The sequence below is a fragment of the Sebastes umbrosus genome, chromosome 5 (genome assembly GCF_015220745.1).
Source record: "Sebastes umbrosus isolate fSebUmb1 chromosome 5, fSebUmb1.pri, whole genome shotgun sequence".
In the NCBI taxonomy this organism is placed as follows: Eukaryota; Metazoa; Chordata; class Actinopteri; order Perciformes; family Sebastidae; genus Sebastes; species Sebastes umbrosus.
Window position 1 is genome coordinate 35,033,270 of NC_051273.1, and position 144,179 is coordinate 35,177,448.

The 144,179-nt window shown below is 40.4% G+C and overlaps 5 protein-coding genes and 4 long non-coding RNA genes across 13 annotated transcripts; 7 read left to right on the forward strand and 2 right to left on the reverse strand.

The window, feature by feature from the left end:
- The first annotated feature begins 31,717 nt into the window (after window positions 1-31,717).
- LOC119488537 (scavenger receptor cysteine-rich type 1 protein M130-like) lies at window positions 31,718-36,660 on the forward strand. The gene is made up of 6 exons (XM_037770273.1): window positions 31,718-32,047; window positions 32,331-32,645; window positions 34,230-34,520; window positions 34,690-35,019; window positions 36,350-36,432; window positions 36,556-36,660. The coding sequence occupies exons 1-6, from the start codon at window positions 31,813-31,815 to the stop codon at window positions 36,658-36,660; spliced, it is 1,359 nt and encodes a 452-aa protein (XP_037626201.1). The 5' UTR covers window positions 31,718-31,812.
- An 8,995-nt stretch (window positions 36,661-45,655) lies between these two features.
- Window positions 45,656-58,066, forward strand: LOC119487881 (aquaporin-4-like). The gene is made up of 5 exons (XM_037768944.1): window positions 45,656-45,775; window positions 50,619-51,075; window positions 53,740-53,904; window positions 55,373-55,453; window positions 57,297-58,066. Exons 1-5 carry the CDS (start codon window positions 45,741-45,743, stop codon window positions 57,552-57,554), a joined length of 996 nt encoding a protein of 331 aa, XP_037624872.1. The 5' UTR covers window positions 45,656-45,740; the 3' UTR covers window positions 57,555-58,066.
- A 5,232-nt stretch (window positions 58,067-63,298) lies between these two features.
- Window positions 63,299-66,660, reverse strand: LOC119488651. The gene is made up of 3 exons (XR_005207001.1): window positions 66,600-66,660; window positions 64,468-64,641; window positions 63,299-63,723 (listed from the first exon to the last, which is right to left on the reverse strand). It is a non-coding gene; the product is annotated as an uncharacterized LOC119488651 (long non-coding RNA).
- A 19,316-nt stretch (window positions 66,661-85,976) lies between these two features.
- On the forward strand, window positions 85,977-87,393 carry LOC119487895. The gene is made up of 3 exons (XR_005206806.1): window positions 85,977-86,504; window positions 86,787-86,892; window positions 87,340-87,393. It is a non-coding gene; the product is annotated as an uncharacterized LOC119487895 (long non-coding RNA).
- Window positions 87,394-87,729: 336 nt separating this feature from the next.
- Window positions 87,730-88,553, forward strand: LOC119487896. Its single transcript, XR_005206807.1, has 2 exons — window positions 87,730-88,195; window positions 88,302-88,553. It is a non-coding gene; the product is annotated as an uncharacterized LOC119487896 (long non-coding RNA).
- A 6-nt stretch (window positions 88,554-88,559) lies between these two features.
- On the reverse strand, window positions 88,560-92,680 carry LOC119488538. Its single transcript, XM_037770274.1, has 5 exons — window positions 92,483-92,680; window positions 91,562-91,817; window positions 91,246-91,303; window positions 90,543-90,613; window positions 88,560-88,844 (listed from the first exon to the last, which is right to left on the reverse strand). Exons 2-5 carry the CDS (start codon window positions 91,772-91,774, stop codon window positions 88,560-88,562), a joined length of 627 nt encoding a protein of 208 aa, XP_037626202.1. The 5' UTR covers window positions 91,775-91,817; window positions 92,483-92,680.
- Window positions 92,681-97,128: 4,448 nt separating this feature from the next.
- On the forward strand, window positions 97,129-102,618 carry LOC119488689. 4 transcript variants are annotated; one of them, XR_005207008.1, is made up of 7 exons: window positions 97,129-97,630; window positions 97,934-98,039; window positions 98,453-98,679; window positions 99,070-99,154; window positions 100,587-100,771; window positions 101,573-101,860; window positions 102,423-102,618. XR_005207008.1 is itself a non-coding variant. In XM_037770542.1 (6 exons), the coding sequence occupies exons 1-6, from the start codon at window positions 97,432-97,434 to the stop codon at window positions 102,431-102,433; spliced, it is 813 nt and encodes a 270-aa protein (XP_037626470.1). In that variant the 5' UTR covers window positions 97,129-97,431; the 3' UTR covers window positions 102,434-102,618. The 4 variants fall into 4 exon arrangements, 1 of the variants encoding a protein (XP_037626470.1); XR_005207009.1 differs by having other exon boundaries at window positions 101,576-101,860; XR_005207010.1 differs by having other exon boundaries at window positions 98,486-98,679.
- Window positions 102,619-126,042: 23,424 nt separating this feature from the next.
- Window positions 126,043-128,471, forward strand: LOC119487980. Its single transcript, XR_005206843.1, has 3 exons — window positions 126,043-126,178; window positions 128,185-128,281; window positions 128,460-128,471. It is a non-coding gene; the product is annotated as an uncharacterized LOC119487980 (long non-coding RNA).
- A 959-nt stretch (window positions 128,472-129,430) lies between these two features.
- LOC119487981 (macrophage mannose receptor 1-like) lies at window positions 129,431-138,869 on the forward strand. 2 transcript variants are annotated; one of them, XM_037769085.1, is made up of 7 exons: window positions 129,431-130,001; window positions 130,238-130,311; window positions 130,510-130,700; window positions 134,897-135,113; window positions 136,055-136,402; window positions 136,593-136,690; window positions 137,125-138,869. In XM_037769085.1, the coding sequence occupies exons 1-7, from the start codon at window positions 129,994-129,996 to the stop codon at window positions 137,227-137,229; spliced, it is 1,041 nt and encodes a 346-aa protein (XP_037625013.1). In that variant the 5' UTR covers window positions 129,431-129,993; the 3' UTR covers window positions 137,230-138,869. The 2 variants fall into 2 exon arrangements, with proteins under 2 accessions (XP_037625013.1, XP_037625012.1); XM_037769084.1 differs by lacking the exon at window positions 129,431-130,001 and having other exon boundaries at window positions 130,178-130,311; window positions 137,125-138,868.
- Window positions 138,870-144,179: the final 5,310 nt, after the last annotated feature.

Sequence of the window (144,179 nt, forward strand, 5' to 3'; positions counted from 1 at the left end):
GGTAAAACATTGCAGTATGGAAACACTGGCCACTACGCCGACATAAATACCAAACAATGCAACGCTGTAGTAACGACAACATTCATAACAGACAATGGCGGACAGCTCTGTAACGTCAATAACACTTTCATTCCACTTTGCTGTATTAATAATGTAGTTATTAAATTAGTTCACACTTCTCACAAATCATCATTTGGTCACATAAGGTTGATATGGGTTACCATGGTTACGCGTCTCCAACTGGCAATGAAGCAATCTCAGGAATTGACGTGGTAATTATAGTTTAGTGTGTCCGAAAAGACACATAATACTGTTTACTCACACAGAAGTATGTTGAACGATAGTACACATATGGAGTATGTAGTACATAGTATGTAATTTCAGATGCAGCCACTCATTCACGCAGTGTCTCTTCACCTCATCCCACTGGGCGTTGTGTGTTTACAGTATGGTGGCAGCACATAACACAAGTGATCAGAGAGCGAAAGAGAGGAAGTGAATAATTTCTTAATAAATTACATTTGGAAAGAACCGAACCTGGCCTAAGCCCAAGATACTTTGCCAGGACCCGTCGGGATTTGGCTTACGGGGACAAAGGCTCCAAGAGACTATTTCTTGGCTGGAAGCAGTAACTTCCTGGATTCTCCTCTGGTTGCCTAGCAACTGTTCAGGGCCAAGAAATAGTGACATGCAGCATATTGTCGTTTTTGCACTTTTGTTTTCTGACAGATTAAACAAACGAGATAGAATGTGTTGATTAGAGAGCTGGAGAGGTGCTGGTATAGGAGGACTTTGAGATTACTGTCTCAGCCAATACAGCAGGTCGTCCTTTAATTTAGGGTTGTCGGTTTGATTCCCGTCCACATGTTGAAGTGTTTTTGAGATCCTTGAAGTCACTTTGGACAAACATGTCTGTCAAATGTAATGTGGTATTGTACAAAATAAGGTGGTGGCACAACTAAAATATTTTTTCAACTAGTGCATCACTGTTTCTATTTGCTAACTGTAAATTTAGCAGGTCAAAGGTCAGTCAGTTAGTACACTAGCTTGCTTGGCCACTACCAGGCTGTTTGCAGCTAGCTATACCTAATGTACAAAAACTAATGTGTTGTAATTCATATATATCCCATGAAATCAATTTGTATGTAGTCCACGTAATCATGAACAAGGAAGTATTAAAAAGAGACAAATTCTGCTCTAAAAACACCCAGGAGACACCACCCTCATCGGCCTCATCACCCTCGGAGATGAGGCCGATGAGGGTGGTGTCGTCTGCAAATTTAGGGAGCCTGACAGATTGGTGTCTGGAGGTGTAGCCGTAGGTGTACAGGGAGAAGAGCAGAGGGGAGAGAACGCAGCCTTGGGGGGCACCGGTGCTGATGGTCTGGGTGTTGGAGACTTGCTTCCCCAGCCTTACGTGCTGACTCCTGTCAGTTAGAACTAGTTAAAATTAGTACTATATTAGTATCATTTTTTTTTTACTTTCAAGATGTTACATTTTTCCTGTATTATGTTGTTAATTGTACTACTCTACGAGCCTCTACAATTGCCCCTCGGGGACAAATAAAGTGATTTGAATTGAATTGAAATGAATTGTTCCCTCCACTAACAGCCAATGAGATCGTTCCATTGGGTTTTTGGTTATTGCAGAAAATAATCTCTGTGGCTACCACATGTTTATGAAACTGGCACGTTTTGTTCAGCAAGATAATCTCCACTAAGGAACACCACTTTATGATATTTGGAGTGTGAACGCAATCAGCAGAAGTAAAAAGCTAACATTAGGCTATAAAAGAACTACACCACGGTCACATGAGCGCGAGTATACAAAACGAGGCTGTAAAGGAGGACTAGTCGGCATCAATGTTAACTTATTTCTGGGTTTTAGGGCTCATTCCTGCAGCTCTCTGTTAGGGTCGCCAAATAAATTTGCAGCATTTCTTCCGTAGCCGTTAAACATTTATGTCTGCAGTACACCTTTGAGCCACATGGGTGAGCCTGGATGTTTGAACTGATAACTGTATGCTTCTTATAACATTGAATCCAATATGAAAGGTTAATTACATATAAATACATTTATTTTATAAAGTATTTAACATGTGTATATGTTTTCAGTAACGTACATAAAACAAAGTTGTGATTTATCAAACGTATATCTCTTCAAAATGGTTGGTTTACCTTTTAAAGATAAAAGAAGGTGATGTGGAAATGGCAGTAGAAATGGTCAGGAACATTACGCATAAATTCACTTATCTCACAATGTATAGATAAGGCCTATTGTGAACTGGGTTGTGATGGTTTGTCATGTTTAAAAAGTGGGTCCCCAGAAACAAAGTTTGGGAGCACTGGTTTACACAGGAAGGCCGTTGGTGAAGGAGTGTTAGATGAATGGAAAGACTGACCAAAATCGCTCGCGTGTGGCTACACTGTTCAGACTCAGACTCCAATACAAACTACACCGAAGCACCAAAACTGCAAAGTTATATCTAGTGAAGCCCGTCTGTTAAACAGTGTTAACTCTTTCTGCTTCGGCCTCCCGGCCACGGTCGGAAGACACAGGGGAGACCGTAGCTTTGGTCTTTGGTAGCGTTTCCTGCTGCTGAGTGAATAGACGCATTCCAGAGCGAGTAACGTTATCGTCTCCGATCAAAACTTCAGTGTCTCCCCTGTTCCTTCTGACCGCAGTCGGGAGGCTGAAGCAGGAAAACACAGTATCAGCATTGATTCATGGAGAGACCTTCGTTCGGTCAGCTAACATTACTGCCAAGCAGATGAAATATAGAGTGATATTGTGGTTTTAGCTGACGTGTGTCGCCTCACTGTTTTGAGCGATGCTCATTCATGTCTATGTAGAGCGAGCACAAGCGCAAGCGCGAACAACAGGACTTTTGTTGACTTAACGGCCACAGGTGTCGCTGTTAACAAGCAATTTCTGAATCTTACATAGAGTCCCTTTAATATCAAAGTTTACCATCTTGATTTGTAAATCTTTTCCTCTGTCTCTTTTGGGAGATTGTCTCTCTTTTTGTCTGTATCACATCCTTCCAGTCTACCTCTCTGCCAACGTGTGTGTAAATGAATTATATGACTTGATAGATTGAGCAGTATTCGCCCTTAGGGAGATAATGTAGGTGAAGCTCTCCCCCTTGCTGCTAACTTCTAAGCGGTTTAATTAAAGCAGTGGAAATATCAGCCCAGTTTCCCTCCACAGAGATGCCTGGCGGGAATCAAAAGCTGTCAGCCAATCACACGCATCCTGCGCAGACATTGGATCAATTACATTATGCTAAAGTACTAATTACCACCGGCATGGGAATAATCAGCCAATTAATTCAACACAGTGTCAGAACCCCATGACGCCTGCAAGCTGAGATGGAAACAATTCATCAGCAGCCCCCGAGCCGAGACGTTTACCTGAACACAGCGGGTCACATGATAAAGGCTGAGCAGCTGGTGCCCAAACCTCACAGAGACCATGCCACAGTTACAGAGGAGAACTGAATTGTGCAAATGTATGCTATAAATATCTAACAACCTGGTTGGATTAAAAAAAAAAAAACATGAGGAAATAAGTCTCACAAAGAAAGTAGCAGAGACATACACCTCTGAAGAGTGAGTATGAGTGTGAGGGAGTGAGATCTGGAACAACTGGCTCACTTAAAATGTGAATTTGAAAGTTTCTTCTGAAGTGGGACTTTTCTTTAGCAAGACTGAATATGGCATAGGGGCAAGGTCTGAAATTAGCACCAGCCAAATACGGGTAAATTGTTGGCAGTGGCGGGTGAAATCATCAGGACATCTTGATCTCCACTTTGGCAGGCAGGGAAAATGCTTGTGATGGAAATAGAGAACAGTAGTTGTCCGCTTTCTTGACGTGTCAAGCCCCCGTGACCATCGGTTGCTCTGTATTGGTGCTTTCCGATAGTTACGCTGCACAATGACGCACAAGCTCGCCGTATCATGTTTCAGTTTGTTTGGGAATGGAGCCATGGCAGAGAGAAAGTGCTCGACAGCATGGCGCTACTCAAATTGAGGGGACGAACCGTATTTTTCCCCCCGATAATGCGACACTGTGAACAACAAATCTGTGTTGAAATCGGAAGGATGAGTGTTCGTAACGTTACCCATTAGAAGCAGGTGGGCAGCACAGTCCTGATTGGATAAATAGTGGAGCTACTAATGTTAACGGAGGTGCCATTGAGTTATTATTATGAGACGTTCATGCTCTGACAAAAAAAAAATACTTGTCTGCAACAGTGGCAGGCAGTGAAAAAAGTTAATTTATGACCCTGCATAGGGGGTTGACACGACTGTCCTATTTAAAAGGCTCCTTGCTTCACACAAAAAAAACAGGGTCCTACAGCTAGATTTGACCAGAAGGCTCTTTGACTGAGCAGCTGGGAAAATCAATCCCCCGGATGAACACACTATGTTACAGATTGAGATAAGACAGATCAATTGGAGACATGTAAGAACATTAGCATGTCAACTGGGTTGCCAACTGCCCTGACGACAGATCCTCAGGAGCCTGAAAGGCTACTCTCTCGGGCAAATTCACGTAGAATGGATTGCGGCCGCTGATATTACCATGAATTGCGTGTCACTTCACAGCGCTATCTGCCCCGTCTCAAGGGCCGATTCGCAAAAGACATTGTGCTGTTTTTTGTAATTTGTCCTTTTTTGCGGAGGGAGAGGGACAAAATAATTAGTTCATTCGTTTATGTAATACCCTTATTTTTCATTTTCATTTTCAAAAATGACTGTAGGGGAGCTTTATTAATTTATTTTTCATTACACAACTGTCACTCCATCCTAAAATGAATGAGCTTTAGCAGAGAATGATGATGCCTGCTACCGTGCTGCCATGATCACTGGAACGTCTGGGCGTGACACCCCTTATAAATTTGATTCAGTTACCACCAACTCTCTGAAGACGCTAATAACTTCACTGTAACTGCCAAACACATTGTTATTCCCAACACGTCAAATACCACCGCTTGGGCACTGCCCCTCGGCATTGGAGATGACGCACAAGGTACTACTCTTTTGTTACTTTTGGACGGACCAGGGAAGGCGTGTAAATATATGCTTGTTACATGCATAGTGTCCTTCTAAAATAAACTTCCGTTTTCACAGGAAGCTAGGTTTAGGCAACACAACCACTTAGGTAGGGTTACAGCCTGGACACACCACTTCAGGAGCGCGTGGCGGCTGCGAGGCGGCTGCGAGGCGGCTGCGTGGTGTGGTGGCTTTGTGATTCACGCGTCGGTTTTTCACATCAGCTGCTTGTCTGCTGCGTTTCTTTCTTTCTACATAGAGTTTGCCTTTTAATGTCATTTCATTTAATTTAGACAGAGAAAGGTTAAGAAAAGTGTGGTAATTTGTAAATAATAGTAAAAATCCACAATTAAAACTCCGTACTATATTCATTCATGGAGCTCTCCAAGTCACTGCATGTTCTAGAACACTGTCCAGCAAATATTTCAGAATAAAAGCCTTGTTTTAACAAATGAAGGAATTCTGCCTACAGAAAAAACGCTTGAGGGCTTTTATTTCTAAATGAAAGCAGGAAGTGTTGATTTAGACCCCATACTTTATCAATTCATAGAGCTCTCTAAGTCACTGCATGTTCCACAGCACTGACCGCTCATATTTCAGAATAAAAGCCTCATGGGTTTACTTCGCTGCCCAATCGGCGGTATTTGACGAGGTGGGAGTATTAGCACGCAATGTTTCTGTTAGTTATTAATAATAATAATTTGGATGTCAACGTTATGATTGAAGCTTTGAAGTGTACTGCACTGTAAAACACCTACTCAAATGGTAGGCTATGAGATGCTGTGGGTATGCAGACATACTGGGGTGCTAGCTTTACTGGTCCGGGGTCGGCTTAGTATCCCGTGAAAAGTTCTCCAGCTCCGTGTCCACGCTGCCTGCTGCTCGGCTGCAGCTCCCGACGCTGTTGACTGAGCGTCACCTTCAGCTTGTGAATGTAATGACAAGCAAAAGGCTGACCTAACTGAAGTATTTTACTATTACTGTGTCTTTGAGGCTGTACGGACAGTACACACAGGCAAATATATTTGCATGTGCACCTATCCTAGTGTACAACTTATTCTTGTCATCCAACCCCCCTTTATAATCTGCAGTAGTTCAAATAAGAGATAATTTGCTCATGACAAGATTAAATGAACAATTAATGGAGAAACGTTTTATATTTATTATTTTATTATTACTGCTTATGACGCTCAGCATCTCAAATGTTCCGTAATGTTCCGTGGAAATAGTTAATATTGGCAGTAAAAATAAAAAATAAAACACACCTGATGCTTGCTGGGTTGGGGTTCAGTACTGAGGTACAGAATGTAGCTGATAGAAATAACACCAACAGATAATTATAATTAGTTTATTACCGAAAGAACAGATGCGGGGAGCAATACACAGCTATAAATGTTTTACAGCGAGCCTGTTCTTTTCATGCTCAGACTGGATATTAAAGGACTAACGATACCCACCACTGTGTAGGAGAAATATTTGGATGCGTCATTCTCCTGAGCAGTTGCACTTGGAATGGAAAAGCAGAAAACAGTCTTTTGGCTGCTGAAGATAAAGTAGACAAAGCTGCAGTTGAGTGTTTTTATGTTTCATTCAGGATTCAGGTTAAACACAAATAAAGCATGACTAACGCTGGAGCTGTTTCCACAAGTATCGCTAATCTGCAATCATGCACACAACAGCCTGGCCACCCCTATTATCCCAGGGGGCGTTGCCGTCCCGGTAAAAAACGTCTGCATATGGTACACCTGAGCTCCATGCTCCTTTAGAAGCCTCCTCTCTCCTCTGAGATCCATTTCAGTGATTGGAACATTCTCGATGGTAGGCCTCGTATATAAACTCGGAAAAAAAGTTTTGAAACTTGTGTTTGGTTGATTATTTCTTTGTTGTTACAGTAATAATTGGCATTGTATTTTACATCGTTGGAAAGCCTGTTTATTTACCTTCACAATGATGTCCAACTTGTAAGGATCATGCATTTGTGGGATGAGCAGCACAGCTGATTATGTGGGTAGCGCCCAAGAAAAATTTGCCAAAATGCTCTACCGATGCTAAACAGTGTATTCTCCTGCTGGTATTGACTCTTGTTTTGAGTTGTTTTGTGGATTGGATGATTGAACTCTCTATCAGTAACAAGGAACAAACAAGACATATTGTCTATTTTACACTTTATTAATTTAATACACCGTCAGGAGCCTCAGTAGCGGGTGGAAGATCCATACGCAGCCACAACATCCTGGCACCTCCTCCTCATGCTGGTCACCAACCTGGTCACACGTTGCTGTGGGATGGCGTTCCATTCCTCAACCAGGATTCGTTGCAGGTCAGCCAGCGTGGTTGTGTGTTCCCTCAATGATGTCACTGCCAAAACAAGGCTTGTCATCATTGAAGGCCATATCAATGCAGTGAGATATTGGGATGAGATTCTGTAGACCAAATGCACTGCACTGCACTGCTGAAAAGCCTAGAAGTGGAAATATACAACTGGCAGAGTTGGAAGCTGAACTGCATTACCTAAAGAAGCTAAGAGCTAAAATACATTGCTAGAAAAGCTGGAAGCTTAATTGTAATACTAAAAGTGGTAAATTTGAAATAAACTTTTAAAACTGTAAATTATTAGACAGAAAGTAGTATTTGGGTGGAATAAACCTTTAAAACTACAAGTTGCTAGACTAGTAGTAGTAGTAGTAGCAGCAGCAGCATCAGTAGTAGTAGCAGTAGTAGTAGCAGTAGCAGTAGTAGTAGCAGCAGCAGTAGCAGCAACAGCAGCAGTATTAGTAGTAGTAGCAGCAGCAGCAGCGGCAGTAGTAGCAGCAGCAGTAGTAGTAGTAGTAGTAGTATGCTGATATATAATGTTTACATACTCTTGAAAATGCCAACATTTGAGAGGACGAGAGAGGAGCAACAGTATTAGAGATTTAGAGGCCAAACACACACACACAGGCACAAGCACTGTGTGTGTGTCACTGGTTGCCATTGATGTCATTTTTATGCATGTAGACTCAAAAATGTGATCACAGGAGCAGTTTAGAAAACTACCTTTGTCTGCTTTCCGTCAGACATGTCTCGTCTGATTTAACATTGAGTTGGGGATTTGCTTGAACTTCCTCTCACTTTAGGGATCCCCTTGATCCAAATGTGTGAGTCTGTTTGATGCCATAGTTACATGACTGTAACCTGACCTAAATTGTATGTACGAAGAGTGAAAATTGTGGGAGTGGGAACAATTTGTTCGGAAAATGTTCAGAAGACTTTAAAGCTCTACTCCACATTCTGCCCACTCAGAAAAAGTCTGAAAACAGAATAAAACTTAAACTGTGATCATTCAAAAACTGTAAAAGTTATCAAAAATCTGAATTAAAGTTTAATAGTTAAAATTCTTGTAACCCGTTTAAAGTTTAAATGAAGTCTGTAGCTGAAAGTATGCAGGAGCAGTAGCGTTTCAAAGGGGAGTATGATTAAGAGGATTTGAGGATTTTCTCCATTGAGTTACATTGTAAAAAAAAAAGTGAAAAAAAGCTTAATATTTTAAAAAGTATAAATGGTAGAAAAAAGTTGAATGTAAGCACTGATGTCCTTAAAGAGCTGAATATTTTGAAAGTTGAACGGTTTCTGTAGCTGAAAGTATGCAGAAGTAGTTAAAGTTCTAAAAATGTACAGAAGAAGAAGAAGAAGAAGAAGAAGAAGAAGAAAGATTTGGAAGACATACATAAGTAATGAGGGACTGATCACATTTTTTCAGATATTTGGGCTTTTACTGGCCAACTAGACTAGATGTGACGCTGATCAGGGTTCAGTTTCAGGTGACTATTTGTACCTGTATGGTAGATTTGTTTGGTCAGGATGAGGGTCAGCAGTGACCTGTTGTGTCCAGGTAAACAGCTTGTAGCTTTGAAGTGAGTGAAGGTAGGGGAATTGTGAGCTTTATTGCTGCAGTAATGAAGTCACTGCATTAGACTGTGATAGTGAACAGAGAAGTGAGCTACAGAGCAAAGCTCTTAATTTACTGGTCCATCCTCATTTTTGACCCTCATCAGTGGTCACAAGCTTTAAACAGAGACTCCTCTGCATGCATCCTCACTCTGATGCAGAGACAGAAGCATGTTCATGTACAGAGGCAAAGAAGCTTCAGGTCTGTGGCTCGGAAAATACGTATTGTATGCAGCTGGTATGTTTCTGTATTCATTCTTCTTTCTCTTTCTTTGTCTCTCTGTTTATTACCCTCAAACCTCATCTCTCCACTATCCATCATTCAGTATCAGAAGCTAATTCATGTGGGATTTTCCTTCAAGGCAATCAAAAAGCAGTTCGTGATAGAGGAGTCTTTCTCCTACAGGCCTGCAGCAGTCACTACCCAGGAACTCAGGGAACCAGTGCTGTGAATTTGAATTGACCAACGATCCCATTTGTATGTAAAATACAGTCATATAACTACTGAACCTTCTTCAAGTGAATTAGTTTTAAAGGTTACTCTTTCATTGCTTTTTACTGTCTGTCAGTTATAATATGTACATAGTGCAACAGTATAACGCATGAACGAAGGACAGTCACAGTAACTCTTCCATTTAGTTTTGATTTCGATTTTGGTTTCTTGTATTTGGGTTCTCTGTTATATTGCTGGTGTTTCCTGTTTTATTTTGAAATTCACTCCTCCTGTGTCTTGTCTGGTTTTACTTCCTGATTTGTTCCACCTGTGTCCAATCACCCTGATTCCTTGGTGTATCTAGTCTCTGGGCCTTTCCGATTTGTGATTTTATACGGCTCGATTCCTCTCCTCGACTCATCTCCTCGCATCTTAGTCCCGTCCACGGGAGATGCGAGCGGAGGAGGCGAGGAAAAGACTCCAGGAGAGAGGAAGAGAGGAAATATGTTTTTAGAGACATGAGACGTCCTTTCCTCTGAAGCGTCATGTAAAGCGACGTCCGTTTCTGATGACAGCAGCAGCAGCTGATCACAGCTGGATCAGCTGTCAGTTGGCTTTAACAGCTGTTTATGTCTGAACTGATCTAATACTAATAAAGAAACAGAGTTATCAGAGCAGCAGTGCTTTCTCTCTGTAGCCTGTTACCTGTTTAACAAACACCTGCACATGAATAACAGCTGCAGTCTGTATTTCTACTGTGGACTGAGTCCTGCTTAGAGGACCAGGAACCATCTCTACTGACACAATATCTTTATATTATTTATTCATTATTAGCGTCTGTATTTATTGATATTCTGACACTAGAAATGATGTATTAGGCTGAATGTTTCAGGGAAAATGTAAATGATGTAACTCATATCAAACCTGACGTTCAGGAATTATCAGCCTCACGTGTGACTGAATGGAAATGAGGATAAATGATGTAAAAGGTGTAAAAGACAGACTCTCCTTCTATCTCTGACTTTAACTGTATCCTTAATAAAAGTTAATGGGGGAAAAAACAGATCATCAAAAGAAAACTCTTTCTAATAAATGAAGAAAGTTATTTGAAGTCCGTTCGTTCTCAGCTTTTATAAACCCCTTTCAGTGTCAGACTCCTTCAGCCGCGGTGTGTGAAGCAGAGGTACTGCAGGTCCTTCTGCTGCTGGAACACTTCACCATCAACATGGTCCGTTTGTTGTTCACACCTACAATTAACTCAGATTTTAACTAGATGGTGAATCAGAAGAAAACGAAACTATAAAACGTTTAATCTGTGATCTGTCTTTACTCCGGTATAAAACTCCAGTGATGTTGACGTGTATCAGAACAGTCCGATCAGCGCAGCATCAAATCAATAACTGATATCCAATACGGCGGCGTGTCGGTCTGTAAAAGACTTCCGTGGAGGATTCACTGGAGGATACACTGGTGTATCCTCGCTCATGGCTCCTCCGGCAAGCCTCCTCGCTCCTCGAGATGCATTTTAGAAATTGGGATGTCCTTCAAGATGAAGCACTGAGATCGATTTCCGGGTCACAACCAGAGGATCAAGGAGCGAGGTGAAGAGGAGGCGAAAAATCGACAAATGAGATGCAGCTTCTGTGTTTCTCCTGGTTCTTGTTCAGTTCGTCGTCACTCCTCATGTGTAGTGTGTCTCCTGTGAGAGAGTTCTTCCCAGTGTTTTTTTTTTTTTTTTGTATTTCAAGTTTATTCTGTTGGATTGTTCTGTGGACATGCCTGCCAGACCAGATGCTTTTTTCTCCCAGCAAGTTTACTTTGTATAAATCATTGAACTCAGCCTGCTGCCTCCTCATCCTTCTCTATGTTTGGGTCCCCCACTGAAACCAAAACCTGACAATAAACCCGTCACTCGACAGGTCTAACAATTCAAACAGCACACGTCACTGCCAAACTACAGAAACCATTAAACAGTTCATGAGTGATTTTGGTCTTGGCGATGGTTGGCGATTAAAACACCAGACCGCTAGAGAGTTTTCCTTCTTCTCACCGGTTCATCATTCCTACTCCCATATTGACTTCCTTTTAACCAGTAACTTAATTATTTTCCAAACCTCAGACATCTCTGACATGATATGACCCTGACTTTGATAATGAGTGGGCCTTCTACCTTGACAGAAATTATTCACCATGACTACTTTGGGAAACAGGGAAAGCAGTATTACGAGGAAAAATCATATCATATTCCACACAGAAGAAAAAGAAAGACGATGAACAGGAACTATACTTAGAACAAAAGATTATAGAACTAGAGAACATAAACGCAAATAATCCCACAGCCCAAATTCAAAATTATTTATGGACATACAAACTACAACTGAATGATCACAGAAACAAGAACACTTAATTCCTCTTAGACTCAGACACATATTATACAGTAATACATCTGGAAAATACCTGGCCAATCAAATCAAGAGAAACAAAGAAAAAACTAAAATTTCAACGATATTGGACTCAGCAGGGAAGACCGTACAAACACCTGAAGAAATTAATAAGACCTTTCAAGATTTTTACTCAAATTTATACTCATCAATACATAAACCAAGCCAAGAAGACATTAACTCATTCCTAAACAATATAGATTTATTGATTTATCGATTTCCATTATGTAAAGCTTGTGTTTAAATGTTTGAACGAACTTGCTCCTCTGTCTTTCTGCAAATACATCACGAGAATACAGAGCTGTAGCAGATCTACCAGAGCAGCTTCAAGTGGCAACTGTAAAGTTCAATTCTGCAAAACACCTTTTGCTCAGACAGCTTTTTCTGTGAAAGGAGCGAAGTCTTGGAACTCGCTACCTGATCACTTGAAATCTGCTGCAAACTTTACCACTTTTAAGAGAGCAACCAAGTCCTGTTTAATTCAGCGACAAACCTGTACTCATGTCTAGTCTTTAAATGTTATGTTTTTAAATGTGTGCTTTATTTATTTTATTTATTTTTCCTGTACTCATTACTGTTTTAATCTCTTATTTTCAGAAAAAGCCCTTCTAGGGACAGGTGTTGCAAATGAGCATCCGCTATAAGCACTATGATACTTGCATCAGATAGCCGTTTTTAAGTTGTCTATGTACATTGTATTTGTCCCTATGAAATAAACCATGAAATGAAATGAAAAAATGATTTACCGTAACTCTCTGAAGACCAAGCAAATACACTTGAGAAACCGTTTACAATAACAGAATCCCACAATGCACTCAAACTCATGCCCAACAATAAATCACCAGGACCTGATGGCTTCTCTGCTGAGTTCTACAAACACTTCTGGAACACTCTAGCCCCCATTTTCAACAGATTAACAACCGAAACCAAACAAAAATCCAAACTTCCCATCGACATGAACACTGCCATAATCTCCCCATCAAGTTATTGCCACTTATCTCTCATCAACACAGACACAAAAATCATTAGCAAAGCATTAGCATCACAAATTGAAACAGTTACTCGATCTCTCATCCGCTCAGACCAAACTGGCTTTATTAAAGGAAGACACTCATCCAATAATTTACGTAGACTATTTAATTGAATCCATTACACATCTTGCACAAACACACCAACAGCAATAGTTTCTTTAGACACAGAAAAGGCATTTGATAAAGTAAATTGGGTATTTTTATATTCAACATTTAAAAAACTGGTTTCGGTGAATCATTTATCCACTGGGTTAGGATTTTGTACACAATCACCAATGGATTAACATCACAACGCTTCGCTTTGCACAGGGGTACTAGGCATGGATGCTCAATATCTCAATCTTTATTTGCCATATTCTTTTAATCACTTGCAGCAGCCATCCGTCAACAAATAAACATCACAGAAATCCAAACAAAAAATATGCACCACAAGATCAGCCTTTATGCAGACGACATTCTACTTTACTTACAAAATCCTCCATCTTCATTACCCGAAACCATCCGCCTCATAAACACTTTCTCTAAATTATCAGATTACACTATCAACTGGTCTAAATCCACCATTCTCCCACTCAGCCCTACTAGCTGGGATGTAGCAGCTCAAACACCACCCACCTCTCTGCAAACTGGTAATATCACAGACGTAGGAATCAACATTTCCCCTAGGCTGTCAGAGTTAGTCCATCTCAACTTCAACCCACTTCTCAAAACAGTAGAGGACAACCTTCAACGTCTGATGAATCTACCAATATTCCTCATAGGCAGAATCACATCAATCAGAATGACCATAATACCCATGATAAATTACCTATTCTCAATGATCCCAATCAAGCCCCCACCCTCCAGGTTCAATTCCCTAGACTCCATCATCTCAAAATTCTACTGGAAAAACAAGACACCTAGAACCAAACTACCCACTTTACAAAAACCCAAAGCTCAAGGAGGTCTGGAACCAAACTTTCTTCATTACTTCATTGCCCACTAACTCCAATACATTCACAAATGGACCAATCCCAACCAATCCAACAACTCCTGGACAGACATAGAACAAACACTATGTAAAGAAATCCATATTTCAGACTTACCATTTATCAGCTGCTCCATCACACACCATCCGTGTTTCAAAAACCATCCCATAACTACAACTCTGACAGCCTGGTGGAAATTTCACACCACAATCTCACCTAACAAGCACACTCCAATCAGGCCAAAATCAACAATTAAATCATTTAACTCAGATCTTCCCCCAGACCTGTTTAACATCACTGCCAGGAAAAAAAAATACTAGCCTAAATATACAAGATAATTTCCATGTCCGACCTAGCAATGTCCTTCCCTTCAAAACAATGGGAACAAGACCTACAGATCGTCCCCAGTGCCGAATTCTGGACCCAAATTTGCAAAAATATCTATTCTATATCCACCAACACAAACATACAACTCATCCAATACAAGATTATTCACAGAGTACACTACACGGGAAAAATAATGTTTGAAATGGCTTTCACAGAATCTGAAATGTCCGCACTGAACACAAAACACCACAAACACCTATATGCAGGCCACATGGGACTGAACACTAATTGAACAATTCTGGCGGGACATCGCTGACAACCTCTCTCTCCTTTTGGGCTACCACATCATGACATATGATCATGAATTAATAAACTGTTCCTAAGCAGCAGTTTATCTCTTTTCCATGGATGCTTTGGACAGACATTGTACTCTTGATGAATGAGAAGTGATGTTAGATGTGAACTTTCCTCTTCTCCAGCGGTGGACGTGTTCTCCTCTGGAGCTCTCTGTATACTGCTGCCTGTTTGATGCTATTCATCCATTCACTCCTCTTTTGCATATCACAGGACAACATCACTGACTTTAGCTGCTGTTGGTTTTGTGTAAAGAGCACAGTGACATTTCTGTGAGAGGAACAACAAAGTCAGTCGACAAAGAGCAAAGGAAGGTGACGCGAGGTCTGACAGATAAATGTATGCTGGCATATACATCCACACAACGTTACATACACAAGATCACATGCAGTGTCTGTGAGTGACAATTTCTTTATCTCAGTATAGAGCCCTGGGGATGTATTTGTAATTCTTTTGACCTCTTTATAATGAAGGCTACGCTTGGAGAGCTGAAATCCCCCCACAGTTTGGAAGATGGATGGTATTAAACGTTTGTATGAAGGTCTCCTCCAGCCCCAGGCCAAAGCCTGTAGGGCTTATTAATGCCATAAAGAAGCTCCTTGATGAGTTGGTGAATATCACAGATTTATAGCTGGATGTGAACGTATAGACTGTGGAATGACAAATTAGGAAGTCGGTATTTGGTTTAGTTTCGCCCTAACCAATCAGTAGGGAATAATGTATTCAATGTCGTGGAACGTCCATGACTTTTAACTTAATGTTTTTCACAAGTTTTTAAAGATTATGTTGATAACAGTTATATTCTGTAAATCCAATTACAGTTTATTGGTTGTAAAGGAAGACTTCAAAGATTCAATATTGTTATTATACAATACAGGATTGCACAATTAAATGTAATGTAGCCCCCTACCGTTACACACTAGAGATGCACGGATGTACGTATAAATCATCCAGCCGAAGGAATTCTTTTCTCCAATTTAGAGACCGGCACCCGCATGGGCACTCTACCGGTCCCTGTGGAATATATGTAAGTGTGACGACATATTACACTGAAGTAGGCTGGTTTTAATAAATTTATTATTATTATCAGTGTTTCCCACACATAGACTTTACTTGGGTGGGCCGCCAAAGTATATTTGGCGACCCATTCTAGCAATTTTTATATTTATTTTTTTATCCATCCACGAGAACAATGCCATACACAAGCGGTGAGACTAGTGGCGGCAAGACACAATTGGGGAGCGGATCGAGAGCCTCGAGCCTCGCTGCCTCAGCTGTCTGGGCTGGACCCAATGCGGGACCATGGTGGCATGCGGTGCTGCTGCTGCATGTTCGGATCCGGGATCATCCAGTCATCCAGATCATCCAGTCCCACACCGGGATCCAGTCCCACACCGGGATCCAGTCCCGGGGTGCATTCTTGGTATGGGACTGGACTGTACCACTGTGGACAGGGCCGGCAGCAAAACGTATTTTAGCCAACTAAAAAAAAAGCCCAGCTAAAGAGTATACGCTACATGTAGAATATTTTCACCGCTGTACCTTGCCGCCTTGCAGACATTGTATCATCCTATGCTTTTTTGTGGTGAATTGGATCTAATCAGGAATTACCACAACGAGTACATACCGCCAGAGGTCGCTCGCCCAGCGAGGTCCCGGTGGATCACCATACCGGACGGAAGACGCAGGTCTTATATTTATATATATATATATATATGTATATATATATATATACATAACTGACTGTGGTGCCTCTGACATTATCTTTGCTTTTGAAAAATGTCAACTTAAGGTCAACTTACTAACTTTCTAGAACTTTCAACCACATTTCACTGCCTTCCTCAGCAGACGGAGTTTACTCAGTTGTCATGATAATGGCTCACATGCCATCCCATGTCAACTGTCATCTCCATCTCTATGACAACTGAGTAAACTCCATCATTGTCCACGTAGCCAGCGGAGGAATACTGAGACGGTGACGGCTCCATCAGAAAACTTGAACTACAGAAGGTGCAGCAGCATCTTCATACAGTCTGAGTATTTTTACACTATTGTTTTCCAGATTCTGATGTAGATTCTAAAAATCAACATATATACATGATCAGTGTTGTCCAGTCCTCCAAGAGTGCCACAGCTAATACTGCACGCAACGCCAACCAGACTCCTCAGCTGTGGGCTACATCGATGTGTAAAGCAAATAGAGATGAAGTGCCAGTTCAGCAAACCATACAGTAAAAAGCAGAAGTCAGCATGGAACTCCTAAAACAACAGCTTTGACTTACTCATTGAAGGTATAGATCATTGTGGGGTTAACACCGATGATGTACGATGATGAACAGGGAGTCGTTTTAAAACAGCAACCTGAGTGCTAAACTTTGTCCATTGATTGCTAACTCAGGGGAAGCTCATGGATCCTCCAGACACCTTCTGTAATTAGTTTTAAAGTTTGTCAGCACAGATGAGCCATACACCGACGACATCACTCTTAAAAATGAGCACAGGTTGTGTGACTTTTACTCATGTAATAGGGTGAAGGTGCTTTCTTTCATGAACCTCTCAAAAACTGAGAACCTAAAGGCGTAGAAGCAGCTTCGTACTTTTAATCTGAGTCCTTGTCCCTGTCCAGGATTTTGAGTTCCCTGACATGTTGGACAGTTTTTGTGCTCTACAGAACATTAGGTCATCTGGGTGGTTTTGTCAAAATCCAAGCTGAACTCCCAAATGCCCCCATGTTTGTTGATTGTGCAAGTAATTGAGTTCTAATTGAATTTGTATGTGTGCTGACAAGTAGATAAAGTACAAGGAATACATGAATCTATTCAGAAGTTATATGGATTATTTTGCTCTTATTTTGGCTAATTGAAAACATTATATAAGTTAATTTCCTCCATTCATTTCCAAATAAAAGTTTTGTGCAGGTACATTTATAACATTTAAAGGGACTGTTTGTAACTTCTTACACGTATAAATCATTGCGGGTCGGTGTCCCATGCGCGCTCACGTGTGGCTACGCTGTTCAGACTCAGACTCCAACACAAACTACACGGAAGCACCAAAACCTCAAAGTTGTATCTAGTGAAGCCCGTCTGTTAAACAGTGTTGGCCGCGGTCGGAGGACGCGGGGGAGACCGTAGCTTTTGTCTCCAGGACCGGAGTCTCTGCTGTACTCTGCTCCTCTGCTCCTCTGCCTGCCTGCTTGCCTTCACTCACACACCGCGCTCGTTCTCCCTCTTTCGCTCCTCTCTCACGTGCATGCGCGCACACTCCACACTGCAGAAGAGTTAGTTTAGCTCTGAGAATATCTAGTGAATGTACAGCGGACGTTTGTACAGAAATAACTGCTGCAGCTCCTCCAGACCAACAGAGGTTTGCCATTTCTTCTGAAGTGATGGGGCTCCGCAGCGAGAATCGCTATCGTCTCCGACCAAAACTCCGGTGTCTCCCCTGTTCCCTCCAGCCGCGGTCGGGAGGCTGAGGCAGGAAAAGCCAACACTAGGATCAGCATTGATTCATTGAGAGACCTTCGTCTGGTCAGCTAACATTACTGCCATGCAGCTGAAATATAGAGTGATATTGTGCTTTCCCATTCAACACTGTCAGCGGAGAGACAATCCAGTATTATTATAAATAGTCTACTTTTAAAGAAATGAAGTCCAGATTTTATATACAGAGTTTATAAAGGTCTGAAGTGAGCGGGAAAAGGAAGTTCAGCACCATGGGCAACATTCATCCTTTTTTAAACCACTTTGTCTGTGATGGACCTTTACTACTGACTGACACTGCGTTCCATCTTTGAATACTGTTGCCTATTTGTAATGATAATGATGGAAGATTTGACATGTCTTTGGTTTCAGACTGAAGCAGCCTTCACATTCCTATTAGCTGGATGAAAATGGCTATCGCTGGCAGTTTTTCCACAGCTAGCCAGCAAATTCACTTTTACTCTGTGCATTGGTTGAAAACTCTCATCTGCAAGTCTGCAGTTTACTGAACCTGATGTCCAGGTGTGGTTTACCTGAATAACTGATTAGGATCGTTATGAGGCTGTGACTGCAACTGGACCTCATTTTACACAAGGGATAATATACAGCATCGCCCTGTCGGGGATTCTTTCACAACAGTGACCCGCTAGCTGTACATTATCCTGCTTTTTACACAGCTACTTACTGAAAAAAAACAATATTTTGACGCAAAAACAGCCCTCCAGAGTCCGACATCAGAGCTGCGCCCATAGCAGCGGTCTGTTATACATAGCATCGGTCTGTTATACAGAAATAACAGACCGCAGAATCGTGTAATAATCACTTTTAAAATCCCCACATTAAAGCGCTGTGCATAATATGTATTACCAAATGATCTTGCATAAATATATGCATTGCTAATCAAATCGCTATTTTGACCGTTCGCAATCGGCAGATGTTAAATGATTTAAAGGAGCAGTGTGTAACAGTTAGGGGGATCTGTTTGCAGCAATGTCATATAATATGAATAATGATGTTTTCTTTAGTGTATAATCACCTGAAAATAAGAATTGTGTTTTTGTTAGCTTAAAATGAGTCCTTCATATCTACATATGGAGCGGGTCCTCTCTCCATGGAGTCCACCATATTGCACCACCATGTTTCTACAGTAGCCTAGAACGGACAAACCAAACTCTGCTAACTTTAACAGCTCGGGCCGGAGTCAATAACGTTACTCGCTGCCTCCGCCGCCGCCGCCATGTGCATTTTGTCCTCTCTCTCTCTCTCTCTCTCTCTCTCTCTTTCGTGTGCATCTTGTCCTCTCTCTCTCTCTCTCTCTCTCTCTCTCTCTTGTGTGCATCTTTTCCTCTCTCTCTCTCTCTCTTGTGTGCATCTTGTCCTCTCTCTCTCTCTAGTGTGCAAATTGTCCTCTCTCTCTGTCTCTTGTGTGCATCTTGTCTTCTCTCTCTCTTGTGTGCATCTTGTCCTTGTCTCTCTGTCTCTAGTGTGCATCTTGTCCTTTCTCTCTCTCTCTCTCTAGTGTGCATCTTGTCCTCTCTCTCTCTTGTGTGCATCTTGTCCTTGTCTCTCTGTCTCTAGTGTGCATTTTGTCCTTTCTCTCTCTCTCTCTCTCTCTCTCTCTCTCTCTAGTGTGCATCTTGTACTTGTCTCTCTCTCTCTCTCTTGTGTGCATCTTGTCCTCTCTCTCTCTCTCTTGTATGCATCTTGTCTCTCTCTGTCTTGTGTGCATCTTGTCTCTCTGTCTCTAGTGTGCATCTTGTCCTTTCTCTCTCTCTCTCTAGTGTGCATCTTGTCCTTGTCTCTCTCTCTCTCTCTCTCTCTCTCTCTCTCTCTCTAGTGTGCATCTTGTCCTTGTCTCTCTCTCTCTCTCTCTCTCTCGTGTGCATCTTGTCCTGTCTCTCTCTCTCTCTTGTGTGCATCTTGTCCTTGTCTCTCTCTAGTGTGCATCTTGTCATTCCCCCTCTCTCTCTAGTGTGCATCTTGTCCTTGTCTCTCTCTCTCTCTCTCTCTCTCGTGTGCATCTTGTCCTCGTCTCTCTCCCCCGCTGTGTGTTGGTGTCTTTTCTCCTACCTGTGTGCTTGAGCTTGGCTCTTGTGTGTTCATGTAATCTGTCCTCTTCCAGGTCTCCACGGTGGAGAGGAGGTCATGTGACTCAGGTCTGTTTGGCAACACCAGAAGTTGCTTGACGTCCTCCGGGATCCATTCTTTATATACTGTATGTGTATAACGTATATATCATTCTGTCATCCTAATTGTCCATACTGTGGTTTTACTGTTAGCCTGTGGTTTTCCTGTCTGAGTGATCCCTCCTCTGTTGCACTTCCTTTCTTCAATTTTTTCGTCAAAAGATTTCAAATTCACAACTGGGATATTTACTGACGTAATTTTACGTTGTAGAACAAAACATTAAAATCTCTTCAGCTTGTTTTAACCACAGACCTTATTTCAGCCATCTGACTAAAAACCCATTCAGAAAACTCATTGACCTCCAGATGAGGGAACAGGAAGTGCTTAAATGCTGACTCATCTCTGGGTTTTAGGACTCACTCCTGTAGCTCTCTATAAGGCTATACTGTATAGATAAAATGACTTGACTAATGAGAGTAGTAAAATAGTAAAATGATCAGTATATGCTCTACACTTCTGGACATTTGGGTATAATGAACATTACACCTTGCAACATCCAACATGCAATCGTGGCTCGTGTTTGTGTTTGTAAGCGAGAAATATGAGTGATGATGTCTGGTAGGTAGCAGGTCCTCATCCGAGCATAACTATATCAGTCTGACTAATATCTAGCTAGGACGCAGAGACAGTTACAGACAACAGTAGACAGGTCCATCATGTACCCCTTACCAGGACTGACCCTTAACCCCCTAACCCCCTAACCCAGACGTGATCTCACCTTAAAGGTTCCATATCGTGCTCATTTTCAGGTTCATACTTGTATTTTGTGTTTCCACTAGAACATGTCTACATGCCATAATGTTCAAAATAACCTTTATTTTCCTCATACTGTCTGCCTGAATGTACCTGTATTTACCCTTTGTCTGAAACACTCCGTTTTAGTGCATTTTGATGGAATTGCAACAGGATTGCGTTGCTAGGCAACAGCTCGGGTTCATGTCTACATCCTGTTAGCTGATGTCATTCACATTAAGTGCAACAGGAAATAAACTGGGACACATTTAGAATGGTTACATTGAAAACAGTAAAACGGTCTAAATATTGTAAATTTGTGACCTCACAAATGGGCAGAAATCCTAACGGCTTGTTTCAAACGCACAATTTCTGAATACGGGCTGTGTGTATTTCTCCGTATATTGAGTGTTTTGATGGTTTAACAGTATTTATATCGCACTTCAACCTGCTTTATAACATAAAAGACATGAAAATCTCACTTTTTACAAAATGGGACCTTTAAGGGACAATCTGTTGTCATTTCAGCTCTACTGTATATTAATTACACAGCTTGTGCAAGCATAAATGTGCTTCTCATCATATTGAGTGAATTTGTATGTATGTGTTTATTTCTAATTGTGTATAAATCATCCAATTCACACACAGACACACACACACATACACACTGGTGAGTGCCACAGAGAGAGGAGACATTTGCACACATTCATATTCAGGAGAGGAGGAAATGATCAGGCTGTGGAAATGTCAGAATCAATCAGCCAATCCTGGACCAGAACACAACCCCCCCCCCCCCCCCGTCTGTGTGAGAGAGGAACAGAGAGAAATAATTGCCTCAGCATTAGTTTAAAAAAGATTTTTTTCTAGAAAATCACAGATAAGAAAAGAGATTGTAATTACCTTCGCTGAGTTTGAAAGTAAGAGAGAGAGAGAGATGATTCACGTGTGAGGAGAATATAACACCATAGCACTCTGCTGCCCTCCTCTGGACTGAACCAGTCCACATAAACATCCATTAAACCCAAATCAAGCTGGAACAGAACACACAGATATAGGTGACCAATGAAAAAAAACAACAACCACATAAAGTTATTGTTCCACCATGAGCCTCCAGAATGGCTTGTCATTGAGTACATCACAGATTATTATTGTAATACAAAATATTAATAAATTGATAAATTATAATATATTATTACAGCCCAGCAGAATAAGTAATTAAGAAAACAAATAAATAAATAAAATATAACTTAAATTAGATCCACCTTTACCAGCTGCAACATTAAAGTGATGAGCACATTAATACATCAATAATTATGATCTAGTATCAAAATACTTGTGATTCTGGCCATACTGCACGATGAGTACTTTCACTTCTGGTACTTTAAAGGTCCCATATCGTGCTTATTTTCAGGTTCATATTTGTATTTTGTGTTTCTACTAGAAAATGTTTACATGCTGTAATGTTCAATATTTTCCTCATACTGTCGGCCTGAATATACCTGTATTTACCCTCCGCCTGAAACGCTTCGTTTTAGCGCATTTCGACGGAATTGCAACGAAATTGCAACAGAATTGTTTTGCTAGGCAACAGCTTGGGTTCATGTGTACTTCCTGTCCGCTGATGTCATTCACATACACTGCAACCAGGAATAAACTGGGACACATTTAGAATGTTTACGTTTAAAACTGTGTAAAGGGTCTAAATATTGTATATTTGTGACATCACAAATGGACAGAAATCCTGACAGCTTTTTTAAAATGCAGAGTTTCTGAATACGGGCTGTGTGTATTTCCGTGTGGATTGAGTGTTTCAATACTTTCACAGTATTTATATAGGACTAAATCCTGCTTTATAATAAAAAAAAACATGAAAATCTCACTTTTTTATAATATGGGACCTTTAAGTATATTCTGGTGCTGATGCTTTTGTAATTTTACTCAGTAAGATTTTGAATGCAGGACTTTTCCTTGTCACAGAGTATTTTAACTCTGTGGTACTGCTACTATTACTGAAGTAAAGATCTGAGTGCTTGGTCTACCACTGGATGTGGGTAAGAACAACTCTGTAGTGACCGTTTTATCAAAGGCAAAGTCTCAAACTACCAGCTCTAATAAGGCTTGGCATAATATTAGATGTAGATCTGTTTCATAACAATGTTGAACCACATGTGTAAAACTATTTAGAAATCTCTCAAAAGAGGGTGCCACCTATTCCAAACATGTGCCGGCCCTCGCTCCTTTAACTCTTCCTCCCAGCCCTCGCTCCTTTAACTCCTCCTCCCGACCCTCGCTCCTTTAACTCCTCCTCCCGGCCCTTGCTCCTTTAACTCCTCCTCCCGACCCTCGCTCCTTTAACTCCTCCTCCAGGCCCTCGCTCCTTTAACTCCTCCTCCAGGCCCTCGCTTCTTTAACTCCTCCTCACATCCCTCGCTCCTTTATCTCCTCCTCCCGGCCCCCGCTCCTCTAACTCCTCCTCCCGACCCTCGCCCCTTTATCTCCTCCTCCCGACCCTCGCTCCTTTAACTCCTCCTCCCGACCCTCGCCCCTTTATCTCCTCCTCCCGGCCCTCGCTCCTTTAACTCCTCCTCCCGGCCCTCGCCCCTTTATCTCCTCCTCCCGGCCCTCGCTCCTTTAACTCCTCCTCCTGGCCCTCGCTCCTTTAACTCCTCCTCACATCCCTCTCTCCTTTATCTCCTCCTCCCGGCCACCGCTCCTCTAACTCCTCCTCCTGGCCCTCGCTCCTTTAACTCCTACTCCCATCCATCGCTTCAGCCTCGGTCTGGGTCTCATTCACATGAACGGAGGAAGCGAAATAACTCTGGGTTCAGCTATTAGTGCATTTATCAACTTTTAGGACCTAATGATTTAAATAAGGACTATTAGAGTGTTCGTACTGTGAAGCTGATTCACTTCAAAATAAATGATCCTCTGAGTTACAGACGTCTCTTTCCCAATGTAAGTCTATGGGAAAAAGTATTTTTGGGCCCGATGGCATCACGTGACAGACACGGAAGTTGCAGTACCGCCGTTTGGCCACTACTCTTCCTGGGGGCTTGATAGGCACACATCATTTAAAACAAGACAACGATGATCTAGTCTCTCAGTCAAGGTTTAGTTACAACTCTGGACTAATGCAACATGGAAAGCAATGCAATGACATGGACTATTGATTAAATATTGAATTTAAAATGTTGTTTAACTGGGCATACTGGGCAATATGGATGCACATCTGTCAGTAAATTATAACCATCAAGTATTCAACCAAGCCACAGCTTAGTATAAATATTATTTTGTATTAAAAAAATATATAAAAGGAAATGTGGGGGAGCCATACAGCTGTAGGCCTATAGGTTTTATTTTACTATTTGAGACAAAAGGCTGCAGCGTAGGCTTACGTTTGCATTGTATAACAAAATCTGTATAATATTGTTAGAACTGGACTAATTACCAGGCAGCAGAGCCACAGCTCAGTGTTATATTTTATAATTTTCTATATGATATATTTTCTACAATTTCTTATTTATGTTATTGTTAATATTCACTTATCTTAAGAATATATAGATTATATTCTATTCAACAAATATTGTTTGTTTAAACTTTGTTCTGTGGGGCACTTTGACTACAGTTGTCCTCTCCACTTTACTCATTGACATGATAAGATTAAAGAAATTAATTCAACAGTAACTTTACTTACATGCAGGCATAAAGAGATCCTCAAGTTTAAATAAACAATGAGTGGTTATTGTTAAAGATGCTCTGAATTAGTCATCGAATCAATTTCTGTACTTTACGCTTTTAATATCTTCAAATATGTGATCTGGGTCCAACCACGTCCTCTGAATGCAATTACAGAATGTTTCATAATGTTTCGAATGCTAGTTAAGCCAGATGAAAGTATGAAACCACCTGTTAAAAGCATAGACTATATAAATTACTATATACTATATATACTAAGAAAAAGACACTGTGACGTCACCCAGTGGTTTGTGGACTGTCAATTTAACGCCTCGAGTTCTGCATTTCGGCTGTCGCTATCTTGGTTTTTGGTAGTCGCAATCTTTTAATTAAACAGAAGAGAAATTAAATTAATAAAAACAATAAATAAATAAGGAAATGATTACAAATGATTACAAATTAAAACAGAAATATCAATTTATGTCACATTTGATCAATTAATTAATGGTTACATTTATTTTTAATATTATTTTTGCTACATTTAATCACATATTTATTTATTTATTGATTGATTTTGTTTTTATTTTGGCAGCCACAAAGAGAATCTAAACCTTTCTCCTACTATAGTTCTACACTAGTACTGAGCTGCAAATACAAATAAACACACAGATTTGTGTGTCAGCCCAAAGAGAGAACAGAGACTGGATACCAGTATGAAAACTGTCTGATCCACTGGTCAAACTGTAGAACATGTGACAGACACTCAGTCAGACGAGAACTCTTTGCTGTAGAAAAAAAACAAAACACAATCAGATATATTCCAGTAAAGCTCCACCTCTTCCTTTACGCAGATATACACTGAGGACAGCACATGTGATTATCAGAGCAGAGAGACGAGCAGAGAGACGGGCAGAGAGACGGTCTACCTGGACGTCATGGATCACCTGTTGGTGCTGATGCTGCTGCTGCTGTGGAGCTCAGGTAGGACTCTGCTTTAAACATGATGTGTCATTCACACATTTATATTGATCTTTAAATCAGAGAACAACCTGATCACACACACCAACATCACATCACATGTTCAAAGGAAGACAAAAAGGGAAAATGGACAAACCTGCCTTCAAGGTACATTTTGAGCAGATCAAAAATGTGCAATAGATTATATATAAACTATGGACAATCATGTGATTAATTGTGATTAAATATTTTAATCGATTGACAGCCCTAGTTTTGGATTGTTGGACGTACAAAACAAGACATTTAAAGATGTTACCTTGGACTCTGACAAACTGTGCTGCACATTTTTCACTGTTTCCTGATGTTTTATAGACTCAATGATTGATTACTTGAAAAAAGATTATCCATAGAGTCATCAATTATATATAATATAGCTGCAGCTGTAGTTCAATCTCCTCTCAATGATTCTCTGCTGGTGTTAGCACATTTAACCGGAAATGATAAGAACACTCTTAAAGCATTAATCGGATAAGAACATCTCAGCCTGCTCTGGTTGTCACGGTAACAGAAACCACAGTTTTATAATCTGTTATCTGTCAGCAGCTTCTTATCAAAATGATCAGTTTTACAGAAATGCAGTTCAGAAACATTAAAGGGAAATTTCGCCATCTTTTACGTGGATGTCCGATCAGTGCTGATGGTAAATGTAGTCCACTGAAGAAATAAAATTCCCAAGGGCATGCTACACTGAACCCTTCTCTGTTAGTAACCATAAGTTGAGGCAGAAAAATTCTCTGAAAAATGTTAGTTAATGCTGGCTAGCAAGTATTGTTTTAACAATGGCTGAGGACAATACTAGTTTCTCTCAATATGTACTGTCACTCACTCTCCAGGATCACGATTTTTAACATTTATTTGAGAAAGATAACAAGGATAACAACCAATGGGGACAAGATTAGGCGACCCCTACGCCGCTGGAGACTATTTCAGGATGAGTAGATGGCTGACACAAATAAAACCACCACAAACACACTTAAAACAACCACAAAGGGACTCAAAACAAAACACCAAGAGACTAAAAACAACCACAAAGAGACTCAAAACAACCACCAAGAGGGTCGAAACACACACCAAGAGACTAAAAACAACCACAAAGAGACTCAAAACAAACACCAAGAGACCAAAAACAAACACCAAGAGACCAAAAACAAACACCAAGAGACCAAAAACAAACACCAAGAGACTAAAAACAACCACAAAGAGACTCAAAACAACAACCAAGAGGCTCAAAACAACCACAAAATGACTCAAAACAACCACAAAGAGACTCAAAACAACCACAAAGACACTCAAAACAACCACAAAGAGTCTCAAAACAACCACAAAATGACTCAACACAACCATAAAAGAGACTCAAAACAACCACCAAGAGGCTCAAAACAACCACAAAGAGACTCAAAACAACCACAAAGAGACTCAAAACAACCACAAAGAGACTCAACACAACCACCAAGAGGCTCAAAACAACCACAAAGAGACTCAAAACAACCACCAAGAGGCTCAAAACAACCAGTATGAAAACTGTCTTGGGGCCTTTCCCATTTCCGATCTTATACGGTTCGACTTCTCTCTTCGCGTCTTAGTCCCGCCCATGGGAGATGCGAGCGGAGGAGGCAAGGAAAAGACTCGAGGAGAGAGGAAGAGAGGAAATATGTTTTTAGAGACATGAGACGTCCTTTCCTCTGAAGCGTCACATGAAGCGACGTCCGTTTTTGATGACAGCAGCAGCTGATCACAGCTGGATCAGCTGTCAGTTGGCTTTAACAGCTATAGATGCTTTTGATGGAGTTTGTGTTTGAACTGATCTAATACTAATAAAGAAACAGAGTTATCAGAGCAGCAGTGTTTTCTCTCTGTAGCCTGTTACCTGTTTAACAAACACCTGCACATGAATAACAGCTGCAGTCTGTATTTCTACTGTGGACTGAGTCCTGTTTAGAGGACCAGGAACCATCTCTACTGGAACAATATCTTTGTATTATTTATTCATTATTAACGTCTGTATTTATTGATATTCTGACAGTAGAAGTTATGTATTAGGCTGAATGTTTCAGGGAAAATTGAAATGATGTAATTCATATCAAACCCAACGCTCAGGAATTATCAGCCTCATGTGACTGAATGGAAATGACAATAAATGGTGTAAAAGGTGTAAAACACAGACCCTCTTCTCTCTAACTTTAACTGTATCCTTAACAAAAGTTAATGAGGGGAAATAACAGATCATCAAAATAAAACACTTTCTAATAAATGAAGAAAGTTGATTAAGGTCCGTTTGTTGTCAGGTCTTATAAAGCTCTTTCAGTGTCAGACTCCTTCAGCTGAGGTGTGTGAAGCAGAGCTACTGCTGGAACACTTTACCATCAACATGGTCCGTTTGTTGTTCACACCTACAGTTCACACCTACAGTTAACACTGTTAACATCTACAGTTAACGATGTTCACACCTACAGTTAACACATATTTAAACTAGATGGTGAATCAGAAGACAACTAAACTATCAAACTTTTAATCTGTGATCTGTCTTCACTCCGGTATGAAACTCCAGTGATGTTGATGTATCAGATCAGTCCGATCAGCGCAGCATCCAATCAATATATCATATCCAATAAGGGGGCGTGTCGGTCGGTAAAAAACTTCCATAGAGGATAGACTGGAGGATACACTGGTGTATCCTCGCTCATGGCTCCTCCGACAAGCCTCCTCGCTCCTCGAGATGCATTTTAGGAATTGTGACGTCCTTCAAGATGGAGTGCTGAGATCAATTTCCAGGTCACAGCCGGAGGATGTAGGAGCGAGGAGACGAGGATGCAAAAAATCGTGAAATGAGATGCAGCTTTGTTTTTTTAGTCGTCACCATCTTGTTTTTTTAACAATCGCCATTTTGTTTTTTGGTCCTGTTTGGTGTTTCCTGTTCATTCTCCTGCAGCCGTATCATTAAGTTACTGCTGAAGCTAACACAACATTTCCTGCTCCAACTGCTTCACATTAAAACACCTCAACTGGACAAACCATAGAAGAAGAAGTGGACCAAGTCAACGTACGACACCCATTGGTTTGTGGACTGCCGCTCTGAAGCCTTGAGTTTGCCATTTTGGCCGTCGCCATCTTGGTATTTGGCCGTCGCCATCTTGGTTTTCGGCTGTCACCATCTTGTTTTTGGCCGTCGCCATCTTGGTTTTAAGTTGTTGACATCTTGGTATTTGACCATCACCATCTTGGTATTTGGCTGTCGCCATCTCGGTTTTTGGTTGTCGCCATCTTGTTTTTGGTTGTCACCATCTTGTTTTTGGCCGTCGCTATCTTGGTTTTAAGTCGTAGCCATCTTGGCTTTTAGCCGTCGCCATCTCGGGATTTGGCCGTCGCCATCTCGTTATTTGGCCGTCTCCATCTCGGTTGTTGGTCGTCGACATCTTGCTTTTTGGCCGTCGTCAACTTGTTTTTTTTAGCCCTCACCATCTCGGTTTTCGGCCGTCGCCATCTTGATTTTTGGCTGTCGCCATCTTGGCTTTAGGTGTCGCCATCTTGGTTTTTGGCTGTCACCATCTTGGTTTTTAGCCATTGCCATATTGGTATTTGGTCATCTCCATCTTTGTATTTAGCTGTCCGCATCTCGGTTTTGGCCGTCGCAAATTTGTTTTTTTTAGCTGTTGCCATCTTATTATTGGCCGTCGCCATCTTGGTTTTAAGTCGTTTTCATTTTGGTATTTGACCGTCACCATCTTGGTATTTGACCGTCGCCATCTCTGTATTTGGCCGTCTCCATCTGGGTTTTTGGTCGTTTCCATCTTGTTTTTGACCGCCGCCATCTTGGTTTTTGGCCATCGCCAACTTGTTTATTTTAGCCCCCACCATCTTGGTTTTCGGCCGTCGCCATCTTGGTTTTTGGCCATCGCCATCTTGGTTTTAAGCTGTCGCCATCTTGGTTTTTGTCTTTCACCATCTTGGTTTTTAGCCGTCACCGTATTGGTATTTGGTCATAGCCATCTTGGTTTTAAGTCGTCATCATCTTGGTGTTTTGGTCATCTCCATCTTCGTATTTAGCTGTCCGCATCTAGGTTTTTGGCCGTCACGACTTTGTTTTTTTTAGCTGTTGCAATCTTGTTTTTTTTAGCTGTTGCCATCTTGGTTTTTGGTCGTAGCCATCTTGGTATTTGGCCTTCGACATCTTGGTTTTTAGCTGTCGCCATCTTGGTATTTAGCTGTTGCCATCATGGTTTTTGTCTGTCGCCATTTGGGGTTTTTGCAACCAGAAGTGACACAAGAGGATGGAGCCCAGTACAACCAAATGCTTTGGTCGCCAAATTTTAAGGCAATCAAAATGTCGCCATCTTGGTATTTGGCCGTCGCCATCTTGTTTTTTAGCTGTGGCCAATTTGGTATTTTTCCGTCTCCATCTTGGTATTTGGCTATGGCCATCTTGGTTTTCGGCTGTCGCCATCTTGCTTTTTGCCGTAGCCATCTTGGTTTTTAGCTGTGGCCAATTCGGTATTTTTCTGTCTGCATCTTGGTTTTCGGCTGTCGCCAGGGTTTTCGGCCCTTGCCGTCTTGGTTTTTAGCTATCGCCTTCAGCATTGGCTTCACTTCTCAGACCTGGCGGTACCCCACTGGGAAAAAAACGTAGACACACTGGGACTTTTATTGTGAAGCAGTCACAGGAAACAATTTTTTAGCAAAACGAGAGAGCAGCCATTTTGTTAATTTTGTTGTCAGTGGATCAATTTGAAATATTATCAGGAGTAACAAACGGATTATGAGACAACGTGCAATAACAACGCCATTCTTGCTTTTGGCATGTAATTTCACGCTATTTAGTCTGTATTGTGAGCAATGTAAATACACCCGTGTGAACAACAAATACCAGAGTTTTCACCAGGATACCAGTGTCTTGAATTGTAAGTTACTTTTGTGACTTTGGCACATGACGATTGTCATGTGTTTTTTAGTGACGTTTGTGACGTGTTTTCCGTAGTTACGTTATGTTGATTCCGTCCGTATTTCACTTAGTTTACGTGCTTATTTTAAACAAAGACAGCCATCTTGGTTTTTAGCCATCACCATCTTGGTTTTTGTCCGTCGCCCTCTTGGTTTTCGAATGGTGCCATCTTGGTTTTTAGCCGTCGCCATCCAAAGCCTATAGAAAGAGGCTGGGTCATGCCTCATCAAAACATCATATCTTTGGGGTATAACACATGCGCAGTAAAATCTGGTCTGCATTCGCCGAAATTGAGCCAATTGCAACGCACGGCCTTAGCTACAGTTACACAGTGCATTTGTTATACCCCACACCGCAAGACCCGTGGCCGTCCGTGTCCCAGCCTCCTTCAATAGGCCTTGACGCCATCTTGGTCTTTAGCCGTCGCCATCTTGGTTTTCGGCCGTCACCATCTTGTTCTTAAGTCGTCGCCATCTCGCCACATTTTTAACTGTGTTGATTGTGATTGTTTTAAACTGTAGCATGCAGAGATTCCTTTTGTGATTTTTGCTGCTTCTCAGCTAAATGGGAACAGGTTTGAAATAGCTGCCTACAGACGCCATGAGGTTAGACATGATCAACACGCTGTCCTCTGGTCGGTTAGTTACTCACTGTTTCATGATCCACGATGGTTCAGGTGGTCCAAGAGTTGTTTGAATGGTGTATTGCGAGATACTGGGTTAAGCTATAAACTGCTTTGGCTGAATGTAGCGTCATGTACAAAATCAAAACCCCAAACAACTTAATAAACAGGCCTTTACAATAAGTTCAAATCAGTGGCAGAATAAACAAATTCACCCAAGAAAACCTTTAACGCTATATAAACTGACTTGTGTTCTGTGTTTCCACATGTTCACCTATTAAACTAGTAAAATGGCTCCAGAGTGAGTTCACAGAGGTGTTTTTTGAGCTGCTAGAAAATTCTTTACAAAACAACCTGAGAGTGTTTGTTCTGTCCACGGCTGTGATCCAATCATGCAGCTTTATCATTTTCTCCTCAGGACTCTGGGCTGAAGGAGAACACAACTCAACAGGTAAATAGAGAAAGAAAATACAAATAAAGCATCATTAAAGCAAAATCAATCAAGTTTTAGTTTGATCTGAATTAAATTCACTTCTTTTACTGATGACTATCTTGTTTCTGTTCAAAGTCTGATGATGTCAGGTTGGTGGGAGGAGACAGTCGCTGTGCAGGAACACTGGAGATGAAATATCAGGGAGACTGGAGACCAGTGGAGGGCTCTGACTGGACCCTGAAGGAAGCAGCTGCTGCCTGCACACAGTTGGACTGTGGCTCTGCTGTTTCTGTAGAATGGTCTGAGGAGTCCTCATGGAGATCTGTGTGGAGGATCAGGGCTGACTGTGTTCAGTCTGGATCTGCTCTGAGGGATTGTGCAACATCAGATTCCTCTAACTCCATCCTGGATCTCACCTGCTCAGGTAAGCCCATTAGTGACATCATCTATGACATCATCTATGAAAGTAATGTACATGGTTTAAACAAACATGCAGCAGCTAGAATGGCAGCAGACTGACTCCAGCAGCCATGATGGAGTCTGTTGATCTGCCGCCTCCATAAATCGGGTGCTGAATGCAGCGAGATATAATGTTGGAACTGTTCTGAGTCCAGTTTGAATCACTGAATTGTTGTTTCATGACATCTTTTTATTTAGTGTCTAGTGTCTTTTATCTCTCTCTAATTCATCTTCTCTCGTCTCTCCAGACTCTGTCAGGTTGGTGAATGGGACTAGTCTGTGCTCAGGCAGACTGGAGGTGAAGTCCAACCAGTCCAACCAGTCTTGGTCCTCAGTGTGTGATGCTGACTTTGACCAGCAGGATGCAGAGGTGGTCTGTAGGGAGCTTGGCTGTGGGGCTCCTTCAGTCCTGCAGGGCGCGCTCTATGGAGAAGTGGAGGCTTCAATGTGGACCAAAGAGTTCCAGTGTGGAGGCAATGAGTCTGCTCTCCTGGACTGTAAAAGCTCAGGCTCAGAGAGAAACACCTGCTCACCTGGCAAAGCTGTTGGACTCACCTGCTCAGGTAGAAGAGGAGCTGCAGCTCTGATCTGGTTCTTTTCTGTTCTAATGAAACTCACTTTATTCTTTTACTGACGACTCTGTTGTTTCTGTTCAGAGCCTGACGATATCAGGTTGGTGGGAGGAGACAGTCGCTGTGCAGGAACACTGGAGGTGAAACGTCAGGGAGACTGGAGACCAGTGAATGACTATTACTCTGACTGGACCCTGAAGGAAGCAGCTGTTGTCTGTAGAGAGCTGGAATGTGGCTCTGCTGTTTCTTTAGAACAGAGAAAGGAGTCCTCATACAGATCTGTGTGGAGGATCAGGTCTGACTGTGTTCAGCCTGGATCTGCTCTGAGGGGCTGTGCAACACCAGATTACTCTTCCTCCGTCCTGGATCTCACCTGCTCAGGTACAGGTATTACAGTAATGTACCCAGGTTAACACACACAGGCACCAGCTAGAATGGCAGCAGACCGACTCCAGCAGCCATGACGGAGTCTGATGAGCTGCTGCCTCCGTAAATCAGGTGCTTAATGCACCAGATATATATCTGTATGTATGAAACATACGTGGCTGCTGCTTCAGGAGTCCCCTGGGCTGACCAGCAACCAGCCTGAAAGGACTCCTTCTTCAGCTTGACAGCTTTCTTAGCCACTGGTTTCCACCAGCAGCTTCTTTAGCTGCCACCATAACAGGCACCAGTGACCTACTGGCCACAACTTTGAGCAGCTCAGCTCAGCCTCGGGGCTCGTCAGTATCTCCACACCCACGTGGCCTCCTTCACCCTGGGAAAACTCCTTAAAAAGACAGAGTCCAGACCCTATCCCTTTTAAATTTTAGGGATAATTTTCTAAACAGATTTTTATTCTGGGTTACACATCTTCTCAGGAAAAATAAGAAATAATGAAAACTTTGTAACTTCTCTGTGTGGAGAGCAAAGATTGTGGAGTAGCTGAGCAGAAGGAACAGAAGAGAGAAATCTGCAGATGATGATGTTGTGTTATTGTTTGATAAAGACAATGTCATTATAAATGACAATGAAATTAAAAAGATGTGTTCTGTTGTTAATGATGAACTGATATCGGAACTGTTCTGAGTCCAGTTTGAATCACTGAATTGTTGTTTCATGACATATTTTTATTTAGTGTCTGGTGTCTTTTATCTCTCTCTATTTTATCTTCTCTCATCTCTCCAGACTCTGTCAGGCTGGTGAATGGGAAGAGTCTGTGCTCAGGCAGACTGGAGGTGAAGACTAACCCCTCTAACCAGTGGTGGTCCTCAGTGTGTGAAGCTGACTTTGACCAGCAGGATGCAGAGGTGGTCTGTAGGGAGCTTGGCTGTGGGGCTCCTTCAGTCCTCCAGGGCGCGCTCTACGGAGAAGTGGAGGCTTCAATGTGGACCAAAGAGTTCCAGTGTGGAGGCAATGAGTCTGCTCTCCTGGACTGTAGAAGCTCAGACTCAGAGAGAAACACCTGCTCACCTGGCAAAGCTGTTGGACTCACCTGCTCAGGTAGAAGAGGAGCTGCAGCTCTGATCTGGTTCATTTCTGTTCTAATGAAACTCACTTTATTCTTTTACTGATGACTCTCTTGTTTCTGTTCAGAGTCTGTCAGGTTGGTGGGAGGAGACAGTCGCTGTGCAGGAACACTGGAGCTGAAACATCAGGGAGACTGGAGACCATTGAGGGACGGTATCTCTCTCTGGACCCTGAAGGAAGCAGTTGCTGCCTGCAGAGAGTTGGACTGTGGCTCTGCTGTTTCTGTAGAACGGAGAGAGGAGTCCTCATACAGATCTGTGTGGGGGATCAGGTCTGACTGTGTTCAGTCTGGATCTGCTCTGAGGGAGTGTGCAACATCAGATTCCTCTAACTACATCCTGGATCTCACCTGCTCAGGTAAGCCTATAACAGTGACATCATCTATGACATCATGTCATCTGACACCTGTCTGTCTGACTCTGTGTTTGTCAGACTGGTGAAATCACATCCTTTTTCAGGGGCCATTTTGTTGAAGGGAGGGTGAACGTGACGTTTCATCATCTCAATCATCTCTCTGTGTTTACAGACCTGCTGCTTCAGCCCAACATCTCTGGGTCCTCTTCCGTGGACGGGGTCTCCGAGGCCCAGCAGCAGGGGTTTCACGTGTTGAGGGGATCCACCTTCACCATCAGCTGCTCCGTCCAGCCACTGTACCCAGGAGGGTCCTTCCAGCTCAACTTCACCTCCTCCACCTCAGCACTCAACTACACCCAGCCAGCTGTCAATCACTCTGCCCACTTCCTGTTTCCTGCTGCAGAGCCCGCCCACCAAGGAAGCTACAGCTGTGTTTATCACGTCTATGTTTTAACTCATATCTTCTCGTCTGAGAGCCGTCTGATCTCTCTCACCGTCGCAGGTAAGTTGACTGTTTACATGCAGGTTTGGAAAATGTGATTGGTCCGAATGGAGTGAAAATGATCAGCTGACAACAGAGTCCATGTTGTTGTTTCTGGAATGACATTGTGACTACTGTCATTGTGTTACACATGTCATACAGTAACCAAACTTATTGGTGTAATCTGCGTAACGTGACGTCATATCTGTTCCGTATCTGTCAACACGCCATCTTTGATTTTGGCCATCGCCATCTTGTTTTTGGCCATTGTCATCTTGGTTTTTGGCCGTCCCCATCTCGGTTTTTGGCAGTTGGCGTCTTGGTTTTTGGCTGTCGCCATCTTGGTTTTTGGCAGTCGGCATCTTGGTTTTTGGCTGTCGCCATCTTGGTTTTTGACCGTCGCCATCTTGGATTTTGGGCGTCGCCTTCTTGGTTTTTGACCGTCGGCATCTTGGATTTTGGCCGACGCCTTCTTGGTTTTTGACCGTCGGCATCTTGGTTTTTGGATGTCGCCATCTTGGTTTTTGACTGTCGCCATCTTGGATTTTGGCCGTCGCCTTCTTGGTTTTTGGCAGTCGCCATCTTGGTTTTTGTCCGTCGGCATCTTGGTTTTCGACCGTCGGCATCTTGGATTTTGGCAGTCAGCCTCTTGGTTTTTTGGCCGTCGCCATCTTGGTTTTTGGCCGTGGCCATCTTGGTTTTTCACAACCAGAAGTGACACCAGAGGGTGGAGCTAAGTATAACCGAAAGCTAAATAAGACATTTTTAGGCGACCAACTAACTTTGAGTAACTGAAAACACACTGTGAAAGGGTTGAAGGTCTAAGATGAAAACACAGACAGGACAACACCGTGGTAGCGACCTGTCAATCACAAGGTAGCCCCGCCCTAAAGCATCCCCTGCTTTATGGTCTATTTGACTCTAAATGGGACCATCATTTACTAAATGAACATCGTGCTGTATTTTCTGGACTTTATAATCTGTACGAAAAAGAACACTCAGAGCCGCGATTCAGATAAACGCCACAAAAAAAAACTTTAACAGCAACAAGGAGAAACAACAGCAGGATCACTAGAAGAGAGATTCCTCTCCAGACAGGAAATAGATATCGTCTTTACAGAGTAGACGCATTGGCCAGTAAGATAATAACTATATTAACACAATGAAGATATTACATCAGGTGCAAACATTTAATATGAAGTAAATATGACATATGTAATAAGTTTAAGAGATGAGTCTCCATGTTGAAGTGATTTCAGATTTCAGGTCACTACAGTTTGTGTTTAATGCGAGCTGTTGAACTCATGAAGTCATGTGATGTGATGTGATGACTTTCGATGTGTTTGATCAGATCTAAGGCCTCTTATCATCAGAGCGGTCGTCCTGCCGCTGATTCTGCTGTTGGCAAACACTGGCCTTTACTTCTACTATAAGGTACTGACACACGTCTTTTGTTCAGACCACTGACTAACATGAAGCACTCTGTCTGTGTTTATTGAAGTGAAGAGAGAGGAGTGATGCAGGAAGTCACATCTGTGTGCTGTCATGTGTTTCCAGGCCACCAGGGGGCAGAGGCCGGGCAGACGGGAGAAGGCTGAGCTGGATTATTATAACCTGGGTGTTCCTGCGGCTGAAGAGGAAGGAGCTCAGGGAGCAGAGTAGCACCTCCAAGGAGCTCATCCTACATCCAGATGGATTTATGACACTCAACCCACCAGCAGCTCATTTTATATGAATGTTCCCTTTAAACAAGCTGTAAATATTATATTACATTATATACTAAATTTGTCTCACTCTCAACATGAAAACCAACACTGTGTTAGTCTCTTCATACGTTCTGACTTCCTGTCAGCTTGAAGCCCATTAGTTCCTACTGAAGATGTAATTCTTTAAGAACATCTCACAAATATATAGTTTTTATTTTGAAAACTAGACTAATAAAGACCCCTAAATATCGCCTCGAGTCTACCTGCCAGTTGAGCACTTCCTCCATGCACATGCACGTCCATGCCTGGCAGGTACTCTGAAACAATGGCTGTGGCCTGGAGAATACGTCCATGCCTGTCAGTTTCGCCAGGCAGTGAGCTAGTATCTTTATTGTAATTATGAATAATATCGACCTTGTTGTGTCTTCTTATGGAAAGAATAAGAAACAAGATAAGAAGAGAGATTTTTTGGTATTTTTATTTACTTATAGCCTAATAACATCGGACACTCTCTGTCCACACACCATTAAATATGCACTTCTGTTACATCATGTAAACAAACCACGTATACTTATATGATTAGTACTTGCTCTCTTCCAACGTTTGTGTTTTTTAAACAGAAAACACAGGTTTTATATTGCGATATTTACTGGAAATGACACTGAAAAAGCTGTAGCTCTTATTTTCACCCGCATGGTGTTTTAAAGTCTTTCTACACTAAAGTATTTTTGTTAAAGAATAAAAATATTATCTTTTGTGCTTTTTTGGGGGGAAGAATACATGTCCACTTGAGCGGCAGTTTGAATGTCGTCTCCGGCAGGGTCGAAGTTTATAATATGCAGTAAAAAAAATGTTTTGTGTTGCCCGTGTAAACTTGAATTGACTCAAGATTTAATTTTTATGCAAGACTTGTGCACTGCAACTAATACATTAATATTGAAAAACGCTCAGGTTTTCTTATACAGATATATAACTGGTAGTTCACCACAGATAACAAATATACAAAACATTATCATCATCCATGATTTTGCATTATTATTGTTATTGCATACATCCTCCTTATGACTGATTAATGAACTGTTTGTTGTATAAAGCATAATGTACTGGAGAATAGTTGAGCAATGTGTTTTAATTGGGATGGACTTGCTGTGTGTAATTAATACAAATAAATAAATAACAGTATTGATATTAAAGCTTTCATTTGATTGTCTTTGGGCCTGGAACATGTGACATAACAAAGAACAAATAATTTGTAGAAGATAATACTGATAATACTTTTGCACTTTTTGATGAACATTGTCAATGTAACAATTTAACACTCAACATTTATTTGTAACAGGTTCTATTCAGTGTGGTGCTGGTTATGAAACAGCTCTCAGTGTAATCCTGATGCCTCTATATGACCTTTAAGTAAAAAAGACCATCAGAGACAATATCGGCCATTACTTTAGTTATACTTCAATCAATGCAATATGTGCAATATGAAAAAAAAATAAAATAAAAACAAAATGCCTGTGCAATATTTGTATAGTATGCAACCTCTACTGCTCCCATATATACTGTATATTTCTTCTATAGTTACCATATACCAAGTTCTTCCTTTATTATTATACTGTATATTATTTGCAAATACTTTTTGCTTTTTGCTACTTAACTTACTGTTTCCTTAATGGAGCTTCCCAGCAATAAAGGTATTTCACACGATTGTACTTGTATAACCGGTGTGACAATAAACATCTTGAATTTTAATCTTAAATCTTGAATCTTGAATCTTATTCTTCATGCTTGTCATTGGCTCTGATTCCCCCGCGACATCAGACAAAATGATTTACAGCACACAGATTCACCAGAAACTCCTTCAGCTCAGACTCCAGCAGGTTTTGCTATAGGGCCACAATTGTGCTTACCTTATAAAAAAACATGAAAAGAACAACATAGACTGAATACTTATTCACACAACAGGCTTATGTGAGTAACTAATGAAATGAAAACAACATTGTCTTATTCTTTTTGGACTAAAACATGATATTCCAAATTACAAATATTACTGACCTGCTTGTTGCTGAGAGTCATGGAGGTCTGTGTCCTCAGTTCTACCAGGTGCTCTGCAAGGCTGTCAGCCCGATCCATACCTGGCATACCATGCTCGTCCACTGCCTGATAAACATACCAATTTGTCATCAGTAAGCAAATAAACAGGATAAACTGCTGTGAAATAGACTGCATGTAACATATAATGTCTTATTGCCTGTATGCTGTCTGTTGTGTGTTCAATATATTTGACACAACTGTAACTATTGCTTTATTGTGAGGTTTATGTAAACATTATACTTACCAACTGTATTTCTGCCACCTGAGACACCAGGTAAAGGTTTCAGACTGGACTGCAGGCTGAGCTTCTGGGGCAGAGGATACAGGATGACTGACAGCCTGGAGAAGTCAAAATTCAAATTAAAATAAAACTTATATGCAGAAACAATTTCACACATATGATAATTATCTTTCTTTTACCTTGAAAAACCTTACAAACTACAATCATGTTTATATAGCTTTAGTATTTAATGTAACATTTATGATCATATAATCATTATTCATGAACATTGATATAACACTACAGTTATCTGACAGTTACCTGTGTGAGCTGAAAGAAGTGACTGTGGTAATCTTAGTTGAACGACTTTAAGAAGCTCATACAGTATTAACGTTACTGCTATGTAACTGTAATGGTTACGTAGCCTCGGCATAATAATTATAGCTCTTAACAGATTATGAAATGATTGGTAACTAATTCACAGTCTTGCTAGGATAATTAAAGCCAGGTTAGCTTAGACAGTGTAACATTACAAACCATTCATTGATTTCACAGCAAATTTTAATCATTAAAAAACACCAGAAAGCCAAAACACCTTTGATCCGTATTGTCTAAGAGAAGCAAATATCAATGTCACATCATGTTAATAACGATATTTACCTGTCTTTTACTGAATAGACGTTTCTGCGACGACGGCAGTGAATAGTTCAAAACTCCCTCCTCCGCGTCGCGTCCTCTGTGACGGCTGTGACTGGCTATTCAGTCCATTTAGTTCCGCTTAAAAAATGGACGATGTGAGCAGAGATCTGCCACACGACTCGTTGCCTGACAATGGAATCCAGAGCTTCGATTGGCTGTATCCGCAGTAAAAATGGACTACGTGACGGAAAGCTGCCACATGATTTGTCAAGAGAAAATGGAAATCCTGGAAGCTCATTCGTCGCCAGAACCACACTAACGCTCTCCAGGTGCAGTGGTGGCTCTATCTAGTTGGCATGGAGAGGAGGTTGTATTGCTCTGGCTCTATCTATCTGGCATGGAGAGGAGGTCGTGTTGCTCTGGCTCTATCTGGTTGGCGTGGAGAGGAGGTTGTGTTGCTCTGGCTCTATCTATCTGGCGTGGAGAGGAGATCGTGTTGTTCTGGATCTATCTGGTGTGGAGAGGAGGTCGTGTTGCTCTGGCTCTATCTGGTTGGCTTGGAGAGGAAGTTGTGTTGCTCTGTCTCTATCTATCTGGCGTGGAGAGGAGGTCATGTTGCTATGGCTCTATCTGGTTGGCGTGGAGAGGAGGTCGTGATGCTCTGGCTCTATCTGGTTGTTGTGGAGAGGAGGTCGTGTTGCTCTGGCTCTATCTGGTTGGTGTGGAGAGGAGGTCGTATTGCTCTGGCTCTATATGGTTGGCATGGAGAGGAGATCGTGTTGCTCTGGCTCTATCTATCTGGCGTGGAGAGGAGGCTGTGTTGCTCTGGCTCTATCTGGTTGTTGTGGAGAGGAGGTTTTGTTGCTCTGGCTCTAGCTGTTTTTTTTTTTTGTCACTACCAAGTTACATATATATTACATATAACTTCCTGTTTATTACATTACTGCACAACTTATTTTCCTACATTACAGTTTATTCATGTTATCACCAGTCATATCATCAATTGTTTCAGGAAGCCTGAGAACAAAGAATTGCCAATGGTTTATTCAGTGGAATTACAGTGACATTACAAATAAAGAACTTTGAAATTTGGATCCAAAAATGTGTGTTTACTGCCATCAGAAGACACTATTCACCGCTGTTTACATGAAACAAGGTTCTCATGTTGTGAAGACACCTCAGAATGAATTTGAAATGCAAATGAGGTGCAGCCTCATCACGAGCCATGAGTCTCCCAAAGTCATTAAAGGTCCCAAATTATAAAAAAGGGAGATTTTTATGTTTTTTTACTATAAAGCAGGCTTAAGTCCTATATAAATACGGTGAAAGTATTGAAAAGCTCAATCCACAGGGAAATACACACAAGTCATATTCAGAAACTCTGTATTTGAAACAAGCTGTTAGAATTTCAGTCCATTTGTGATGTCACAAATATACAATATTTAGACCCTTTACGCAGTTTTAAACGCAAACATTCTAAATGTGTCCCAGTTTATTCCTGGTTGCAGTGTATGTGAATGTCATCAGCTGACAGGAAGTACACATGGACCCAAGCTGTTGCCTAGCAACGCAATTCTGTTGCAATTTCGGCGCAATTCCGAAATGCACTAAAACGGAGCGTTTCACACAGAGGGTAAATACAGGTATATTCAGCCGACAGTATGAGGAAAATAAATTTTTTTTTAACATTACAGCATGTAAACATGTTCTAGTAGAAACACAAAATACAAGTATGAACCTGAAATTGAGCATGATATGGGACTTTTAAAGAAACAATAAACAGCCCAATTATAATGTAAATAATCCAATTCTCATGTGAAACTTGTATTATTGTATTATTATGCATCATCCTCTCTGGACACCATAATATGCACAGCGAATTTTGTGGCAACCTGTCCAGTATAGATGACAAAATGTCTTGCACTGAACCAACTGAGCAACTATGTATTATTTTTTGTCATATGGATTGTCTATGTTGTATTTTCATTATGTTGTTACTCTGTACATGCGACATCTATTGCACGTCTGTCCATCCTGGAAGGAGGATCCCTCCTCTGTTGCTCTTCCTGAGGTTTCTAGCATGTTTTCCCTGTTAAAAGGTTTTTTTTTGGTTACGTTTTTCCTTATCCGATGAGAGGGTGGTACTGTAAAGGACAGAGGGTGTCGTATCCTGTACAGATTGTAAAGCCCCCTGAGGCAAATATGTGATTTGTGATTTTGGGCTTATACAAATAAAATTGACTTGACTTGACTTAACTAGTTTAGCCATCTTTAGACCGTCTTCCCTGCTTGATGTCGGTGAGATGAGCCTACAGAGTCCTCTCCACTTGTTCAAGCCGTTTAACCTCTTCCACTCCACCCCTCTTTACTCCTCTCATAGACCTGATTTCTTTAGGGTCAGATGGCAGGTCAACAGTGTATGTCACATAGAAGGGGTGTACATCATCTGAAAAAAATGCAGTTCAGCACTGTGTGTCAAGTTGTTGTAGTCATGAATCTGAAATTAATTCATTCATTAAATTGAATTGTGAAAATGTATAAGGGCTTAAAACATTACGATGGAAGTATAAGATGTCCATTCACTTGCACTATTATGTCTCTTACACAGATTTGGTACAAGATTTAATAATATTTTGGAGAATTGATAAAAGATTATCAATAATCCCTCCAAAATACCACATAAAGACACCAAGACCTTGAGGAACACCATAGAAGAAGTCATGCTGTCATTTGGGATCAAAAACTTTTTGACATTTTGAGATTTCTGCATTTTTCAGCAAGCACTTCTATTATGGAAACTGCTCTGAAACCCCCTTATTGTCAATCTAGCTAGGTAAGCCATCCATCCTCTGAATGCTCTAGGTCTCTAATTTGATCCATCCATCCTCTGAATGCTCTAGGTCTCTAGTTTGATCCATCCATCCTCTGAATGCTCTAGGTCTCTAGTTTGATCCATCCATCCTCTGAATGCTCTAGGTCTCTAGTTTGATCCATCCATCTTCTGAATGCTCTAGGTCTCTAGTTTGATCCATCCATCCTCTGAATGCTTTAGGTCTCTAGTCTGATCCATCCATCCTCCGAATGCTCCAGGTCTCTAGTTTGATCCATCCATCCTCTGAATGCTCTAGGTCTCTAGTTTGATCCATCCATCCTCTGAATGCTCTAGGTCTCTAGTTTGATCCATCCATCCTCTGAATGCTTTAGGTCTCTAGTCTGATCCATCCATCCTCTGAATGCTTCAGGTCTCTAGTTTGATCCATCCATCCTCTGAATGCTCTAGGTCTCTAGTTTGATCCATCCATCCTCTGAATGCTCTAGGTCTCTAGTCGGATCCATCCATCCTCTGAATGCTCTAGGTCTCTAGTTTGATCCATCCGTCCTCTGAATGCTCTAGGTCTCTAGTTTGTGGCTATAAAGTTTCCTGAGGCTATGATTATCCTAGAGGTCACCACAGGTCATTTTATACAGTGAGGTCAATGAAATGTCTCCTATGGGGACTAACATCATCACACATGAATACAGTTGGGCTCATTGGATCCATCAGAGTCTCAGCTTTACAGTGATACCCAATTTATGGAATTCAAGACTGTTCAGGGACCTCAGTATGCAGACGTATTCAGATACACCATTTTAGAATAGGAGACCATAACACATTTATACTGCATGTGATTATCATAAAGTGGGCATGTCTGTAAAGGGGAGACTCGTGGGTACCCATAGAACCCATTTACATTCACATATCTGGAGGTCAGAGGTCAAGGGACCCCTTTGAAAGTGGCCATGCCAGTTTTTCCTACTGCGAGCCTGTCCAGGTTGTGTAACTGACCTGTATCTTATCAGCACACATGGCATCCCACATCATCTTTGCTGCAAATACAAACAGCAGAAATACAACAAGACACAAGCAATGCAAGAGGCAATTGACGTAGCTGCTCCTGGATCAGCCCAAGGGCTGGGACAGGTTCGCCCAAAACACAGATAACCATCTCTGAGCCGTCAATGGGAAAATATGGGTATTTTATCCACTCTCAGGGCATTTATTCTTCATGGTGCAGTATGATCACGCCACATGGGTTTCCTCGGCTCATACCATATCTGTTTTTTAATTGTATAACAGCTAAAAAGATTAATAAATAAAACAATCCAATTTTTTTACTAGAAAATAGAAGAGAGCATAAACAGCATTAAATCCATCATGCACAGGCTCATACAGAGAAACTTTATATTTATGTGGCTCAAATAATAAATGAAACATGACAAAAATAGCTAAATGTATGTTTAACTCGTTATTGGTCACAAGGAACCAGCATCCAACCATGTTGTCAGATGACATGAATGGCATGTTTTTTTTCTATAGTTGATCAATGAAATACAATTAATGATTAAGACAATCGCCATAAACTTTGCTTCCATGCGAATGTTTCCCATTAAATTTAGATTACAACTGTCATCAATTTATGTAATAACTTCACGCTTACTTAACTTGGCTAATTATGTCTTGACACTTACTTTTAAAATGGATTTGGGTCATTATCATGCTAATTTTAAAAAGTAGATATTACAAAATGTCATACTTTTTATTGCTTTGTTAAATCAAACTAGCGAAAGAAAAGTGCCGTGTTTTCTGATAAATAATATGAATAGAAAAACCTCTTGCTGTGTCACTAGACAGGTTACATAAGACTTTGTTTAAGACAGTGGTCCCATTGTCACAATTTCTTTTTTAATTTATTTATACGTTTTTGTTCTCATCAACTCACACATCTCTGCCAGTACTGCATGTCTGCTCCGTCAGCTTGCATGAAGAAGCATAAACACAGGGAGCCTTGTGTTTCAGCAGTGTGTCAGTATTTATTTGTCCAGTAGGATTGAGGGTGGGGAGGGGGGGCTCCTCTAGCAAACAATAATACTGACAACACGCAGGCTTGCTGGCATACAATCTGTTGTGTGTTGTGTAGTGGTTTGTAATCTTCTCATAACTGTACATGCGGTTCTGACTGATGCTTTCTGCTGTTATTAGAGTGGCGCTGCATTCAGACTCCATCATCTGTTCTCCACAGTATGACAGGGCTGGCTGCCTCTCACTGGCTCCACATAGCACTTGTATGTATTCTAGTGCAATAACTATGTTTGTTCTAGTGCAATAACTACATTTATTCTAGTGCAATAAATACATTAATTCTAGTGCAATAAATACATTTATTCTAGTGCAATAACTACATTTATTCTAGTGCAATAACTACATTTATTCTAGGGCAATAACTACATTTATGCTAGTGTAATAACTTCATTTATTCTAGTACAATAACTACTTTTATTCCAATGCAATAACTACATTTATTCTAGTGCAATAACTACATTTATTCTAGGGCAATAACTACATTTATGCTAGTGTAATAACTTCATTTATTCTAGTACAATAACTACTTTTATTCCAATGCAATAACTACATTTATTCTAGTGCAATAACTACATTTATTCTAGTGCAATAACTACATTTATTCTAGTGCAATAATTACATTTATTCTAGTGCAATAACTACATTTTCTCTAGTGCAATAACTACCTTTATTCTAGTGCAATAATTCAATTTATTCTAGTGCAGTATCTACATTCATTCTATTGCCATAACTACATTTATTCTAATGCAATAACTACATTTATTCTAATGCAATAACTACATTTATATTAGTGCAATAACTACATTTATTAATTTATTCTAGTGCAATAAATACATTTATTCTAGTGAAATAAATACATTTATTCTAGTGCAATAACTACATTCATTCTAGTGCAATAACTACATTTATTCTTATTGCACTGGTCTGGCGAGTAGCTATTTATAAAAAAAAAAAAAAAAAAAGTATTCGAACCAATATGATCAAATTATCATATTATTATAATCCATGAACAGAGTCCCTCCACAGTGATTTTATTTTTCTGATGGTTCTCTCTTCTCATCCGATCCGATCCAATCCAGGTCAGATCACCAGGTTAAACCCCCAGCCTGACACATACAGTACAAGCGCACGCACGCACAAACCCCCCGCTATAAAAGAGCGGAGCATCCAGCAGGCTGGTGGAGTCATGACGGAGAGCGGCAGGGCTCTGGAGCGCCTGCGGTGAGTACACGCGTAAAGACGCTCAGGAGCTGAGGCAGCCAGACACTACCAAACGCTGCGGTTCCGATTGTTTTTAGCATTACGCCTGTATGATAGAGAGCAAATTGCCTTGCTAAAAAATCTAAAAGTCTTATATTATCTTCGTATTATATTAATATATTAGTATTAGTGTATATATTAATATATAAATTAGTTCATGGTTCATGGCTTTTTGGATTTGACAGTTGTAAGGAGTGGGTTATATATGAATTCATTTTTTTTCTTCTGGAGTATTGTTGTAGTTTTAACTGTGGGTGACTCTCTGCCTCCTATTATCACACAGTGGTAAACCTTAGAGACAGCCTGGAAAATCCAAAACAGAGATGCTCTTTGCAGAGTATCTGGTAAACTAGTACTAAAACTACAGTTTAATCCCAACACCACAGCTGTTATCACTGCTACTAGTGATAGGCTACTACCCCTGCTGCTGCTCATACAACAACTCAAGAAGAAGAAGAAGAAGGAGAATTATGTTTAAAATAATAATAATAATAATAATAATAATAATAATAATAATAATAATAATACATTAGAACACTTAAACATAAAAAAAACGTGGATTACTGTGGAGCTGCAGTATAGTTTGGTTATTTACGACCATAGGTATCCCCAACAGGAACAGACTATGTTTCGGTCTATTCTCATGTTGATGCCATTTATTTATGTGGAGTCTTACGAACAGGCATATGCATTTATAATGTTTGACCATGAGTTACTACATATTTAAGCACAAACAGCCAAGATGAATCACTGACTCAATGTAATGCTGTGTTTTAAATGGAGGCCTATAGTTAATGACAAGTTGACATCTTTAAAGGAACAACTCTAACCCACATGATCATTTGATACATGTATTAACTTGGGATATGACCCTGCCTGTACTGACCTCATCATGGAAAGATGCAGGTGACTACTCTTGCTACTACTACTTCTAGTAGTGCTCCTGCTGCTACTATGGCAAGTACTAGTAGTATTATAATAATACATTCTATTTCATTTGTATTATTTATATAGAGAATGTAGTAAATTGATTTAAGAAAATAAAACAAGACAGGTAAAAAACTAAAGGGTAAATGCAAAGAAAAGTTAGGGGATAAACCCAAAGTTTGAGTAGCATTGTGTTTGTGCTCCCAGGCATGCACTACAAAAGTGACAAGGGGGCCCACAGTTATTGTGTGAAATTCTTGGACTTGCAATGGTATAACATTGTTCCCATTAGAATCAAAGGGACAAAGAAACCACTATAATCTACAATAAAAGCAGTTTGGGGCTCTTGATAAAAGAGACGGATAGGATCATGTGTGTCACGGACATATCAGGCATTACAGCATGTATAGATGTAAACCATGTGCTGTGGTGACCAGGGTCTGGAATGAACTTTTTTCACTTCCCGCCACTGTGGCAGGCAAGTATTTTTTTTTTGTCTGCCACTCAGAAATTTTATCTGCCACTTTTGAAATCTCTGCGCTAAATGAAGGAATAACATTTTAGATCTGATGTCATTCAATGTTCGATATATTTTACATAAAAAACAGTATATAGGCCTACATGGTAAATTACAGTGTTTGAATTAAACCGTGGAGTGAGGGTAGTGTACACAGTACTGTACTGTACTTTGTTATTGTCATCTATAGAGGTTATTTGTATAAAAAAACACAATTCAAATGATTACGATTATTCAAAGATTTGCTTTGATTAAAAGAAATCCGAAAATTAAGTTAAACAGGTCACAATTCTCTCTCTAATATCTAATTTACATTGATATGAAAACATCTCCATCAAACAACTGGATTTATTCAAGTTTCTCACCAAAAAATGTATTTTAAAAGATTACATTTGAACACATCATGAAAACGTTGTAATTTACCTTTACCCAATAGTCCTTTTTCCTGAGCAGACTTTGAACGCGTCATAATAATAACTGAATGGCACCTCCATTAACGTTAGTAGCTCCACTATTTAGCCTGTCAGGACTGTGCTGCCCACTGTCTTCTAACTGGTAACGTTACTAGTTCTTCTTCTTTTGATTTCAACACAGATGAGCGCTTTTTTTTCTCCCCACCGTATCTCCAGTCAAACAAACTAAAACATGATACAACATGCGTACACGTCATTGTGCAGCTGGAACTGTCGGAAAGCATCAATAAGAGGAATCAATAGTCCCGGAGGTATGAGATGCCATGAAAATAGACAACTACGGTTCTCTATTCCCATCAATAGCGTTTTCCCTGCCTGCCAAAGTGGTGGATGAACTGATGATTTCACCACTGCCAACAATTTACCCGCATTTGGTGAGTGGCGGGTGCTAATTTCACACCCTGGTGGTGACGTTCCAGTGTCTCGTCACAAACTTAAACCTTTTGCAGTAAAGATCGATAACTGATGTGATATCATGTGGCAAAGTATGGGATTAGATAAAAAAGTAAATGAAAATATAGATGACCAGCCAATCAACGTTGTAATAATTAATGGCCCATTCATCTTGAATGCTCCCAATGTTTTTTATGTTTGTTTGATTAAAAGGGGCCTCAAGGCAAAAAATTAGCTGTGGACACCTACTGACCCCATTCCTTTCCCTTTCAGTGCATTCTGTATGTATTCGTTTTAATTAGTGATCACTTGTCACAACCCGGTCACCACAAAGAAATGTTGGAATTGTACATTTCTGCAAACCACGGGACACGTCGAATGTTGGCGTTTCTAAACCAAATGTTTCATATCAGTGTAGTGTCATGCTTGCAGAAACGCATAATGCCACGTGGTTAACATTGTGAAACAATTGGATAGGTTTAGGCAACAAAACTACTTAGTTAAGGTTAGAAAAAAGATCATGGTTTGTGTTACAATAAACGTCACGTCAAACAACATTATGTAAAATAACGTCCTGTGTTTGTTTGACCCGTCCACAACAGTTCCCACCCTTTGTGGACTTTCTTGCTTGTTATACTCGTTATTATACCACATAACCTGCTCGATATACTAAACGTCACTTGCTCTGACCAAATGCAAAAAACGTTGACTGGGCAACTTCTCATGACTTGGTTAAACACTAATCTGGAAATAAGTGCCATGTGACACATAATAACTAAAATACAGTGTGTACTGTGCGGTAGGAGCAAATTAAATTGACTTAACTACCACAAAATAATTAATTAAGAACTTAAAAAAATTAAATTAAGTACGGGGACATATCATGCTCAGCTTCAGGTTCATACTTGTATTTTGGGTTTCTACTAGAACATGTTTATGCGCTTTAATGTTCAAACAACACATTATTTTTCTCATACTGTCTGTCTGAATATACCTGTATTCACGCTCTGTCTGAAACGCTCAGTTTTAGCGAATTTCAACGGAATGGCAACGGAATTGCATTGCTATGAAACAGCTTGGGTCTATGTTTACTTCCTGTCAGCTGATTTCATTCATATCCACTGCAACAGGAAATAAACTGGGACACATTTAGAATGTTTATGTTTAAAATTGTGAAATTGTCTAAATATTGTAGATGTGTGACATCACAAATGTACAGAGATCCTGACAGCTTGTTTCAGCATACAGTTTCTGAATACGGGCTGTGTGTATCTCTCTGTGGATTGAGTGTTTTGATACTTTCACAGTATTTATATATCACTTAAACCTGCTTTATAATATAAAAGACATGAAATTTCACTTTTTACAATATGGGACCTTTAAAGGAATAGTTTCGATGTTTTGAAGTGGGGTTGTATGTGGTACTTATCCATAGTGGGTGTATTACCTACAGTCAGGAGTACCAGCATGACTCAGGAGCAAAGCAATGTACTGCTGTGGACGAGAGCAGCATTAGCCAATAACGTATTTTAGCCAAATAAAAGAAAATGATCACCTAAAAAAATCCATATTAGTTTAAGTGTACGCTATATTTAGAATATTTTCTGATGGGTAACTTATAGGTCCCATATTGTAAAAGTGCGATTTTCATGTCTTTTATATTATAGAGCAGATTTAAGTGCTTTATAAATACTGTTAAACTATCATAACGCTCAATATACGGAGAAACACACAGCCCGTATTCAGAAATTGTGCGTTTGAAACAAGATGTTTGGATTTCTGTTTATTTGTGATGTCACAAATATACAATATTTAGAACATTTCACAGTTTTAAATGTAAACATTCTAAATGTGTTCCAGTTTATTTCCTGTTGCAGTGTATGTAAATAACATCAGCTGACAGGAAGTAAACATGGACCCAAACTGTTGCCTAGCAACGCAATTCCGTTGCAATTCCGTTGAAATGCACTAAAACGGAGCGTTTCAGACAGAGGGTAAATACAGGTATATTCAGGCAGACAGTATGAGGAAAATAAAGGCTTTTTTGAACATTAGTGCATGTAAACATGTTCTAGTAGAAACACAAAATACAAGTATGAACCTGAAAATTAGCACGATATGGGACCTTTAACTGAAATGTGAAACTTTCAGTTCAGCTCCCTGTCGGAAAGGTCCGTCTGACAGCAAAATAAAATGGTGAAAATATTCCACCAACATAATGTTACTGCATCAACAATGTAGAGCAATGGAGTTTTGGAATCTGCATTTTGATTAAGAATTGTAGACCGCCCTTCCGTTGAAAAACAACAGACGTTTAAGTCGTTTCAGCAAATTAAACATGTTAACGTTGAAGTGACAAAACCCTCCAGCAGTTGTAGGAATTTAGTTTTTACTTCATGTGTTATGATTATGGCTATTTGTCCATTTAGGGGTTAAAGGCCCATACTTTTATTCTCTTCTCATTGATGTTTGGCCCTCCTGTCATCCCTTCCAGGAGGTGTTGCTTCCCCTGCCGTACACCACACTGTCAGTTCTGGCCTCCGTCTCGCTGCTCTCGAGACAAAGCCATGTCTGCCTTCAAGGGGATTTGGACTCAGGAGTTCTGGCGCTGCGTGGGGGCCGAGTTCTTCGCCATGCTACTCTTTGTCCTGCTCAGCCTCGGGTCAACCATCAACTGGGGGGCTGTTGAGGAGGATCCCCGTCCCCCTGACTTGGTGCTCATCTCGCTCTGCTTTGGCCTGAGCATCGCCACCATGGTGCAGTGCTTCGGCCACATCAGCGGCGCTCATATTAACCCTGCGGTCACGGCGGCCATGGTGGTGACCAGAAAGCTCAGTCTTGGTAAAGCGGTCTTCTACCTGTTGGCCCAGTGCTTGGGAGCCGTAGTGGGGGCTGCTGTCCTGTACGGCATCACCCCAGCCTCTGCTAGGGGGGGCATGGGGGTGACCACGGTTTGTTTGTTTTTCTTTTTAAGCTATTACTAACAATTAACTCCATATTTTACAGTAATGTTGCCACCTTATTCATTCATCTCTGAGAGTAGATATTTTCTATTCTACTGATAATACATTACTTTCTCAAAAGTTAAAGGGGACATATGCTTCTTTTCAGGTTCATACTTGTATGTTGGGTTTCTACTAGAACATGTTTACATACTTTAATGTTCAAAAAACACATTATTTTTCTCTTCCTGTCTGTCTGAATATTCCTGTATTCACCCTCCGTCTGAAACGCTCCGTTTCAGCTCCTGTCTCTTTAAGACCTCCTCCTGAAAAAGCCCAGTCTGCTCTGATTGGCTAGAAAGAAAAACATGGTGCACCTTTTCAAAGGTAGTTCTCTCCAGCTGCTGGCAGTATATTCTAATGAGGCTGCATGTGACATAGGAAGGGGAGCCACATCTGATTGGCTTGTTTAATCACATGTTTTCTGATCTAGACAGCCCACAACAAACTGACTGTGTCGTCTTATTTCACAGTTTGCGGGTTGGTAGGAACTCCAGGTACCCAGTTGTATGAGCACAAGCACTGAAAAGGGAGTTTTTCATGATATGTCCCCTTTAACGTGACTCAGGGTATCTGTTGTTTTTTAAAAAAAATAATTTACAATCACTATTAATGGGATTAGTTCTATGCAAACACTTGCAATTAATCTATTTTTTCATCAAAAATTAACAGAGATTACTGGATCAAGTCTAATTTTTTTATCCTGAAAGTAATGTTTAGAATAGAATAGACTGTCTGAAGGTTATGCCTGTACCAAAGTGGCTGATGGAAATCTCGCTCACAGGTTACAGCCTTAAAGGGACTGTTTGTATCTTCTTATGCATATAAATCATTACGGGTTGGTGTCCCATGCGCGCTCACGTGGGGCTACGCTCCAACACAAACTACATGGAAGCACCAAAACCGCAATGTTTCTCTCTAGTGAAGCCCGTCTTGCAAATCAGTGTTGGCGGAGACCGTAGCTTTGGTCTCCAGGGCCGGAGTCTCTGCTGTACTCTGCTCCTCTGCCTGCTTGCCTTCAATCACACACCGCGCTCGTTGTCGCTCTTTCACTCTTTCCATTTAGCTCTGAGAATATCTAGTGGACGTTTGTGCAGAAATACATGCTGCAGCTCCTCCAGACCAACAGAGGTTTCCCGTGTCTTGGGTTCCGCAGCGAGAAACGTTATCGTCTCCGACCAAAACTACGGTGTCTCCCCTGTTCCCTCCGGCCGCGGTCGGGAGGCTGAAGCAGGAAAAGCCAACACTAGGATCAGCAGTGATTCATTGAGAGACCTTCGTCTGGTCAGCTAACATTACTGCCAAGCAGCTGAAATATAGAGTGATATTGTGGTTTTAGCTGACATGTGTCGCCTTACTGTTTTGACCGATGCTCGTTCATGTCTATGTAGAGCGAGCACAAGCACGAGAAACAGGACGCTGACTTTCGTTGACTTAACGGCCACAGGTGTTGCTGTTAACAAGCAATTTCTGATTCTTACAAACAGTCCCTTTAAGCCATGAAACCGCTGATAAGTCAGATAACTAATAAATGGATAAAGACGGTGTAGTAACTGAAATGGTAAATAGACTTGCATTTATGTATCTTCTTTTTAGTCTTTAGCCCAATCAAAGCACTTTTACACTACATGTCAGCATTCACCCATTCACACACACATTCACACTGGGATCGTTGTTGCAGCTGGGCAGCTTGTTAGGGACTTGAACCACAGCACCTCTGCATGCAAGGTACTAATCTTGTCAGTTAATGTCACATTGGCGTAATGTGTTATCAGGTGCAGTTGCATCGGAGCAGTTTTATAATTACGAGTATGAGAACATGAGGACAGTATCGATGTCGGTGCATCCTTATTATTAACCCAAACCATGAACCTTACCAAAACGTAACCATAGAGGTGGTTAGAATGTTAATATCAGGCGGCAACCTCCGGTTCTGAGAAGTGAAGCCAACGCTGAAGTACCTTAAACCTTGTATTCTCTCTACCAGCCAGCAGGGGGCGACTCCTCTTGTTGTATAGAAGTCGATGAGAAAATGAGCCTACTTCTCTCTTGATTTATTACCTCAGTAAACTAAACATACGTTTATGGTCTCAATCGCTAGTTTCAAGACTTCTTCAATACAGCAGGATGTTCTGATGATCAGGATCTAATCTAAATACTCATTCGCACACCGAGCAAGGGGTTCAGTATCTTGCTCAAGGACACTTTGACATGTGGACTGGAGGTGCCAGGGATCAGAACGCTGACCTTCCGATTGGTGGGAAACCTGCTCTACTTCTGAGCCACAGCCGCCCTGTAATATATGTGTGATTGTAATGAATACGGGAATATAATATAATAGATAGTTATATAAATAGATATACTCATAGACCATTTTCTACTAATGAATTCAATAATTACAACACATAACACATATTTACTTACGACATGGGTGCTGTTTTCTTGATGATTATTCAACCTTAACCCTAACCCTTTTTTATTTCTAGTTACTGTATCACTGCAATGTGTTCTGCATGTCTTATATCCAGATACAGATCACATCTTAATACAAGGTGTAAAAGGGCTATTCATATCTGATGATGTATTTATGCTGCTGTTGTGTTTCCAACACAGGTCAATAAGAGTATCTCCACGGGAAACGCATTGGTTGTAGAACTCTTCATCACCTTTCAGCTGGTCTTCACTGTGTTTGCTACCTGTGACCACAAACGTCACGACCTGAAAGGTTCATCTGCTCTGGCTATCGGCCTGTCTGTGTGTGTCGGTCACCTGTTTGCTGTAAGTACACAACACTATAAACAGATAAACAGAGAGAGATGATAATCTAGAAAGACAAAGAGGGTTCAGTATCAGATCCATGCATCAAACACCCTCCTCTACCTCCTCCTGATGAGGTCTTGTGGCTGTATAACAACATCGCTCTACCTCGGGGCCGTTGCGTTCAGAGAGACAGCCGTCATTATTACACCCAAAACACAGCAGACTGCTGTTTGTAGTCAACACTGAATTCTTTCACCATGAGCAGGTTCTTCTCTTAGCCATGAATGATGAAGGTTCTCAATGCTTATTTACTCAGGATGCACCGATACCACTTTTTGCAGACCAAGTACAGTACAAGTACTTACATTTGGGAACTTGCCAATACCAAGTACCGATATGATTACTTAATAATAGCATTACAGTTCTAACAATGACTTTGAAAACATGTTATATTTTCATCAGATGTAACAAATTAAATATACAACATGATATTTTAACATTCAACTTTGTGTTTTCCTGATACAGAGTATAGTCTGCAGTAGGGATGTTAATAATTAACAGTTTAAATATTCAAAATATAAAAAATAAACACAGAGAAGCAGCTTGTCCTAAAGGAGAATAGCTGGTCCACCTTAAAGGTTTGCTTATTGGATCTATTTAGAAGGCAATCACAAATAACATGACATTCAGTTTGGACTGGACTTGTTGCACCAGTCTACTATTGAAGGTGTCAGAGTCCTGCCTCTTGTGATCATACAGTAGGGTCGGTGTAATGTTGGGAAAATTAATCGTTTACATTTTAGGGTAGATCTGATCAGCAATAAATCTTGACAATGTACTCCACAGTTGTTTTGTGTGTAGAAAAGACCAAAATAAATGCACCAGCTCCTCTAAAAAAAGTACAGCGTTGATGCTACATTATTACATTATTGTCTTTCTTTATGTACTGTAAACAATAATTGGTTGGTAAACCTAGGAAGCATTTTAAATTATTTGTCTTTGACTTTATTAGTCAAGAAAAACTTATGAGGCATTGGCCAAACTAAATTTCTCCAGTAAAACTGTAACAATATGATAAGTCAGAAGGTGTTTAAATTTTGTTCTTAGTATACCATGAAAACCAGTCAACTGTTTCAGTTGCATCTATAGAGGGTGGTTGCCATTTTATTTAAAACTTCTGAAAAGTGAAACAATACCTGAGGGGACCTGAGGGGACCTGAGGGGGCCTGAGGGGGCCTGAGGGGACTTGAGGGGGCCTGAGGGGACTGCATCCAAGATGAAACAGAACAGTAATCTGTAATGTTTGGGCCGATGCATCAGATCAGAAAATGCTTATTTGGATCATTTTATAAGGCAATCACAAATAACTTGACATTCAGTTTGGACTGGACTTGTTGCACCAGTCTACTATTGAAGGTATCAGTGTCCTGCCTCTTGTGATCGTACAGTAGAGTTGGTGTAATGTTGGATGTGATTGCTCCCTCAGATTCCCTACACTGGAGCCAGTATGAACCCTGCCCGAACCTTTGGCCCGGCCCTGGTCACATGGTCCTGGGAAAACCACTGGGTAAATATGCTTTCATTAGCTTTTATTATATTTCATTATCTTTCAGAGACTATCAGTATATATCAGCATCTATAGCTTTGCAAAGATTTTTTTTTCCATGCACCGTAACTAAACTTTTGGATCCAACTTCTAAGGTCTTATTAAATTTCCACCTACTACTCTCCGGTAAATCATGTAATGCTCTTCCTCCTCAGTTAAACAGCCCTCAGGTGTTTTTGAGAACAGTTATCTATGACTCATATTCAACAACTGCTACCGAATCTTCTCTTTATGTCATGTGTTGTTGAGTGTTCTCCCAAAGTCACACTTATGCCATTTCTTGTTTGGAGATTGTAGCGGTCTTAGATTTATTCAGGTACTTGGTTGAAACAGTCAAATTGATATGTATGAGGTGTATAAATGGCAGGAGAAAGCAATGTAATGCAGGAAATGAAGCACACTTCCAGTATAAGCCCTGCCCACTTCAGGTGCTATCCTATCTGCAGGGAGGCCCACAGTGTCAGACTTTGAAAATTAATTTAACTTTGAAAAGTAATTACTACCACAGCAATGTTTGGAAATGGCAACAGATAGCCTCTGTTTAAATATCTTCCATTAAGTACTATATCTATTTTATACTGTTGGGATTCATTTAATTATTATTTAATTAAGTTCTAATTTTCTGAATATAATGGAATGTACTTAATATTTAAATATTAACATTTTTTAACCCAAAACTGTTTTAATTTTTTTTAGGGCTATCAAAGACATGATAATTTCTTTGACAGCACGACACTCGCTATTATAACATGATAACACGTTAACGCAAATTAGTTTTAACGCCACTAATTTCTTTAATGCAGTAATGCAACTTGTGATTTTTAGGTCGTAGCGGCTCAGTTTTAAAGCTAGAGTGAAGATACTGGTATCATAGTAAACTATAAATCCTAATGAATCCATCGGTACCAACCATGTCATACTAGCTTGGAGTGAAGGAGGCAAATTTTGGCGAGGAAAAACTGTCACGTCCATTTCCAAAGGGGTCCCTTGACCTCTGACCTCCAGATATGTGAATGTAAATGGGTTCTATGGGTACCCACGAGTCTCCCCTTTACAGACATACCCACTTTATGATAATCACATGCAGTTTGGGGCAAGTCATAGTCAAATCAGCACACTGACACACTGACAGCTGTTGTTGCCTGTTGGGCTGCAGTTTGCCATGTTCTGATTTGAGCATATTGTTTTATGCTAAATGTAGTACCTGTGAGGGTTTCTGGACAATATCTGTCATTGTTTTGTGTTGTTAATTGATCTCCAATAATAAATATATACATACATTTGCATAAAGCAGCATATTTGTCTACTCCCATGTTGATAGTAGTATTAAGTATTAAATACTTGACAAATCTCCCTTTAAGGTACATTTTGGACAGATAAAAAATGTGTGATTAATTTGCAATTGACTACGGACAATCGTGCGATTAATCGCGATTAAATATTTTAATTGATTGAAAGCCGTATTTTTTTAATTAAAAAACTGAGAACTAGCTGCCCTTTACAAATTACCTATAGTTAATTGATCGTAATAAATTATTATTATGAAAACTATGAAATGTGTATGTGTATGTGTAATGTTAGGATGTTCAATATTCTGTGTTTTTCTCCTTGTGTTTCCTGTGCGTGCGTGCGTGCGTGCGTGTGTGTGTGTGTGTGTGTGTGTGTGTGTGTGTGTGTGTGTGTGCGTGTGTGTGTGTGTGTGTGTGTGTGTGTGTGTGTGTGTGTGTGTGTGTGTGTGTGTGTGTGTGTGTGTGTGTGTGTGTGTGTGTGTGCGCGTGCGCGTGCATGTGTGTGTGTGTGTTAGGTGTACTGGGTGGGTCCAGCTCTGGGTGGGACCCTGGCTGCAGCCCTGTATGAATACCTGTTCTGTCCGGATCCAGTGCTGAAGAGACGTTACTCTGAGGCTTTCATCAAGACACCATTCACTGGTAAACACCGGCAGGACTCAGTCACAGCCCAGGAGCCTCTCTTCACTGTCATGGATGTGGAGAGAGCTGAGCGGAGGGAGAGGGAGAGGGAGAGAGAGAGGGAGGTATCCAGAGATGTGTTGTCCTCGGTATGACTAGACAGGAAACACAGCATTGATGTCCAGTCTTCTGATCAACTGTCCCCTCTGAAGGAGACTGACTTCCTGTAGACTGGCAACAGCAGACACTAAGTAACGGGACTAAGAGGACTATTTACTAAGACGGATGTGCCAAACAGCGTTTATCCGTACAAACTGAAGGGCTGCACTGAGGAACAAGAAAAGTGACATCACTAAAATCTGTGTCTGTGCTCATGTAAGATGTGTTTGAAGGGGAGGGGTTGAATTCTGTACAAACTGCTACTGCAAAGACGGTTATTTGTCATTGACCACGGGACCTTTCCTGCAGCAGAAATTGCATCTAAAATGTACCGTCTGAGAAAAGCAGCTGTAAAATGTGTTTCAACAGACACACTCAGAGGACAAGAGACTAGAGGGAGAGAGAAACATTGATTATAAGATCACTTGGTCCTGTCCTCAGTTCAGTAACAACAGTCAAGAACATAATGGACAAACTACAAGATGCTTTATAAAGAGCTCCCACATGATTTCACATTTCTGTTTCCTTTCCTCCTCCTGCTTGAAGATGTATTTTTTTCTGACTTTTAACAGCAAGGCCAGTCTAGTGTGTTATGTTTTAAGCAGCCAACAATACTGAAGTTCACCATTAAAGGGACTGTTTGTAAGAATCAGTAATTGCGTGTTAACAGCGACACCTGTGGCTGTTAAGTCAACGAAAGTCAGCGTCCCGTTGCTCGGGCTCGCGCTTGTGCTTGCTCTACATGGACATGAACGAGCGTCGGTCAAAACAGTGAGGCAACACACATCAGCTAAAACCACAATATCACTCTATATTTCAGCTGCTTGGCAGTAATGTTAGCTGACCAGACAAAGGTCTCTCCATGAATCACTGCTGATCCTAGTGTTGGCTTTTCCTGCCTCAGCCTCCCGACCGCGGCCGGAGGGAACAGGGGAGACGCCGGAGTTTTGGTCGGAGACGATAACGTTTCTCGCTGCAGAGCCCCGTCACTTCACAAGACACAAGAAACCTCTGTTGGTCTGGAGGAGCTGCAGCAGTTATTTCTGCACAAACGTCCACTGTACATTCACTAGATATTCTCAGAGCTAAACTAACTCTTCTGCAGTGTGTAGTGTGCACGCATGCACGTGAGAGTGGAGCGAAAGAGTGAGAACGAGCGCGGGGTGTGAGTGAAGGCAAGCAGGCAGAGGAGCAGAGTACAGCAGAGACTCCGGCCCTGGAGACCAAAGCTACGGTCTCCCCCGCGTCCTCCGACCGCGGCCAACACTGTTTAACAGACGGGCTTCACTAGATAGAACTTTGCGGTTTTGATGCTTCCGTGTAGTTTGTGTTGGAGTCTGAGATTGAACAGCGTAGCCACACGTGAGCGTGCATGGGACACCGACCCGCAATGATTTATACGTGTAAGAAGTTACAAACAGTCCCTTTAATGCTTGTTTTTAAGGCCCTACATGCTCTGGCACCCTAATCTCTCTGACATGCTTGTGAGCTAGAGACCAGCTAGACCCCTCAGGTCATCTGGAACAGGTCGTCTGGTTATTCCCATGAAATTTCCCTTTAGCTTTTATGCTCCAAGACGGTAAATCGAAAATGGACTTGCATTTATAAAGCACTTTTCTAGTCTTCTGACCACTCAAAACTCTTTACAATACATGTCAGCATTCACCCATTCACACACACCTTCGTACACTGATATCAGAGGCTGCCATACAAGGAGCCATCCTGCCCATCAGGATCTGATCTAAACACTCATTCACACACCGGTGGATCAGCCTTCAGGAGACATTTGGGGTTAAGTGTCTTGCTCAAGGACACTTCGACAGGTGACTGGAGGAGGGATCGATTGGTGGATGACCTGCTCTACCCTCTGAGCCACAGCTGGAACATCCTACCCAGTCATGTTAGGTGTGCCCGACGCTATTGTCCTTTAAAACTAAAGTGAAAAATGTCCTTTTTAGCTGCGTTTTTCAGTCTGGTTACCGGTCTTAATTATTATTTGGTTCTATTCTTACTTCTTTATTTTTTTTTTACCTACATGTTTATGTGTCTGTTTTAAATTGTGATAACTTAGGTATAGTGTTTTATCTTTGCACTATCAATATAGTGTCTGTGGCTGAAACTTCTGAGGTTGCTCACGCGTTGTGCAGCACATTGTGCTTCCCACCTGGAATAAAATGTGCTATTTTAATACAGCTAAGGGATTATTAAACTGACCAAATATGAATGATAACCATTACCATATACTTCTCAATAAAGTGCTTCACAGTCCAAGTGAACAAAATAATGAACAACCACAACAGCAACATCAAAAGTAATAATTATAATAATAATAATAATAATAATAATAATAATAATACAAATGAAAACAATAATCTGATAATTACCTGGAGCAACGATAAAGTGTTAATATACCCATAAGAACACCTCGGTGCTTATGGGGCTGAGATTCAACCATATCAAAAGCAGATCTCAGGTCAGTTCATGCTTACATTTGCCAGGCTTTTGATTAACAAAGCAGTTGTACCACAAAAGTATACATAAATATAGAAATTACTTTTTTTAGAAATTATGACACACATTTAAATTAGATTAACTGAGACAGGGGTACTTTTAAAATCAATATCACATCATCTCTACAATATCTTGTTCGTCTCTACATTGACATGCATTTTATACTGTAGGTGTTTTTACTTTTCCTTGATTAGAGCTCTTCTCAGGACTGTGTTTGACTGACATCTCCTCCACTCTCCTGAATAACACCGGTTTATCACATTACCGGCTGCTGCCCATGCCGGTACAGTATGTCAGGCCGGTCGCACCACATGGAGAATGAATGACACAGTACGGCGTGATGTGCTGCACTCACATAGCTAGTGGCATATAGAATAAAAAGTGAGAAACACTGCTGATGGAGGGGAGGAGGAGAGGTGCATGGATCCAACAAACACAGGACTTTCAACCAGGAGACCGGTGCTCGTGTCCTAAAGTGTTGTTGGGTTATGTGGATGTTCTGTTAGTGACGTTTGTGATGCGTGTTCCGTACGTATTTTACTTAGTTTAGTTTACTTAGCCATCGTTAATGCTATTAGTAACACCGTGGCCTTTTCCTACTATGGTAATTGCAGATTTCTTGCTCCTGGGGGGGGATAGCCTACTTTTATTTAGTTTTTTTTACAGTCACCAATAATTGTTGTTTAATAGTAAAAGGTTGGTGAAAAAGTTTGGTGACCTCATATTGCTCCTCCCAACTACAACCTGACCAAAAGGAAACACCTGCGATCAATTAAATAACAAATATTATTCAAAAATATCCCACCGAATTTTCATTCACCTGATCATTTAGTGAAATCAGTGTATGAAAGGCTGATTCATCCAGTCGGAGTCACATTGTGTATGTGCTTCTGTCAACCAGCAGATGTCACTGACAGCCTGACTAAATAAACTAGAACAAGGAAACCAGCATCTGTGTGTGTGTGTGTGTGTGTGTGTGTGTGTGTGTGTGTGTGTGTGTGTGTGTGTGTGTGTGTGTGTGTGTGCGTGTGCGTGTGCGTGTGCGTGTGCTTTTTAACTTGATGTGTTTATGAGTGTCATGACCTGGCTCATGAGCCATGACAAGAGAGGTGTGCAAGTTTATTATTAAACATACAATAACCAATAAACCACAGTGAGGTGATGAGGTGTGTGAATCAGTGGTATCAGTTTGTCAGCAGATGGATGAGTGGTTGTGTGGTGAATGAAGGGTGTATAACCTAATCTAGTAACATAGCCGAAGCCAACCAAACAAGAACATGGTGGTGTAGGAATGGAGAGATCTCAGCTTTATCTTTAAATCATGGTAATAAATCTATTTAGTATAAAACATAAGTATTTTTTCTGTTCTGTTTTCTTTTATAGACTTATACAAATAAAATTCTTCTGAATATCTGGATGAAAAATTATTCTGTCTATTGTAAAATGAAAAATAATTTCAGCCATTTTCCTGAGTTGACACTTTGCAACTCTTTTTTATAATCCAAGCACACAGATTGTAGCCAGAAATGACACATCTTATTGCTCAATTAGTACAATGTGAAGCAGAATTTTAAAATGTAATATATTATCAAATGAGTAACAATTGTTTATATTGATGTTTCTTCCAATATACAATTCCAATATCATAGAAAAGGTGTGGACGTTTTGCTTGTGTTTTACAGAAAAGAGCAAGGACGGGCCATTTCCAGCAACCTGGATTTAGAAATACAATCACAGCTTGGGAAAGTGATTAAAATGTGTTTTTATTTTGCACCAGATCTTCAGAAGAGTCTTTGTGGAGTCTTCAAAACAGCTCTAAGTGTTGCTGATGACGGACTTTATGGATTTTTCAAAGATAGTCAGAAAATAGTCTGCTTAGCTCTGTGACTTGAGTTGAAAGGTCAGACATGAGAGGCACAAACTGTAGCTACTGGGACTATAACGTATACTAGAATATACTCCTGCACTTATTATAACATGTGAACATGCAGTTTTATCTCCCTGCTGAGGAACACTGTGAACTTTTATTTATTGTGTGAGATGTTAAAGAGGTTCTGTCAAAGACAGTTTTCGAATACTAATATGACAAAATACCTACAGTCTCATCTTTACTACAACGATGAGGTCACTGTCCAGTGCAGTAACAGATATTTGTTCATCTCAAAATGTGGACAAAAAAACACAGAAACATGTTTAAGTTTTTAAAAAAAATGCAAGTGACCGTTAACACTAACGTTAGCTACATTTCTTTGTTAACATTGCAAAGTTAGCTAACTTATTTCAAATTAGTTAACTCAAAATACTTAAACATTGATGAAATAAATAATAGTTTTCTCTTTGAAAAGAAAAAAACAAGAATTTAGTCCAAGTGGGCGTTTGTGCAACTAGTGTGCTGAGTTTAATTTCAAATCCAGTTAACATAATTTTAAATCAAGTTTAACTACATAATGATGACACTTAACCTTTACAAAACCAAGTCAGTCAGAAAGAAAGCATTCACATCATTAGTTCAGTGTTCACTGCATCCATTCAGATAAACCTCCTTTGTGGTAAAACAGAGGGAACGGTGACATCTGCTGGCAGAAAGCAGCTCAAGCAGGAACAACAGAACATGAACGGTGGTGATATCGACCGCTTCAACACAGATTTCTGAGAGGAAAAAGCTCCACGGGCGACTTTATGTGTCCGTTTTTAGTCATGTAACGTGAAAACTGGCAGAGTTACACAAAAAACAGGAATTTTCCTGTACGTATATGATTAGTGAATCTAAAATCTAGAGTACGTATGTTAATCAGTTCTGTTTTGTTTTTTTTCATATCAAACGTTATATAAAATATGAAGGTGCTGACTTTCAACCAAAATCCAGACATAATGTTTTTGTAGTCAGTTTAGAAATTTAAGTGAAGCCTCGACTGAATTCAGATTTGATCTGATTCTTTCTGTTTGTTACAAGCAAATATTTATCTTTGATAATATGAGAAATGGCTGGTATTGGTTTTAATCATGGATGTATAAAGAGAACTGGATACAGCGTCGGAGGCTCACATTCATTTCTATGAGTTGCTCAGTGGAGCGTGAAGACAAAATGGATCGACTGCCGAGTGATAAAGTACGCGGATCATCCGGTGATCTTCCTCATCCATCGGGCCCATAGAGCAGGAGCAGTAGTGTTTCCTTTAACTCCTCCTCCCAGCCCTCGCTCCAGCCTCGGTCTGGGTCTCATTCACATGAACGGAGGAAGGAAAATAACTCTGGATTCAGCTATAAGTGCATTTTACAACTTTTAGGACCTCAAAGCTAGGCGCTCGTCCTGAGGGCTTGGTTTTAATACGATAACTATATTAACTTCCACTGTTATTTACAAATATGTGGAAATAAACAGCAAAACTCCATCGTTCCACAGAGTGGAGCTGTGACACAAAGCAAAGCAGAAAGATCTATTTAAATGTGTTAATCTACAGTTATGTTGTCATAAACTGAACTATTCTGCAGAGGCATTTTGGGTTCAGAATAAATGAATGAATAAAAAGAAGACAAAATAAGATCCAGGTCCAGGTGGTGAACCTCTGTGGATTATCAGGAGACAGCTGATTCTCTCAACACATCCACTTTTCTGATCACTCAGACTCTGACAGAGACCACCTTCGGTGCCATCTGATGAGACAAGAAGAGAACTGAAGTCATGAATCAGTGTTTACAGAGACTCCCTTCATCAGCTGTCAGTCAGTGATGCAGCACACAGTTCATTTATAAAACTATCACTGGCAGAACCAATCTCCATATCACTACTCAATATCTCCAACACTAACCGCAATTTATCTTCTAGCAAATTCATCAGTATGGTCGTTCCTAAAGTCTGCACCTCCTCTGGTAGTCACTCATTCCAGTTTGCTGCTCCTAGTGACTGGAACGAGTTAATAAAGACACTAAAACTCCACACCCTCATCCCGTTACCCTCCTTTAAGAACTCTTTGGGCAGACTACATCATGGTTACTAAATGTAACCATGGTTCTATGAAATAAGAGCCAGTGATTTGAGGCTTCAGTCAGACTGAGCTCAGAGCTGTGACGAAGATGAACTGATCATTGAGAGAATAAAGACTTTCTGATCAGATCTGATGGTACGACAGTTTGATGGCTGAGGACCACTGTCTCTATACATGTTGTGATGCTGTCAGCTGTAATCCAGCTTTATTTCCTGGAGACATGAACACAACAACAACATCTTCTTCACATCAACTCTAACACATGATCACAACAAGCTTCTGGCTGATCTGATTGGCTGACTGTTCTCTCTCTCTGTGTGTGTCACCGTTCTACTCTCACAGCTTAACTGAGGAAACACATCACAACAATACTGCTGAAACCAGCATGGACCGACTCCGACCCTCTACTGACCTCAGAGTCTCCAGTCTACAGTCTGGACTCTTCACAAGATCAGACAGCAGCTTCACGTCTGAATCCTTCAGGTTGTTATTACCCAGATCCAGCTTTCTCAGACGGGAGGGGTTGGACTTCAGAGCTGAGGCCAGAGAAGCACAGCTGATCTCTGACAAACTGCAGCCCCACAATCTGAATAAAGAATACATGATGAAGATAAAATTCACTTTATAATCCAATCAGACGTGTTCAGGTTTTAAATGTGTAGCTCAACATCACTATGTCATAATCAATGATCTTTTCCCTAAAATAAGTAGAGTGACTTTGTCATTGTGTTATTGTGGATCATCATAATGTCAGCCTTCTACAGACATCATCCAAATGTCACCACAACATTCATACACCTATTCATGTCAACACACATCAATAACAGGCTGCTGATTTCTGTGTTCATCTCTGTGTGTGTGCCAAAGGTTCAATATCAATGATAAGACATTACTTGTGGAATACGTTGAAACAAACAGAAACCAGATAAATATTTCTACTTCATTTACTAAACTTGATCAATTTAAAACCGATATTAGTTCAGAGGATCTTCTGTATCCAGATGTGACCATTTACCACAAATAATAAACATGAATTTACTTTAACAACTAACAGTGGACAAGTCTGTAGTGACTGCAGACCGAATTTAGTTCAAGAAACATGAAAATACGTAGAAAAGGACATTAACAACTTTATGGATATAAGTTATGTTTGTACATAAATCAGGTTCAATTTTTAATTAAACATATAAGATCTATAATTGTAACAGAGAGTCTGTGAACTGACCTCAGAGTCTCCAGTCTACAGTGTGGACTCTCCAGAAAACCACACAGGAGCTTCACTCCTGAATCCTGCAGCTTGTTGTCACTCAGCTCCAGCTGTCTCAGATGGGAGGGGTTGGACTTCAGAGCTGAGGCCAGAGAAGCTAAGCTGATCTCTGACAACCTGCAGCTCAACAATCTGAATAAAGAACAAATCATGTAAGTTTATAAGACAACGTTCCTCCTTGAAATCATTCAATGTTTAATAATGTGTTCAGAACTGAAGAAGGTTTAGAATGTAGAAGTTTAGAAAATGTAAACTCCTAACCCCTGAAGCCAACAGGATGCAGGTTAAAAACTGTAAAATACAAAAGTGAAACAAACCAACAAACAAACCAACAAACCAATGCCGGTGAAAACATAACCTCCTTCCTAGGCCTTCGGCCATTGTGGAGATAATACATTTAATTGATTTGAATTGAATTGAATTAATATTAATGACAACGTGCTGCTACTTCAATAAAGACGTAGTGACTTCACCTCTTGAACTCTGACAGCTCCACCAGTGGATCCATCTATACAAACTCATGTTGTGCAGCCAAACACAAATAAAAAACACAGAAATTGATTCAAGATTCAACTCAAGCCTCAAAGTTTCCAAAGATGTCAAATATGTCAGGATGGATTTTGGAGAAATGTGAACAAAACTCATCTCTCTCTCTCTCTCTCTCTCTCTCTCTCTCTCTCTCTCTCTCTCTCTCTCTGTATATATATATATATATATATATATATATATATTATGGCATGCCGTTCAGGAAATTATTATATATATAATGTGAAATGCGAGAATATGGAATGAAATCCTGAATATATTGAATGAAACTCTGAATATATTGAATGAAACTCTGAATATAGTGAATGAACTCTGAATATATTGAATATATATATATTAGGAATAGTTGAGTCATAAAATCAAAGCATCTTCAGTTTAAACTATTCAGTCAGTATAAGCATCATATAGCTTCATAACATTTATAGACAAAGCAAATACTGACTATATTTGCTGAAATAGAGATTATTTATTTATTCTTCATATTTATGTATTTTTATATAATTTATTTTAAAATAATGAAAGTCAAGTCTAATATATTATGGTTTTACATGTGTAGCTCAACATTGCTCTGCCACAGTCAATGGACTAAACCACTGAAGAAGAAAATGTACTTTAGCATTAAGATACTCAGTGTGGATCAGTATAATATCAGCCTTATGTCTGCAGTTTAGTGTAACCACAACTTTCACATCATATTAATCTCAGTACAGAAGTAAAAAATGGTGTCTGACCTCAGAGTCTCCAGTCTACAGTGTGGACTCTCCAGAAAACCACACAGGAGCTTCACTCCTGAATCATGCAGGAAGTAGTTGTTACTCAGGTCCAGCTCTCTCAGATGGGAGGGGTTGGACTTCAGAGCTGAGGCCAGAGAAGCACAGCTGATCTCTGACAAACTGCAGCCCCTCAATCTGAATAAAGAATAAATGATGAAGATAAAAATCACTTTATAATCCAATCAGATGTGTTCAGGTTTTAAATGTGTAGCTCTACATTACTATGTCCTAATCAATTAGCCTTTCTCTAAAGTGAGTAGAGTGACTTTGTCATTATGTTATTGTGGATCATCATAATGTCAGCCTTCTACAGACATCATCCAAATGTCACCACAACATTCATACACCTGTTCATGTCAACACACATCAATAACATGCTGCTGATCTCAGTCAAGTCTGGAATTAGAGGATCAATATCAAATCAGACTTGTTGGACTTCATTATTTCATTTATTACATGGCCTTCTTCTCACTGTATCTGGGAGCTTAGCAGGTTTTATGTAATTTACAGGAAAGGCCCACATTTGTTCAAGTGTGTCTTAAAACAACAGTCACATATATACATATATGTACATTAAAAGAGTTATTGGTGGCAGTAATCATTCCTCCTGTGAAGTGGTCCCTTCATAACACAGCTACACTGTAAGAAATGACTTCCTAAGTTCAACTGAAACTAATATGAAGATTCAGCCATGTGAGTCCGACAAATCAAGTGGGTGTTTACTAGGGCTGGGATGATTCAACAAATTCCTGATGCGATACAATCATGATTAGATATGTATTGTGATTTTTCAGTATTGTGATTCTATTTTGCGATTTGTTAACTTTTTTAACACTGGACCATGGGAAAAAGTTGAATCATACACTTCTAGGGAGTTTTACTTTGGAAAATATCTAAATTAATACAATAAAAATGTTTGATTTTTTGGGCGCCTGGTTAGCTCAGTTGGTAGAGCGGGCGCCCATGTATGGCCAAGCCTCAGTCCTAGCCGCGGTGGACACGGGTTTGAATCCAGCCTGTGGACCTTTCCGCATGTCATCTCTCTCTCTCCCCCTTTCCAAGACTCTATCCACTGTCCTATCAATAAATGCTTAAAAAATGCCCCCAAAAAATACCTTTGAAAAAAAAAAAAAAATGCTTGATTTTCAGCATGTATGTAGTCAGAGATATCCTGAAGTCAAATATATCAGTCATTGTTAGGCATTATTTATTAAATGTTTTCCAGCAACCCAAAAATCAAAGAATAAAGACATTTCCCTCAAAAATTAGTGGTATTTTCTTTTTAATTTATAAGGTACATGTAATGTTTTAGATTTCTGGTGAATATAATCCAATCAATCTTAATTCCATATATGTATTTTGTATGTACAGTTCCCTTTGTTAACACCTTATTTTGAAAATCAGACGTAGTCACACGTGTCTACTTCCTCGAACTTCTCCAAGGTGGTCTCTAGCGCTCCCGTCAGCTCCGTTCTCTTTATCCATCCATGGTCAGCTCCATCGGGGCCGTTTGAATGCATTTAACATAAATGTCAGTGTATGGGTGTTCTACAGTTGTAGCGTCGGCCCATTTGACCACGGAGACTAGAGTGACGGTCGGCTCTACCGCACGTTACCGCCATACGATAACTTTTCCTGTCCGTGACAGAGTTAGCATGTAGCTTTAGCCATGATGTCTAGCTCTGCTTTACCTGCAATGTGTGAAACCCAAAGTGTTTCCATACTTAACTGGATGTGTAGTGTTTACCACGCTGGATTTAAAATGTGAGGGTGCAGGTCGTATCCACGCAGACCCGCCAACGTTTTATACTTTCTCGTTTTGGCTTGCTGTGGTTTGTTTTGGTTGGAACGGATATGACCTCACGTTACTCAGACTACAACAATAAAAGCGGTATCTTCCTTCTACTTCCACATAGACTCAAATTAAGCAAATATATCTATTCTGGCATTAAAAAATCAATTTCAAAATCGTGAAAAACAAAATTGCGATACATAGGTGAATGAACTTTTTTTCCCCACCCCTAGTGTTTACCAAAGTTACAGACTGTTTAGTACCAAATTCCCTCTTTGTGTTACTAATCCTCCTGCAGCTCAACAAGGAAACTGTCAAACACAACATACTGACTGGAGACATACTAAGGCTGATCAATTTATCGATATCATATCGATATTGTGATATGAGACGAGATATCATCTTAGATTTTTGATATCGTAATATCGTGATATGGCATAAGTGTTGTCTTTTCCTGGTTTTAAAGGCTACATTACAGTAAAGAGATGTAATTTTCTGAACTTACCAGACTGTTGTAGCTGTTCTATTATTTGTCATTTACACTTAGTCAAGAGATCCACATTAGTGATGATTATTTATCAAAAATCTAATTTTGTAAATATTTTGTGAAAGCACCAACGGTCAATCCTACAATATCGTCGCAATATCGATATTGAAGTATTTGGTCAAAAATATTGTGATATTTGATTTTCTCCAAGTCCCCAGCCCTAATACATCTAACTCAGTCTGCTGAAGCCACCGATTAGTTTAAGATCAACTTTACAGGTCATTTTACACAGAACAAGACTGTGGATTTAGTCCTCATCTCGTAACACTCAGGTTATACTGGGATTGCTTCACAGACGTAAGGAATAATGACAGACATCAATAACTCTATGAATGTACATATGAACATGTGAGTATTGTATTGAGATAGACTTGAAAAAAATATGAACCTGCAAAGATGTTTCTGATGCAGTATATTTATTTGTTTTTTGTTGCAATTGAAATGTCTGCGGCTTCAAATAATTTGACAATGCTGACATGAAAACAGAGCACAGTTAGATCTGCTGTCAATAAGAATGTGGGAATAACTTAGAACCATAGAAACCTCTAATTTGATGGTGACGTTCATAATCATCAATTATGTACCTTTAAGTTGGTGCAGTACGTGTTTTTTGAAGAGTGCTGCACCTTTAGACATGTTCAAATATAGTGCTATAGGAATGAGTCCTAAAACCCAGAAAAGAGTTGGCATTTTAGCACTTCCTGCTCCCTCGTCTGGAAGTCAATGGATTTTTAGTAAGATGCCTGAAATAAGGTCCAGCGTGTAAGATCTGGCGGTGTCTAGCAGTGACGTAAGGAGATTGCAACCAACTGAAGACTCTCCCGTGTGCCAAGCGTGTTGGAGAGCTACGGTGGCCGACGCAAAAACGTGAAAGTCCTTCTCTAGAGTCATCTTGAGCAGAACCAGTGTGTAGAGAGTGTGTGTACAAACTACATAAGCTACAGTCAGTGAACTGACCTCAGATTCTCCAGTTTACAGTTTGGATGCTTTAGCCCAGCAGACAGCAGCTTCACTCCTGAATCCTTCAGGTTGTTTTTACTCAGGTCCAGCTCTCTCAGATGGGAGGGGTTGGACTTCAGAGCTGAGGCCACAACTTCACAGTGAGTATCTGACATCAGACAGCCAGAAAGTCTGTCATGACACAAAAATTACAAAATATGTTATTATGAAAGAGGACAGTTTATATTTACTTCATGCATTTGATGACTTGACAGATTGATATATACTTGATTAACATTTGATCCTCACATCAGCATTCAGCTAATCTTATCTCAGTGGTTCAGCTAATCTTATCTCACTGTTTGACATGAAACAATAATTCTAATCACTCTCTCTCAAACCTGCAGATTTTTAATCTTTGATTTTCTTTAATCTTGCAGATGAAGAGAGAGAACTGTTACATTGAGGCTTCCCTAATGTCCAGTCTGTCAGTGTGATCTGATCCCAGGTCTGTCTCCACAAAGTTAGCTTGAGGCCTTCTTGATTAGAAAAGCATTTTTAAAACTCAGTGAATAAGTAATAATAATACAGTTGAGAAAGATGAACTCTCTTTACTAGCTACCTTCTGCTGTCAGGTTCACATCCATAAATGGGAAAATTCAGTGACTGCTGCCGAACGGTAGAGAAATTAAATAAATCGCGTAATAATATTAGACCTGTACATAATTAAACATTCATATAATTAGATATTTTGATGACTGCATGGCGTTTTGTCATTTGTTCCATTTTAGAATAAAAATATATAAAAAACATAGATAAGCTATAAAAAAAATAAAGTAAGAATACAGATGAAATGTAAATATGTGTGCATTAGAAAAATAAGAAAGAATCAAAGAAATCACATAAACTTAAGTATAGGGAACATCAGATTACTGCTTACCATTTAATTTTTTTAATGAATAAATTGTTACATTTAAACATTATTAATTAATAAAAAAATGATTTTAAGTTCCATGTAGTGTCATCTATTATTCCATTACTTTTCCTGATGTTTTAGATTTTTGCTGTGTTATTGTTTCAGTATCGGTATCGAGATATTTAGGCAGGGTATCGTATTGAATCGATGTTTCTTACTGTCAGTAACAGCTACCGGGGTCAGTTTTTTCTGTGATACAGAGTGTATTTCACTGGTCTTCCTAACCGTGAGTAGCCGTGACTTAGGTGTGTGATGCAACTATGTCATGGCAGGTGTGTTGCTCAGGACCCAAGGAGGCACAATGTAGAGTCTGAAGTTGTTTGTACGAGCGGTTCTCGAGAAAGCTGCAAGCAGCAACACCCCAAGCCAAGCAGCCCGTTCTGAACAGACATGCTCTGAACGGACACTGCACTGTCTGGATTAAATTAGAAGAAGTAGAAACGAGAAATCGACTCGCACCCCCGCCTCATCCTCCCCGCCGCCGGGAGGCTGCTTCGCCGGCAGTAGAGTGTGCGGCAGCTCCAGGAGACGTACCCCCAGTTAGCAGTTAGCTCAAATTCAGCCAGTGCAAACCCCAGCACCAGGGCTCGGATCCCAGGACCGCCCCGACTCACAATAAACGTTCTGTTGCTGACGTTTCACCGGTTAGACCCAGCGCTCCACCAGCCAGCTGATCTCTTTGTTTTTTTAATTTGTTTTACCAGGTTCACATGTCATTTCCATCACCCAAAACGATAAATAAGAAAAAACTGTAAAATATAACTGACATATTTATGTAATAAACACGTGGAACACTTATAAGAATATTATATTTTAAAGGGACTATTTGTAACTTTCAGAAATGCTTCTTAACAGCGACACCTGTGGCCGTGAAATCAACGAAAGTCAGTGTCGAGCTCGCGCTTGCTCGCTCTACATAGACTTGAAAGAGCATCGCTCAAAACAGTGAGACGACACACGTCAGCTAAAACCACAATATCACTCTATATTTCAGCTGCTTGGCAGTAATGTTAGCTGACCAGACGGAGGTCTCTCCATGAATCATTGCTGATACTGTGTTTGCTTCTCCTGCCTCAGCGCAGGCTGAGAAAGCGGGGCTCCGCAGCGAGAAACTCGTGTCCCTCCGCCCGCAGCCGGAGAGAGCAGGGAGACACCGGCACCCGGTCGGTAACGAGACGACAAGGTTTCTCTCTGCGGAGCCCCGTCACTTCACAAGACACGGGAAACCTCTGTTGGTCTGGAGGAGCTGCAGCAGTTATTTCTGCACAAACGTCCACTGTACATTCACTAGATATTCTCAGAGCTAAACTAACTCTTCTGCAGTGTGGAGTGAGCGCGCGTTCACGTCTAGAGGTGGAGCGAGTACGCAAGAACGTGCGCTGTCTGAGTGAAGGCAGGCAGAGGAGCGGGGACGCCGGCCACACGCGAGCGCGCATGTGTCCCGACCCGGTACATTTATACGCTTAAAAAGTTACAATCAGTCCCTTTAAGAATAATTCATAGTGTGTATATTTGCAGAACTAAACTACTAATCTACACTGATCTTTAAAGTTTATCACATCTGGACTTACTCAGCTTTTCTGCAGTTCCTCACAGCTGGAATCAGTCTCCGTCGTCCCTCCTCTGTTGTGATGTACTTCTTCAGATTCAACTCATCCAGAACCTCCTCTGACATCTGCAGCATGTAGGCCAGAGCTGAGCACTGGATCTCTGAGAGTTTCTTCTCTGATCTGTTCTCTGACTTCAGGAACTCTTGGATCTCCTGATGTACCGACTGGTCGTTCATCTCCATCAGACAGTGGAAGATGTTGATGCTTCTGTCAGGAGAGATATTATCTCTGTTCATCTCCTTCAGATTGTTGATGATTCTCTGGATGATTTCTGGACTGTTGTCTGTCTGACCCAACAGACCTCCTAAGAGTCTCTGGTTGGACTTCAGAGAGAGGCCATGAAGGAAGCGAACAAACAGGTCCAGGTGGCCATTTTTACTTTCAAGGGATTTCTCCATGGCTCTCCACAGGAAGACATCCAGGGATGAATGAACATATATTTTTCCCAGGAAGTCCTCCAGTACCTCTGTGTTGCTGTTTGTGTAACAGTGGAACATGTAGACTGCAGCCAGAAACTCCTGAATGCTCAGGTGAACAAAGCAGTAGACTGTTTTCTGGAAGATCACACACTCTCTTTTGAAGATCTCTGTACAAACTCCTGAGTACACCGAGGCCTCTGTGACATCAAGACCACACCGCTCCAGGTCTTCTTGGTAGAACATGATGTTTCCTTTCTCCAGATGTTCAAACGCCAGCCTCCCCAGTTTCAGAAGAACTTCCCTGTCAGCCTCCATCAGCTCCTGTGGACTCGTCTCACGTCCCTCACCATACTTCTGCTTCTTCCTCTTTGTCTGAACCAACAGGAAGTGTGAGTACATGTCGGTCAGGGTCTTGGGCAGCTCTCCTCTCTGGTCTGTAGTCAACATGTGGTCCAGAACTGAAGCAGTGATCCAGCAGAAGACTGGGATTAGACACATGATGTGGAGGCTCCTGGATGTCTTGATGTGTGAGATGATTCTGCTGGACAGCTCTTCATCACTGACTCTCCTCCTGAAGTACTCCTCCTTCTGGGCGTCAGTGAAGCCTCGTATTTCTGTTACCCTGTCAACACATGCAGGAGGGATCTGATTGGCCGCTGCAGGTCGTGTAGTTATCCAGATGAGAGCTGAGGGAAGCAGATTCCCCTGGATGAGGTTTGTCAACAGCACGTTGACTGATGACTTCTGAGTGACATCAGACACAACCTCGTTGTTCTTGAAATCCAGTGACAGTCTGCTTTCATCCAGGCCGTCAAAGATGAACAGAACTTTACAGACAGCGAGCTTCTCTGCTGTGACCTTCTGTAATGTTGGATGGAAAACATGGAGCAGCTTTAGAAGACTGTACTGCTCATCTCTGATCAAGTTCAGCTCCCTGAATGAAAGCAGAACACAAGACTGGCATCTTGGTTTTCCAAGCCCTCTGCCCAATCCAGAGTGAACTTCTGCACTGAGAAGGTTTTTCCAATGCCAGCGACGCCGTTCGTCAGAACAACTCTGATGTGTCCCTGTTGGTCAGGTAAGGCTTTAAAGATGTCCTGGCACTTAATTGGAGCGCCATGGAGGGTCTTCTTCTTGGAAGCTGTCTTGAGCTGCCACACCTCATGTTGGGTATTAACTTCTTCACACTGTCCCTCTGTGATGTAGAGCTCAGTGTAGATCCTGTTGAGGAGGGTTCCACTTCCTGTTTCATCAGTTCCTTCAGTCACACATTCACATCTCTTCCTCAGACTGATCTTATGTTCATCTACAACCTCCTGCAGACCTCTATTCAGACTGATCTTATGTTCATCTACAACCTCCTGCAGACCTCTATCTGCTGAAAGAGAGAGAACAGTTTAAGACAAAACAAAGAAACGTATTATTTCCAATGCCAATATGAAAATAATCAATATAAGAACATATAAAGAAGTGAAGGTTATAAAGTCGTCATCCCTTCTTGAAGTCAAAACTAACGTCAAAGTGATTTTTATATTTATTTTTAATAGTTTTTCAACAAGTTGCTCTGCAGGACATGACGTATGTTTGTAAGTCAGAGAAAGAGACTTTAGCAGGAAAGCTAATGTTGTTCAAAGTCTATGGCTCTTATTGTGTCTCAGGCTGCTGTCTGGCTGTTAGTCAGTGTGACTGTCAACAAACATCATTCTGACTGGTTAATGCAAAGACGGAGTGCTATCATAAAAACAAAACATAAAAATATAAAATTATTTCTTCTGGGTTCAGATTTTCTCTCAAAGGAGAACAAAGTACAAGTGATGCAGAGCAGATATGTATGGTGGAGCAGATCTTAAATGGTTGTCACAACAATTGTCAGTGTATTAAAACAACAAGTTTCCAGACATGAAGACATCAGCAGACCGATCTACAGTCTTACTTTGTACAGTGCTGGTCTGACTGGCTGTCTGCAGCTGTCGAGGTCTTTTTCTGGATCTGGACATCGGCTCCTCCACAGAAGCATGACTCCTCTTCCTCTCTCTGTGGAGACATTACTTTAGAACTAAAATCATTTGCTGATTGTTGGTGAAAAATATCAAGACTGGGCCAATAATGTCTAGAAGCTCAGATGGTCACAGAGAAGAGTTAAAGTGTTGGTACTTTTCTGTTTGAAATCAGCATTCAGTCTGTAATGAAAATGTTCCTTTATTTAAACTCTTCCTGCTTTAATAAACAATAACTAGCTTTTCCTGTCTGACTGTCTTATTGAACACTAAGTGATCTGGCTGAAGTTTGTTTATTAAAGAGGAACAATGCCTATTTTTGATTGATATTATTCTATTCTGACAAGGAACACCAGGACTAACTTAAAACTAAACTGCCCCAAGTGACTGTGAATCATTAAAGGACATAATCATCTCTCTTTGGCCACTTTAAAAACATTTATATTATTTTGGAGGCTAAATAACATGATGGAAAGAAAACTGCAACTTGCTCATGTACGCACATATTGCGAGGGCACGCCGGGAAACCACAAAGTGGCAGCGGCAAACATAGATGGTAGACAGAAATGACACATCTTGCTCAATCAGTACAACATGAAGCTGCATTTTATAGCAGAACATTTTGTCTTCATCCTCAATGCATCATCGTCCACCAGGTCAGCTTACAGTAAAAACAGTTTCTTACTTTGTGTCTGAGGGTCCAGGTTCATTACTGAAGTCCAGAAAATCATCTTTGGACCGGTCACTCTTCATAGACAGACAGCTGGGTACTGGAGACTCTGCTCTCTGTCTGTACTGAACTCTGCAAACATCAAGATGATTAAACTCATATCACATGAATCCTTGATAAATTCTCTGATGTTAAAGCCATCTAATTAGCTCTAAACACACAAACTACTGCTACTGTCAATAATTAGGAGGTTTAAAAGTGTGTAGCCGTCCTATTTGATTACAGTGATTATGATTGAGCTGTCCCCCGTGCCTCTCGATTGTTGTGGAATTGTTAACCAGAATGTTGTGTATAAGTCCCACTGGAGTCAGTGGACTTTAGATTGTTTTATTGAATGTTAACTAGTTTGAGGTACTTGTTTTTGTTTATATTTTCTTGTGAAAAGAGAAGTTGTTTAATTTGTCTGTTTGTTAGGGATTATTCAGGGCTAGGGTTTGTGCCTTTTTTTTTTTCTCCTTTTCGGCCACCCGAAACCCTCGATTTTAGTTATTATAATTTAAACCATTGTATGTTTTATTTTGCTTTAATTTCAATCACGGCAAATAAACAAGTGAATAAACTTGTGGAGTTGAGGGTGATTGTTTTGTTGGCGTCTACAGAGTCTAGTGTGCAGGAGCTTGACTTTCAGAAGGAGACTCTCATTGCAGAGGCAGCTCCTGCGTCAGCTGGCTCACCCTCAATGCTCGCTAGTTCATCACACAGAGCTTTTGACATTAGTAAACATATCGCTTTAGTCCCAAATTTCCGAGAAACTGAAGTGGATTCCTACTTCAGCGCCTTTGAGCACATTGCTCTGGCTCTTAAGTGGCCTTCTGATATATGGTCCTTACTGTTACAATGTAGGTTACATGGTAAAGCCCAAAAGGTAGTGTCAGCGCTCCCTCTTGAGGACAGTGAAGATTACGACACTGTGAAAGCCGCAATTCTGCGCGCCTATGAATTGGTGCTAGAGGCTTATAGGCAAAAATTTAGAGCCCACAAAAAGTCTGCCACACAAACTTATGTGGAGTTTGCAAGGGATAAGGGAAGTCTCTTTGACAAGTGGTGTTCCGCTTATAAATGTGACGATTTTTCTGCCCTTCGTGAGTTGATGTTATTAGAAGAGTTTTTTTTCATATAATGAGTTAGTAGCAGCTCTTACTTTGTGTCTGAGGGTCCAGGTTCATTACTGAAGCCTGGAGGATGATCTTTGGACCGGTCACTCTTCATAGACAGACAGCTGGGTACTGGAGACTCTGCTCTCTGTCTGTTCTGAACTCTGCAAACACCAAGATGATTTTATTCATATCACATGAATCTCTTTATAGGTCATTAAGGTAGCTCTAAACACACAAACTACTGCTACTGTCAACAATAACGAGGGTTCAAGGTTTGTAGACATTTTCTTAGATTAGATTACATCTTCTCTAGGTGACTGACAGCTGTCACAGATACTAAGAGCAAGAGTTTATTTGAAGAAGTCTGTTAAATTTTAGTCGGCAAATACATTTGTGTAGAAATCTGAATATAGCAGCTCTCTTACTTTGTGTCTGACGGTGCAGGTTAATTACTGAAGTGTAGAGGAATATCTTTAGATATTGCTAAACCAAGCCCCCAGGAGGAACGCCGGGATTTGAAGCAAATTTTCGTAGTGGATAAAAGGAGTGTTTCAGACAGAGGGTGAATACAGGTATATTCAGGCAGACAGTATGAAAAATAATGTAGCATTGTCAAGGTGAACATAGGGTGGTTCCCCTGAATGTTTAACCAGCACAACATATCTGCGAGGTCTTGCCAGCAAGCTGTTTGTGACTGAGGGGATAGATGGACCAGTACCACGGGAACATGTCAGTCTTCATGTTTTCGTAGGTCTCGCGCTGAGTAGCTATTAGTGTGTGTGGTGGAGGAGCTGAGCCTCGCTCTTGATGAAACACCAACACAGAGAGCAGAGGACAGAAGCAGCGAGCCCGTAAAGGACACCAAAACATAGCAGCATAGTTGTTTTCTGTTCAGTTGGCTCAGACGCTGTGAAAAAGCACCTATAATGGCAGAGAAAACCCAGATTTTTATCAGTTGTAGCCACATTTTGGCAAATTCCACGATATTCCACATTTTACAGTCGATTCCATTTTTATTATCATATTCAAATCACAGGATCCTACAGAACTCATTACTTTTTATGTTAGCAGAGTCCCCTTTCTTCACATTTGTTTATGTGCTAAAAGTGTGATTAAGGGTTCTTTCACATCTGTAGTTGGGTTCATGTGGTCTGGACCAAGTGAAAAAAATAATACATTGTTGTATTTTAGTTCTGGTCCGGTTCCTGTTCACACTGAGTTTTTACAACCTAACCAGAGGAGTAAACAGGAAGTTATAAAGACTGACAGGGAACTGATTGTCATCCTGCATCATCAAGACCCACGTGGGGAAATCTAATTCTGTGAGTGACAGAAGTTTATGCAGCACATTAATGCTTCTGATGTGTATATTTGTGTTCTTTGATTAATAAATACTAATAATAAACATTATTAATATTATTAGACTGCAAACCGACCAAATATTATGATGAATAATAGTAGAGACAGGACTGTACAAAAGCCCCTTTGCACGCTTTCAGATGACTGGTGCGAACATAGTTCGAACATCGGGGAGTGCACAGACATGTGCATGAGGCGTAATACTGCGGGATCACTGTCACACACTTTTACAAGGATACAAGCACAACAGTTTTAACAGCTGACGTGCTTCTATACATGACTTTAAATACAGATCAATAAGATCACTTCCTGAACAGATTTCACCATCAGCAGATGGATCTATTAGTAGTTTAGCTTTTGAAATCATGTTGAAATCACATATCTGCTGGTGGTTGGTTTGCTTGCTTTCACACCAGAAACGAAACGCTCCCAGAATCCGCTTGGAAGCGGACCGAGACCTACCATCTCAAGTGGAACAGAGTTTGGTTGTTTGGTCTTCACCAGAGTTTGAATGAGCTTTCACACCGGCCCAAACAAACCGTACTAACCGGGCAAATAGACCTGAGTTCGTTTTAACCCAACAGAATGGGTTATCAGTGAAAGCAACCTTAGAGACCTGTTTTGCTAGCAAAGGAGTAAATAGAGAGAGAGAGAGAGAGAAAAAAAACAAAAAAAAAACGTAATCCGCTCATAGGAGCAATCGATGATGATTTTCTACTTTAGACCCTGTTTGGTTGCCATTTTGAAAAATGTCTGCCATGTACCCCGGGGGCCGAATTTGCAGTGCCCTGATATCTATATCTTTTCATAACATATAAACTATCTATGCCAAATTTGTTGCTTCTATCGAAAAATGCACAATTGTTACAAATATTTCAGTTTAGCTGCCCGGCTACCACCCTGCCTCAGTTTACAGTCTCCATCCTTCTGCTCCGTTATTCATTTACAGGAAACATTTGACCTTTGAGTTTATCTATGAGGGCGTGTGTGTGTTGCTCACACAAATCAGCTTGTTAACACGGTGTGTTCATGAGAATCTCTTTTGGCTTGAAAAGGTTGAATTAAATTGAGTTTGGTCAAATGTTATCTCATTTTATGTTTAAATCAATTTGGTTAAAAACTAATGTAACTGTAATATTTCTGTTTTTTTCAGACTTATATAACTAAGATTCTTCTCAACATCTGAAAGAAAAAAATATTGTCTGTTGCATAATAAAAAATAATTTAAGCCATTTTCCTGAGCTGCAACCCTTTTTCATAATCCAAACATAGATGGTAGCCAGAAATGACACTTCTTCTTGCTCAATTAGTACAACATGAAGCTGCATGTTGAGGAATATAAATCTTTTAGCAGAACGTTTTGTCTTCATCCTCAATGCATCATCGTCCACCAGGTCAGCTTACAGTAAAAACAGACTCTTACTGTGACTCTGAGGGTCCAGGTTCATTACTGAAGAGTGGAGGATCATGTTTGGACTCGTCACTCTTCGTAGACAGACAGCTGGGTACTGGAGACTTTGCTCTGTCCTCCTCTTCCTCCACACAATCACTCATCTTCTGATCTGAAGTCATTCTGAGAGGTGAAACAGGGACACTGACTGTGAGCTCAGATCATTTAAAGGAAACAAGTTTGTTCAAGAGTCACAGGTAGGACAGAGAGAACAGGAAGTAACACAAAGTATTACAGTATAATAAAACCATCCAGCATTCACCTGGTCAGTTCTCTTTAAATCTCTGCTTGTTTTCTTGGGTTACAGCAGGTTTAATGAACATTATTCAGCCAGTCATGACTTTGTGTTCACACATGAATAAAACTTTTGAGTTCATTCTACTTTTCTCTCCTCTACAGTCCACAGGGAGAAAACTGACTCAGAGACTTTGACAGTAAAATAATAAAATGTTGGATTAACACTCACCCTGCTTCAGCCTTCAGTCTTCATCCTTCTGCTCTGTTGACTCTAAATGGAGTCATTGAACACTTTTAGAGTCAGGCTTCTCATCCTGTTCTGTCCTGTCCTGTGTTCATGTACCTGGATCACCTGCTAAGTGTTGCTCCTCCCCTCTACATTTCCATGAAGTCAGGTGAGTTTATGTGAGTACATCTGAGTGTGTGTGTGTGTGTGTGTGTGTGTGTGTGTGTGCGTGCGTGCGTGTTTCTAAAGTTTCAAGTTTCAAGTTTATTTGTAATATGCATTTAAAAGTACAGTGTACAGTGAAATGCAATGAAATGCATTTTACCCTGGCTCTCTCTCAGCCCTTAAAATCTATAAATAGTACAGTTAAATAAATAGATAAATAAATACTACAATAAATAAGACAATACCTGAGAATAAAATTATAAAACAACCTAAAACATCCATAAAACAATCCACAGCTCTGCATTCATTTAGTGCTACTGTTCAGTAGTATGACCGTCTGAGGGTAAAAACTGTCTCTGAGGCGAGAGGTCCGAGCTCTGATGCTCAGTAGGCGCTACCCTGAAGGGAGATAAGTGATAAGTGTATATGCTGGATGACTTGTGTCCTGCATGATACAAAGTGCTTTCTTCTTGCAGCAAGTGGTGTAAATGTCCTGTAACTGTGGTAACTGTGATCCCATAATATTAGATGCTGTTTTCACTGTCCTCATCAGGTGTTTGTGGTGATATGATGTAATGTTGCCAAACCATAACAGTATGCATCCAGTTAAGATGCTTTCTATTGTGGACCGGTAGAAGTTGATGAGGGTTTTTGTGGACATACCGTGTTTCTTTAAACACCTAAAAAAATAAAGTCTCTGTTGTGCCCTTTTTATGACCCAGCTGATGTGCAGGGACCAGGGGCCTCATGCCTGGATAGCCAGCCATCATGCGCCGACCATACGTTGGTCCAGTCTAATAACATGAGAATACAAGTTGTTGTTAAGCCCATTAGCTAATAGAAAGATGTTTCAGTTTAGTTGTAGCTGCCCCAGGAAAATGCTTAGTAGGCTACAACACAGCCAATGCCAAAAGTTCTAAAGAGTATGTTTCAACATTATGCAAACAAAACGGAGCATGCTAAGGGCTAAGGTAGCCTACCGTACTCGGTTTGACAAGTAACTATAGGCAGCCTACTTCAGCATGTTATTTTTACCCTTTATCTTCACTTACCTCTTGAACAGCTTTAACAACAGCAGCTTCCAGCTGAGCGTTGGATACCATTCCTTTTTTTCTTAAACCGAATTTCTTACAGAAATGTTTTATGTTGGACACAGAACCACCCTTTTCCAAGCCCATGCATACGAGGGTAGAGGAAATGTCTTCATATGTGCTACCATTTAGCATCATATTTTGGATGGTGTCATAGTATGGCTCAAGTGCCATCTTTGTGTTCACTGGCAGTGGACTTGATGGTGTGCGTAGAACCCTGAAAACAGGAGGAAAATTAAATAATGAACTCAAGATAATTTGTGCTGATGCTCCTGTATTAATCAAGAAATCATGCATTCATATTCACTCAATGTTATGAAGTTATCAATGAGCTTCACAGAATATCATGTTATATTCACACAGTCGACTTCAACAGTTAAATGTCAATTTCATGAAAGAGCATGAAAACAAGTTATACTCTAACTAGTATTAAAAATAGCAAATGTTGAAAACTACGGAAAATACCAACAGTACTTCAAGTGCCTCTTAATATATGCATATACACACTCAACAAGTACTTGTTGCAATTTGTAACAAAGCAGCAAATGCATGTGTGGGTCCACTGTGGGTTTACTGTGGGCAGTGTGAGCAAGGGCAAACCCACACTAATCATATGTAGACCCCAGTTTTGCCCTTTGGGGCCCCCTATATGGTTTACTATATGAATCCGTCTATTAATAGTTTACAACGTTACCTATGAACCGAGCCGCTCCCTCTCTCCTGGAACCGTCTGGAGGCTCAGTAGAGTCAGTCAGTCTGTCTATGGGGGAGGGGCTGTCCTCTGCACTTCATTTGACCCCTGTGTGCTACCTGCATGCTCGTGTGCATGCAGCAGAATCATCACCTCTGATTGGCTGCTAGTCGATTGGCCTGAAAGTGGTCTGATGAACAGGACAGTTTGATGGCAGACTCCTTGGCTCCAGTCCTTAGACTAAGAATTAGTAACACCACACCATACACATTCATGTAATGGAGTGCACATTATTCACATTGCAGTTGCAGATTGTATTTTCTTCATTAACAAAATTAAACTTTACCTTCTAGTTGATTAAAAAAATAAAACAAACACTGAAGGCCTACCAAAGAGACGAGCAAAATATGGTATACAAATTCTTTATTGTCAATTTATTCTGGGCTGCACGGTGGTGCAGTGGTTAGCACTGGCACCTCACAGCTAGAGGGTCGCAGGTTCAAATCTGGCTTGCGGCCCTTCTGTGTGGAGTTTGCATGTTCTCCCTAACGGGATAAGCGGTTGCAGATGGATGGATGGGTTTGAACTATGCTGGTCCCATATAGGTCTCATGTTCTAGTCAAACCTTTGAAAGCATTGCATCACACAGAATATGTCAATACTGCATTTAAGTAGGCATTAATAAACTGGTTATTTAAAGTTCATGTAGTTTACTATCTTTTTTAATCATGCACAGCTTCACATCTAGTAGATGATTTCCCCCTTTTAACACACCTCTGATCATCTGTAAAAAGCTAAGTGATGTCAGAAATTAACACAGGTGTTATAATGTTACTTGGGTTGTGAACGTGCCTGTAGATGACAGTGTTGTAGCTACAATGCATGTGTTAAACTAACAGTATTTTTTCAAATTCAGCTTCAAAACTGATTAAAATCCACCTCAGTTAATAGGCTATTGACCCCATTCATTTTCACATTGGACTGGAAATGGGATGGATCAAGAATTACTTATTTGGGTATACAATTTACGTCACACTTTACAGGTCTACGACTGATGAGTAATTACTTTGTCTTTGTAATTAGAAATCATAAGTGAAGTGTCACATGAGGTTTGCCTGCAGTGAATGCTGACATGTATGACCTAGTTATGATAGCATGGCCACATGTCTGCTGTAACTGGTGGGTTATAACATCATTTTCTATCTGTATGGTGCTCTGGTAGGAATGTGCACCCAACATGTTGCACGGATGGATTCTAATAGCTTTTTCTGTGTATTGGGGAATGTAGTGATGGGTAATGTATGCTCGATTTACAAGTAGTATAAATGTAAGGACGCGTAAAGCAAAGTTAATAACTTTTTGAACTTTAACTTTATAGTTTTAAACAGTTTTTATCACATGAAATGCACTTATTTAAAAAATAAAACCTTTAAATCTATAAACCAATGTAGCAATAAAGAGATAGTCAAAATCTGTTAAAATGCAGATTTTAACCGTCTCATAGGATAGTCAATAGGTAAGTTTTTTCAGTTTATGTATGTAAAGTAGTGGTTAAGTTATGCAAAATGACAAAATATTTCTTTCTTTAGGCATATATTTTATTGCAATTAAACAGTTTTAAATAGATTAATAACAGTATTTTTATGTATTTGACAGTGATATATTGATATAACAAACATATTTTTTTGTAAAATTACAGAAAATCCTTCTACTTTTATCAGTAAAGAATACTTTATTTGTACGGTTAGTTTTGTTAAAATTTGCATTCAAAAGCTGTTAAAAAACAGATATTTAATGTATTCCATTTATACAGATTTTTTGTTAAAACACATGACACATTTCAATAAAAAGTTAAACATTGTAATTTTTACATTTATTTTCTGTCATTTTGAAATACAAAGACAAAATGTAAAAATCTCTTGAGGAAAAACTAAAGAAAAAGAAAAAAGTATTTTTTACAGTGTGGATGCAATAGAACGGAGGAGAGAGAGAGCGAAATCTAGTGGCTGAATACAGTTACTAATCAAAATATTGGTGATTACAAATGGGTTACATCTGAATATGTTATTTTTGTTAAAAAAAAAAGGAACAATATAAAATGTTTGTTGTAGCTCTGTTCCTATCTTAATTCAAGTTATTTAAGGAACTTTCATTAACAGTTAAATGGTATCAGTGTTGAGTACTATAGAGTTTTACACTGCCTGGTTTAAGTCTATGTTTTAGTTTTATTGCCCAGTTTAAAACATATGTTAGAAAAGTAATCCAAAATGATCAAATGTAGTAACGATGAAGTAATGAAATAGTTAGGCAACATTACATGTTTAACCGGTTAGGGCCTAGTAATGTGTAACCTTTGAATAAACTTTTCTAAAGTAACCTTCTAAATACTGTTAACAAGTGCTGGTTCACAAACAACACTTTTTTCAAATATTGACTTTTTTTATTATTATTTCTTACGCTGTGGCATAAAATGTATCTCCCTCCCTATTCTTTCTTCCTTTCTACGTAAAGATCTGTAAACTGTCCTGATGGGCAGTGTCACTACCGGGTGAAAGGTCGCCAAATGCCCGCACTTGTCTATAAAAGGCGCAGACCTACTCACTTGCGCCCTCTACCACCTTACCCTACTTACCCGACTTACTCTACTTACCTTGGAACAATGCTTCACGAAGAAGAGAAAGTTACCCTTTGGCGTGGGGAAAGAACATTTAATATTCGGGAGGTGGACCTGAATACAGCCAATGTGGCAAGAATTTTCAAGGTTTGTACTAATTCTATTTTGTAAAGTAATTAGCCTATAGCACAATCTGGATTTAAACCTGAAAATGGTCAGAGTATAATCAACGAAAATAGATGTAGGGCCTTTACCTACTTCATTTATTGTGAAAAGAAAAGTTAATGAACTGACCGTTACTTCTTTTGTCATATTTTCCGATAGCGTTACTTCCATTAATAGGTTACAATGTTAAGGTTGGTCTTGGGCCTTCGGGCCACAATGCCTGCATGAGCAGCGCGCGACAGCTACCTTGCTGCCACGTGAGCAGCACGTGTGGCCATATATATCTTTCTCAATAGACTTATAGGGCCTTCTGGTGTATAGCTACCCTGCCAATGGTTAAGCCACCTGTGAGCAAGGCCGTTATCCAATTATTGATGATTAAACATTTAGTGTATTATTAAAATATAAATTGATGACAGACAGAAAGTGACTTGGGTCAATGACGGTGTTGTGCCGAAATTGGACTCCCTGCCATAATTCGACTCCCCACCGCGTGTAGCGGGGCTTGGATGCTGCGTAGGCGGACATAGAACCTAGTTTTATAATTATTAATATTATTTTGTAGTATTATATTATTATTACTCCATTGATAAGCATTAATAAAGTTCGGTTCCACTTTGGATTTTACAGCTCCATAGCCACTTGGTCCGCATTTTTTTGGTTTTATTTCTCAAGCATATTTGTGTAATAAGCATTAATGGCTTATTAATAATTTTAGTTATTTAGCTAGCTCGAAATTACTGATTCATCACAATTCTCTGGCGGACATACTTTTCCGGTTCAGACTACACGATATCAGCCGATTATAGCCTGACACGGCCGTCGTAGGGGATCGACTCGGAGTGAGAGAATTGATCGTTTTATCTCCTGTGGTGTGTCATAGTACACAACAACCGACGCTGCGTCCAGACAGAAAGTCTAGCATGTTTGATTTTTATTTTGCTTTCCACGACGTGTTCCGTTATGGCAGTGAATTTGACCAGCTGAGCACAGACTCACAGTTTACGCTGTAAACAGAAGCACATGGCTACTAATTATGCAGAATGATGTCATCGGACCTCGCAGTAGGATATTCAATTTAGGTTGTGTCGGAGTAAAAAACACCACCGCTGTTGCGTCTTTGCGCACAGAGCGTCCCGTTGCGCGCGCGCTTTCTCTTCTCCCTGTGAATTATATTTTTATTGTTCTCCCTTGGAGCGTCGTGGGCCCCATTACATGGTCGGGCCCGGGGGCTTGAGCCCCGGTAAGCCCGTATATTAAGACGGCGGTGCCGGGAGAGTGTGTATTGTCAGAACGGGACCGACGTGTAGGCTGTCATGTGTCGCGGCCATGTCACGACAAGAATTTATGACTCTCAATCGTCTAACCTGACATAGTGACCATCGTAACCATCAAAAATATCCTGTAGTCTGAATCTGCCAAGCCAGAGCAAAGTCAGTCCGTCAGGTCTGTGTGTATCGGAGTGAAGGAGAGTAAAGTTAGTTCAGGAGTGGGACCAGGTGTGAGATGTCTGTGTGTGTGAGAGTGAGTGTGACACTGAGAAAGACAGAAAGTAAATACATGAAAAATGACAAACCTTAAAAAATATTTTCATCCCTGTTTCAACCCCTCTTTCAGCTGATTCCATCCACAATTTATTTTGTGGCTGACGGAGGGGATGTGGTGCTGCCCGGCCCCACTGGCTACGTTGACCGTATCAATGTAGGCAGCCGATATGAGGTCTGCGGGGGGAGGGCCCTGCATCCCAGGCAGCTGAAAGTAGGGCTGCAACTAACAAATATTTTATTTTATTCTATGAAATGAAAAATAAAATGGTGAAAAATGTTGATCAAAGCCCAAGATGACATCCTCAAATGTCTTTTTCTGTTCATCATTTAACAGCTATTCAGTAGAGGAGTAAAGAAACCAGAAAATATTCACATTTAAGAAGCTGAAATCAGAGAATTTTCACTTTATTCTTAAAAACTAACTAAGTGATTGATCGATTTTCAAAATAGTTGATAATGTCTCTAATAGTTGATAGTCGATTTATCTTTGCAGCTGTACCCTCAAGACAGCCTGGAACTTTTCAGTTCCAGGCGAGGCCTGCAGCATCTCTTGGTCATGCTGGACCTCCACCCCCACGAGCAGCGCGACTGTTCACAAGGTAAGAAACCAGTTAATATTGAAAAAGTAATTGACTAAAAAAAGAGTTATTACAAGGGTGTGAATGGCTTGTTTCTTAAATGACCAATCAGTAAATACCAAAGAACAAGTTTGAATGCACATTTGTGCTGCTCCCGTTAAAATGGTTTCATTACAAGTCTTTCCAGTTTGAATAAAAGCCTTTCCAGACTGATATCATGCAGAGAAACAATGTGCAAAATATGTCTGGATGTGCAGCCAGACGATTAACAAAAGCATTATCGTCAAAACAGTGAATTTACAGATGATTAATGACACCTAATTCACTAAATATTAGCATTTCTTGCTTAAATAAATAAGAGAAGAATTGTTGTTGATTTTTGATTTGTACAAACTCTGCACTTGGAAATATCTCTCTTTCTCTCTTTCTATCCAGCCCATCCCGCTGTCTTTTTCTCTGTCTTGAAAGGAACATACTAATCGGAAGGGTGGAGAGGGGAAACCTCCAAGTTGATGGGGCAACATTATTTGTAGAATTTAGCCAGCAGGAGGCAACCGTCCCCCTCATGACGGCTAACGTGAAAGCCGAATTGCGGACGGTGGAGGACATTGTCCTGTGCGATGCACACGGACACAAACTGGCAGACTCCAGCGGGACAACTGGTATGTTATAGTATTTACAAAGTTTGTCAATTCCTGTGACTTAGCTGAATGCTTTGCAGTTTTGAAAGTTTTCTTTTTTTGTTGAGGGATTTGAATCTTAATTCAGGGTTCAATTCTTTTTCTAACAGTTAATGAAACTGATCAGAGGGATGGGGGGGTGGGGGTTAACTTAAAAACTCGCAAGTTAATAGGCTGAGCTCTGAGTGCAAGGACTGACAGCCCCTGACATTCATATAGCAATTACAAACTTTTAGTAAATGTTTTGATTTGATTTAATGACAAAATCATAAGAATAATAATGGACTTAAACAGTCTTCTATTTTGGGATATGGTTGAGAGATGTAACAAGGCTGTTATACTGGTAAAGAAATCAAACACAGATTCTCTGTAGGTGCCAGCACCTGTAGTGTCATGTTATCACCTGGGCAGTCTAGTAGTTTCCCTGTGTTTCCTCTGTTTCCCTGTCCTTTTGTCTCCTGTGTGTTTTACCCTGTCAGCCTGGTCTGTCGGTAAGGAGGTGTGGCCATCTCCTCCTCCCTCTCCTGGGCGGTCGTTGCTGGAGCAGCTGACACCAATCATCAATCAAGACACACTCTGCAGTATATCAACCCTGGTCTTCTATTCCTGCCATTCATCGCAAGATCGTTATCGTCGCCACAGTGGTAGTACGCAGTCAGGCTCTCTTACATTGCTCGTTAGTTTTTGACTTTGTCTCTGCTCACTTTTGTAGCTTTTGGTGCTCATCCTATTTTTGTCCTTTTGTCCTAGTGTGGTATACTTACCTGCCAGCTGCCTCCACTTCCTGCGATACCTACCTGCTCACTCTCCAACATCATTGCTTCTCCTCCGATCACAGTAGACTGGAAACACCATCTGGAGGAACACTGGAACCCCATTCCCCATGCTCCCTTGAAGACTTTCAGTCTTTAATCCCAGCCACGTTGGACTCTGAGAAACCTTGCCCTGTCCACCATTTAAATTTATTATTTATTAATAAATTCTCATTGTTACAACTTTAAACCTTGACTAGTGTGTGCTGCTTTTGGGTCCACGTTTTGTTTCACCAGAACATAACAGCCAATTTAGTTCAGTAGTGAATGTTGTGGCACATACTCGTTTGTACACTTCATCATATATGGTGAGATTATTTTTAATTGGCATGATGGAATGCCCCACCACTTTCCCACTGTAGCCGTCTATGGCCATGACGTATGTCACGCCAAACATGATCATCTTTTCGTTTTGGTCGATGTGCATTTTATGGCCCATGTATGCAGCATGGTAGGGCAAAGGATTCAGGTTTCTCAATCCCTAGGACAGGATGGAAAAGAAAAGACAGATGGATGAACATTCAAGACTTGTATGGTTGTGATATTAAACGGGCAGTTCACCCAAATCACAACAACGCCTATTTTTTTTCACTTACATGACATGTTATTTAGCCATCCAAATAGTTTCTGCGTGATTTCATGGGGTTTCTAGAGATCTGCTTTAACTCACTGTGATATAATGAACCTAAATATAGCAAATGTTTGTTGCTTTCAAATCACTTAAAAATCATGTTAAAAAACCTGACTGCAACTTCTTTTCCACAATATAATAACCCAGTTATGTTGTATTTCAGTTCAAAAATAGAGAACCCAAATGCAGGGCACCAGGCAGGCAGGTAAAATGAACAAAAGGCTGATTCCAAACAACAAAACGTACAGGCAACAATAACTGAGGGAGTAGGTTAAAATAAAATCATGTGCCTCTGTGTCCTCCGGTGCTCCTAACGGCATCTGCAAGATTTCACAGACCGGAAGAAAACAAGCAGTAAGAGCTGATCTGGAGTCTGATGTCCAGTTTCCATCTATGAGAGCCGGCTGTCAACCAACTGTAACCCAGTGTGTTTCGCCACTTAAATATAATTTTCCAGGCCCGTTATTAGCAAAAATACACACTGAATTTCTCGAGCTTCTCTCCTTTCTCTCACAGGGAGACGGCAGCAAAAAAATCACGACCATCTAATGACGCACTTCTCCCCAGCCAATCAGTAGCTGAGGAACTTGACGTTGCCTCATGACTGAGTAATAACCCATGGTTATAACTCATGGTAATAACCCATGGTAATAACCCATGGTAATAACGGTAGAATGGAACAAACAGCAAGGCAGGTTTTAACCACACCTCACCAAATGTTAACAGCACATTTCAAACAAACTTATTATGCTGCATTTACTGTCATCAAAAAATTGCACAACTCCCCGTGTAAATATTTACATTCAAACACTATACGGCTATACATTTTTTTTAAATATCCTATGGTTGGTCCTGGAGTGTAAAAAGAGTTCATACTGTGTTAAGCAAGAGCACAAGTTCTGCAATGACACCGCTGATTACAAAAAACGTAATGTTTATTAGACTCTCAGGCAAAGTTTATAATAATAGAGCTTGATTTTGTGGTTGTTGATAAAAATACCTTAGTTCTTGTCCTCAATGTCAAAATAGTGTCAATACACTGTGGAAGAAGTAACAAATCATGCAGTACTTACTTTGTGGACTATTGTTAGTAATTATTGAGTAACCAGGTCATTATATTTGGAAAGAGACATCGCATTTGGGTTTCTGATGTGATTTTTAGACACAAATACTATTTTGATTGCTAGATAAAATCCCTGATAAAAGAATAAGTGGGCTGTGTTTCGAGCAAATTGCCACTTTTAAACAGACTGAAATGTATTAACAGAGATACTAGGCCTAAAATATAAAAATTGGATAATATACTGTACATTGTTTTTAAGAAGAGGTCCTGTGAGAGTGTTAGTTAGACCTTTGCATGTTAAAACCTTTTATAGATAACTATCACAGTTACACATGCAGGTTACATTAATGCATGCATTTCTGCTTCATTGTACAGCACAGATATAGATAGGAATTATGTGAGGGAGAAATTAAATAAAATTTCATGAAATAATTCAAATTCAAGGCAGAGTGGAAGATGAAAAAGGCATTTATGTTCAAACTTACTTGACTACGTGCTTCGTGGTTTGACAGCTGGGAAACACGTAATGCAGCTGCCACACGTTGTTGTGAGGCATGTGTCAGGGATGTGAGCTTAAAGGGGGACCTAAACGCAGAGTTACCAGGCATAAAGGTAGATTTAAATAAAAGCGAGCTTTAATAAATGAAGCTGAAGTGTCCAAACAACAAAAACCAACAGGCATCAAAAAACAAAAATGCAGGGAGGGGAACAAAGTACAAAAGAATAAATCCAACAAACAACAAAAAACAAATTGAGAACAAAACCAAAAATTACCAACCAGAGGACACGAGGAACACTAGGATCAAGGCAGGAGTGATGAGCAAAACGGGGAAAAGGTAGACAAGGCAGGAACGACAAACAAACTGACAAAGACGGAGGGGAACACACAGGCTTAAATACAAGAGGGTGATTAGACACAAGTGGAACAAATCAGGGCGGGGCAGACAATCAACAAAGGTGGGAAAACAAACAAAGGGAGGAAGTAAAACCAGACAAGACACAGGAGGAGTGAATTACAAAATAAAACAGGAAACACTGGAATGAATGAATATAAAAGAAACCAAATCCAAAACAAACCAAAATCACATTAACAGAACTAATAAACCCAAAGAAGGAACATAAGACAATCTTAACTTATAACAAACAGAAAAAGTTCAATGTTCTGGCACAGCCAGACCATGACAGCATGCACGCCTTTGCTGGCTAGATAGCCAGCCATCATGCGCCGACCATACGTTGGTCCAGTCTAATAACATGAGAATACAAGTTGTTGTTAAGCCCATTAGCTAATAGAAAGATGTTTCAGTTTAGTTGTAGCTGCCCCAGGAAAATGCTTAGTAGGCTACAACACAACCAATGCCAAAAGTTCTAAAGAGTATGTTTCAACATTATGCAAACAAAACGGAGCATGCTAAGGGCTAAGGTAGCCTACCGTACTCGGTTTGACAAGTAATTATAGGCAGCCTACTTCAGCATGTTATTTTTACCCTTTATCTTCACTTACCTCTTGAACAGCTTTAACAACAGCAGCTTCCAGCTGAGCGTTGGATACCATTCCTTTTTTTCTTAAACCGAATTTCTTACAGAAATGTTTTATGTTGGACACAGAACCACTATTTTCCAAGCCCATGGATACGAGGGTAGAGGAAATGTCTTCATATGTGCTACCATTTAGCATCATATTTTGAATGGTGTCAAAGTATGGCTCAAGTGCCATCTTTGTGTTCACTGGCAGTGGACTTGCTGGTGTGCGTAGAACCCTGAAAATAGGAGGGAAATTAAATAATGAACTCAAGATAATTTGTGCTGATGCTCCTGTATTAATCAAGAAATCATACATTCATATTCACTCAATGTTATGAAGTTATCAATGAGCTCAACAGAATATCACATTCTATTCACACAGTCGACTTCAACAGATAAATGTCAATTTCATGAAAGAGCATTAAAACAAGTTATACTCTAACTAGTATTAAAAATAGCAAATGTTGAAAACCCTACGGAAAATACCAACAGTACTTCAAGTGCCTCTAAATATATGCATATACACACTCAACAAGTACTTGTTGTAATTTGTAACAAGGTCCACTGTAAACCCACACTAATCATATGTAGACCCCAGTTTTGCCCTTTGGGGCCCCCTATATGGGTTTAGACTGCGAGTTAGCCGGTGCGGGGCCCGCAGCAGTTTCGCCGTTTGGGGCACCAATGAGTGTTAGAAAATCCACACGGACCACCAGAGTTGAAACTTTTTACAGATGCTCTAGGTGAGAGGTATTCAAACTTTTTTATTCAAGGTACACCAGTGAATGTTCCATCAAGTCAGAGGTCTGCAACAATTTGTTTATAAAAGTTTGTAAAATCATAATTCTGACAGTAAAACCTCTTAGATTCTGTCTTTTGTTGTTTTTGAGAATATCGTTACCTCTGAACCGCACCGCTCCCTCTCTCCTGGAACCGTCTGAAAGCTCAGTAGAGTCGGTCTGTCTGTGGGGGAGGGGCTGTGCTCTGCACTTCATGTGACCCCTGTGTGCTACCTGCATGCTCGTGTGCATGCAGCAGAATCATCACCTCTGATTGGCTGCTAATCAATTGGCCTGAAAGTGGTCTGATGAACAGGACAGTTTGATGGCAGACTCCTTGGCTCCAGTCCTTAGACTATGAATTAGTAACACCACACCATACACATTCATGTAATGGAGTGCACATTATTCACATTGCAGTTGCAGATTGTATTTTCTTCATTTACAAAATTAAACTGTACCTTCTAGTTGATTAAAAAAATAAAACAAACACTGAAGGCCTATCAAAGAGACAATCAAAATATGGAATAAGAATTCTTTATTGTCAATTTATTCTTTAAAATTGAGAATAGAGAATTACGATGATGTTGATGCACATTATTAGGAGTTTGATTATGATCAGCAATGTAATTTGGTAGATAAAAGTAGATGAGCTCATATCCGGGTTATGATATGCCTCGTGGTGCGATACACATAATCCAGGATACTGAAGCATGTAAAGACCATCCTGTCTAATGATGGGTTTGAACTATGCTAGTCCCATATAGGTCTTATGTTCTAGTCAAACCTTTGAAAGCATTGCATCACACAGAATATGTCAATACTGCATTTAAGTAGGCATTAATAAACTGGTTATTTAAAGTTCATGTAGTTTACTATCTTTTTTAATCATGCACAGCTTCACATCTAGTAGATGATTTCCCCCTTTTAACACATCTCTGACCATCTGTAAAAAGCTAAGTGATGTCAGAAATTAACAAAGGTGTTATAATGTTACTTGGGTTGTGAACGTGCCTGTAGATGACAGTGTTGTAGCTACAATGCATGTGTTAAACTAACAGTATTTTTTCAAATTCAGCTTCAAAACTGATCAAAATTCCCCTCAGCTAATAGGCTATTGACCCCATTCATTTTCACATTGGACTGGAAATGGGATGGATCAAGAATTACCTATTTGGGTATACAATTTACGTCACACTTTACAGGTCTACGACTGATGAGTAATTACTTTGTCTTTGTAATTAGAAATCATAAGTGAAGGGTCACATGAGGTTTGCCTGCAGTGAATGCTGACACGTATGACCTAGTTATGATGGCATAGCCAAATGTCTGCTGTAACTGGTGGGTTATAGCATCATTTTCTATCTGTGTAGTGCTCTGGTAGGAATGTGCACCCAACATGTTGCACGGATGGACTCTAATAGCTTTTTCTGTGTATTGGGGAATGTAGTGATGGGTAATGTATGCTTGATTTACAAGTAGTATAAATGTAAGGACGCGTAAAGCAAAGTTAATAACTTTTTTAAATTTAACTTTATAGTTTTAAACAGTTTTTATTACATGAAATGCACTTATTTAAAAAATAAAACCTTTAAATCTATAAACCAATGTAGCAATAAAGAAATCTGTTAAAATGCAGATTTTAACCGCCTCATAGGATAGTCAATACCTGTGTTTTTTCAGTTTATGTATGTAAAGTAGTGGTTAAGTTATGCAAAATGACAAAATATTTCTTTCTTTAGGCATATATTTTCTTGCAATTAAACACTTTTAAATAGATTAATAACAGTATTTGTATGTATTTGACAGTGATATATTGATATAACAAACATATTTTTTTGTAAAATTACAGAAAATCCTTCTACTTTTATCAGTAAAGAATACTTTATTTGTACGGTTAGTTTTGTTAAAATTTGCATTCAAAAGCTGTTAAAAACAGATATTTAATGTATTCCATTAATACAGATTTTTTTGTTAAAACACATGACACATTTCAATAAAAAGTTAAATATTGTAATTTTTACATTTATTTTCTGTCATTTTGAAATACAAAGACAAAATGTAAAAATCTCTTGAGGAAAAACTGTAAAGAAAAAGAAAAGTATTTTTTACAGTTTGGATGCAATAGAACGGAGGAGAGAGAGAGTGAAATCTAGTGGCTGAATACAGTTACTAATCAAAATATTGGTGATTACAAATGGGTTACATCTGAATATGTTATTTTTGTTAAAAACAATATAAAATGTTTGTTGTAGCTCTGTTCCTATCTTAATTCAAGTTATTTAAGGAACTTTCATTAACAGTTTGACGGTATCAGTGTTGAGTACTATAGAGTTTTACACTGCCTGGTTTAAGTCTATGTTTTAATTTTATTGCCCAGTTTAAAACATATGTTAGAAAAGTAATCCAAAATTATCAAATGAAGTAACGATGAAGTAATGAAATAGTTAGGCAACATTCCTTATTACATGTTTAACCGGTTAGGGCATAGTAATCTGTAACCTTTGAATAAACTATTCTAAAGTAACCTTCTCAATACTGTTAACAAGTGCTGGTTCACAAACAACACTTTTTTTGGCAATTTGAGGGAAAACAATATTTGTGCCCCTCCACCATGGGTCATTCTGACATTTCTTGGCCCCCCTTAATGTCTTACACATATGTAAATTACATTATACCTTTCAAATATTGACTTTTTTTATTATTATTTCTAACGGCGGTCCGGCTGACTCCCGTTCCACGTGTCCTGTCGGGGGTCCGTCTGACCCCCGCTCCACGTTTCCTGTCGTGGGTCTGGCCGACCTCCTCTCCACGTCTCCTGTCGGGGGTCCGGCCGACCTCCGCTCCGGTTGTGCCGCAGCCACCTGCTGATCCTGCTGTTCCGGGAGGTTCGCCACCGTCTCCTGCTGTTCCGGTTGGTTGGCCACCGTCACCTGCTGTTCCGTCTGGTTCGCCGCCTCCGCAGCCTTCACCTGTTCCGCCTGGGTTTCAGCCCAAAGACCTCGTTCATGTTACTGCTGGGCCACAGTTCCAAGTTCCCGGGTTTCTTGGCTCTGTTTTGCCCTGCCCCCAGGCCGTCCGCCCGAGTTCTCCGGCTCTGACTCTGCCCTGCCGCCGGGCCGTCCGCCCGAGTTTCCCGGCTCTGACTATGCCCTGCCTCCGGGCCGTCCGCCCGAGTTCCCTGACTCTGACTCTGCCCTGCCCTCAGGCCAGCCACCTGAGATCATCGGTGCCCGCTGTTCCTGGAGAACGCTCATCCTGTGTTTTGTCTGGTTTTACTTCCTACCTTTGTTTGTTTTCCCGCCTTTGTTGATTGTCTGCCCCGCCCTGATTTGTTTCACCTGTGTTTAATCACTGTCTTGTATTTAAGCCCGTCTGTTCCCCTCTGTCTTTGTCGGTTCGTTTGTCTCTCCAGCCCCGTCTGCCTTGTCCTCCGTTTTACTTGTTACCTCCTGCCCTGATCCTGGTGTTCCTAGTGTTTCCCTGGTTGGTGATTTTTGGTTTTGTTCTCAGTTTGTTTTTTTGTTGGTTTTGTTCTTTTGTACTTTGTTCCCCTCCCTGCCCTTTTGTTGTTTTGATAATTCAGCTTGATATTATTAAAGCTCGCTTTTATTTTAAACTACCTTTCTGCCTGTAACTCTGCGTTTGGGTTCCCCGGTAAATTCACAACACATGACAGATGGGCAGTGTCACTACCGGGTGAAAGGTCGCCAAATGCGCGCACTTGTCTATAAAAGGCGCAGACCTACTCACTTGCGCCCTCTACCACCTTACCCTACTTACCCGACTTACTCTACTTACCTTGGAACAATGCTTCACGAAGAAGAGAAAGTTACCCTTTGGCATGGGGAAAGAACATTTAATATTCGGGAGGTGGACCTGAATACAGCCAATGTGGCAAGAATTTTCAAGGTTTGTACTAATTCTATTTTGTAAAGTAATTAGCCTATAGCACAATCTGGATTTAAACCTGAAAATGGTCAGAGTATAATCAACGAAAATAGATGTAGGGCCTTTACCTACTTCATTTTGTTGTGAAAAGAAAAGTTAATGAACTGACCGTTACTTCTTTTGTCATATTTTCCGATAGCGTTACTTCCATTAATAGGTTACAATGTTAAGGTTGGTCTTGGGCCTTCGGGCCACAATGCCTGCGTGAGCAGCGCGCGACAGCTACCTTGCTGCCACGTGAGCAGCACGTGTGGCCATATATATCTTTCTAAATAGACTTGTAGGGCCTTCTGGTGTATAGCTACCCTGCCAATGGTTAAGCCACCTGTGAGCAAGGCCGTTATCCAATTCTTGATGAGTAAATATTTAGTGTATAACTAAAATATAAATTGATGACAGACACAAAGTGACTTGGGTCAATGACGGTGTTGTGCCGAAATTTGACTCCCTGCCAGAATTCGAGTCCGTACCGCGTGTAGCGGGGCTTGGATGCTGCATAGGCGGACATAGAGCCTAGTTTTATAATTATTAATATTATTTTTTAGTATTATATTATTATTACTCCATTGATAAGCATTAATAAAGTTCGGTTCCACTTTGGATTTTACAGCTCCATAGCCACTTGGTCCGCATTATTTTGGTTTTATTTCCCATCATATTTGTGTAATAAGCATTAATGGCTTATTAATAATTTTAGTTATTTAGCTATAGCTCGAAATTACTGATTCATCACAATTCTCTGACGGACATACTTTTCAGGTTCAGACTACACGATATCAGCCGATTATAGCCTGACACGGCCGTCGTAGGGGATCGACTCGGAGTGAGAGAATTGATCGTTTTATCTTGTGTAGTGTGTCATAGTACACGACAACCGACGCTGCGTCCAGACAGAAAGTCTAGCATGTCTTTTTTTTTTTTTGCTTTCCACGACGTGTTCCGTCACGGCTGTGAATTTGACTGGCTGAGCACAGACTCACACAGCTGTAAACAGAAGGCTACTTATTATGCAGAATGATGTAATCTGACCTTCAACTGCTGCCGGACCTCGCGGTAGGATATTCAGTCTAGGTTGTGTCGGAGTGTGTGTGTGTGACAGAGAAAGACAGAAAGTAAATACATGAAAAATGACAAACCTTTCAAAATATTTTCATCCCTGTTTCAACCCCTCTTTCAGCTGATTCCATCCTCAATATATTTTGTGGCTGACAGAGAGGATGTGGTGCTGCCCGGCCTCGCTGGCTACATTGATGGCATCAATGTAGGCAGCAGATATGAGGTCTGCGGGGGGGAGGGCCCTGCATCCCAGGCACCTGAAAGTAGGGCTGCAACTAACAAATATTTTCATTGCTGATTAATCTGACGATTATTGTCTTGATAAATCGATTAGTTGTTTGGTCTATGAAATGAAAAATAAAATATAAAATGGTGAAAAATGTCTTTTTCTGTTCATCATTTAACAGCTATTCAGTAGAGGAGTAAAGAAACCAGAAAATATTCACATTTAAGAAGCTGAAATCAGAGAATTTTCACTTTATTCTTAAAAACTAACTAAGTGATTGATCGATTTTCAAAATAGTTGGTAATGTATCTAATAGTTGATAGTCGATTTATCTTTGCAGCTGTACCCTCAAGACAACCTGGAACTTTTCAGTTCCAGGCGAGGCCTGCAGCATCTCTTGGTCATGCTGGACCTCCACCCCCACGAGCAGCGCGACTGTTCACAAGGTAAGAAACCAGTTAATATTGAAAAAGTAATTGACTAAAAAAGAGTTATTACAAGGGTGTGAATGGCTTGTTTCTTAAATGACCAATCAGTAAATACCAAAGAACAAGTTTGAATGCACATTTGTGCTGCTCCCGTTAAAATGGTTTCATTACAAGTCTTTCCAGTTTGAATAAAAGCCTTTCCAGACTGATATCATGCAGAGAAACAATGTGCAAAATATGTCTGGATGTGCAGCCAGACGATTAACAAAAGCATTATCGTCAAAACAGTGAATTTACAGATGATTAATGACACCTAATTCACTAAATATTAGCATTTCTTGCTTAAATAAATAAGAGAAGAATTGTTGTTGATTTTTGATTTGTACAAACTCTGCACTTGGAAATATCTCTCTTTCTCTCTTTCTATCCAGCCCATCCCGCTGTCTTTTTCTCTGTCTTGAAAGGAACATACTAATCGGAAGGGTGGAGAGGGGAAACCTCCAAGTTGATGGGGCAACATTATTTGTAGAGTTTAGCCAGCAGGAGGCAACCGTCCCCCTCATGACGGCTAAGGTCAAAGCCGAATTGCGGACGGAGGAGGACATTGTCCTGTGCGATGCACACGGACACAAACTGGCAGACTCCAGCGGGACAACTGGTACGTTATAATATTTACAAAGTTTGTCAATTCCTGTGGCTTAGCTGAATGCTTTGCAGTTTTGAAAGTTTTCTTTTTTTGTTGAGGGATTTGAATCTTAATTCAGGGTTCAATTCTTTTTCTAACAGTTAGTGAAACTGATCAGAGGGATGGGGGGGTTACTTTACTTTTAGTAAATGTTTTGATTTGATTTAATGACAAAATCATAAGGATAATAATGGACTTAAACAGTCTTCTACTTTGGGATATGGTTGAGAGATGTAACAAGGCTGTTATACTGGTAAAGAAATCAAACACAGATTCTCTGTAGGTGCCAGCACCTCTACAGGCTTAAGATGTCTCTTAGAAACCAAATATCAATCAATTTTTGTTTTTTTATCTTTTCTGTAGGCATTTCCTTCTGGAAACAGAATGCAAGAAAAACACTGGCTATTGAAAATAGCCAGTATGACGAGCTTCAGAGGAGGAGGACAAGGTAATAAGCATTCCGTTTATCCAAAATGAATAAACATCACAAACATTCTTTCTGTTATGTATTCAAGAAACATGTAAACAGCTTAAGACAAAAAAAACAACAGACTATGACCCCCCCAAATAACAGACAACAAATAGATTTTTAAAAATACATAGATAAACATCCACTGTATTTGAATGGGGAGGTCTCACTATGTTGGCAAATGTACGCCAGAGACGCGAGGTGTCCACATGCATATGGTTCAAACCCTTCCCGGCCAATACAGGCCTTTATGAGTGACATTAAAACTTGACCCACAGTAGGGTCTCCCAAATTTATGCTGCATGCTTTGCTTACTGATTACTGAAAAAGTACTGTAGTTGCAAAGTGCCTGAGTTGTCCACTGAGCCCTTATCAGCCCCACCCAACGGAGTGATTATACAAAGTTAAGAGACCTCACTGGAAACCTTCTAATGACAACCAATCTAGTGTTTGTGTTGGACAAGAAAGTTGAGAAGAATTTTGTGTTTGACAGATACAGATGAAAACCTAAAACTTGTAACTGAAACTGAGGGTTAGAACATCCCACGATATCGCTGGTTGAGACGGCAGATATGGACTTGACTTGAAGAGTCAGTCCAGAGAAAAGATATCTGGCTCACAAAGGGCATTATTACGTAATTGCTGCACATTTTGTGTGTAGACTATGTATTTCCTTGTGTCTGTATGTGGATTTGAGTTGGTGTTTGGGGTGTATAAGAAATAAAAGGAGAGTACAATTAGGAATATTAATATAAACTGCAGTATAGGGATAAGCTATAATAATAAAAATAATAATAATAAATTCAAATATGGTATTTATCAACAAGGGTTGGTTAATCAAAAGTTGTTAATATATCCACTTAATTGATTTAACCAGGTAGCCTTAACCTTTCAATGCACAATATTAGCCTTAGTTGCTACTAGAACTGACATGAGGTGGTCAAGCACAAAGTAATTAAGTCCACACACAGAAAACACAGAAACAGAGATTCACTTCAAAGTAATCTAGACTATACCCTAACAGCGATCTTGAACATAAAAACACTCAGAGCAAATCACAGGCTTTTACATTAACCAAGATGATAATTTATTTGAGTTCTGGATGATTAGACGTCATTAAGACGCTGTATTGCAGTCTACCTGTGGGGGACATGGACAGGCTTTTAACAGTTCCCTTGTTTTTTTAATGGTAGATTTGTCTTGATTCAAATAAGTAAAAAATGTGAACCATGTAAATAGCCCACAATAAATTAAACTTATCATTTAAATAAATTGTATGTTCAAACTTCAAGACAGTAATCAAAATACAGTGGATGTTTGGTTTTCTACTCATGACTTATTCGTAAGTGAAATTTGTAGAGTCACAGGCATATTGTCTTAATTAACTTTTTACATTTTTTTATTTCCCTAGTCTCTTTGAGGAGGACGTTCGCAAGAATGTAGAGAACCTGGTGCAGGCAGCAGAGGAGCTGCCTGCTATTACTCAGGCTCTGAGGGACCTCGGCCAGTACGCCCGCAACCGGGTTGCTACTGTGGCGTTGACAGAGGCACAGATCGCCTCTGTCAAGGCCATCTTCAAGTGCATCATTTGCAGAGGTTTGTAAGCTACATGTAAAATCTATTGCATAAATCCTGTTTGAAAACACACTGTTAACAGTTTTTGTAGGTTGATAACAGAATGATTGAATTGAATTACAATAATGAAATGAATTGTTTAACAGGAATGTCAGTATGTGGGTGTTCTACAGTTGTAGCGTCGGCCCATTTGACCACGGAGATGAGAGCGACGGCTGGCTTGACCACACGTTACCGCGATACGACAACGTTTCCTGTCCGTGACAGAGTTAGCATGCTGCTTTAGCCGTGATGTCTAGCTCTGCTTTTCCTGCAATGTGTTAAACCCAAAGTGTTTCCATCCTTTACTGGATGTGTAGTGTTTACCACGCAGGATTTAACATGGGAGGGTGCAGCTCGTATCCATGCCGACCCTCTGCCATTTTTCTACTTTCTCGTTTCGGCTCGCTGCGGTTTGTTTTGGGTGACAGATACGGAACGGATATGATGTCACGTTACTCAGACTACAATAATTAAAGCAGTAACTTCCTTCTACCTCCTTATAGACTCAAATGAAGCAAATACTGTACATCAATTCTGGCATCAAAATTGTAACAAAAACTAATTGAGATACATAGGTAAAATCGATTTTTTCTCACCTCTAATTTTGAATCCACCAGCCACAGTGACAGGTGGACAACATAGTTAATTTCCAACACTGGTTATGATTCAAATATCTTTATCTTTTATCTATAGAAGGGACTTAAAGTGAAACTGCCTCTTGTCTCTTATCTATATTTCAGGTATTGTTAGCAGCAACTGCTGGAGTGTGAATTATGTCAGCAGGAGAATCTGAGCTCTGGAAGGTTCTTCAGTGAACATTTCTAGTGAATATTCTGAGAACCAGCAGCCAAAATATAAATGATGGTATAATATATATAAAGAGAAGTGGCAAAGAAGAAGTTGAAGAGCCAATGAAGGCTGAAGGTCGTGAGACATATCATGACAACATGAAGAATCACCACATCCTGAGAATCAGTAACCTGAAGAAGGATGACTCAGCAGAATACACATTCACACCCCACAGATATGTCCAAGGATGGAAACCTTGAGTGACTTTAGTTGTCACAGGTGATACTTTAGATTAAATACATTATTTTTGTATAGTGAATTATTGACTTCCACATCCTGTGCTACCAGCAGTCAGCACAATAAAAGGCCGATTCATGCTTCACATATTCCATGAAGTATGAATCAGTCTTTCGGTAAATTCAAACAAGTCAATAATGAAATTCAACCTACCAACGTTGCCTCAATTAGAAGAGCTGCATTCAATCTAGTGCTTCTTCTACTGTCTTCTAAAGGTTGGGATAGATGGTTGGTGTACAAAACATGCGACTTTGACACTAGAGTTCACAGTTCACGTCACATCTCCTACAAACACACAATATGGTTACTTTATAGCAAGAAGGATATCTTTCTCTAACCTTAACTAAGTACCATAGTTTTTAAGCTTAACCAGACCTAACTTAACATGTATATGAGTCTTTTTAAAGTATGTGGGTTGTTTTAGAAGACACTGACAAACAACCCATTTTATTGTTTAGGTATGAGGACTTACTGAGCATTTACTGACTGCTCTAACCATCTTTCAGGTCTGAAAGTTCAATTTCTACATCTGGTTCTTCAACAGTCGACCTCTGACCCTGACAGAGAACCAAAACAAACACCTGGTTCTAGACCCAGTCAGCATGCAGGAAACTACTCCTGTGCTGTCAGAACCCACAGCAACAGCATCTCTCATGAAGAGACTCTCACTGTCCAGAGTATGAGGGGGAAATGGACACCAGCAGCAGCTGCAGGAGTCTGTGCTGCTCTCTCCTGGTTATAATACCAGGAGCTATGACATTCACACACTCACTCATTTCATAAATCAGAAAAAAGAGGACTCTAAACCAGCCAGTCTCCGAGAGCTGAAGCATCAGACCACTTGGATTCTGCTATATCACCGTCTTTCCTGCTTCTCTGCAGAACGAAAGATTCTTTCATCCAACAACAGCTTCAACTGTTGTTTTGATTTTTCTGCCTCACTAAAATCATAACATTATTCCCCCCTACTGCACCCGCTTTCTTCCTTCTTAACTCAAAACATTATTCTAATAACACAGAATCATGTTGTCCCATAATGGGTCCTACAACAGTATTGTTCTTTGAATCTTTATTGTGGGAATGCTGATTCAGCATTTAACTACTCCTGCATACTTTCAGCTACAAAAAACGTTCAACTATCAAAATATTCAGCTCTTTAAGGACATTAGTGCTATGACTTTTCTTGTTTCAACTATTTATACTTTTTAAAATATTACGCTTTTTCCAAAAAAAATGTACAATGGAGAAAATCTTCAAATCACCAAGAGATCCCTTCCTCTCTCTCATCCGCTGCAACGTTAATTCACCTCTAAAAGTCTTGAACAAAAACTCAACTGTGGAGACTTTTTAAACTGCCAGTTCTCAGTCATTTTTATCTTTATCCACACAAATGACACGTCTAAATCTTCAAATCCTTGAGGTGCTCAAACTGAAGAGATTTCAGCTATACAACGTATAGTTTTTAACTGAGGGGTCTTTTTCAGGTAGTACTTTCACTTTGTTTTCACCAGTCATTCCCAACCATGACTCAGCACTTTCAGACACAAACAGGTCTCTCTCTCTCTCTCTCTCTCTCTCTCTCTCTCTGTACTTCTCATTTCGTCATTGTTCGCCTCCTCGTTTCCTCGTTCCTCGATCCTCCGGCTGTGACCCGGAAATCGATCTCAGTCCTCCATCTTGAAGGACGTCCCAATTCATAAAATGCGCATCGAGGAGCGAGGAGGCTTGCTGGAGGAGCTATGAGCGAGGATACACCAGTGTATCCTCTGCGGAAGTATTTTCGGCACCCGTCACGTATAAAAGGCACGTGACACGCAGCTGTAATAATCTCAAACCATGGCAGGAACTTCACAAATGTAAGTGTGTTTTTATAGATTGTAGTTGTTTAAGATGATGAAACTTTCTGCCCTTCACCGTTTGTGTAGCACCTCATAAATTGTTGGCATTCCTTAATGACATTTCACATTGATAGTAGTATTAATATCTATGTTTTTATTGGAACATTTGGGCTCCAATTTATCTGCTATAGGCCTAATCCTGACATGATGTTTACAGGTGCAAACAGCTGTTAATATTAAATTATTATATCAACAAAAGCACTTGAGCATTCAGCACTAATTTGCTGTATTTCATGTTGTAATATAATAGTCAATTGCCCAGTACGTAGTGTGCAAATATCATTCCAAAATAGTCCTGTGACAAGTGTTCCAATTGGGGCTGTAGGCTACATTTGAGATCAATCTTACTTTGTCATTTCTTACAGGTACCCATGATGAAACACTGACCATCATCAGACTGAGGGCAGAGAATGATACCCTGTTTACAGGAAGGAGGCACACAGCCAAACAGGCCTGGGAGTGAGTTAGTTAATTTTCTATGTAGTGCATGATACTGTAATCTGTAACTGTTGTTCCTTTCAACATGCTACTAATGTTTATTGTAACCTCAAGATGCTTTTTACATGTCATTATGTTGACAGAGCCTTTTATTGGATTAAGATATGATCTATGGCATTTACCTGTGGCCATGGACCTAACTACTTGCTGACACATAAGTTAACCAGTAACTTATCTTGTATCACTCAGGGAAATACTTCAGATGATGGGCCTTTCCTCAGTCACCCCCACACAAGTTTCTAAAAAGTGGGATAATCTCAAAAGGAAAGTGTATTTGTAGGATAAATGCTCAGTGATGTGTGACATGTTCCTTTGCATTCATGTTTGTATGTGAACCCCGTTTTTATGTCCGGTTAGTATACTATTGGATAACTATCACTCTTGCTTGTGTTTCTGTAGGAGTTGAGATGCCCCGCAACTGGGACAGGGACCGACAGGGGAGAGGCCACAGCAGCCACAGGGCCATATTTTTCGGCAATGCACGAGGCCATCGGTGGGAGGCCAGCTGTAGATCCTCCCACCCTGATGGACTCTGCATGTGTGGGTGCTGTGGCCTCTGGTAGTGACTCAGCATCCACTCAGGCTGCCCAGAGCCAGGCCACAGTGGAGGATGACGAGGAATAAGAAAATATAAAAACAAATGTTAAATATGTGTATCAGTCTAAATTGTCAAGATAGTAATAGACCAATAATATTATTGCACTGAACATGACTCAATATCAACACTGAACATAAAACTTATCACATGAGCTAATGTGAAAGCCTATTTTAACATCCTATGGGCCTACAAATTGTATTATACACCTGTGGTCTGTCAAGCTCTTTTGAGATTGTAACAGTAGGTAAGGTAATTAAATAAACTAAAGCATGGAAAATGGGAAATTAGGTCTACATGAATGTGAAGGAAAAAAAGCGCAGTTATGTGGTCAGTGCTCACAACTGGAATTTTCTGGTGAAAACATGAAAGAAAACATAAGAAAAATAATAATTGACCATAAATTAACAAATTACAAATAATCGTGGTCATTTAACTCCTCGGGGTTATGGTGAGGAGCCGAGATTCGGTTTGCCAGTCTCTCTCGCCAGCCTTGGCCACTTTGTTCCCCCCTGACTGGACGGGGGGGAGACCTTCCAACCTCCTCAACACCTTCGGTGGCTTCGATGATGTCCCCTGCAGTCATACAAATGTTGTGGAGCATACAACAAGCAGTGATGACTGCAGGGACAAACGTGTGATCCACCTCCAAGGCCTTAAACAGCAGGCACCTCCATTGCACCTTCAACATGCCAAAGGCCCGCTTTACAATGTTGCGGGCTTTGGCATGATGGTGGTTAAATCGGCCCTGTACCCTCCCCTGCAGTGACTCCCGATATGGAGTGATGATTGTCATGGGCTGGACTATGCAGGGGTAACCACCATCACCCACAATGAAATACCCTGGGGGAGGGTACAGAGCCTCTTTATAGATGCTGATGTTTTTGAGGACACGGGTGTCGTGAACGGACCCAGGGTATCCCACAAAGGTGTGGAGAAACCGCCCCTTCCCATCACATACAGCCTGCAGCTGTATGGATGGGAAGAGCTTACGGTTTATGTAGTCCTGGCCACTGGGTCTGGGAGGGGCCTTCACCCGTATGTGGCACCCGTCAATGGCACCCATGCAGGTGGAAAACACGGGGCTGTTGGCCAGCTGCTGAAACTGCCGCCCAATCTCCTCCAGCTCTGGAGCAGCAGGCAGTGTGATGGCTGTGAGCCGGAGAGCAGAAATCTCCCCGACTCCCTTGTGGACCAGCCTGTGTACAGTGGACACTGGAATTTGAGAGGCCTGGGACACCACACTATACAACAGACCGTGCGCCAGCCAGTACACGGTTACTAGTAAAGTGATGTGGTGTCCCCAGGCCTGTCTCCTCTCAGGTCCCAGACACAGTATCAGGGCCTCCAAGGAAGCATGGCTGAGCCTGTAATCATGCAGTAGGTCATGCTCCCCATTAAAATAGATTTGTAAGAGGGGAACAGTGTTGTTTAGGCACCTGTAGATGCCTGTAGATGGATCTTCAGCCTACAGAATAAAATAAAATAAAAGCTGTTAAAGTGTGCACGTTACCCTTAAGCCAGCAGACTCTGCACAATAAAATGTTTTGTCATCATTAAAAACAATCCTTTTGGACAAACATATTGCATGTCTGATACCCTAATAGTATGTGTCAATATGTGCATTACCTTATTGCTACTTGTGGTTGGTCATCTTTAATGCCAATCAAATGAGTGCCCTCTTTTACAACTACATTTAAAAGAAGCAGTCATAAATAGGCTTACCTCATGCTGGATGGCATGACGCATCCTTGCTCTCCAGCGCTGGGAACGGTGTCTCTCCAGCTGCAGCATGCCATGCTGCAGCTGATGCCACTGCCATAGGGCGCACGCTATAGCAATGCTCTTAAAGTTTTCTTTTTTAATGTATTTCTCTCTCTCCCTCTCTATCGTCACAACCATTACTTGTTGATGTGATGGATATCTGAGGTGTTCGTTTACCTTATATACTCTACTGTCAGGTCCTTGAATCGTTAATTACTGAGCTCCTTGGAAAGTGACTGCAGGTGTTTGGCGTTTACAGAATTGAGGAATGGATGATCAATCATGTCATATGAAAAAGAACAAATATATAGCCTAAACTTGATATATGTTTACCATTGACGGAGCATTTTGGCAAATTTTTCTTGGGCGTTACCCACATAATCAGCTGTGCTGCTCATCCCACAAATGCATGATCCTTACAAGTTGGACATCATTGCGAAGGTAAATAAACAGGCTTTCCAACGATGTAAAATACAATGCCAATTAGCATTGTAACAACAGAGAAATAATCCATCAAACACAAGTTTCCAAACTTTGTTTTTCCAGTTTATATATATATACAGACGTAGGCAAAGTTGTTGGTAACGTTCCGTTAAAGACAGAAAAACCCACAATGGTCACTGAAATAACTTGAAACTGACAAAAGTAATAATAAATAAAAATTTACTGAAAATTAACTAATGAAAATCAGCTGTTGCTTTTGAATTGTGGTTCAACAGAATCATTTTAAAAAACAAACTGATGAAACTGGCCTAGACAAAAATGATGGTAGCCCTAGAAAAGATTGAAAATAATTTGACCATAGGGACATATTAAACTAAGGTGTGTCCTGTAATTAGCATCACAGGTGTCTTCAAACTTGTAATCAGTCAGTCTGCCTATTTAAAGGGTGAAAAGTAGTCACTGTGCTGTTTGGTGTCATGGTGTGTACCACACTGAACATGGACCACAGAAAGCTAAGGAGAGAGTTGTCTCAGGAGATCAGAAAGAACATTATAGACCTTCATGTTAAAGGTAAAGGCTATAAGACCATCTCCAAGCAGCTTGACGTTCCTGTGACTACAGCTGCACATATTATTCAGAAGTTTAAGGTCCATGGGACTGTAGCCAACCTCCCTGGACGTGGCCGCAAGAGGAAAATTGATGACATATTGAAGAGACAGATAATACGAATGGTAACCAAAGAGCCCAGAACAACTTCCAAAGAGATTAGAGGTGAACTCCAAGGTCAAGGTACATCAGTGTCAGATCGCACCATCCGTCACTGTTTGAGCCAAAGTGGACTTAATGGAAGACAACCGAGGAGGACACCAAATCATAAAAAAGCGAGACTGGAATTTTCCAAAATGCATATTGACAAGCCACAAAGCTTCTGGGAGAATGTCCTTTGGACAGATGAGACAAAACTGGAGCTTTTTGGCAAGTCACATCAGCTCTATGTTCACAGACGAAGAGATGAAGCATCCAAAGAAAAGAACACTGTACCTAATGTGAAACATGGAGGAGGCTCGGTTATGTTATGGGGCTGCTTTGTTGCATCTGGCACAGGGTGTCTTGAATCTGCAGGGTGCAATGAAATCTCAAGACTATCAAGGCATTCTGGAGCGAAATGTGCTGCCCAGTGTCAGAAAGCTTGGTCTCAGTTGCAGGTCATGGGTCCTCAAACAGGATAATGACCCAAAACACAGCTAAAAACACCCAAGAATGGCTAAGAACAAAACATTGGACTATTCTGAAGTGGCCTTCTATGAGCCCGGATCTAAATCCTATTGAACATCTGTGGAAGGAGCTGAAACATGCTGTCTGGAGAAGGCACCCTTCAAACCTGAGACAGCTGGAGCAGTTTGCTCACGAGGAGTGGGCCAACATACCTGTCGACAGGTGCAGAAGTCTCATTGAGAGTTACAGAAATCACTTGATTGCAGTGATTGCCTCAAAAGGTTGTGCAACAAAATATTAAGTTAATGTTACCATCATTTTTGTCTAGGCCAGTTTCATTAGTTTGTTTTTTTAAATGATTCTGCTGAACCATAATTCAAAAACAATATCTGATTTTCATTAGTTAATTTTCAGTGAATTTTTATTTATTATTACTTTTGTCAGTTTCAAGTTATTTCAGTGACCATTGTGGGTTTTTCTCTCTTTAACGGAACGTTACCAACAACTTTGCCTACGTCTGTATAAACAAGCTTGGAGGCGGACCGAGACCCACCTTTTCAAGTAACCAAATGGGTTATGAGTGAAAGAAACCTTAGCAACCTGTTTCACTAGCAACAGGACTGAATGGAGAGAAAAGAAACAGCAGAAACAATTGATGATTTTCTCCTTTAGTTGGGCCGATATCACGGCTAGTTAGCAATACAACCCAAAGTCCTACCAAAGTTCAGTATCACTTTAACTGTGATTAGAGGTTACTGGTGACCGAGAAATGTATCCAGCGTTATCTCTGTCAATTTAACTGCAATGAAAAGATAAATACACCGATGGAAAGCTGAAGATCTTGCTGTTCTAAAGGTGTATTGGTTGTCATTCTATCATGAAGGCAAGGAGATGACGTGTTGACCCTGAATTTTAAAAAAAGTGCCCTTTAAAGATAAAGAGTTAAAAAAAAAGTCATGCCTGTGATCTTCTGACGTCTGATCTCATCAGCTTGAACTCACCTTGGAAATCATCAAGAGTCATAAAATCAGTTTTCTGCAACATTTTGGAATATTTAGCGCCTCTTTGGCGGCCATTTTGGAAAATGGCCATATTGGAAGTGCCCTGATATCTATATCTTTTCATAACATATAAACTTACATCTGTGCCAAATTTAATTAATGATGCACGTTCAATCACATGCCAACAATACGGCCGTTTGCTGTCCTTCAAGCCATGCAATGTCTTCTACAAGAGATCAAGAGTTCAGACAATCTCCATTAAGTCCACTGCAGTGTCTGAACTACTGTCTGTAGCGCCTCTAGTACTCAACCGATGGGAATAATGAATACGCCAACATCTACCTAGGTTCGATGAGCAGATGCCTTAAATAACTCAGGAGAGTTATTATAGATTGAACAGTTGACAATTTTATTGCACCACAACAATTCAACAACATTCAAAATGCTTCACATAGATGTCAAAGTATGAAATGAAATGTAAAAATAAATAAAAGAGAGCTCTTTCAAAGTACAAATGAAATAGAAAATTTCCCCAAAATCAGTGTCCTTTAAGATGAAATCCTCTTCCTCTAATTAAGATGATCCAAAGAGTGCAATTTCTGTCTTGGTGTGGGTGTAATGTGAATACACCACCACACTATTTCAAGTTCCAGTATTTTAGTTCCTACTACCCAACTACCCGGGTAGTAAAAGTGTGTTCGTGTTCTTATCTGGTATCCAAATGAATTGAGCAGTCAGATGTCCTACGGTTGGCCACACCGTTTCCACGACCGTCCAGTCTCACTGGGCTTGGCTCGCCATCACTGAATCCTCCAGATTCTATTGTTGTTTAATAGAACCAAAAGAAAAACCAACCTACACAAATAGTGCAGGATAGTAAGTAATCTTGCTCATTCAGTTCTTATCTGCTTTCACAGTATCTCATCATGTATAACCAATAACTAAGGATATACTTCAAAACAATCCAATGGATTACCATACAGTATCTCCTGTAATACAGTTGGTATTTTAACTTACAATTAATTATTCATCCATCTTATCAAACACTTTTTATACAGTTTTTAATATATTTAACCTTCAACTATGAACTAACTTATATTAAGTACACACATGAAATGAACTGGTGTTATCACATGAATTACTGCTATTTAAATTAACATTTGCATTTTAATAACCAAAATCTGTTGCATCACGGTGCAGTTGTACTAGACCATTACTATGTGTTAGCCTCACTTAACCAGAGTGGCTGTAATGTAAACAAACCACAATACACCTTTAAACTTCACCTCGCTATCCTTAAGCTACCAACCAGAGCTAGAACTTAGCTTAGCGATTAGCTTAAACCAGCAGTTAGCATAGACCATCTAACAGCCTTAGCTAGCGATTAGCCGTTAGCATTAGCGATCTTTTAAGCATCATAAAACAGTAATAAAACGGGCACTAAAGTTTGTCAAATACCTTACAAAACATTCTTGTAACCTCGGTTGGTTTTTATGAACAATATCTGAAATGAAACAACAAGTTGTATGCATCTTTTTCTCCTTCCATAGTGGTTAAAACAGACGAGCCAGAACAGCAGGTGTGTTTCAACTCACCGGGGTTCAGCAGTTTACATCTTTACAGAAAGTAGTTTCTCCCGTTCACAGTTAGGACTCCAAATAAAGACGTAGCTCAAGGGCATAGACTTTTAAAGAAAATAATACTTTCCGGACTACTTTATGGCGTTGTATGCCGTGTTAGCTTAACAGTCTGTTCAGAGCACGATTTCACGACGTATCCAGGTAGCGATCTCAAGGGACGTGAGAAATACACAGGCTGACGTCACATCCTCTACACTTGACTTCCACAGAATGCATGTTGCGCCCCCCTCTGGGAAGAATATGCAACTACACTTCTAAATGACATATATGGGTTTAGTAGCCCTATATTTCATATGGGTTACATGTCCATCGGTCACATTTTCTACAGAAATCTCTGGATCAAAATGAGCATTCACAGTAATGACAGCGATGACAAGGTTCAGGACTGCTAGTTCAGCATCTGACTGTAATATGGCTCAGTGTCCTGATGTGTCCCTTCAGACTAACAGCTAGATGTGAAAGCTTGGCTTGGACTTTGACTGAATGAGTTAAGGCTGTCAGATTGGTGGATTAACGTCCTCAGACCACTTTAAAACTGAGCACTCCTGACATCTTGTGGTCCAAATCGGCGCTTTCTGAGAGAATCTTTACGTGTTCAGCAGTCAATATATGGAGACAGAAGCACTTTCAAACACAAGAAACGATCACAGGAGAAGTATTTCACATTATTTTCATAGATAGTACCACCTGCTGACCGGCAGTTATTCCCAATCTGCTGCTCTGCTGAGCATTACTCAATCACAATATCATCTGATACTGTTTAATTACAGCAGCCGTACTGTGTGATGGGCTACGCTGACATTTAAAATGAGTGATCACAGGAAGCAACGACAGCTTTTCTTACTGTCACACAGCCCTCACTGGGTCGCTCTATCCCCAAGAGCTCTGTTTTGGGTGAGAAAAACGACGGCCTAGTGAGGACAGAGCCCCAAACTGAGAGAAAAATATGCACTTGTGAATTTTTACGGGTTCATTTGGACAAAGACTACTCTATATACACTATTCAGGACATTCAGACAGAAGACAGTGTGGGGATTTCCAGAAATTAAACAGTAAAGTAAAGCCACCTCTACACACAAAAAACAGCGAAATCCATCTGAGAATAACTAATAATAATTAATGTTAAATATGAATAATGCTGTGGGATTATTCCTTTTTTCCTGGGATATTTTGGAATTCATACATAATTATTACATACTTATATATAATAAGATAAAAAAATAAACAGACTAAGCATTGGAATAGTGATTTGGAGGTTGAATACCATGAACACTATAACTTTGGATCCAGTGTGATTTAACGATCTACTTTGAAGCATTTGTGAGAAAACGGTTCAATTTCAGGACGTCATCCTGATCCAAAGCAGCCTGGAGCTTTGTATGATACCCTGGAAAAAAGACAGGAAGAAAAGACTTAGTTCATTCTTGTTTATTGATTATACAAAACCTTCAGTTTGTTCACACATCCCATCAGTAAAGTCTGTTAAATGACTCTTGTTCAATGATTTCACGTACTGATTAATTTTCATCCACACAATCAGTTTGTTTGAGCAGAATCTCAGCGATGTCACAGAGAATAATGATTTCCTTATTTCCTTATTATTTCCTTACTAAATCACTAGACCTTCCTTTAAGACCCGTGCAGTGGAAGAGAAACAACAACAACAACACACACATTTATATACAAATATTCATCAAACATTTAGATCACAGAGAAGTTTACATTTTCATGCAGAGAAATATCAGTTCAGGTAAACAAAGATCATCATCAGCAGTGAAACAGACACAGGAAGGAGCGCCACCTGAAGACACACTCACACATTTACAGAACAACTCATGAGAAGATGTCAAAGCAAACAGTGTAGAAGCAAAGAGACTGGACTTTGCTGCTTTTTTGACAAAAGCCGCCGCCGCCATTTTGGACTGAAAACAATAGAATAGAAATAATTTAATTTTACTTTTGTACGTCACTTTGTAGGCGGACGTTTTAATGGCGTCCGGTAGTCGCTTTCAGTCCAAAATGCGTAGCTCTGCTGCTGGCCGCTGACGTTGCAATGAAACAAACAATTGACTTTCACTTCTTGGTAATATACTGTACGTTCTTTGGTCAAAGACGCGCCCATAATGTTGGATTGACAGCTGATCTCTGTGCAGTGAAGACATGAAAAGAAAGATCAGCTCTGCAGCAACAATGATGGACACCAGATAAGTTCAAGAGTTAAAACACAGAATTGAACCCTTAAATGACTTCTGTCTATTTGAGTTTACAGAACTCAGCAGTGACATCAAAATGAGGAAACCCAAGTCCAGCATAGAGAGGCTCAGTGAATGTGGTCTGGACTCTGTGGAGGAGAGTCATGGTTTCAGAGACGCTGTAGAAGGACAGAATACCTGCACTGTGATCCAGGTACACTCCTACTCTGGAGGACTGAGGACCTGAGACGGGGGTTTTGACTTGGTTGTACCAAAATATAGAACTGTTTTGGTACCATTCTAATGCCCAAGATATGTCACTGAGTCCAAACCAACATTCCATTGACCACCCTGCTCTCCTGATACTCTTGTATGCGACTGCTACATTAACTCCTGTTCCTCTCCACTCCACCTCCCAGTAACAACGTCCAGTCAGACTCTCTCTACTCAGGACCTGACCACAGAAATCAGTGAATCTGTCTGAGGGACTAGAATAAGACTGATGTTGTCTCATGAATGTTGCTTTTCTGTTCCCTTCAGATAGTAACAGCTTTGTGTGTGCTGTGTTTGGATCCAGTGTGATTTCTCGTGAATATTTTAAGAATCCATCTCTGGTCTTGGGCTCTGGTTGTGACAGTAAAACATCCACTTCAGTCCCATCTTTCCCTCTGTCCTGGATCCTCTGCTGGATGTTGAGTTGACTCACCTCCAGCTCTCTCTGCCTCTCAGTCCTTTCTGCTGTCTCCTGGAGCTTCTTGGAGGGCTCCACCAGCTTGTGTTTCTTTAACGGAGCTGAGTCATAATGAGGCTGGAGGTGTTTCTCACAGTAAGAGGCCAGACACACCAGACAGGATTTGAAGGCTTTCAGTTTCCTCCCAGTGCAGACATCACAGGCCACATCTTCAGGTCCAGCATAGCAGTGATCAGCAGGAGCAGCTTGGAGTCCAGTCTTCTTCAGTTCCTCCACTAAATCTGCTAACATGGTGGTTTTCAGCAGGACAGGCCTCGGTGTGAAGGTCCGCCTACACTGAGGGCAGCTGTAGATCTTCTTCTCATCCTCTCCATCCCAGAAGCTTTTAATACAGTTCATGCAGTAGCTGTGTCCACAGGAAGTAGTCACCGGATCCTTCAGTAGATCCAGACAGATCGAACAAGAGATTGCTTCCTGGTTCAGCTGAACTCCTTTCTGCGCCATTTCACCTCTCAGTAGCAACGACTGTCTAAGTTTCACTTCCTGAGAATCAACACTAGTTTGAGCTCTGATGTAAACAGGATGTGTTTGTGCATTGAATGGAGCCGGTCAGCTCTTGCACTTCACCACATGTCAGTTACACCCACCTTCAAAGAGAACATCTGAAGGGGAGGGAACAAGGAAATAAATGGACCGGGTTATCAAGTTTTGCTTCATTCCAGGACGAGGAGCAGCGCAACTGACTACGTCCCAAATCACATACTTTGCCTTTTTACTTTTAGCACACTGCAGCTGCCCTTACAAAGTACGTACTGTTGCATGCAGTATACACACAACTGGGACATACTGGCTGTGTTTGAGAGCAGGAAGAGGAGGGAGGGGTTATCAAGGTTCATTCTAGGAAGAGGCTCACTGAGCAATAGAAGTCATTTCAACATCACCTCTACGCAGTAGCTCCAGATTAGCTCTGATATAGAGCAGCATTTATTGGCCAGGTATAGCCCAGATTCAGACCATATTTTTTAAAATGTCATTGCATGTTTTAAAAATGCATACAAGCCTGTAAATATTTAACATAAACACTGCAGGCCCTTGTGTTTACAGTATAACTGTGTTTTTGTTGTCATATACACAGATTCCGTTCACTCATATCCCGGAATGCAATGTTACATTGAATAATAGACGTCTTAAAGGGTTGTGCTTTATGCACATTTTATCTTAAACTATGTCATTAAAATTTAAAAGAAAGATAAAGACATCATTTTGAAAGATGTATGTCATGATTCAAATATGAATTGAGAATTTGTGCTGACATCAATCCCTCAAAGCAAGCATGCGCAAAATATCCAGTAGTGACGTTCTACTCAGCTGCTGCACTGCGTGACCACCAAGACCATGACGCCTTGCCTTCTCTGCACCGACGGTGACTGTTCGGCCAGGACGGAGCAATCTGTTTTAATAACTCCATTACAAAATTCATAATTCTTAGTTACATTTTTGCCATGCTCTTTTGGGCGTTTTTTGAGAATGCATGTCGCCCAGCTCACTAGCTAGCTAGCTACAGAGTGCTACAGTAATGAGTCCTAAAACCCGGATATGAGTTAGCATTTTGGCACTTCCGGTTCCCTCATCTGGAAGTCGGTAGGTTTATTAGATGCCTGAAATAAGGTCTGTGGTTAACACAAGGCTGAAGAGATTATGGTTTTGTTCTACGACAGGGTGACCATATTTTCAAACCCCCAAACCGGGACCCTTAAGTGCAACGCACGTTCATTCATACGTGTGCACATGCTAATATGCACGCACCATCAGCGTTTTCATCAGGATAGCCAACTTGGCGCACCTGTGGTGCATTTGAGCACGGAGTGGGATCAGAAAGTAGGCATTATTAAAGGGGGGGGGGGTTCATTAGAGCTAGCTAGAATAAGATTCTGATGTGCAAGATGCAAGTAAAATCATATCTAAATTTAGTCCTCCGCCGCTAACCTCTGGAACAGCTTACCTTTTCATATCAACAGCTCAGACAAACAGAATAATTTAAGTCGCTGCTGAACCTCTTTTTGCTGGCGTTTCATTAAGTTTATTTTCTGTTGTGCTGCAACTCCTTTACCGCTATTATGTGCACATTATTACCTCCTTCGAGGCCCGAGGTTATGTTTTCATCAGCGTTGGTTTGTTTGTTTGTCTGTTAGCAGGATTACTCCAAAAATTTGCAATGGATTTGAATGACATTTTTTGGATAGGTGGAGTGTAGCACAATGAACAATCCATTACATTTTGGCGGTGATCCGGATCAAGGATTTTTTTTTTAAGAATTCAGCCTGAGCATTAAGTTCGCAGAGTATAACACATGTGCAGTGTAACTGATGACGCATGACCCCGCCTTCTTCCTCCTTCTGAGAGCAGAGAGATACGTGTGTGGATGTGTGGCGAGAAATAGAGGTGCGGCGGGAGCAGCTGGCCTCCGCGGTGAGAAAGAACAAAGCAGTAGATGGCGGGATGAGAGACAACGTAGTGTAACGTTATACAGACATAACAAGGCTGCTGAATGAGAGAGGCATCCGCCGATACATTACACGGAAACACACCGTGTTAATAACAAGCCGATCACCTCACGGTACCGCCAGCTGGGAGCTGTTTTTAAAGTCACGCGCCTTGGCGGAGGTCTGCGCTCTCTGAGTGCCATTCTAGTGTTTATTGGCTTTACTCTGTTCTTATTGTTGCTTGCTTTGTATTCGTTGTCATTATGTACATGTTCAGCACTGCAGTTGTTTTTAAAAACGTGCTAAGAGAGAGATAAACAACACAAAAAGTGTCAAAAATGATGGATAGTGACCTTTCATTCATTCCAGGATCAAAAACAGGAAGAATGTGAAATGCCATAAACCTAAGATGGTAAAAGGTGAGGGTCAACCAAGACCTACATACACTACCCAGACACCATAAAGACACCCTAATATTTAAAGCCACAGATGTGAGTTGTTTTTTGTCATCAAGCTTCCTCTATAAAACCTCCCTGGTCAAGACCTGTACAGCATCACTTGGGTACTACAATATATTGTATTAACAAGTTTAGATTCAAGGAAAGGCAGAGGTTCTGTAGGCCATCTGAAGCGCAAATGTGTCCACCATTTTTAGGTCGTCATCAGCCTGACAACCCACAGTAGTCATCATGGTAAAAAAGTGTTATTAAGTTTTCTCAAAGTCTGGCGTTTTATGGAAAAAAAAGCAAGAAGTACAGGATTCTCACTTTTATTGTAGATTTGTTGAAAAGAAAAGTAGTAGGAGGAAATTCCCCAAACTCTCAGTTATCTAACAGCATTCTAAGCATGGGCTCTTGTTCTTTTTTCTTTGCTCAGATAATGAAATGAAGAAACACTTCCACCCCAACAGATACATATGTGTTTGAGGCTTTGGAGCTCTGAACAAACTGGAAAAGGAGAACACTACATAGACTTGACTCTTTCTATATTGTTGTCTTTAGTCAAAGAGCGTTAAACTGAATCAAAAACCAGCATCTCTGCCGACACCAACGTCAAACAGAAGCAAGTGTCAGAAACAACTTTATATACAGCTTTGCCAGACACCCACACACACACACACTAAGCATCCTATTGGATGATTGCATCCTTCAGTAATCAGGCCATCATCTGTGTCAGCTGTAGCTCCACCTGTCTTCACTCTGGAAGTAATCAGTGCCGTCCGGTGATCCACCTCATCCTGGCTCTTGTAATGCATTTTACTAAAAAATCCAAGAGATTTGATGAATACACACTTTAAATCAATGTCATGTATTACAACAACAAAAAATAAATGTACATAAAGAAAGAGATATAAATATCTAAAGAAAGAGATGTAGAGTCCATGTGGCAAGAAGGTTTCATTCATGTATCCAAAACAGTTTAAAAAGCCATAAATCCACAACAATCATTGTGTTTAAATCTGCATAACACTGTCTGAATAAAGAACAAACAATAGTCCCGTTTGTGTGCTCTCCAGGTTGCTCAGAGAATCACCAAACCACCACAGCTGTGGTTATACAGAGGAGACAACAAGCCCAGTGGAAATAAAACTTTCTGAACACAGTCTAGAGACAAGTATCGTCAGAGGAATAATACGAGCTGAAGTGGAAAAAAAGACCGTTCTTTTATCAGTATGTGGGGGAAAGAAGTTGGAATTTGTATTGAATATATGGACTTGTGATTGTGTTCAATAACTATGATAAGAAAATCGTCATGCCACAACTTTCCTTCAACAGTTTTTGTTGTTATCAAAGTTTTGAGCCAGCCTGTAAAATAAGTTATGTTACCTTTAAGTTTTAATCTTTTTTTAGTTTTTTTTAGACGGAGACTGACTGACTCTAAACATGAACACTGGACTTTGTGGTGTTTTAGGAGGAAAACTGACTCAGTTATTCTCTCATAGTCACATTTCCTCCATCAGCTTTGTATGATACCCTGGAAAAAAGACAGGAAGAAAAGACTTAGTTCATTCTTGTTTATTGATTATAGAAACCTTCAGTTTGTTCACACATCCCATCAGTAAAGTCTGTTAAATGACTCTTGTTCAATGATTTCACGTACTGATTAGATTTCATCCACACAATCAGTTTGTTTGAGCAGAATCTCAGCGATGTAACAGAGAATGATGATTTCCTTATTGATTATGATCATGATAATTACCGTTTCATTAAACATCTTAGTATCTCGTTTGTACGTCAATCTGGACGACAACATTTAGTCTGCCCAACAAATAAATGTGATTCTAGATGTCTTGTCAAAAAGTGGTGAGAACAGAATATCTCTGATAAGAACTAAATCACAAAAAAAGTTTGGAAACTGGTGGATTATTTCTCTGTTGTTACAATGCTAATGGTCATTGTATTTTACATCGTTGGAAAGCCTGTTTATTTACTTTCACAATGATGTCCAACTTGTAAGGATCGTGCATTTGTGGGAGGAGCAGCACAGCTGATTATGTGGGTAGCGCCCAAGAAAAATTTGCCAAAATGAATCATGAATAATGATAAAAGTAATTCGCAAAAACAAAAAACATCCCAGGATGGATTCGTTTTTAATTTTTTGATTCAGAAACTAAAAACGAGAAAACAGCCGTTTTTCCTTTTTGGTCTAAAACGAAAAACGAAAAAAAATGTTTTTTCATTTTTTAATTCCAAAGGAATTATGGATTATCCGATGATAACCAGACCTTGTTCATTGTTGACTATATTACATAGCCTACACAACCTATGGAATTTATCAGTCATGTGACATTACATAGTCAACAAATCAATCTGCCAACATGGTATTGATCAGATCATACTGAGGGGCCGTCAGCTTTTCAGTTTAGTTTGGAGGGAGATTCGGTATCAGTGAAGTCAGTGCATTTTATAAGTAGGCCTTCTGTGACGTTACCCACCACAGGGGTCAGAGGTCACCACTCCTCAACCCCCAAGGAATTTTTTTTTTTTTCAAAAAGTTCAGCAGTCAAATTCTCAGTTTTGATGCATTTGTAGATGAAAAGTCAAGTCAATAATCATGGTCAATGATAGATAAGTATGGTTGATCGGCATGTTTCCCAACCTTCAGACATCATAGTCTAAAATGATGATTAATCAGCCTGAGTTCAATTAAAAAACTGGAATCACTAACTTACTGTATTCTGTTTGGTGGTTTATGATGCTTCTCATTCATTTCTAGCCTATTTGGTAGTATATGTAATTTAGTTAATTTGTTCAACATTATGATAATGCTGATTTTTCAACCAGCAGTTATGACATTAATGCCAGCTAGACAGAAGAAAGCTCTGTTTGTCATGACAATAGTACCGTACTGAAGGCCTTTCCTTTACTCTGGTGACTCTCTTTACAGCCATCTGTAGTTCCATTTTCACCCAGTAGAGTGTATCATAGTATCGCCAGTCTATTTCATGCTCCCATGCTCCAGACTGGAGTCCAGTTGGAGCCAGATACATAGAAAGAATGATAGAAGGCTACTGTAGCTTATTTGAATATGATTATTTCATAAGCAGGGAATAGGTTTGTCCGCGGCGAGAGTTACAGCAGTACAAGAAACAGTCTGAGGCGGTAGGAAACAGACGAAGATCTATTTAAAATAATAAATACAGCAAAATAAGAACATGCAGTAAATGACATTCAAAGGCTGTATACAGTACATTACAATACTTTGGCCATATACATGACATGCATGAGTGTTGTGTAGGAAGCTGTGCAGAAGTAAAGAGTCTAGTAGTGTCTAGTAGTCTAGTAGAAAGAGGGGTAAGTCAAAAACTACAACAGGTCGGCGCCAACTTAGGGAAAAACATGTATACATATGAAGCAGAGTGCTCCTACAATAGAGCTTCCAGATGAGTCAAATATAAATAACAATGCAGAATGTAATTGTGATGGAATTTTCTGTCAATTCCTCTCTCCTTGGTCTCAGAGTGTCCCTCTGTTGATTTATTGGGTTGGAGTCCTGTCTAGAGGAGCCACCGTTATCTGTACAGCTGTGTCTGTAGTGGGGACCATAGAGCCAGTCGCCGGGGCAAACAGGGTCAGAGATGCCAGAGGAACGGAGTAAGTCAAAACATGATAAGGGTAAAACACTGAGCACCAGGGAGGAAGGGCAGAGTTGTGAGGCCTTCATGCAGAGAACACCTCAATGGTGGAGACCTGACAGCTCCTTGATCAAGCTTCAATAAACCTTCTGTGTAAGACATCAACAGCTCCAGGGCCTCTTCTCTCCTATTGAGTTAACTTTTGTATCAGAAATTCCACCACACACTGTATGACCTCTCTAAGCAGCCCAACCAGGGACAGGGGTCGCAAATGAGCCTCGGCTAGAAATTGTCTATGCAAACACGTGTATCACCTTATTGTAACCTGTTACAGTGTTTTTTGCATTGTCCCTAACAGATAAACAAATAATTAAAGAAGCTGGGATCATCAAATGTTTGCCATTTGCGCTTGATGAATAACTTAAATGATTCTCTCGACCGACTACTAACGTGATATCTGCTCAAAATGAAATAGATTTGCCCTCACTTCACCTTGATGAACTTATTCTGAAGGTGTGGGAGCGTCAAAATAACAGACGCCAAGTCTCCATGAGTACAGACATTTCATCACAGCATCATATCTGACCCCAGCTTAAATTTACATGTATGGTTCGGTAGTACTTTACATAGGCAATTAAATGGCCTGGACTGACAAAGGATTGACAGTGTGCTCTGTGTGTATTTGTATACTCATCCTTTCTATCTGGTGTCCTATCACTCAGGTTCCTCACATTATGCTTACAAAGGAATGAACACAGCACGCCATGACAGAACAATGGACCTCATAGTGAAAGACGTCAAAATAGTTTCCACCCTCAGTGGGAATGTACAATCATTCCTGTGTCAAACCTTCCATGTTTCATCTCTGCAATAGTATCCCAGGTACTTTTTCACATCTGTTTGCCAATACAGTTGTATAAAAATATACGTAGTCTTTGTCTTAAATTTAACTTTAAGTCAGACTTGCTATAGACACTTAAATGTACCTGTTGCATAAAGCCTCTCTATGAGTGACTAATGTAAGACTGACTTATGGTACGTGTCCACAGCCTCTGTGCTTTCCACGCTCCCCATTCATTGTCTATGTAAGCAGCCACGCAATTCATTCTGGTAGCGTGGCATCGCGATTCGAGAGACTAGGCGTCACGACGCCCGCTCCTCATTTGCATAAAGTTGAGGGCTCGTCTACTTTATGTAAATCACGGGCGTCCGACACGACTCGTTGCCTCTCTAAACTCCCGAGGATCTTTTAAAATAAATGTTGTTGATCCAAAATAAAGACAGATTCATCAACTGCATGGATTATTTCTCGCCTCAAATGTTTTCAGAAACACATTTCAGTGAACTATTTACGTGAAATAAGAGAAGAAAGTTTCCAAACGAGCCTCCATACTGGTTCCGGTTTGAAAGCTGGGAGCAGCAGCCAACGTAAGCGTTCGTCCAATCAGGAGCCGAGTGCCTTGTTTCTAGGGACAGCACACCAAGCGTCCAATGTTGGGAAGCGTCGCGTCCCCTCGCGATAAAAAACGCCTCTGTGGACACGTACCATCAGATAGCCTGTCACGCAATGCATTATGGGTGCAATAAAACACAGCCTGCACCTCTGACTCTAGCCTTGAGGAAGCCTTTATGACCAAGGTCATTAAATACCAACCACTCCTCAATACCATCTCAGAGCAGGTTATAGGTGCAGACTACTTATTTTCATATTTGGCAGCCTAGGACACACTCACAGGTTGGTCGTTAGAGGGCTTCAACAACTTGGGATGCCCATGAAGGGGTCTCTGCTGTCATTAGACGCTGCTACTATCCCTGAGAACTGAGTAGGCCTACTGTGTTTTTTATCATAAACACCTATGTCAATGTCCCGTGATTTTGTGAATGTATTCTACGGCACATTTTAATATTTGTGTTTGACAAAAATCTTTCTCAGATCTTACCAGCAGAGTGTCGAGAGCATCGATCAGAGTGAGCGAGAAGCTGTTGAGAAAATATTTCGTTTTTCATTCTTTTTTTAATTTTATTTTCATCTCGATGTGACATAAGAACATTAAGTCGACCAAAAACGTTGAGAGAAAAAGTTTAAAAATGCACAATCAAAACATAAATTCATTAAAAACAATAATGAACAATATAGAAAAGGAGGAGGAGAAAAAAATATAATATAAAATAAAACGGGATAAGCGGTTGCAGATGGATGGATGGAAAATAAAAAATATAAAATATAATTATATGAGTTAATTGTATATCAAGACACTAATAAGAAACATTTTGTGATTCTTCATTTGGCTTTAAGGGTATGAATTTTGACAATTTACAGAATTTAAATATATGAATATAAAATGTAATCCTCAAAATATAAAAACTGACTGAAAAGAAGTTTTCTTGCGTCAGAATGATCCTATTATTCATTTAAAGTAAATAAGTAAAAGACTCATTAATAATAATAATAATAATAATAATATCAATTGTATTTATAGAGCACTTTTCATACAAGAGATGTAGCTCAAATGGCTCTACAATAAAAAAAATGCAGCACATTTAAACAAGACAGTAAAATTAGACAGTAAAAAGACAGTAATGATAAAATATATAAGTGAAAAAACAGGGACTATTAAGAATAATAATAAAAATGGGAGAATTATTTTTAAAAAATAAGAAAGATGACATTAATAGTAAGTCAAATTAATAAATAGGTTTTTCATTCATGAAACAAAAAATATGAGTATACCTGCGACTTTCATAAATCAAACATACTGCAGTATTTAAAAAATTTTCTTCTTCAGCTTTATTAGTTACATCTGCCCCAGATGTCCCTATCTGTCACAGGTGAGTGGGCGGAGCTCGTCATAAGGGAAAGCGTTGTTGAGGTAACTGTTGTAGGCGTGGTAGAACATGGATTTGATGTGCTGTCTGAAAAACGGAGCAGGTTATAGAGAGGACACTGGTTAATGACAATTAGTCATCAAGTCTGACATTTAGAGGTTGAGATGCTTCTTTAGTTCGTTCAGAGAAAAATTTATTATATGTGACAACAGAATAAAAAACCTGCAGTCTTGTTTATTCCACCTCAACTAGACTTTTTGTGATCACTTTCAGTAACAAATGTCCCTTTATTTTATTTCAACTTCTATCATCAATTATTTACATGTGACAAAATAGACTAAATGATCACTTTTCAGGTAGAATGCTGCATTCATGTGGTGTCATAATAATCGTAAGAATGAGTTCCCGACTGGGAAAATCCATGTGAACACCCCCTCAAGTCAGATCAACAATTCGGAAAGTCAGCAAAACTTTTGGTACACAACTTGCCGAGTCAGGTTAGGTGGTAAATGGACATGCATGGACTTATAAAGCGCTTTTCTAGTCTTCCTACCACTCAAAGCGCTTTAAACTACATGTCAGCATTCAGCCATTCACACACACATTCATACACTGATGGCAGAGGCTGCCATGCAAGGTGCCCATCAGGATCTAATCTAAATACTCATTCACACACCAATGGCACAGCCTTTGGAAGCAATTTGGGGTTCAATATCTTGCTCAAGGACACCTTGACAGGACCGGAGGAGCCGAATCCAACCGCCAACCTTCCGATCGGTGGGCGACCCGCTCTACCTCTGAGCCACAGCCGCCCCGATTATTACGCAGAAACATGGCAGACGAAAGAAAATGTTGGCCTGATGGCTAAAAACTTTTTATTAATTCACATATTGCATATCAATTATTTGCTCACATGTAATTTGGAATATTGTAACCGTTTGTTGCTGTCCAGGTAGAGTCACCTAGATTAGTTAGAAAAGTTATTTATTAGCATTAACCCTAATAGCATGTCAGGTAAAGCAATAGTTTAGTGGTTTTAGGAACAAGTCTGGGACAAAATCACTAATATACTGTTTCAGCATATACAGTACATGCGAGTGACAGCTGACTTGACGTTACCGCGATACCATAACGTTTCCTGTCCATGACAGAGTTAGCATGCGGCTTTAGCTGTGATGTCTAGCTCTGCTTTTCCTGTCAATGTGTGAAACCCAAAGTGTTTCCATCCTTTACTGGATGTGTAGTGTTGACCATGCTGGTTTTAACATGTGAGGGTGCAGGTCGTATCCATGCCGACCCTCCGCTGCTTTCTACTTTTTTATTTTGGCTCGCTGCGGCCGGTAGCTGTTTGTTTTGGTTGACGGATACTGAACGGATATGATCTCGTTACTCAGACTACAACAATAAAAGCGGTAACTTCCTTCTACCTCTGCATAGACTTAAATGAAGCAAATATTTTGATTCCGGCATTAAAAAATCAATTTAAAAATCGTGAAAAACAAAATTGCGATACATAGGTGAATCTATTTTTTTCCCCACTCCTAATACTTTGGTATATTTTGTGATTCTACTGGAACATGTTTACAAGTAGGGATGCTAATTTTGAAAAAAAACTTTAACCGATAACTGACCCTTGTTAACCGATTATTAACCGACAAGATTAGAGCGTCTCATAGCGGTGCGCCAGCTGCAGTGTACGAGCACAACAGACAACTGAGTCTCCAGTTCACCGTCAGGAGAGCTACTAGCAGCTACGATGCTGCATGTAGTGTCGCAGACATGCAACCATGTTCCCAGTAAAAGTCTCCACCGCACATTTAGTTTAGTTTATCAGGTTGTCCGCTGTGTGTCTGCCCGGCGTAACGTCACTCTGTCTGCCCGGATTAACGATAGCGATTGTCCGACAAACAGGGTGTGTTTTTGTGCTACTTTGGCATCTGTAGCTCTACTGGTGGCTTCGTGCTCGCCGCCGCTCTGTCATTGCGCCGTTACTTTTGTGAGTGTACGACAGACCGTATGTGTGTGGCGGCGGTGAGTGTGAGGTTGTTGGTGGCGCTCTAGCTGTGAACGTAGGTGTAGCAGTGTGTGTACAGTTTATTTGTCGGTGAATAAATGCTACGAGGCTACAACTCCTCCGCTCAAGCGAGCTATAGACTGGAGCCAACTTCCTGTATCCTGCAACTCCGGCTCCGCCTCTTAAGGTGGGCTGTTAAGGTAGACCAGCTTTTCTCCTTAAAGAGACGAGACGCTCCTCTGAGTTTTTCTCAGCTTTTTAATGAATTATTAATACTTATTTTAACCGTTTTAACCAATAGCATTAATCGGTTAAAGTTCTTAACGTCGGTTAATGCTTAAACGGTTAATTATGGACATCCCTATTTACAACACTCTGTTTGAGCTCCTGCTCACTGTTGTGATTGGTCAACTGAACTAGCCGCTTGGCAAAATGTGTTACTTAGTGACATCATCACGTTACAGAAGAAAGGACAGGACTTGATGCAAGGCGTTTCAGGCAGTTCAGGAGCAGTGTTTCTGTGGGGGAGAGTAACGTGGACGTGGACTTTGGGCTTTGTAACTCTGCAGACCTTTTACATGCACAAAAAACTATATAACACACTAAAGGAAAAGGAAAAAGCACAAAAGCATGATAGGTCCTATTTCAAGCTCATGAACACACCGAAGTTGGAAGAACAACTTCCCAACTCTGGAAGTGGGAACATCCGAGGAGCATTTGAATGCACCATAAAGTCTTGAATCTACAAAATGTCAACATTTCAGCAACTGTGGTCAACAGCCTCATTTGAGTTTGAAGACAACAGTGCAGTTTTATTTTGACAATATCTTGAAAAATGCCAAAACATTTTAACTATGTATTGAGTTTAAGAATAATTGCTGATTAATTGTTTAATTGTTTCAGCTTCTTTTACTCAAGTAAAAGATCTCAATTTCAATCTTCTTCCTGCACTGAAATCTACTTGGTAAGTTAAAAAATCACTTTGGGTTTTAATTCAAAACAAACTTAATTCCTCTTTCATGCCCATTTTATAAAGATAGTCTTGTTTTTTGAGGAGAAGGTTTCAATTGATTCATAAAAGAGGCAAGTTTGAGGAGAGAAGTTGTGCTTGACGAACAATTTTTTTTTTTTTTGCATCCAAAGCTCCTTATTGAAAGTCTGCTTTCAGAGAGAGAGTTTATCAGTGGCCTAATGCAACTACGTACATTTACTCAAGTACTGTACTCATGTACCAATTTGAAATACTCATATTTTACTTGAGTTTTTCATCCCATTCCTGTCCAGAGAAAAAGCACATATCTCCAGATGTGTTGATGTTGAATGTTTGTGATAAACTGAAGGATGACGTGTTCCTTTATGAGTTGAGAAAATCCTCCTTCTGAAGCTAAATAAAGTCTATGGTGCATTGATGTAGATTAAACTAGCCAACAGGACATAAAGGAGTTCAAATGCAACATACTCATTAATGCAGCAGTAATATTAAGCCATAAACAATAATAATAATAATAATAATAAATAATAGTAAAACACTGACAGGGAACATTTTGCTGACACGTCAATACTTTAACTACATTTAGATGATACCTTTACTTCAGTAAGGTTTTGAATGCAGGACTTTTACTTGTAGTGGAGTACTTTCACAGTTTGGTATTACTAATTTAACTGCAGTAAAGGATGTGAATACATCCTCCACCACAGTATTGTGCTCTGGATGTCTGCGTGTGTCAGAGTTACCTGACAGCAGCCATCTCCTCCTCAGTGAACTGACGAGCCGTAGCATCACTCAGCAGCCAAACAAACAGAGTCACGCACACGGTAGCGAGCATGGAGAGACACGAGGACACATGACAAATATGTATAAAAAGTGAAAAATTAGGATCTAAAACTTAGAATAGGGCAGAAGTGAAAACAGGAATAAAATATAAGATATATATAAATAATACATATATATATATAGCTTATTTGTGGTAGACATGGTGTGCAGTAATTACAAAATGAATAAACTGTAATGTAAATAGGAATGTAGAAGTAATGAATGTACAGAGATGTAAACAGGTAAAACAGTAAGTAAAAGTATTTATAGGTAAATACTTTACACATTAGTTTAACTCATCCTTTTTTATCATTTATAAACATAATAGTTGATAATCAATCAATAATCCCTCCAAAATACCACATTAAGACACCAAGACCTTGAGTAACACCAGAGAAAAAGCCATGCTGGGATTTGATATCAAAAACTTTTCACATTTGGAGATTTCTGCAAGAATTGTATTTTTCGGCAACTGGATGGCGAGCACTTCTGTTGTGTAAACTGCTCAGAAACCCCCTTAATGTCAATCTATCTAGGAAAGCCATCCATCTTCTGAATGCTCTAGGTCTGTAGTTTGTGGCTGTAAAGTTGCATGAGGCTGTGATTATCCTAGAGGTCACCACAGGTCATTTTATACAGTGAGGTCAAGTTTAAAAAAATGGTCTCACTACATTGGATCCACAAGAGTCTCTGCTTTACAGTGATACCCAATTTATGCAATTCTAAGACTGTTTAGGGACCTCAGTATGCAGAAAAAACATTCTTAGAAATGGCAAAAATTACACATTTATACTGCATGCAAAAAAACTGCATGTGATTATCATAAAGTGGGCATGTCTGTAAAGGGGAGACTCGTGGGTACCAATAGAACCCATTTACATTCACATATCTGGAGGTCAGAGGTCAAGTGATCCCTGTGAATATGGCCATGCCAGTTTTTCCTCACCAAAATTGAGCCTAAATTTGGAGGGTTATTTCACAGATCCCACAGCACGCTATCTGACCGCAGTTTAAATTTGTTAAAATTTGCATTTAGTTTGGTTTGGTAGTACTGAACAAAGGCAAATTGAATCCTAAGTCTGGACTGATAAAGGAGTTACTGTGTATTATGTGTGTAATTGTGTACTGTGTACTGTGTATTGTGTGTGTGATACCAGGCAGCAGTTTCCTGGCAGCGTCTTTGGCCAACCTCAGCAGCGGTCCTAAACAGAGCCAACCTGGCTCCAGCTCCATCCCCGCCCTCCCTGCCAACAGGTGAGCTGACAGCAGACTACACCATTACACACACACACAAACACACACGCACGCACACACATGCAGGGCAGTTTAACTATTACTAATATGAAGAGAAAATACCTCCAAGATGCAGAAAACTAACTTGTGATTTATTCATCGTCCTCCTCTGTACCTCTGATGTTGGTTATGAACACAGAGGCGTTGACGGAGCTCGGTTTCCCAAAACCTTCAGAGAAACTTTTTAAAATTAGACATGAACGCAGCATAACTATTTAACAAACTTTAACAGGAATCTACCGTTTGTCTTTGCTAATAATCAGACTTGACCAAAGATGTTTACAGTATTAAAAGTCCTCTGAAATAATTCTGAAATCTCACTTTTTATTCATGTTTTGACAAAAATCTTTCTCAGATATTACCAGCAGAGTATCGAGAGCATCAGAAAAGTACTGCACATTAGTAAACACTTGAGTGTTTGTGTTGACCTTATTGATCTGAATCTGTAACTAAAGGTATCAGATAAGTGTAGTGAAGTAAAAAGTAAAATTTTCCCTCTGAGATGTAGTGAAACATGAAAAGCAGGAAAAATTGTGTTAAATACAGGATAGGGAGCATTTCTATTGGCTCTCAACGGCTCTCAACATGGCCACTGTGAGCCTCTAACGGTGCTAACAGCGCTAACACTGCAAACAATGGCGAAAGTGCTGACATAGATAACAGTGTTTACCTGAGGGGCAATTGGAGGGTGGGTGCTACGCTACCGCAATGACGGTCGGGACGGCATTACCAGCTGTAACCATTGTATGAGAGCAGTGCAGAGTTGTGGCCCTGGGTGAGTCAGTGGGGCACGCTCACATGCACGAACATGCACTAAAAGCACGCCTGGCTGTCCGGCTATGTCAACAAAGCGAAAGAGAAGCTCTGATTACAACACACACAGAGGGAGAGAGACTTCATTCTCTGAATGAACCGCTACAGAGTTCACTTGACAGTGGTCCAAGAGTGCTCCTTCAAGGCGGACCCCAGAGAGAGAGCGGTGGTTTGGTCAGCGCCAGAGTTTGAATCCGGCGTTCACACCAACCCAAACGAAACACACTAGGGGGGTAAACGCTCCAGGGTTCGGTTCAACTGGACAAAACAAGGTTGGTGTGAACGTGCTATCCGAACGTCTTTAGTGGACATAAATGATGGTGCCAGCTTGCCCCAATAGCACCATATTACAGCCCATGAGCAGCTCCTGTCTACAGCGCACTCCCTCAATACTGGACCAATTTCAGATGTTGTCCCTATTAGTCAGTGAAACACAAAAACTACGAAAGAAAATGGGGTCTAGGTTGAAAAATATCGAAGTTACGCTCAAATAAAACTATTTAGTTCTGTCTCCTGAGTGGTCTCCCTGCTCTCTGTCCAACCTTGAGATGGCTCTTAACAGCAGGTATGTTACCTGAATGTTTACATCACTTCCTTAAAATGAATAATAATCATTCATCACAGATAAACTTTATTACATTCATCATATACATACATGGAATTTGACCTCTGCATTTAACCCATCCTAAGCATAAGGAGCAGTGGGCTGCTGTGAAGCAGTCCAGTGAGCAACTTGGGTTTCAGTGTCTCGCTCACGGACACTGGGACATGCAGACAGGAGGAACCGGGGATCAAACCTCCAACCTCGTGGTTAAAGGACGACCGGCTCAACCCACTGAGTCCCAGATGTTCATGGCTTTATGAGGCTGTGGTCAGTAAGGAGCCCTCATCATGTTGGAACCATCAAACCAAATATCAAAAAAGCCTAACAGCCTGTTCAGTACACATACAGTAAGCAAACATATACAGTTTATCTGTCATAAAGAAAAATAAACCCTGATAGGCAAATAATTGTTCCCTGAACCACTTTGCATAAAGTCGAAAGTGCAGCTAAGAGGGTAATGTATAACGTAATATATAGTCTCAACATCTGCACATGTACAGTCACAGACTGAAAGAGAGGAGCAGAGAAGAGATGAGGATGGAAAAAGTTCTTCTCAGCATCGTCGCTCTGTCAGGCAAGAGTTTGATATGTTTTTATTAATTTCCCATTTTTAATAATATGTATAGTGGTATCCCTGTGACATTACTTTAGGTGTACAATACTCTCCCTTCTTTGATGTACAGTCTAACTTTAATGTAAAATGATCATCTACATTAGTGAGTTATTTGTCATTTCTATTAAATCTAATAAAAATGCATGTGTGTCACTACAGGGCTGTGTGCTGTCTCATCACCTGCTAAACGTCAATACCATTTTGTTTATGACCTGAAGAACATGACTGAAGCACAAAGTTACTGCAGAGAGAAATACACAGACCTGGCCACTATAGACAACATGGAGGATATGACGATCCTGAACAACACGGTGGATTTAAACAAAACGGTCTACCTACATAACAGCTATGTGAGTTCACTTTTCTCTCTCAGTATGTCAGTGACAGCTGACGTAAAATCTGAGCCTACATAGTAACTAATAACTATACATACAGTAGTCGCCTCTTAAATGTATTAGAGTAGAATTAGAAAGTGTTTTTATTATAAACGTCCCTCGTAATGCTTCACCAGACAGTGTTTTCCTGTTAAGCTGCAGTGGAGGGATGCTAACAAAAGGAGGGGATTTTGGATTAGAAAGACTGTAACTTTGGAAGATATCCACGAACATCAGAAGCTTCATATTAACTTCACATCAACTTCTGAATATATTCTTATGCAGAATGAGGGCTGTGGATTTCATCCTTCCTCATTTACATTGAAAGAGCATTACAAGGGGACCTCTTAATGTCCAGTATGAAAAGCAGAAAGCAAAACCTCTTTCAATGTTCGTATGGGAACCTGACTGTGTCATGTTCTGGCGGTGCCAGCCTCTTATTATTTACTTTTGTGATTTTGGATTTGGTGTTTTTGTTTATATTTCTGGTGTTTCCTGTTTTATTTTGGTAGTTCACTCCTCCTGTATCTTGTCTGGTTTTACTTCCCTCCTTTGTTTGTTTTCCCGCCTTTTGTTGATTGTCTGCCCCGCCCTGATTTGTTTCACCTGTATGTAATCTTGTCTGTTACTTAAGCCTGTGTGTTTCCCCTCTGTCCTTGTCGGTTCGTCTTGTCTCCCCTGTCCCGTCTACCTTGTCCTCCGTGTTCATTGTTTCCTCCAGCTATGGTCTCAGTGTTCCTCCTGCCCGTGTTCTCGTATCCTCTGGTTTGTAGTTTTGTTACTCTGCGTTTGGGTCAACGTTGTAAACAGATCACGACAGACTGTTGTTTTAAGACAGACTTGAACAATGGTGTACCTATCCTTTGAGAGTTTTGCAAACTGAAACTCTGCTGTGAAAGTTGAGCCAAAGCAATTGTAAAATCCTCTAATAAAGACGTAGAGGAACAAACTGATAGGCAGTATCAAGACTGTAAATGGAAAGTTAATGTAAAACAAGAAAATGCAATTCCTGCTGAATATGCGTGGGAATGCTGACAGCTAAAATGAATTGCAAAGCATTGCTGAAAATGCAGAAATGTGAAATGACTTGCCGAAAAATGTTAAAGCTCGAATGCATTGCACTGCTGAAAAACCTAGAAGTTGAGATGTGACACTGGCAGAGTTGGTTGCCATGATGATTGGGTAAAAGTCAGGAGTACAGAGGGGAGGGGCAGACAGCATCTAAACTGACAGTTGATTGTAAACTGGAAAAACAAAGTTCGGAAACTTGTGTTTGGTGGATTATTTCTCTGTTGTTACAATGCTAATTGGCATTGTATTCTACATCGTTGGACAGCCTGTTTATTTACCTTCGCAATGATGTCCCACTTGTAAGGATCATGCATTTGTGGGATGAGCAGCACAGCTGATTATGTGGGTAGCGCCCAAGAAACATTTGCCAAAATGCTCTAAACAGTGTATTCTCATAAGGCTACCAGGAAGCCTGCAATGACTGCCCTTCACCGTCAGGCCCGTTTGCGCTGGTGTCGACAACACAGACAATGGAACCTGAACATGTGGGGGAATGTCATGTTCAGTGATGAGTCCAGGTTCTGTCTGCCAAAGTTGGATTGCAGGGTCAAAGTATGGAGACGACACGGAGAACGCTATGCTGATTGTTGCACCGATGGAGTAACAGCTTTTGGTGGGGGCAGTGTCATGGTGTGGGGGGCGGCATCTCCCTCACTGGCAAAACAAGGCTTGTCATCATTGAAGGCCATCTCAATGCAGTGAGATATCGGGACGAGATTCTGCAGCCAGTGGCGATCCCATATCTCCACAATCTGGGACCTAACTTCATCCTCCAAGATGACAACGCTCGCCCCCACAGAGCCAGGGTTATCACAGACTACCTCCACAATGTGGGAGTAGAGAGAATGGAACGGCCTGCCAAGAGTCCACACCTCAACCCAATTCAACATGTGGGATCAGGTTGGGCGTGCTGTACGTGTTAGAGTGACCAGCACAACCACACTGGCTGACCTGCAACCAATCCTGGTTGAGGAATGGAACGCCATCCCACAGCAACGTGTGACCAGGTTGGTGACCAGCATGAGGAGGAGGTGCCAGGCTGTTGTGGCTGCGTATGGATCTTCCACCGCTACTGAGGCTCCTGACGGTGTATTAAATGAATAAAGTGTAAAATAGCCAATATGTCATGTTTGTTCCTTGTTACTGATAGAGAGTTCAATCATCCAATCCACCAAACAACTCAAAACAAGAGTCAACACCAACAGGAGAATACACTGTTTACCATTGACGGAGCATTTTGGCAAATTTTTCTTGGGCGCTACCCACATAATCAGCTGTGCTGCTCATCCCACAAATGCAAATAATGCCTGTATGTAAATAAACAGGCTTTCCAACGATGTAAAATACAATGACCATTAGCATTGTAACAACAGAGAAATAATCCACCAAACACAAGTTTCCGAACTTTGTTTTTCCAGTATATACAAAACTACCTGTCAAATCCCTTCTTCCTAGTCCAAAAACATGAGTCAAATCGCCAACATATTATTATCATCAGAGAGAAGAGACTCGAATGTATTGATGTTGATGTTATGTGTGTAGAGTCAAAAATGTGATCACGGGAGCAGGTTAGAAAAGTGCCTTTGTCTGCTTTCCTTGAGACATTCCTCATCTGATTTAACATGCTTTCTATGGAGCAGTTTGTTGGACTTACTCTAACTGTGAGGATCCTAGAGCCAAATGTGTGACTCTGTTTGATTCCATAGTTACATGACTGCGATCAGCACACAATTTCTTACAATTTTACCTACATTTTATGTATGAAGAGGGAAAATTGTGGGTGTGGGAGCAATTTGTTCGGAAAAGTTACAGAAGATTTTAAAGGTCCTCTCCACTCTAGCTTTGAACATTCCGTCCAATACAAACCCATTATTGGACGGAATAATGGAAACACCATTAAACTGTGATCATTGTAAAATGATCACAGTTTAAGCCTGAAAACACCATCAAACTTAAACTGTGATCATTCAAAAACTGTAAAAGATATAAAAATTCTGAATGTTGTACATTGAAAAAAAAATGTGAAAAAAGCTTAATATATCTTAAAGGGACTGTTTGTAAGATTCAAAATGCTTGTTAACAGCAACACCTGTAACAGTCAGTGTCGGGCTCGCGCTCGCTCGCTCGTTCTAAATAGACATGAACGAGCATCGCTCAAAACAGTGAGGCGACACACGTCAGCTAAAACCACAATATCACTCTATATTTCAGCTGCTTGGCAGTAATGTTAGCTGACCAGACGAAGGTCTCTCCATGAATCAATGCTGATCCTAGTGTTGGCTTTTCCTGCCTCAGCCTCCCGACCGCAGCCGGAGGGAACAGGGGAGATGCCGGAGTTTTGGTCGGAGACGATAACGTTTCTCTCTGCGGAGCCCCGTCACTTCAGAAGACACGGGAAACCTCTGTTGGTCTGGAGGAGCTGCAGCATTTATTTCTGCACAAACGTCTACTGAACATTTACTAGATATTCTCAGAGCTACGAAGTCTTCTGCAGTGTGGAGTGTGCGCGCATGCACGTGAGAGTGGAGCGAGCTGAGTGAAGGCAAGCAGGCAGAGGAGCAGAGCACAGCAGAGACTCCGGTCCTGGAGACCAAAGCTACGGTCTCCCCCGCGTCCTCCGACCACGGCCAACACTCTTTTGCAAGACGGGCTTCACTAGATAGAACTTTGCGGTTTCGGTGCTTACGTGTAGTTTGTGTTGGAGTCTCGTCTGAACAGTGTAGCCATATGCGAGCGCGGCGCATATGCGAGCACGGCACATATGCGAGCGCGCATGGGACACCGACCCGGGTGATTTATACGTGTAAGAAGTTACAAACAGTCTCCTTAAAAAGTATAAATGGTAGAAAAAGTTGAATGTAAAGAGCTGAATATTTTGATATTTGAACGGTTTCTGAAGCTGAAAGTATGCAGAAGTATTGAGACTCCAAAAACCTTTCGGAAGAAATAGAAGTTGAACCTTAGAAGGTATCTTCAACTGATAAATAAAGATTTGGAAATCACACTGTAAATGCTGTATTACAGAATTCACACAAATATTGTCTTGAACAAATTAGAGCAGGGTCTAATTCTTTATATCACAAAGAAAATATTGTTTTCAGCGAGCCTGGATAGGGCTGTACGTTGGCCTGGGCAGCTGGAATTGGTCACTGTCAGACACAAGTTTCTACAAACACGGGGAGACGGAGTTCAGACGATGGGCCTCTGGAGAACCGAACAACATGAACAATGAACACTGCACGCAAATGTATGATGATGGACTATGGAATGACCTCTATTGTGGTGGACACTTGAAGGCAGTCTGCTTATATGTCAGAGGTGAGAATATTAACTAGTGAAGTTTCCCTTCTCTGCTTCTCTTTGTTTGAATTATTTTGGCCTTATCAGTCAGTCAATCAAACTAACTTTATTTGTATAGCACCTTTCATACAGGTTAGTGCAATTCAAAGTGCTTCACAGGTGACTGACAAGCTGATAATTAGACAGCACAAATGTAAACTGTAAAATTATTTGAGAGTAATGCACACAAAAAATAGAAATGATAAAAATTAAATATTAAAACCAATGAAATAGATTAAAAAAACAAGAGAAAAATAGATAGAAAAACATTTTAAAACATGAAAACATCAAATGTTATTTCATTTATTCAACAGCTGTAGTTACTTTTCAGATTAAGATTGTACTTTGAAAAATATGAGCAGCTTGTAAAATACAATACGTTGTTATATATCAAACCAGTGGTTCCCAACCTTTATACCAGCCGCCACACTGGTTTTGTTCTCACCTTGTGAGTCTATGTGAGTCATCATGGCAAAATGTGATACTGGAGACACCTACTGTAACAGGAATACCACAGAGGATGTCTGAGTACTTTACCAGCTGTTTATACAGAATGGACAGATTCTGTCACTGTGATAGCATCACAACCGTACAAGATGCAGTAACGAAACTTAACAGGTGTGTAGCTGAGATCAAAACTAAGGCCAAGTTTGAAGATGGATGTGGTTTGAACAAGGAGGGTAGGAAGTGTGGAATGGGCCATTGATATTAAGGACATTTTTATTCACATGGAGAGACTGGTAAATACTCAATAACATTTATTAACATGATAATGTCTTACATTTTTATTTTTACAAATCCATTAGTTTATTGATGTGATTCCTTATCTCAGTGGATTTATATGATATATTATGTTGCATGGATGGAAGGCTGTATTCTGTGATGCCTCTACACAGCACTTCACTGTGATCTATTTTCAGGGCCGAATGTGAAATTTATCTTCATCAACATGTCCATGACATGGACTGACGCCCAGAGCTACTGCAGAGATCGCTACACAGACCTGGCCAGTGTGAGAAACATGACAGATAACCAGAAGGTACAGGAGCTGGTACCTGCAGGAGAAAAAGTCTGGATCGGCCTTTTCAGAGAGTACTTGAAGTGGTCGGACGGAAGTAACTCCTCATTTAGGTACTGGAGACAGGATACTCGGGAGCCTAATAACAACGATGGGCAGGAGGCTTGTGTGGCTGCAAACTTCGGCCTCTCTGGACGATGGGAGGACTGGCCCTGTGACGACAAGAGAGCATTCATTTGCTACAGTCTACGTGAGTGGTAAACAATGATTCAAATAGTATTCAGATTTAGGTTTACGTTATCATCTGATAATATAACAAAATCAATAGAAAACATCAAGTTCTGGAGGATGTCACTACCACATTTTCCCTGTCATTGTATAAACTGCTGAAATTCTACTCATCATATGAACAGAGAGTTTGTCATTTTTCTTTTTCACAGCTACAACAACAAAGCAAGTGATAAGACTGAGTCTGCTGAAAGAGGACCCCTCTCTGGATCTGAATGACCCTGCTGTGATGGAGAGCATCTTGAAGCAGGTAAATCATGTTTTCTACTTTTATTCAAAAACAGAACAACTAAATGACTCTTAAAGGCAAATTAAAATAGGATAAGATAAAACTTGACTGATTCCCAGAGTTACAGCAGTACAAGAAACAGTCTGAGGCGGTAGGAAACAGATGAAGATCTACATAAAATAATAAATACAGCAAAATAAGAACATGCAGTAAATGACATTCAAAGGCTGTATACAGTATATTACAATACTTTGGCCATATACATGACATGCATGAGTGTTGTGTAGGAAGCCGTGCAGAAGTAAAGAGTCTAGTAGCCATCTTAGGGAAAAACATGTATACATATGAAGCAGAGTGCTCCTACAATAGAGCTTCCAGATGAGTCAAATATAAATAATAATGCAGAATGTAATCTCTGTATGTGAGTGATAATGTTGAGGAGTTTTGTATCTCAGCTCAAACAGAGGCTGAAGGACCAGGGGGTGAATGACGACATTAAACTGAGCTGGAAGAAGCAGCCGGATGGAAAAGTCTTCCACAAGGAGAAGAAGAAGGACTAAAAGAATGAGCTTTAATGTTGAATTGCTCTGTCTGTTTTCATCAGAGAAAAGTGGATTCCTTTCCTCAAAGTCCTCATGTAACGGGTCAGAATAGAGCTGCAAACAATTAGCTGATTAATCAATTAGTCGCAACTATTTTGAAAATGAATTAATGCTTTTAGTCTAATGTTGTGAAGAATCTTTAAAAGCTATTTTGAATAAAAAAAAAACTTCATTAAAGAGTAGTATTGCATCCAAAAATAAACATGAAACCTTCAAAATGCAAACTTATACAGAACATAATTATAGGTATTATTGTTATGCTGTCATCTAATTAGGGATGCAAAACTTTAAGGAATTTCCCTAAAATTATTTACGTGACTTTTCATGTGATTGTAATATCTTCGAAGCAAAAAATACCAAATATTCGCTGGTTCCAGCTTCTCAAATATTCTTTGTGACAATGGGTCTGTAACTCTGGTTTTAAGGTTCTTTTGGTAGTATTCCTTGGTGGCGGCGCATCAAACAATTAATGTGGCTCCTTTCCCCCTCCCCCTCTCCACTGGGTTTCTTCAAGTTTCTTTTTGTCATTTTAACTTTTGAATCAAAGAGCGGCAGTCCCGTGACCCGGAAGTAAAAGGAAACATGTCAAAATAAAAGCCAAGAAGATAGTTTGGTAATTCTATAAAAGTGTAACTTTACTGTTATTTTAGCATAGGATCGGGGGAACGGTAGAAGATAAATAGGCTAAATAAATACATACATAGCTGCATAAATAGATTTTTTTTTAGTTTTGTTCTTTTCATTAACACACAAATGTCTTTTATCCCAAATGTGTGTGATCAATTACAGGGAGGGTCTCTACAGATGTTATACAGAACTCTCACGTAATTGAAACTTTTCTCTCTCACACTCTTACTATGGGCTGTTTTTTATATGTGGCTACTCCTTTCAACACACCCGACACTTCCACCAGATCCCTTGCACTCCTCTAGGAAGGCTGCAGTCTGGTAGTTGTAGTTCTGTTTTCACCCAGTAGAGTGTACCATAGGACCAGTAGTCTATTTCATGCTCGAGACAGGAGTCCGGTTGGAGCCAGATACATAGAAAGGATGATAGAAGGCTACTTTAGCTTATTTGAATAAGATTATTTCACAGTTATTAAGCAGTGAATATGTTCATAATGCTCTATGATCTAGCTCTCAAAAGACACAAAGATACACAATCCTTTTTGTTATTTTTCCAGACATGGTCAATGCAGAGCCTGGCAAATTATGATTAAGATAATGTATTGTATTTTTGGGTTGTTTTTTTTGTGATGTACTATTTAGTTGTGCAGCGTGAATTAAAAGCCTAATTAATTAAATGAAAATTGCCTTTGTGGTCCTTTCCAGCAGAGGTCCCCACCTCACCGTCTCAGAGCAGTGGCTCTGTGCATGTCTCCTCCTCTTATCTCCTGTGCTTGATCATGCGCTGTGCATGTGCCATCAGTGTGCCTGCACTGAGTAGACCCCCAAATACAGCACTGAGGGAGAAATACAGATAAGGAGAAGACGGCTGGACTTCACCTGCTATGATTGATGCCTAATGGACATTTCTGTTCATGTGTGTGTCCATGGAAAATATACAGAAACTGTGATGGACCTTGCATTTAACACTTTAATTTCTCATTAAAGGTTCATTATTTTTCACACACCATTATTTTGTATGCTTTGAACTGCATCAAGATAAACAGCCTTAACTCTACACTTGGACTCTGCATCTCTTTGTTTCTACACTCTCACCTGAGCACAAAATAGTGTCCTGATCCGACACCCTGAAGCGATTGCTGCCACACCTATTGATCTATAAAAATACACATTCTCTCACACAGTAGGCTCCCAAATAACTTAACAACAAAACGTTGTTTTTTTTCGTTTTTGAACTATAAATGAATTACGGATTATCCGATGATATCCGATGATATCCGATGATGATATTTCATACATCGGACTCATTGAACGCAGACCCGACCTGCTGATGCGAATTCAATCCGTGCTGGACCCGTTCAGAGACGCCAGTCTGCAGTGTAGTTCATACACTTCACTGATAAACCAGAGATAATGTGCAGTAACAATGAGCTTCATGATCAAAGAAAGGTTTTCATCACATCTACCCCCCCCCCCCCCCCCCCCCCACACACCTCTTTTCTCTCTCTCTCTCTCTCTCTCTCTTCCTCTCTCTCTCTTTCTATCTCTCACCCCCATGGCCATTAATGTATGTGCCACCTGATGGTGGTTGGTGCATACTGCAGCTAGTGCAGGAAACAACAGTACAGAAGAGAACTAGAAGTACACTCGGAGAGCGCAGACCTCCGCCAAGGCAGGTTTCATGTACGTCGCTGCCACCCCCCCATCCCCCCAAAAAAAGAAATCTTGTTCATTGTGCCACACCCCACCTCTCCAAAAGATTTCATTCAAATCCATTACGGACTTTTGGAGTAATCCTCCAAACGGACAAACCAGCAAACCAACAAACAAACCAATGCCGGTGAAAACATGAACTGCTTCCTTCCCTTCAGGCCTTCGGCCTTGGCGGAGGTAATAAAAGTTCCCCCTCCCTTTCTGCCACCGCGAGGCACCGTTACCGCCGCGCCAATCCTGTTCAAATAAAAGGATCAATATAAAAGGAGTCCCATCCGAATGTCAAATGCAGTATGCCGAAAATACCAGGATGTCCTACTACATCCGGGTTACATTTTGCAGTATGAAAGCCAGCATGCTGCATACAATCCTCTGCGCAGCAGATATATGAGCAAGAGGGTCAAAGTTCAAGGCACAATGTTATGACTAAGTATGTCCCAATTGTATGCATCAGGAAAACCAACCCACAGCGTCAAGTTCCATTTTCTGTATGAGCTCAGTGCTGCTTGATATACTGTATGTGTTCCTCATGTTCCTCATTTTATCATATGGGGGGCTTACATGGGATTTAGAGTTTTTTATTTTTATTCTGTAAATCTTTTAATCTGGAAAGAACTTTGTGCTTAAATGTTATATAAATTATTATTATTACTACACTAGTTGCCTAGGTTACGTATCTCTACTTTCTTATGTAAAACTAAAAACTAAGCAGTAAAACAATGGCTTATGAGATTTCTTAAAAACAATCATTGCATCCTCAGGGTGGGAATAAACCTTGTGTGTGTGATGTGTCACTAGAACCTGTCTGTAAACTGTCCGTACAGCAGTCCGTTGTCCACACCGAGATCCAGAGCAGCACGTCGGGCCACCCTACGTCTCCGTAGCTCCGCTGTGGGTCCGGCCCGGACAGCTGACTTTTCAGTCTCTGTTTAATTTATACTAAACACAATCTATCTGGTAAGCTTATTATTTGAAAATCATCATCATGTTAAACATACATAGATAAGAATACAATTTTCTATATCAAATTTTGCTGACTAAATGTATCTGTTCCAATTGAATTCTATTGAAAACCGTCTTTATGGGACACATGATGTCAGAAGGCTGAGAGCGTAGTGTGGATAAAGGTCGAGCATTGACAGAAAAAGCACAGCAGATTGTGAAGCCACAGAGAGTAGAGAGGGCTGTTCTGCTCTGTCATTCTGTAAGTGTGAGGTCTGCTAGTCAGGGGTTAGGGTAATGGAGACTGTGTGTGTGTGTGTGTGTGTGTGTGTGTGTGTATTCTGTCCTGTAATTTTCTCTCTTTATGTTCTCTCTGTTGTTCTTCTGGACCAACTCTGTGATTGGCTTAGGGCTGCTGTGTTTAAGGCTGATAGGCTGGATGTTTACACCTCCGAGGGAGGCTAATTGCTAATTAACTGGGGGGGTGGGAGCCGGGAGTTGACTGATTGGGCTACTTCTTACAAGACTGTGTTTTAGTTTACAGTATGTGCATGTGTGTGGTGGCAGGTGGGCTGTTTCACATGGCTAAACCCTCGTGTTAAAGTTTCCGTCCTCTCCTCTCCAGCAGCAGTAAATAGAATGTAGAAATCCACTGAAAAGAACAATGTAGAGCAGCGCTACCAGAAAGAATGATGCCAGTTAAAGGCGAGCCTAAAACAGCAGTGTGACATTTGGTGGAGGAGTCCTGACCTTCTCCACAGTAGGCTGCGGTTGGTCTGATCCAGAGACCTCAAGGCCTCAGCTGTAAGGCTCTATAGCTCTGTGGGCTGACATAGACACTAACCTGACCACACTGTTACCACACCCTGAAGAACCAGCGGTCCTCCACATAAGGGTTCTCAGCTGAGGGTGAAGGCACTGTGAATGGGTTGGTTTACTAAGAACTACTAAGTTGAATAGATAAATGGCCCATATCGGTGTTGTTTTGGATCTAGCGACAGGACAACATACGTAGTTCTGCCAGTCTCTTCCAAATCTAATACAATTCCCTGTTACAAAAACATGTAGAATTGTTACTGCTGTGGTTAAGAGTTTGTACTTGGTTACAAACCAGGGATGTGACGAATAAACAGCACAAAAATGCAAAAATACGTACCTGCAAATATTATATGTCTAGGGCTTTTATTGTGAAAGATAAGAACAGAAGGAGTTGATCTGCTCTGGGCTGCTTTTGTCACAGTTGAAAGGAGTAATAAAGTTTGCCATCTTGGTTCGGGATACGGAGCCTTCGAGTTGTTGTTTTATAATAAAATAAAAAATAAATATACGCGTAACTCAATCGCACAATGGGATTGGTTGATGCTTTTATTCGCGGTGCAAAACCTCAGAAAAATCGTCCTCGTTTTGATAAGAAATTACGTAAATTTTTTGACGCGTATCACGGCGTTCTTTGTGAAAGTACAAATTAATCGGCTGAAAAAAACCCCGCATCAACCAATCGTGTTGTGCGGAACGGACATATTCATTACGTACACTATAGTGTACAACAACACAGAGGCTCCGTAGTCCGAACAAAGACGGCAAACTTTATTACTCCTTTCAACAAAGGCATAGCAGACCAGATCAACGCCTTCTGTTCTTACCTTTCACAATAAAAGCCCTAGACATATACACTGCGTAACTGTTTACCAGAGGCAAATTCACTCAACGGCATTTTGCTAAAAGGAAATCAAAATATACAATCATTTAGCTCAGACAGACTGCCAGACGCTGCTCTGGGTTAATAGGATCTTGGTGGTTGGTCCTCTGCCTGCATGAATCTATTCAAACCTTTTATTGAAAAAGTGTTGCAACTGTCGCAGATTCACATCGCTGCCGGTACTAATAGTATTTTGCATTTTTGTGTTGTTTATTCGTCACGCCCCTGGCTGGCTAGCCAGCTGTTTAACCCTGCTTCCAGCCTTTATGCTAAGCTAGGCTAACCATGTCCTGGCTCCAGCTCTATACTTCACACAGACAAGAGATTGATGTCCATGTTTACAACTCACTCTTAAAAAAGAAAGTCAATAAGCATCATTCCCAAAATGTTGAACTATTCCTTTCAGCTTATTTTGTCAAACTGGTCTTCAAAAGGTCAACGATGATCCTTTATGCTCTGGATTTTTACAATTGTGACCCTCCTTAATTTAAGATCTGAATTTGAGATTGTTCCTGATAGTGTATTACTGGATAATCCAGTATTACAAAAAGCTCTGCTCATTGAGAACATCTAATGCTTTCTTGAAGGGTTTTCAACAACACCATAAACGGTTCCCCCTTACAAAAAAGAACTTTATTCAAGTGTGCTATCTGTATACTTCTTTTAAACTTAAAGCTGCAGTAGGCAGTATATTTTTGGCATCATTGGGCAAAAATCCCATGATAACCTTTCAGCATATTGTTATTCAAGTGTTCTGAGAGAAAACTAGACTTCTGCACCTCCTCATGGCTCTGTTTTCAGACTTTAGAACATCTAGCCTGTGACGGGAGACTTTGACCAATCACAGGTCATTTCAGAGGGAGAGCGTTCCTATTGGCTGTGCTCCGGTCATGTGACCAGAATCTGGCGGTCCTTCACCAGATTTCACAATGGCGGCAGCGTCACAAACCTCATTTAACAACTAAACTAAAAGATTATTCTGAGAACATTTGAGGAGAGAAATAGGCATTAACGTAACATAATATTGATTCATGTATGATCAGCGCTGCCTGGTTTGACCGTTTGGTCGGAGTTTGCGAGTGATTGACAGCCGGCTCTCATAGACGGCAGCTGGACAGCAGGACCTCAGATCAGCTCTTACTGCTTGTTTTCCTCCGGTCTGTGAAATCTTGCAGATGCCGTTAGGAGCACCGGAGGACACCGGAGGCACATGATATTTTTCAGGTTACCTGTTTCATGTACTACTGTCACGATGAAGGCAATCGTTTTATAGAAATAACTTTTTTAATCATATTTGCTCCAATCTCGCCTACTTCAGCTATAAAATAAGAGAGTATGCTCTCAGAGTACATTTTATGTACTTATCAGAGATATACTTAACACAATTATACTTAATTGTACTTGGTTTATACTGACAAGTATACAGAAATGTCTAAGTGTACTTGGCAAGTATACAGAAAAGTCCAAGTATACTTGGCTTATACTGACAAGTATACAGAAAAGTATAAGTTCACTTACAAGTTTACTAAAAGCTATTAAACTAGTAGTTTACTGAGAGTATACTTTAAAGTGTACTTTCAAAAACTAAAAAGTGGGTTTCAAGTATATAACTAGTAAACTAACAGTATACCTATAAGCTCACTTGTAGTATAGTTCATATTATAGTTGCAGTACACTACTTAAAAGTATACTTTTTTAGTCCTAAGAAGTATTCAAGTAGTGCACTTACAAGTATGCTACTAGTACATTGATATAAGTATACGTATTACATAAAGTATACTTGGGATTACACTTGAACTATACTTAAGTGTACTTCATAAAACAAACTTGAAGTATATTTCTTTTAAACTTAAAATAAGAGAGTATGCTTTCAGAGTACCTTTTATGTACTTATCAGAGATATACTTAACAAAATTATACTTAAGTAT

What these genes read in the sequence shown, in the direction of transcription:
- LOC119488538 (XM_037770274.1), bottom strand. Translation starts at nt 91,774, where the DNA reads ATGGCACTTGAGCCATACTTTGACACCATTCAAAATATGATGCTAAAT. An exon ending in TTGTTAAAGCTGTTCAAGAG is followed by an intron (nt 91,304 to 91,561) that starts GTAAGTGAAGAT and finishes TCATGTTATTAG; the next exon opens with ACTGGACCAACGTATGGTCG. An exon ending in TCTAGCCAGCAAAGGCGTGC is followed by an intron (nt 90,614 to 91,245) that starts ATGCTGTCATGG and finishes CATCCCTGACAC; the next exon opens with ATGCCTCACAACAACGTGTG.
- LOC119487981 (XM_037769085.1), top strand. An exon ending in TCTACCTACATAACAGCTAT is followed by an intron (nt 130,701 to 134,896) that starts GTGAGTTCACTT and finishes TATTGTTTTCAG; the next exon opens with CGAGCCTGGATAGGGCTGTA. An exon ending in AGTCTGCTTATATGTCAGAG is followed by an intron (nt 135,114 to 136,054) that starts GTGAGAATATTA and finishes ATCTATTTTCAG; the next exon opens with GGCCGAATGTGAAATTTATC.
- LOC119487881 (XM_037768944.1), top strand. Translation starts at nt 45,741, where the DNA reads ATGACGGAGAGCGGCAGGGCTCTGGAGCGCCTGCG. An exon ending in AGGGCTCTGGAGCGCCTGCG is followed by an intron (nt 45,776 to 50,618) that starts GTGAGTACACGC and finishes CATCCCTTCCAG; the next exon opens with GAGGTGTTGCTTCCCCTGCC. An exon ending in GGGGCATGGGGGTGACCACG is followed by an intron (nt 51,076 to 53,739) that starts GTTTGTTTGTTT and finishes TTTCCAACACAG; the next exon opens with GTCAATAAGAGTATCTCCAC.
- LOC119488689 (XM_037770542.1), top strand. Translation starts at nt 97,432, where the DNA reads ATGAAAAATGACAAACCTTTCAAAATATTTTCATCCCTGTTTCAACCC. An exon ending in AGACTCCAGCGGGACAACTG is followed by an intron (nt 98,680 to 99,069) that starts GTACGTTATAAT and finishes TCTTTTCTGTAG; the next exon opens with GCATTTCCTTCTGGAAACAG. An exon ending in CTTCAGAGGAGGAGGACAAG is followed by an intron (nt 99,155 to 100,586) that starts GTAATAAGCATT and finishes TTATTTCCCTAG; the next exon opens with TCTCTTTGAGGAGGACGTTC.
- LOC119488537 (XM_037770273.1), top strand. Translation starts at nt 31,813, where the DNA reads ATGAAATATCAGGGAGACTGGAGACCAGTGGAGGGCTCTGACTGGACC. An exon ending in CCTGGATCTCACCTGCTCAG is followed by an intron (nt 34,521 to 34,689) that starts GTAAGCCTATAA and finishes CTGTGTTTACAG; the next exon opens with ACCTGCTGCTTCAGCCCAAC. An exon ending in GCCTTTACTTCTACTATAAG is followed by an intron (nt 36,433 to 36,555) that starts GTACTGACACAC and finishes ATGTGTTTCCAG; the next exon opens with GCCACCAGGGGGCAGAGGCC.